The 121,408-nt window shown below is 40.3% G+C and overlaps 5 protein-coding genes and 3 long non-coding RNA genes across 12 annotated transcripts in view; 3 read left to right on the top strand and 5 right to left on the bottom strand.

Moving 5' to 3' along the window:
* The window catches only part of LOC134168811 (uncharacterized), a 3,887-nt gene extending 2,616 nt beyond the window's left edge, over positions 1-1,271 (bottom strand). The window contains exon 1 of the long non-coding RNA XR_009966674.1: positions 384-1,271. This is a non-coding gene — a long non-coding RNA (uncharacterized LOC134168811). The remainder of the gene's footprint in view (positions 1-383) is intronic.
* A 7,793-nt stretch (positions 1,272-9,064) lies between these two features.
* On the bottom strand, positions 9,065-18,854 carry DUT (deoxyuridine triphosphatase). 2 transcript variants are annotated; one of them, XM_062628860.1, is made up of 7 exons: positions 18,694-18,854; positions 18,009-18,171; positions 17,063-17,154; positions 15,928-15,972; positions 10,811-10,885; positions 9,839-9,909; positions 9,065-9,409 (listed from the first exon to the last, which is right to left on the bottom strand). In XM_062628860.1, exons 2-7 carry the CDS (start codon positions 18,167-18,169, stop codon positions 9,353-9,355), a joined length of 501 nt encoding a protein of 166 aa, XP_062484844.1. In that variant the 5' UTR covers positions 18,170-18,171; positions 18,694-18,854; the 3' UTR covers positions 9,065-9,352. The 2 variants fall into 2 exon arrangements, with proteins under 2 accessions (XP_062484844.1, XP_062484836.1); XM_062628852.1 differs by lacking the exon at positions 18,694-18,854 and adding an exon at positions 18,515-18,646.
* Positions 18,855-25,630: 6,776 nt separating this feature from the next.
* Positions 25,631-77,657, bottom strand: SLC12A1 (solute carrier family 12 member 1). The gene is made up of 27 exons (XM_062628824.1): positions 77,517-77,657; positions 71,990-72,587; positions 66,670-66,804; positions 66,382-66,457; positions 61,694-61,789; positions 60,901-61,040; positions 60,267-60,377; positions 59,204-59,315; positions 58,582-58,709; positions 56,366-56,450; positions 54,548-54,699; positions 52,827-52,934; positions 51,934-52,057; positions 50,880-50,981; positions 46,232-46,387; positions 44,545-44,644; positions 44,347-44,458; positions 42,735-42,875; positions 40,729-40,835; positions 39,804-39,886; positions 37,212-37,355; positions 35,141-35,272; positions 34,804-34,915; positions 32,322-32,408; positions 30,289-30,424; positions 27,916-27,983; positions 25,631-26,916 (listed from the first exon to the last, which is right to left on the bottom strand). The coding sequence occupies exons 2-27, from the start codon at positions 72,398-72,400 to the stop codon at positions 26,781-26,783; spliced, it is 3,294 nt and encodes a 1,097-aa protein (XP_062484808.1). The 5' UTR covers positions 72,401-72,587; positions 77,517-77,657; the 3' UTR covers positions 25,631-26,780.
* LOC134168788 (uncharacterized) lies at positions 30,327-59,889 on the top strand. Its single transcript, XR_009966671.1, has 4 exons — positions 30,327-30,460; positions 36,365-36,472; positions 58,545-58,775; positions 59,813-59,889. It is a non-coding gene; the product is annotated as an uncharacterized LOC134168788 (long non-coding RNA).
* A 140-nt stretch (positions 77,658-77,797) lies between the features above and the next one.
* Positions 77,798-91,799, top strand: LOC134168794 (uncharacterized). Its single transcript, XR_009966672.1, has 6 exons — positions 77,798-79,757; positions 81,411-81,507; positions 81,646-81,876; positions 82,809-82,915; positions 83,412-83,593; positions 90,566-91,799. It is a non-coding gene; the product is annotated as an uncharacterized LOC134168794 (long non-coding RNA).
* Positions 80,212-85,591, bottom strand: CTXN2 (cortexin 2). Of its 3 annotated transcripts, none has more exons than XM_062628814.1 (2): positions 85,177-85,591; positions 80,212-80,653 (listed from the first exon to the last, which is right to left on the bottom strand). In XM_062628814.1, the coding sequence occupies exon 2, from the start codon at positions 80,600-80,602 to the stop codon at positions 80,357-80,359; it is 246 nt and encodes an 81-aa protein (XP_062484798.1). In that variant the 5' UTR covers positions 80,603-80,653; positions 85,177-85,591; the 3' UTR covers positions 80,212-80,356. The 3 variants fall into 3 exon arrangements, with proteins under 3 accessions (XP_062484798.1, XP_062484782.1, XP_062484792.1); XM_062628798.1 differs by having other exon boundaries at positions 80,212-80,659; positions 85,177-85,570; XM_062628808.1 differs by lacking the exon at positions 85,177-85,591 and adding an exon at positions 83,976-85,089 and having other exon boundaries at positions 80,212-80,659.
* Positions 91,800-95,315: 3,516 nt separating the features above from the next.
* Positions 95,316-112,373, top strand: MYEF2 (myelin expression factor 2). 2 transcript variants are annotated; one of them, XM_062628775.1, is made up of 17 exons: positions 95,318-95,656; positions 99,353-99,582; positions 100,782-100,834; positions 102,113-102,120; positions 102,228-102,321; positions 103,183-103,374; positions 103,958-104,111; positions 104,518-104,567; positions 104,653-104,716; positions 104,855-104,956; positions 105,162-105,212; positions 105,285-105,353; positions 105,601-105,699; positions 108,011-108,082; positions 109,299-109,501; positions 109,612-109,663; positions 111,845-112,373. In XM_062628775.1, the coding sequence occupies exons 1-17, from the start codon at positions 95,427-95,429 to the stop codon at positions 112,006-112,008; spliced, it is 1,887 nt and encodes a 628-aa protein (XP_062484759.1). In that variant the 5' UTR covers positions 95,318-95,426; the 3' UTR covers positions 112,009-112,373. The 2 variants fall into 2 exon arrangements, with proteins under 2 accessions (XP_062484768.1, XP_062484759.1); XM_062628784.1 differs by lacking the exon at positions 108,011-108,082 and having other exon boundaries at positions 95,316-95,656.
* A 306-nt stretch (positions 112,374-112,679) lies between these two features.
* On the bottom strand, positions 112,680-121,134 carry SLC24A5 (solute carrier family 24 member 5). The gene is made up of 9 exons (XM_062628766.1): positions 120,988-121,134; positions 120,625-120,801; positions 119,223-119,306; positions 119,028-119,131; positions 118,606-118,706; positions 117,544-117,827; positions 116,621-116,827; positions 113,616-113,717; positions 112,680-113,045 (listed from the first exon to the last, which is right to left on the bottom strand). The coding sequence occupies exons 1-9, from the start codon at positions 121,094-121,096 to the stop codon at positions 112,723-112,725; spliced, it is 1,491 nt and encodes a 496-aa protein (XP_062484750.1). The 5' UTR covers positions 121,097-121,134; the 3' UTR covers positions 112,680-112,722.
* Positions 121,135-121,408: the final 274 nt, after the last annotated feature.

Genomic DNA, 121,408 nt, shown 5'->3' with positions numbered 1-121,408 from the left:
GCTCTGTGCAGGTGACCTGGGGTGGGACACAATACATGTCATGCTTCCAGAAATATGAAGCCCTTTTTACAGATGCTCTTAAAGCCTCTCTCAGCTAGAAACTGGTATCAAGATGTACAGTAATGCACTTAGGTGATGAATTATGCTCTGACAAAAATAGCAGTACTTAGCTGCCACCCTGGTGCAGCAGTTTGGCTTTTCATCTGGCAGCAGTCTTCCAGGCAGTGAGGTTTATCCCATTTTTTCCTGGATAACTTTTAATATTAACCATATCAATTAAACTAGTAAGACAAAAAACAAACCCTAACCCCCTCATGAAACCAAAAACCCACAAACCACCAAATCAACCAAAAAAACCCCACCCCAAACAAAAAAACCCTCACCAAGATGATGAAATGTGAGCTCAGTCCATTCTGACTCAGCTGTCTCCTCTTCAAATCCAGGGAGGGCAATGAGTTTTCTCTGTTGCTGGATCCATGATTTGTTGGCATTGTCACAGCTCCCTTTTCAGTTTTCTCACAATGCTAATGCCTTAATGCAAGTTAAGAAAGGTAAGAACAGGACTGAAACAACATACCTTTTCCCCTAACAAGAACCTCCTCCTTTTCTTTAAGACTGCTGCCAGCCTATGTATTGCTATGATACAGTGTTATAGGATAGAAAAATCATTCTTGCAGAATTTAAATGGCTTGACTTAGCTGTACTGCTGATAGTTCGGCTTGCTGCCAGCAGTAACTTCTACATAGAAGCATAGGAAAGTGAGACTCGTGTTTTGCGTTTGCTGCTGTGAAAACCTGACAGTGGTGTTCCTTGATGTGTTACTGCACCCTAAGGAAGGGTACCTGCAATTTGGCAGTGGCCAGGGTGCAAGCTAATGACAGCAAGAAGGTTGTGGTCAGGACTGAAGTGTATTAGCAAGGCAGCACTGGATACTACATACGGCCATGCTTGCTAGACATGGCACAATTAGCTTGGCTGCAAAGGAAAAGGCAAATTTTCTTCCAACTAGGACACATAGTTATTTTGTCTTGGACACTTGGAGACAACATTTCAGACTAGGAATCCATAAACCACAAAATACTCATGTTAAAAGAATGTGGCCGAAGGTACTACATTCATGACTGTTTGTTTTTTCTTTTTCCTTTTACAAAACAAAAGGAAATTGCTTTGCTGTAATCAATAGTAGTCAAAAGATAACTTGCTTCAGTTTGAGGATATCAGCTTTAAATATTAAGGCTACAAGCAATATTAATTGATATAAACCTCATATTTCTGTTACAAAATCTGCTACACAAATGTTCTGTAAAAGCCAATGATTATTATTACATTTTTGTGACATAATGGAAGAAAAAAAATGAAGTTTAAGGGAAAGAAATAAGTATGCCTTTGCAGCTCCCATGTTTGTTCAAGCATATTTTACATATTAAAATACAGTAGTTACTTTCTGGATGAGGGTTCTCAAATTATTAATCTGTCAGGTTTTCAGAGCTGGCAGGGTAAAAGGTTTTCTTGCTCTCTTCTAACAGAGAAAAGGGAAAGCATCACTTTGGTGGTAAAGAGCTAAAATAACTACAAAGTTAATGGAGGGAAAATTTACGAAAATAATTGTGTTAATTCACTTCAGCCCTGATCCTGCAACCTTTTACCATGCAATGACATTTTTTGCTCAGCAGCAGACCCAGATTTACACTTTGCAGAATCACATCCATACTGACGTAGAGGTTGCCAAAGAGCTGTTGGTGAGGGAAGTGCCGTGTGTGCCAGTTCTAGAAACCAGTAAGGCAGTACAGTCTGCCCTATATTTTCAGAGTTTTGGTACCTCACATAACTAGGTGCGAAACACTTGTATCTCTGGTTCTTTTCTTTGGAAGTGCAGTCATGTGCAATCAGGTGGAATAAGTATGCTGATAATTTTCCTTCAGAAATTGTAATGGTTAGTGATGTGGACACTTTTCTTTTTAGGCAGAAAACCATAAGGCACTGAAGCAAGCATTCACTTTTCTTGCACTTGAGGTCACAAATTTATGCAAGTCAAAAATGTTGGGCCTGCCAAAAACATCATGCTACACTCCACCAAATAAAAGGACACTGTTATTCTTACAAGGAAAGGTTTGACAGGACAGGAAATAGGCAGGGTCATAGAAGTTTACTTAATACCGAAACTTATTTAACCATCTTTAAGCCAAAATACAATGATAGTTATTTAAATAAAAATTAGAAGAGGAGGGGGAAAACAAGAATAAAAGAACACCAAACTGTGCTATTACGGGAGTAGCTACCAATAGAGAAACTAGAGAACCTTAATAAAAATTCACATAATTTGGGTTACTCTGTGTCACCTGCCTTTACTGGGTTAACACATATTAAGTAAGTTTTAATTTATGTCCTGAACTTACAGCAAGAGGCATCTGATTTGGAGAATCCATTGCCATTTACAAAGCTATACACTACTTTCATTAAAATGCAATCCTTAAGGAAGACTGCATTCCACTTAAAGGACTGGCGGAAGGAGGACTAAGAAGAGAGTGAATATGAAAGATAGGAAAAATGTTGCTGTTCATTACAATTTTCCATTTTTGTTGAAGCGCAGCAGGAGAGCAAAGCCACAGGCTTCTCTACTGCTCTTGCATGCCAGGAGGGATTATGCAAACACTGCAACCACCCAAATCTTATTTAAATTATAGTCATTGTTCCCCCTTTAATGGTTATACTTTTGCCTGCTTTCACTCAAATATTGCTGCATCTTGCTTTCTGCCAACATAGTCCCAATGGGAGTCATCAACTCTTAATTATAGATGAACAGATATTTTTTTAAAATACCTCTGGAAAAAATAAGTGGAAGAGAAAGCAAACTTTAAGTGCCATCTAGTGGCTGATCTACTAAAAACATTGAATAAATCCAACGAATTCTTAACATGACAAATGGCTCATATAGTTGTAGCTGAACTGAGGAAGCAAATTCACGACTGCTTAAGACCAGGTTAATACTTCGGGGAACCAAGAAAAGGACTAAAGGCCAACGGTATTGTTACCATAATTCTTCTTTTTTCCTTTGCCCCTAAGTTGTGAGTTCAAATGATAGGAATTGTACAGTGATCACGGTTCTCTTCAAGACCCTCATCAGCTTATCAGCTTCTGGCTTTCTAAGGAAATACAAGTCGTATGTATTTCAGTCTAAATCAGAAAACAGAACCTTTCAGGTCTCGAAACAGAACCCAAGCCATAGGAGTGAATCAAGCATCTGAATTCAGAAGTTACTTTCTCTAAATTCACCTGGGGTCAAAGGCCAGATTTTCTCTCTCTCTCTGCTTGTAACAAGTCAAATCCATTCCTAAAAGAAAGGGAGCAGATTGTCAGTTAGTAATATCCTTTTCATTTCCCTGCAGGAAAAAGCTATTTTCTGCTGTAGATGAGAATTCCCAACAAATTATTTTCCACTGCAAAAGCTCCATGTTCCATTTACACAGGGGACATCCCACAAGATCATTCCCCAAGCTTTTAAGTAACTTCTCTTGGGAGATTTGTCCCTTCTCCAGCAGTAGCTTTGTCTGAACCTGTTCAGTGATAATGGAAAGCAGCCCAGCATAATTATTATTGAATGTAATACTCATTTCGGTTTTTTGCAAATAGCACTATGGAGCTTTACATCTCTTCAGTTTCATACCTATATTGAGCCCTGGGGATTACACCTTAGTGACAGGTTTTGGAGACAGGAATCTGTCTAGATAGAACTGAAATCTATGCATGTTCGTGTCTAGCTTCTCAGAAGGTTGCTTGCTCAAGCATGTTCAATTTTTCATTGAATTACAAAACTAATTTGCAACTAATTAATTTAGGGAGAAGGCTAGATCTCAGATATAGTAATGAACAAGATCCACCTGTTTCCAAGGTCTCTCTTCTTTCTGCTAATATAAAGATTCACACATTCTGATTTCTGTTCAAGAGGATCAAACGTGCTAATTAAAGCTTAAAATGTACCAGAATAAAGAAGCAAAATTTAAACCTTGCTGAAGAAGTGCTGCTTTATCTTTTTTTCCCTCGCTTACAGGGAGAGGGTGATTTTTATGAGTCAGAGCCAGGGATACCTTGCCAGATACCAAGATCAAATACTTTTGTAGCACAGGTAATATTAATGGAAAAAGGGAACACCAAAATAATTTCATACTAATGAAATTCTAGGACTTTATTAAAAAAAGGGGGGGGGGGGGAGAAGAGGCAGCATAGTTTGAACCAGAAAATAGCAAATACTGTTGTTAGAATTCTCTACTCACTGCCAGTACAAAAAGTTTCTACAGATTTCAATACAGACCCTGGTCTGCAGTAGCAAGTATTGACTTAAGAACTTTCAATACATTGGTATGTAATTCTCGTTGCCTGGTTAGAAATATTTCTCTCCTATAGATTTACTACTCTTATTGAAACAAAACCCCAACACTAAAAGGAACTATCAGAATTTGTTACCCTAGTGCAACGGTTTGATGCAGAGGGAGGAGTTCAGTGTGGAGGTGAGCTTGAAAGCATTTGTTGTGTCAGATGAAGAGGCTTTTCCAGGGTCCTACTGGCAAGAGCCTTGCAAAAATCTTAAAACTCATTTCATGGTTCTATAGGAAAGTATTGAGAAATGGTGGAATGGAACTCAACTATACCAATTGTCAAAATAAGGGAGCTTTTTTTGGTAGACACTTAGATAACAGTCTGTATGCTACCAATTTACAGAAGGCGTTGATTTGTAAATTTATGCTTCTTCCTTGTGCATCTGAGACAGCTTCTGAAACAGCGCTTTTTCTAGCAAATACCGTTCCTTCTGTCCTGGGTTCAGCAGTAGCAGTCATTTTTCCCCTTCTTGGTAGCTGGTGCAGTGCAATGTTTTGACTTTCAGTTCGGGAACAGAGCTGATAACAAGCGATGTTTTGGTTTGGCCAAGGACTCTGTGAGCCTCATGCTCTGCCAGGGAGGAGGGGGAGCCAGGAGGAAGCAGAGACAGGACACCTGACCCAAACTGACCAAAGAGGTATTCCATACCACAGCACGTCATGCCCAGGATGTAACGGGGAGTTAGCCGGAAGGGCTGGGGGACTGCAGGGTTGGAGGAGGTATCGGTCGGAGCTTGGTTGGGCCTGGGGGGCGAGTTATCGGTCAGCTGGTGGTGAGATGATGTATTCTCTTCTCTTGTTATTTCCTTTATCATTATTATCATTGGTGGTAGCAGTAGTGATTTGTGTTATACCTTAGTTACTAAACTGTTCTTATCTCAACCCGTGGGAGTTGCATTCTTTTCGATTCTCCTCTCCGTCCCTCCGAGAGCAGGGGGAGGGCAAGAAAAGGGGGGAAGTGAGCGAACGAGTTACCTGACTGGGTTTAAACCACGACAGTTCTTTTTGGCGCCCAACGTGGGGCACGAAGGGTTGAGATAATGACAGATTTGACTGGATTAATAGTCACTCGTCACAATGCTGATTTATTGGGTCTCAGAGTTGTTTCGCTTGATCTCACAGCTTCAGAATGTTGTAACTTACGTAGAGCCGGTATTTGCTGTGATAGTGTTTATCAAGTATGGGGCCTGGGCTAAGGTTCTTGTATCACTGTGCTTTATGGCAATGGCTTGTAATACGGACGGGCTCCAGCAGCAGGGCGGGACGGACGTGGCCGTGGACTTGTACCTGGCCGTCCGGCTGCTCTTCACCGTCCTGGCCCTCACCCTACTCTCCATCTTCGTGAGGCTGCGGGGAGCCGAGGGGGAGCGGCCCCGGGAGCCGGCGGCAGCCGAACCGGCCCGGGAGAGCGGCCCCGGGGACCAAGCGGCGGCGGGAGCGGAGCCGGAGGCCGCGAGGGGACGGCTGCCGGTGGAGGAGGTCGGGGCGGTCGAGGAGCAGAAGGAAGCGGCTGCCGAGCAGCGGGAGAAGGCGGCGGAGGAGCCGAGCCCCGCGGCGGAGCCGAGCCCCGCGGCCGAGCCGAGCCCCGCGACAGCCGAGAGCATTTCCCGGAAGCCGCCCGCCGAGCCCCAGGAGGATGCAGGAGACCACGCAGCATTTCCCAGCAAGGCAGAGGGGGAAGAGCTGGACTCAGGAAAAGAGAAGCTGGCGGTGGGAGAGCCGGCAAGCACAGCAGCTACACCAGCCCCAGTGACAAGTACAGCAGCTACACCAGCCCCAGGGACAAGTACAGCAGCTACACCAGCCCCAGTGACAAGTACAGCAGCTACACCAGCCCCAGTGACAAGTACAGCAGCTACACCAGCCCCAGGGACAAGTACAGCAGCATCGTGTGAGAGTTCTGAAGGTTTTGAATGGCCTTTGGGTGTCCTTGGGACCTGCCTGCTGATTGTGATGGGGATCAGCATGTTGGCACACACACAGACTGTGTGCTACCCACAACCATTTTGTCTGATCTCAAAAGTTAAGCAGAGTCAGGTTTGGGTCTTGTCTGGGGTTAGACGAGGATATAGGGGGACCAAGAGGTTTTCTCCAAGGCTGGACAGTGATGAGTGGCAGGGCGTGTGGGACAGTATGGGCAAGTATCTAGTCCACTGGGCCCCTCCAGTGCTTTGGAAGCATCGGAGATGGAAGGCAGCTGTGTGGAGTCCCCAGCAACAAGCTGCAGAAACTGCTGAAGGGGACAGTGAATTATTTTGAGCCTGGTGGGCCCATGGCACTTCAGGCCATCAGAGCAGAGATGCAACACAGAGAGATGGACTCAAGATCGAGGGGTGGACTTAGCAATGGACACTATTGACCAGGTTATTCACGAGTGTGAACACTGTACACAGTCTCTCCTGCTCTGGAAGACTGTTACAAGAGATGGAGCCTGACATCATGGACCAGATGGACTCAGCAGCTTTATAGGGACTGGTCCATGCACTAAGATAAGAGTGCACTGAGATAAGAGTGATGGTATATTGAAAATGTGGGATCTGAGCATGACGTGAATGGTATGGAATAAGGGGTGGATAATGTCCTGGGTTCAGCAGTAGCAGTCATTTTTCCCCTTCTTGGTAGCTGGTGCAGTGCAATGTTTTGACTTTCAGTTCGGGAACAGAGCTGATAACAAGCGATGTTTTGGTTTGGCCAAGGACTCTGTGAGTCTCATGCTCTGCCAGGGAGGAGGGGGAGCCAGGAGGAAGCAGAGACAGGACACCTGACCCAAGTTAGCCAAAGAGGTATTCCATACCACAGCACGTCATGCCCAGGATGTAACGGGGAGTTAGCCGGAAGGGCTGGGGGACTGCAGGGTTGGAGGAGGTATCGGTCGGAGCTTGGTTGGGCCTGGGGGGCGAGTTATCGGTCAGCTGGTGGTGAGATGATGTATTCTCTTCCCTTGTTATTTCCTTTATCATTATTATCATTGGTGGTAGCAGTAGTGATTTGTGTTATACCTTAGTTACTAAACTGTTCTTATCTCAACCCGTGGGAGTTGCATTCTTTTCCATTCTCCTCTCCGTCCCTCCGGGAGCAGGGGGAGGGCAAGAAAGGGGGGGAAGTGAGCGAACGAGTTACCTGACTGGGTTTAAACCACGACACCTTCTTACATTAGAACCTGAAGTATTACTTTCAAAACGGAAACAAGATCAGTTTCCAACAGGTACAACAGAGAAGTATCAACTTTTTCCTTGTAGCCTGCTGTTTCAAGCGAGATCATCTTTTAGTATCTCTTAAGAAGGACTTTCATCAGTGTATCCCCTCCTGTTTTTTTGCTTTGGGAATAGAGAGGGAACAAAAGAGAAGCCTAAACTTGCTCTCAACTTACTGCAGCTAGAGAAAAACCTTTTACACAAAAGGATAACAGTGATTTTAAGGTCTTTCAATATCTTTTGGTAATTGAAGTTCCTTTTGGCAGGTTATAGAACAGAAGGAACCTAGTGTTAATATCAACTTTTCCAATTAATGCAAAACATCATTGGTAGGATGTACTTCTTGCTTACAACAGGCTTTGATGTGTTAAATGTGCTTATGAAGGTCTGGGTTCAGACAGTACAGTGTTGTGGTAGGAGTGAGGGGGAAAAGAAAATGCTGGTAAGCATACAATGCACATAGAAGAAAGGACTTCTACCCTAGTCAAAGATAACTTCTTTCAGCACTGCCAAGTCATTGTACTGACTATCCTATGGTTAAAGAAATCTCAGTTCTGCCATATTACACTTTATTTTCCACCTCCTTGGGGAAGTGGGGGCAAAATGTATCAAAAATGCAGTATTTTGGGCATACCTCACAAGGATATGAAGCTAATACCAACAAGATTACAAGATTATTAAAATCTGAGACTACCGAGCAGAAGACCGGTGTGAACACCTTAACCTATGAAAAGGTTAAGAAACTTTTCCACTGTTGTGACCTTTCAGCTAAGGAAATCTAAAAGGAGAATACAGGCAGATGGGGGGGGAAATACATTTGAGAGCATCACAACCTTTTCTAATCCTTTTCTGTTAAGTGGCCAAATACTCAAGACTCTTTCCTTTTGTCCTTCTTGTGTGCATGTTCTTCCACCTGAGAGTTTGAGTCATTAAGGGATTCTTACAGTTAAAGAAGCAATCGGGTTCAGGACAAATTCCAAGAGAGTTCTATGTTAAGCAGTCAAAACAGAACTGAAAAAATCAGTTTGTGTACTACTTCAGTAATTCAGAATCTTTCTTCCATACAGTGACTTATTAATGAATTTGTCAACGTGTATTTCAACAGCATATTTCATAGCATTTGTTTACTATAGATGTTATTTCCAGACGACTTGTGTTACTTAGCTCAATCACTATTCCTATCTTTTAATAGAGAGCTGAAAAAACAGCTGTTTGAGGATCGGCAAAGGATCAAAGACAGAACTTTGGGCTTGAACAGAAACACAAGTATTTTCACAGGCTGTAGAAGATACAGTATTAAAGATCTTTGCCTTATTCTGATTTAGGGGTCAGAGGGGGAAGTCATATTGATACCTGCATTATCACTGATTTGGTAAGAAATAAGCCCTCAGCATGAAATACTGAGCTACACAGAAGATAGCTTTTAGAAGACTAACACAAACTAGCACAGGAACAATCAGCCATTTTAATTTAGGTAAGTAAAATAAAATCAAATAATTAATTTATTTTTAAGTTTATTAGAGCATAATCAGAACATAAGCAATGAGTTCTTATTACCAAGGACTGTACATCTAAAAAGCAAAAATAACACATCAACTAATCAATCAAGTTAGTCATGCACATTTACCCATAATGCAGATGAATTCACTGCCTATAAAAATGGACAGCACAAATACACGTAAGTCTGAATGAAACTTTTTTTTACATGTACACCAAAATCCCACTTCTGTTTCAAATGAAAATTTAGAAATAACTTAAAAATTAGAATACATATTCAAATAATTTTCAGTTCTTTCCAGTAGAACCAAAGCCACCTTCACCACGTTCGGTGTCATCCAGAGCCTGAAAGACATCAATTATGGTAAGTTGGTTTAGTGTCTTAACTTCCCTTTTGTTTCTACACAACAGATAAGGTCTATCATACAGGAAAGTACATTTACCCGTAACAATAGGTATAATTGAGAAATTAAACAAAAAAATGTTGTTAAAGACTTCAGAATACCTTTTGTACAAGTTTAAACAAATCCTACATTGAGAGACAATTGTTTATAGGGTATACTGAGTGTTTCTCAACTACCTGTTAACTCTGAAAACTACAGAGAAAAAAAATTCAATATAAATGTATGCAAAGCAACAAAACTTTTATTCAAGTAGCAATGCTACTACGCAGTTTTAAAGCAAAGTATTTAGGCCATAAATCTCAGCTTCTATAGAACTATCTACAACTATTAATTACTGAAAATTGAGAAATATTTTCTTTTGGCAACTTACTTGAACTTCTTCTAGCTCAGGATAGTAAATGCGTTCACAGATGAGCTGCGCAATCCTATCCCCTTTTTTGACTGCAATGAAATTATAATATTATTAGTTGCTTCAAAAAAGTAAACCAGCAATAAAAAGCTTAGATAATCCTCTTTTGAGAGTATCAGAATGTACTAAAGTGCAAACACTTATTTGAAACATAGTTAGACAGAAATTAATAGTGACAGAAAAACACAGGATAAGATAAACTTGTTTTTAAGTCCTTTTAAGGTGAAGTTTCAGGAGCAGTACCAGCTCAAGGCATTCCCCCTCATTCCTGCTGCCACCCATACTGTGGTATATTAAGTATCATTATGCATAAATACTGCAGAGATGAAGAGAGCTCTATGTATGATGTAACTCGTGTGAACTAGTCCCAGAAACTGATTTCTATGGAGGAAAAAATCCTGAACTGATAAAAGGAAAACAAATTTTCTGATTAGCAAACTGGTTCACAGAACTGCCAGAAGTAGCTTGTGCTGTGAAGTGACAGAAAAGGCTGCAAAACCACTGGCCCTGAGGCTTAAAACCGACTGTTTGCAGAGAGATAGCATGATTAAGGGAAAAATCATACCTTTACTATTCATGTTTCCAAGGTTTTTATCTCACATACTAATCAGCTAAATGTTTGGTGTTTTTTTGTGGAGCAAGAAAGCAGCTTAATAGAAAGTTGCGCTTCACTACAGCTCATGAATCTAAAGCTTAGCTAAGTTGAGTTGGTTTGGTGTGGTGGTGATAGTGTGTTTTGGGTTTTTTTGGGTGGTTTGTGGAATCTTTTTTTCTTTCCTTGACAGGACATTGTTAAGTTTCTATGGTTTTATTAACTGTGAGAAGAAAATTGTTCTCAGCTAGCTGTAACTCTTCAGAGACTTTTAAAGAAAAATTATTTTCTCATTTCCAGTCAGAGGGCTGAAAACAGGCTCTGCCAAGCTTAACACTTACCTTCAAAAGTCTCCTTGCCAAAGTTGAAGAGTACCACACCAACGTTTCCCCTGTAATCCTCATCAATAACACCAGCTGTCATAAAGAAGGATAGAGGGATAACCAATTAATAAATGTTGTTAGTGTAATAGGTAAGTAGGTTAGATAAGGCTTAGATTAGCAGATGATTTCAGTACCTCGTCTGCAGACGTCCTCTGCACTGCTTGTGCACAATTAAACAATACATATGAAAACCCTGAAATATCTAGAAATGCTAATCAGTCTTGCAAAAAGAACTGAAAAAACACAATCACATATCAAAAAGTGTTTTACTAGTGTGCTACTAATTTTAGTTGTAATACACTATCTGAAATCAAGACAGCTGGACCAAATTCAAGCTCCATTTGTTCTGCTAACTTCAGCTTTTTGCGCATCAAGCAGAAATCTGTTTTTAAACTCTAACATCTTATTTGAGAGCTATGGATTTGTGCAGATCCAAACCCTGGACCTCAGGCAGGGTAAAAGAACAAAAGCTTTAAGGAATTGTCATTCAGCTACATTTAAGTATAAATACTGTAAAAAAAGCTTCCTCTTACATTTTATTTAATTATTAATACATAGTTCAGGAGATTATCTATGAATACACATTAAAATAATCATATTCTGCTTCTTTGGAGTTTTTCTCCAGATACAGGAAGCATATTTGCAGTAAGAAAACTGGAGTTTGGGTTTCCTTGCAGACTAAAGTATGTATTTTGAAGTCTCCTTGCAGTAGTAATTCGTATTCTACAATTACATGTCATTCCAAGACTCCCAGACTATCACACAAAGTACTACCTTTAGAGATTATAAACCCCAGAGGAAATTGTAGCATGACTATACCTTGAAGTTTTAATGTTTTACCACAACATACGTATTTAAGAATAGAAAACTGAGGTGTTTTTTTTCTTCAGCTGTGTGACAATATTGCAGTACATATGGTCCACAGTTACTGTACAATGTCTGCACTAGTTCTAGTATGAAAAAGGTATTTACACAGCTCTTTCTCTTGCAGTGTTATAGGTTAATCCAATCACATTTCTGAACAGCTTCCTAATTAAGGTGCTAGTAATACTGGGAGTATCCCGAATTCTGAAAATTCAGAAAAAAAAAACAGTTTTCCAGTTAACTCACAGGTATTTAACTACATGCAATTTCTTGAAGGGGCCCTAATTACAGAGCACTCTCAGCAGTTAACAGTGCACAACACATAGGGGTTGGTGTGCATGGAAGTTTTCAAGAAAAATAAATTATTGAATGTAACATTCAGTTCAGCTGATTCAGAGAGCTCGATGTACAGAACCTACATGCACAGGTCTCATGCTGTTCATTTGGTTTAGGTTAGACTAGCCTTCAGAAAGTCAACTATGCCATCAGTTAAATTGAGGATCACAGGACACCACTTTCACTGGTGATCACAGATTCCTTGCACAATTTCTACCACAGTTCAGTGTTGCAAATGAATACTTAAAGTATTAAAAATAAAATCCTCCGTGCAAGGGTCAAGTGTATAAGCAAAAAAGGCTGAACTATAAAACAATAACATGAAAATTTTGCCTTCTTATTTCTAGGGAAGTACTTACTCCTTCCTCCTTTTTAATATATCAGAAAACTTACAGCCCTTACATTAATTGCTAAACCAGGGGTGACAATAGCTGAAGACTGCTACACAGATGATTTACTTTTTCTTTATACAATAGGAGACACTGAGTCCATGCTACATGGATGCATTACAAAGAGAGAATCAACAAACTTGTAATAGCAGCACAGATAATTCTATGCATCATTCAAATTCTGAATTCAGTTTCCTGTTAATTTGGTGTATTTGTTCATGTGAGGCAATCAGCTGGAGAACTGGAAGCCAGAATTCAGATTTGGCACATAAAAAATTAAGTACATATGCTCATAAATGCATTAAAAAAAAACCCAACAAACATGAGCTCTTTGGTTTGTCAAATTAAGAATTTATCCATTCTCAAGTGTTTCTCTACAGCTAAGACAACATTTTCCTAGACCATAAGATGGGATATATATTGCTATGCACTAGAGATTGATGATGGAATTTGCTTATTTAAAATAACGATGGACAGCTTTATTTCTTTTATAAGACAGTATTCTACTCTAAGACAATACTCAAAACTGATTCGATTACTAGTTCTATTCCAATAGAAATTATGATTTTATATGTATAAAATGTACCAATTAAAATAGTATGGTTAGAAGAAAGTCTTGCCTATCAGTTGCTCCAGAATTATCTGAAGAAAATTTATAAAAGAACAACTGGGGCTACTTGAAGTCATTCTAAATTAGCTTTTCTGCCTTCAGGTCTCTGACAGTAAGAAAGTTTATTTCTACATAATGACAAAAATTGCACGATGTACTGGTTAGTGCTCAACCACTAACAAAGCTTTTTGATCTACCAGATGTTGCTGCTATTTTCTGGGAGAGAAAACTCAGTAGTATCTGAAACTTAACTTGTATTGGAGTAACTGGAGCTTAACAGAACATTAGTACTTCTACCCTTTGTTAAACCCCAGACCTTTTTTGTTTGTTTGGTTGGTTGGTTTTGTTTTGTTTTTTTTTTTTTCCCCTGGAAAGGAGTGTTGCAATTGATCTATGCTGATTTACAATGAATCTAGCCAGATGCTTCTTCACCTTTAAATAGCATTAGCACAACCTCAGCTTTATGTATAGACACTAATTTTACAAGTATTGTTGAAAAGGCTGTCATCAACACATAGCTCTATAAACAGACACCAGATTTGTTTTATCACCTATTTGACTACTGCTAGAGACTGGCTTTCTAGGACTTGAAAACTATCAGACAAGTAAAAATGGAAAAGACAGATGAATATTTCTGCGGCTGAACTGAAAGCCATACTGAAAACTTAAAGTCACTTGTATTATTTGCTAGAGAGGAAAAAAGGCTCTCACTACAACTCTAATTTTCTAAGCTTGGCTATAAAGTAAACATCTTGCAATGGTTCTACAGATTTTATTGGATGTATTTTCTAGCAGACAAGAATTGCACTTTCTGCACGCTTCTGAGGATGAAATATGTCCATAGGATGCAGAGAGGAAAAGCAGGCTTCTTCCTTAAAAGCAAAGCTGATACAAACAGAACTTTAAACAATTAGAGTTGAAGTTATGTATTAAGAAAATAACATTTAAAAAGATGTGTTGTGGCCAAAACAATTAGTCTCATGCTGGGCTGAGTGACTGGTGTCTGCATGGTGTCAAAGCCATGATAATTTCAAATTCCATTAAAGGCACAGCTAGTTAAACATTCTGTGAAATGAATTCCCTACTAATCATTTTCTCTTTAAATGTATTATACCTCCACTGACATAGTCTTACCAAGTTTAACCACCATGTGGATTTTGAGTTCAAATTTCACTATTTGTATTAAAGAAAGAAGAAAATATGACCTAGGAAGACCTGATGAGTTTTCCTTCTGTACAGGGTCACAGACTCGCTCTATGTAATTGAGTGTACTGGCAAAACATATTAACATCCTTGGCATCATGTTATTCTGGAACAGCAAGTTGCAATAAATATATACATTGCTGACAACTAAGGCACTAGGTGTATTGGGTGGAAATCATCTAAGTAATTTTTGGAAAAAATCATGCATTGGAAATGACAGTCTGACATTCTGTTTTATTCTGTCAGAAGTTGGGCATATTACTTGCTGGGAAAGCATCTACACCTAGCAGATGTGAATTCTGAATATATTCTTGCATGATCCCAAATGTTCTCCCTGATCCTTAGGTCTTCTGGCAGTGTATTTCTACTTAGACGGGTAATGCCCTCATTGTGACAAAAATACTTCTGCAGGGTAAGTAAAATGCTTTTCTTATCAACTTCCATTATAACTCAAATTATAATGTGCTCAGAAAAAATGCATTCTCTCAGCCACTCAGCACTTCTGAAGACATCCATTAGATGCATCTTCTTTACATCATCATATCAGAAATGTAGTTTTGAGTTCTTCTCCTACGCTACTGTCAGAAAAATTAATTGCTTAGGGGTTTAGGTGGCAGAACACATTTTATTTAACTTAAACTGTATTCTTGTATAATTAGAACCACGTAACATGCATTTATGCTAGTTAATTTGCTGTGGTTACATCTGTGCTCAGAATAACTCTACAGTCATTTTAGTGGCGACAACTTCTGTGCAATGTAGATGCCATTTTATAATACAATAGTTAAAGAGAATCTGCCTGTGCTCTCATCAGCCCCACTGCAAAAGTGGAATAGAACTTTCAACATCATTTACTTCATGTTGCAGTTATATGACAAAAGCATAGCAAGACTTTCATGAAGGCCTCCTTATAGATATGCCTGTAACAATTGCTTTTGAGGAGATATCCATGAATTTCTAAACAAGATTAATGAGAAGCTCAAAATATTTAAAGAAACACCCTGTTGTGCAAAACAAAGCTGTTGGTAGTACTGAGCAAAACACCCCGAACAGTAAAGACTTGTAAAAGTGGGGGGTTAATTTTGTTTTGTTTCAAAACACTTTCAATTTTTAAGTCAATTAATGTAAAAATTTATGACTTTAAATTTCATTTGCTTTAAGTGATTTGTTACATTTTCATCAGTAAGAGTAAACTAAAGCTCTTTTCATCCTAATAATCAATTATACCCACAGTAATGGTGTATTCCAGTGCCATCTTTATTCCTTTTGAATATCGTTACTATTCTCTGTGTAAAAGAATATCTATGTTTTATTGATTTAATTCATTCAGATTATACACTAGACTGAGAAGAATCACACACTTAGTCAAAATGGAGAAAGAATGTAAAAAGTCATACTGTTTTTTTGTTTTGGTCTGGTGTTTTTTTTTTTTGGGGTGTCTTGTTTTGGGTTGTTTTTTTTTTTTTTCTTTTTTGAAAAAGTAGTATTTTTCTAATTCAGCAGGTCTTAAAATAATTACGATGCAGTGGCTCTATGAGGTATTACCCACTTACCTCCTTTTCCCAGACCACCACTGAAGCTAGCATTATTTATTTGCATGTATTACAATGTGAAATTAAGGCACTTCTGCAATAAGGTTTACAAAGTCTTAGTGAAAAGAACAAAAATCTTACCACCAACATCTATGAAGTGCTTTGCAGCTAAACCAGAACGTGGTGCTAGAAAACAAGAATTGTTTTGTAAGTACAATAACTTATTTATTTTAGAACTCTTACACAGTATTTATAGGTTACATAGTACATTTACACAGTCATGGCAGCAAGAACTGTTTCCACAGACTTTCTAAAATAAACACGATTTTACAGGAACTATTGTGTTAATGTACATATTAAACAAAATGACAGCTGCTACAGGCTACAACAAAAATGCAATCTATCTTTAAGTGATATAAGCATATCTTTGTTTAGACCACCATGTGCACAGTAGGTTTCCCCAAGGTAGGCAGCTGCAAGAGACAACAACTGTCTAATCTTGGTTTATTTTTGGCACTACCACTGGTTTGGCATAATCTCAAAAGATTATTAGGTCAATCCATTCAAGTGATGATGGAAAACAGTATTTGGCAAGCATTTTTCTAAGAAATAGACACAAATTATGTACAGGGCTTTGTTTTTATTATTACTTAACCTACTTTGAAGTGCTAAAACTCACCTTTCTTCAAATTTTTCTTTGGGATTAGACACATGCATTTTCCTTTCATATGAAAGAGCACACAAATTCTGATCATGCTCTTCCATTGGAGTAACTACTGCTTTTTTTTTAAAGAATTTATACATAATTCAGAAAAAGAATGCACAAAACTAACACAACTAACACAGTATCTTGCCAGGTTCTCTCAAGTACTCTGTCATAAAAAGCAGTCAAATTCTACTATACTAGTACTCTTACTTCAGGATAAATTTTTAAACACTAAAGCACGTGTTTTCTGCATGTCCATTATCTGTTGGTCTTTGTGATTTGAATTCTGAAACTGCAGAGAAATAATGAACTACTGAATAGCCTACTAAGTTGTATGTAGATTATGATTTTTGCTAGTGGTTTTTTTTTTTTTGTCATTTGACATACAAACCTCAAGTGTATTTGACAGCAAATGTCTATTACAAAGCTTAATAATAAATTATGCAGCCTGTGAGGCTTTTTTTTTTGTGTAAACTAATTCTAAAAGTTTTAGGCAGAATCAAAAGGAGAGGATGGTGTCAAACCAGTGGTACAATGACTCTGCAGCCTTTTTATAATCTGTTTACTTACCTACTCGGCCATAGCATCCAGAAGGAAGCGCAACTTGAATGTCTGTTTTCACTACAGCCTTTCCCATGGGTGGTACCTCACAGTCATAAGCACTATATTAAAGAAACACACACTAGTTTATACAGGGTATTCTGAAAATTTTCTCTGTAACTGAAATGTTTCCTTATGAAATGGACTTTTTCCAGGTGTATAGTGCATCACTGGAACAAGGGGAAAAGAAAACCCAGCTGTAAAGGCAAAAATACTAGTGTCAAGTGTGGTGCAGCAAAGCTTCAGGAAGGAAGCTGGGCAAAGGAAAAAAAAGGCTGATTATTTTAATACTAAAAAAGGGAAGGTAGGAGTGGTCACAGTGAAGTTCAGATATAGTGATTGTACCTGATCACAGAAGCCCTATGCAAACAACCACATACCTAGCTTCAGGTATTACTGACCAATGGTTATTTTAAGTTCAAGCAAACCCAAGCTTAAGCCTGTACACAGCAACCCACGTGGTTACCAGCATTATCAAACTGCCACAACGTTTTCTGGCACGTGGCTCTCAACAGCCATGAGGAAAGCAGAAAAGCATAAGCGCTGGCAGGGAGGGCCACATGCACTACCCAGGGAGGTACTAGTTAATGTTGATGCCAACAGCAACTCGGGCTGATGTGTCAAGACTGCATCGCTACCTGATGAACTCGATGCTGCAGCATGACTGGACCACAGGTCTCTGGAAACCAAGGGAGAAGGGTGGAGAAGCAAGGAGCTAACGAACAGGCCAGCTCTTCACAGGGTCGGCGAGCCTCTCGTGGGGGCTCTTCTCAGCATGAGGACTCTCAGCCGCCGGAGCTTCGAGTCATGGGGGCTCGCTAAACGGGATGGCAGCGCTTGTCCCCGGGAAAAAGCGGGCAGGGCCGGGACGGGCCAGAGCGTACCGTGGGCCCCTTCCCGCGGCGGGTACCCTCACCTGTACAGATCGTAGCCCGCAGCCCGAGCAGAACCCTTAGAGGGGGAGAAGGCGTTCTCAGACAGCTTAGTGAAGCGGAGCCGAGCGGTGGGCTCCCCGGGCACCGAGCCCTTCTGCCTCTTGCTGGGGGACGGCTGCAGCACGGCTTCGGAGGAAGGCATCGCTGGTAGGGACGAGAAGGGAATACAGACCCTCCGTGAGGAAAAAGCCCGCGAAAAGGCGGCGCAGCCCACTGAAGGCGGAAGCAGAGGGGGAAATCGCTTCTTCCCCGGCTGCTCTCTGTGTGGTGCACCCTTGTCACCCCTCGCCGGCGAGAATGGCCTCGCCCGGCTCCTCCTCAGCTCTCAAACCCCCCGGCCCTGAGGTGCCCCGGAAGGCACCGGTGTCTCCGCCGTGGAAGGGGGGAACTCGCGGTCCCGGCGAATCGTGGCCCGTCCTGGTCGCGGCCGGCCCGCAATGCGCCCGGGCAGCCTGTGCTCCCCCCGCGCCTCCCGCTGTTCCCTTACTGCTCCAGCGGAGCCGCAAGAACAGCTTCATGCTCCGGGACAGCATAACGCCGCGCCGTGCGGGGCCGTGCCGCCGTCTGCCGCCAGGCGCAACCCCCTGCGGTCCGGCGGTAACAGGCCTGCGGCGCGCGGGCGGCGGCGCTCCCTTCTTCCCGCTTCCTCCCCTTCCCGGGCTCTACCTGTCCTGCGGCGCGATGCAGTCCCTCCGCCAGTGGCCCGGCCCCGCTGCCCTCCGCGGGACAAGTCGGCGCTTGTCCTGCCGGCGGACGCCGCCGGGCGTTCCGCGTTGTAGGGGGACGCAATTGAGGCTGCACGGCGGGCGGGGCCCGGGCCTCGGGCCCGTTGCGGGAGCGTGGTCGTGTCACCGAGCTGCGGTGCCGGGGAGAAGCGCGGAGGCGCCTTCGGTGTGTCCGGGGCTGTTACAGCCCCTTCAGAGCTGCCGCGTCCCCCAGCCCCGTTTTTGATCCGCACAGCAGGAATGCGTGGCGTCTGACAGTGCTGCCCTGCGTCCTTCTGAAATAACCTGCACGCTCAGGCAGCGGCAGAAGCGTTTGCCATAGGAAGGCAAAACCGCTTCCCCTCCTTGTCGAGGCGGCAGATAGCAAAACCCATCAATGCGCCACATGCCTTGTTCTTCAGTCTCACAGCAGAATCCTTTAATGATTTCACCATCTTTGATGTTGGCATTGGCTGCTCTCTTTTGCCATCCCATCTATGAAAAATGCTCCTCATGATCCCCTCGCACAGCCACCCCTTATCTCTTCCCATAGTGACCCACACTGTGTAGCTGCCGCCCCCTACCCCTCATGGTCACCCTTTACCTCCCCTCAAGATCTGCCCCCATGGCTACCCTTGCTCTCCCCTCATGATCTCCCCTCACGATGCCCCTCATCTCTCAGCTGCCCCTCTTGCCCCTGCTCCTCCTCCTTGGCCTTGAGCACTCTGACGGCTGTATTTTTCTTCGTGCAAAGTAGCCACAGGATGGAGCAGTCTAGATTAAGTCAAGAAACTGTTCTTTGACTTTTTAAAGATTCAAGTGTATGTGATTATCTCCTTGCTATGTTACATGTTTCAAATGCAGCCAGATGGCAGTGAAACCATTGCTACATATTGCAGTCCAATTGTGAAAAATATTCCCCCCAATTTGGGGTTTGTCTTATTGCCGTCCTTCAGTCTTAATAGAATCATAGAATAATTAGGGTTGGAAAGGACCTTAAGATCATGTAGTTTCAACTCCCCTGCTGTGGGCAGGGACACCTTACGCTAAATCATATCAGCCAAGGCCTCGTCCAACCTGGTCTTGAACACTGCCAGGGATGGAGCATTCACAACCTCCCTGGGCAGCCCATTCCAGTGCCTCACCACCCTAACATTTCCCACCCTAATTTCCTCCTTATATCCAACCTAAACTTCCCCTGTTTTAAGTTTTAACCTGTTACCCCTTGTCCTATCACTACAGTCCCTAAGGAAGAGTCCCTATCAAGCATCCCTATAGTCCCCCTTCAGACACTGGAAGGCTGCTATGAGGTCTCCACGCAGCCTTCTCTTCTCCAGGCTGAACAGCCCCAGCTTCCTCAGCCTGTCTTCATACAGGAGGCGCTCCAGGCCCCTGATCATCCTCGTGGCCCTTCTCTGGACTTGTTCCAACAGTTCCATGTCCTTTTTATGTTGAGGACACCAGAACTGCACATAATGCTCCAGGTGAGGTCTCACAAGAGCAGAGTAGAGGGGCAGGATCACCTCCTTCGACCTGCTGGTCATGCTCCTTTTGATGCAGCCCAGGATATGGTTGGCTTTCTGGGCTGCAAGCGCACACTGAAGCCGGCTCATGTTCAGTTTCTCATCAACCAACATCCCCAACTCCTTCTACACAGGGCTGCTCTGAATCTCTTCTCTGCCCAACCTGTAGCTGTGCCTGGGATTGCTCCGACCCAGGTGTAGGACCTTGCACTTGGCATGGTTAAACTTCATGAGGTTGGCATCAGCCCACCCCACAAGCATGTCAAGGTCCCTCTGGATGGCATTCCTTCCCTCCAGGGTATCAACTGAACCACACAGCTTGCTGTCATCGGCAAACTTGCTGAGGGCGCACTCAATCCCACTGTCCATGTCAGCGACGAAGATGTTGAACAAGACCGGTTCCAACACCGATCCCTGAGGGACACCACTCGTTACTGGTCTCCAGCCGGACATTGAGCATTGACCACAACTCTTTGTGTGCGGCCATCCAGCCAGTTCTTCATCCACCGAGTGGTCCATCCATCAAATTGATGTCTCTCCAATTTAGAGACAAGGATGTCGTGTGGGACAGTGTCGAACGCTTTACACAAGTCCAGGTAGATGACATCAACTGCTCTACCCCTGTCCATCAGTTCTGTAGCCCCATCATAGAAGGCCACCAAATTGGTCAGGCAGGATTTTCCCTTAGTGAAGCCATGCTGGCTGTCACCAAGCACCGAGTCCAGCGGTGGGCAGCTGATTAAGGGAGTGGAGCATCTCCCTTATGAGGAAAGACTGAGGGAGCTGGGTCTCTATAGTTTAGAGAAGAGGAGACTGAGGGGTGACCTTATAAGTGTCTATAAATATATAAAGGGGGAGTGTCACGGGGATGGAGCCAGGCTCTACTCAGTGGCAAACAATGATAGGACAAGGGGTAATGGGTGCAAACTGGAACACAAGAGGTTCCACTTAAACTTGAGAAGAAACTTCTCAGTGAGGGTGACGGAACACTGGAACAGGCTGCCCAGGGAGGTTGTGGAGTCTCCTTCCCTGGAGACATTCGAAACCCGCCTGGACACATTCCTGTGTAACATTATCTAGGTGTTCCTGCTCCGGCAGGGGGATTGGACTAGATGATCTTTCGAGGTCCCTTCCAATCTCTAGCATACTGTGATACTGTGATTTCCAGCGAGCCCTTCCCTGTTGGTGAGCACGAGGTCAAGCATGGCACCTCTCCTTGTCGGCTCCTCTATTACTTGCAGAAGGAAGTTGTCTTCTACACAATCGAGGAACCTCCTGGATTGCTTGTGCTGGGCCGTACCGTCCTTCCAACAGATGTCAGGGTGGTTGAAGTCCCCCATGAGAACAAGGGCCTGTGAGCGTGAGGCTTTTCCTATCTGTCTATGGAGTGCTTCATCCGCAGGTTAATAGTGTGCACTGCTTGAATGAGGATGTGTATGTATGTATCATAGACCCATGTGAAAAAGCTACTTAGAATATTTTATGAATTCTGAGGTAAGCCATCCACAGACTGATGTTTATAAGAATTTAAGTTGTATCACATGAGTACCCAATTATAAATGGTTATTTATACAAGCAGAACTTCATAGAGGTTACAACTGCAACCTGCCTTACAGTGTAGAGAAGGACTAATCTTATGAATAGTTTGGCTCAGTGAGGCAGGCTGGGTTCTAAACAGCATCTATGGTATCCTGAAAGTCCATGAAAAATAGATAGGAGGAGTCCTCCAAACATGTTGTCAAGGAGAAAAGTTTTAGCTGAATGACACTTCTTTTTCCCACAGATCTCTACAAGGAAAACAACCCAGCTGCTTGAAGTCTGGGCAAGTTTGCGTGGGTCCTGGAATGTGCTGTTTCTTCTGTAGATAAATAGTCCCTTGGTCAACATTCCTGCCTTCTTGATTGCTGATTAGTGTTGCTCTCCACTGGGCATTTACTCCTGCTTTTGAAAAACAACGAGACAAACTGAAATTATCTGCCCTTTACCTAGATTAAGAGCAGGAATGGAGGCTGCTTTGTTGTGCGCAGAAAGAAACACAGACCTTCTCTCCAGGACAACAATCCATAAAATTCTCCCCACTGAAGTTTTGGTGTTAGAATGAGCATTTTTCTTAGAAGAAAACTGTGGCTTTAACAGACAGATTGCCCACCCAGTGTAACTTAGAACAGCTGTCTTTCTCACAGTGATTAAGGCTTGTGATTTAAAAGGCTGCTGTGAGGATGTTTACTTATAATGAAGCTCTATTTTTGATCGTGTGTTTTGCTGTACAGTGTGGGGGCTGTGAAATTTTGCCATTGCTTTTTACTCTGTTCCAGAAAAACCTTCTTGCTTTATTTCATCTGAAACTGAATTTCCTCTGATGAAATTCCATCAGTGGCATGACTGTGGGTTATTGCTCTTCTTGTTTGTGCAGAATGTGAGCTACAACTTGTTGTATTTGTTTGTTGTTGTGCTGGCACAGCTACATTTTCCATTTTTCCTAGCAGAGTCAGGCCCAGTGTGAGATGTTCCCTCAGCAGAGCTGGCCATGCAGTCTTGCTGGGCTACATAGCTGCCAAGTGGCCATGCCAACCAGGTACCACAATGATAGGTGTTTACAGTGGTCTGATGTATGCTGAACCACACTGTTACAAACAAGGTTTCCTCACCTGTAACTTGAGAGCTGAGCCACTCATTTGCAGCACTTTAAGGGTTTAGTGTCCTGACAAAAGGTACAATCTGGTTGCTGGGGAGACAAAGATCAGGTCCTGAGAGCGATCCTAAGTCACTTCATTGAAGTCCAGTGACAGTCAAACTATGTTAAGCAGCAGCTTGAGGGACACCACTGCGCCTCAAGCTGAAGAGGCTGGGGGTTGCTCAAATTCTGTTCTCCCAGCTCTGCTGGTAAATCAGGGATCTCTGCCAGAGAGCAGGTGATGAACAGGTATGGGGAATTAAATGAGTCACTAATAGCTAAAACTCTGTAACTGTTTACCCTGTATCTATAACTTGAGTGCTAATTTGTGTTACCTGTTGTATGTCTGTTGCTTTTAAACTGCTCATTAGTTGCTGAAACTGCTTTTGTTTGTAAGAAGATCGTGGAATTGTTTTGAAAGACAAAAGCTGAGGAATGGCCAGGTTTTCTGAGAATGAAGGGTAGCCTGATACATTTTGCTTAACCAAGAAGGCTTTTGGTAGGTCTTTTCAAAGATGCAGTGAAAATTTCAGAGGTTTAAGACTGGTGACATTTACTATGCAAGTGGCTGGAGCTTTGTAATTTGTTATTATGATCATTAGGTTGAGAACTCTTTTGGGTGCGAAGTATGGTAGTGGCATGCTCTTTGCACAATGCAGCTTGAGCAGTTGCAGTTATTTATCTTCAGAATGTGATGCCTTTTTGGTTAGGTAGATTTTATACTTGTGCTATTGGGTTGCTGATTTTAAAAATAAAACTAATAAACAACTTTTGCCCCCCTCCCCCAATAATCTCTGTTGGGGACTGAAAACCTAGTAACAGTTGGAAGAAAGCTGTTCTGGAGCCTAGGTGGAGACACCTACTACCATTTCTAAGCACTGTGCCTGGAGGGTATGTGATCAAGATGGGCAACTTGCCAGTGGTTGCAAAAGGATTTAAGGAAAATGTATTGTCTGAACTGTAGCGAAATGCTTTCTGTGCTACCTGTTGGAGCTCCTGAAGGGAAAGGTAAGATTCACTGATGAGAGGAGCAGCAGTGGATCATTTTAAAAGGCCCTTAGGCACAAGCTTAGCTGTGCAGAATGCTTAGGCTTTTGAGGAAGAGTCAAAATATTCTTTGTTCTTGCTTCATTGCAGTAGTATTTTCACACTTTAATGTCCCTGGTTGCCTTATCTACTCTTACCTGTGTCGTGGCTGATCAGATCAACCCTACATTATATAAACCTGCAGAGTTGGTAGTGTGATACGAGCTCAAAATGTGCTAGACAGCTTTAGTCATGTTTTTTTTTTCTAGAGATGTCAAACTTGTAATTAGAATTCAGTTACTAACATGGTGATTAAAATTCAGCAGTTTTATGCATAATTTATATAAAAGAGGAAGTGTCTGTTACAGAGTGGGAAAGGAGGTAGGTGGACTAACTAAATTTTGCAATTGAAGTTGCAATTTACAATAGTCCATAATTAGTATGCTCTCCAAATTGGTTGTGCACATGCTTTGGAAATTGTGGTGAGGAACAAGAAATAGAAGTTCCTAAGAAACTGCTGTGTTGAGATTTCTTGTGAATTTGTGGAAATAACACTTTCAGATAGTTAAGTGCTCTTGTGTCTAGAGTTTGTGATGCTCATTATAAATCCTAGCAAGTTGTATGGATACATCTTCTAATCAGTCATGGTCAAAGAGCAAGGAGTTTACACAGATGTGTATGTTAATACTTAATTTTTGATGCTGTTAATTTAGAAATGTGTCTCTTGAGATTTATTCTTGTAATGCCCACATTACAAACAAGTGATGTGTTTGTGAGAGAGAATTGCAAATACTATTGCAAGTGCCATTGCTGTTTTGTATTTTGAATCTGCCTATGTCCCCCAGGTCAGTTTGGTTTGATGTTCCCTGTCAATTGGGAATTACAGTATTTCGGAATATTTAGGAAAGAATACCTGCTCGTGTACATGATTGAAGAGCTTAATGCAGGTGTGCAATTCTCCCAGATCCTTCTGCAGATAAGAAATACACTCACAGAAGGCCTAAATGGAGTCTACATAAAAGCTCTTCTTCTTTGCATTGACTGTCTGGGTACCACATTCAGATTATTCCTGGTTGGTGTTGGAAGTGAGATGGAAATGATGGTAGCAATTGCAATTCTACAAAGGTGGAAGGACCTGACAGCATGCAACAAGCTCCTGTGTTGTTGCTAGCATCACTGCGAAGGACGAGAGTAATTTCCTTGTTTTGCAGGTGCAGAATGTGAGATTTGGTGTGCTCAAAGCTGTGCAGGAAGCCCAGTATCTCTAGGAAACTTGAGTATCTTGTATATCTATGTCATGCAGTTAAACTGCAAAATGATCCTTCAGCCTGATTGTAAATGTGCAAGAAGGAGTGAAGGAAGAACATTATGAGAAAATATCAGTATTTCATATCCTACTTTTAATAGATGGAGAAAATAAAACATGGATTATTGGGCTACATTACCATGTTATGCTGAATTGCTGCTGTTCAACTTGGAAAAATATGAGCATCAAATATTTGTCTTTTTTGGAGATAGAGTGCTAGATCCTCCACAGGTTAAGTTCTAATAATTCAAGCAAAGATGGAAATGAGGCCTGCTTGAAAATAAACTTGTAGTGAAATTCAGGGTCCCCTGGCTTTCCTAGGGCTTAGATTTCAGTCGATCTCTGCAAAGGAGTTACAGAACTATAGTAATTAAATAGCTGCATTCTTTATTGGTCTTTAATTTAAGTAATGCTTACACACAGGATATAGCTTTCCCCATTAAAAAGAGAAGCTGCTTTTATCGACAGCTGAAATTATAAAGTACTATAATGTTGCAGAATAGAAAAGAGAAAACTTACACAACTTAATAGATTTCCTTTAAGTTCGTGTATAATGAATATTATTTAGAAAGTCTAAAAATAAAAGAAATACCTTATATAAATCAAAAAATAAGGCATTCAACTCAGCTAATGGAGTTTTTGTTGTTTTCTAATCACATAAATCACTTTATATATTACCCCAACGTATAATGTCAGACTGCATTAACCCTAATATTCATAGCAAAAATTGTGAGAGTATTTAGTATTTCACTATTTTCTTTGTGAAATTTACTTATCACATTTAATTATTACAATCATGCATTCTATGCCACGTCAGAGCTTGAAAATTATCAGGTCTTGTCATATAAAGTCTGTATTTTTTATAGATAACTTTTTTGTCAATTAATTAGATGCATTTGAATTAACATAAATTAGCATAACAATTTAGGTAAAAGCATCTGCTGTAGGCGTACGTCTTAATTTGGCAATATTAGAATTAAACAGCATCATGGGTATTCTACTTGCATTGTATCAGTTTATGACTTTGACCTGATTGATACCATACAGGTTCTTTTTCTCTCTCCCAGGTTAGTGCATTTCACTGGAATCCTCCTGTGTCTGTTAGCAACTATGACAATGCAGTTTGAAAGAAGTTATTTGTAGATTTAGTGCTTTTTGTATTGTAGCAGTGAATTTTGGCTTTCTGGGATAAATATCAAAAGCATTTTCAGTACCTTTCAAAATTAATGGAATTTCTTCTTTCTGTGTTCAAAATATTTGCTGTCTCATGTGAGATATATATATATGTATGTAGATTTTCCTTCTTTTGCCTGTATTGGTGTAACATCAGCAGGGACCATTTACTTTTTTCTTTGTTTTTGTCTAACTCCTTACTGTATTGCTTTGGGTCGTTGAAAAGCTTTCTGTCAAGTAATTAGTTTTTAGATCTGTATTAGATAAAAGCATCTTTAATAAATCACTGCTATTAAAAACATAGGTGTTAAAATCAAGCAAGGGATATTCTAGGCACTGATGTTTTTCTAAGAATAGAAGGTCAGTACATTTTTGTGGTTGCCCCTGACCATTAAGACTGGAGGAAGGTTCTTGGAGAGAATTTCTAGCCAAGCCATGTACAGGTAATCAGACACTGCTCCTTTTCTTGCCACTGGGAGGCTCCTGTTTAGAAAGAGAAAAATGAAATTAGCATTATGAAGGCAGGGGTAGTTCTGATAACACGCATGTCACTAAGTATTAACTAGAAAATATCAGCTATTCATTTACAGTTCTGAATATTCATAATTAGACTATATGATATTGTTTTAATCTTATAAAGCACAAAGCTACCATTAGGGCTTAATCCTGCATGTCTTGTTCACCTGGTTAATGTCATTAACATGGCTAGTTGTACTGGACACGGATTGCTTGTGATTGTAACCCTAAAGTGGTAAAGAAGCATTTTTGGGGTCTTAAAACCCATGTATAATATGATCTTTTTTTAAAGGAAAAAATACAGTACATGCACAGCGTTACAGTCCATCAAGTGACTTTCTGATCTGTAATTACTGTGAGATGGGAGTTTTAAAGTATGGGTCAATTTATGGTGAACATTACCTGATAACCGTTATTGGAGACTTAATTAATAGAGCTAAAGAGGTTTATCTGTGCACCATAAATACTAATTTATTGAAACTGTGTATAAAAATATGTGGCTCTAACAAAACATTGAATCTGAAAATGGCTTTGTTTTACTTTGTAATTTTGTGCAATTGCACCATCCTTATTCAGTTCTTCAAAGTTCCAAGGAGAACTTGCCTAACAACTCCATTTATTATGTGCAAACCAAAATAATCCTTTCTCTACCTTCAAGTTGTTAATAGTTGGGGAAAAATAATGAAAAATACGTATTTTCTGTAGGTAAGTAAGCAGATGGAATCTTCACATGCAAAGCTACATGTTGGGTGTTACATTTTTGACACGAGTAGAGCTTTGTTTTAAGATATGAAGATCTACTAAAGAAAGAGTCATTTTCAGTGTAGTATCAGAGAACTCTCAGTCAAAACATACTTAAAAGATTATTTTTGCCCTTGGTGCATTAACACAAGTGTTTCTGTTGCTCTAGTCCAGGATCCATTTACACATTATTCTCTAAGCTAGAACCAAAATCTTGCAACTCACAGGACGATGAGGTTGGCTGCCCTTGAGTGCTCTTGTAAGAGTTCATTCAGACGGACTTGGCGGTAACTCTGAAACAAAACAGGAAAAGAAGGAAAAAAAATGGTTAGGTCAGTGACCCTCAGTTCTGGTGCCTTGTGCACGGCTACAGTACCCGTTGCTTTCTCCTGTGGCTTTGGCATCATTGAAAGCCAGGTCTGCTCTGTGGTCCAGAGTGATAAAGATGTCAAAATATGAGGCTAAGCTTGCTTCTTGATTAGTGTAGTTATGTGGGGGGCAGAGTTGTTCACCACTGTGTAAGTTTTCCTGGGAATGGGAATTTTTTTTGTACTGATGCAGTACCAGAGCTGGCTCAAATGTAGTTTTTAAGTATTTCTTTGGCCATGGGGTATAGGAACTAGACAGAGACTCCTTTGTGCTATTGTTTGACAGTAATTAATGTATTAATTCATCTGTTTTCTAAGTGGCCAGCCACCATGCTGACAGAGCTGAAAGTCAGTGTGTAAATGAGCATCTTGCCAGAAATTCACCTCTTAAACAAAAGACCAGGAGTTTGGAGTAAGACTTAGCTGCTTTATGTATTGTGTATGTGTATGGACTTCTACAGATCACATAAATGGCTGTTACTTTGACATTCAGCCAAGATTACTTTATGGTCAGGCTCAGGCCCTCAGAGGTTTTTAACTTAACACAAGTCATAAGGAACAAGAGACCAGGGCAAGTTTGTGTACAGTGAGATTGCAGCATGGGAGATAGATGTATCTTAACTGGTCATATAAATTGTTCTCTCTTTCCCTAGAGAAGGTAAAAAGCTGGTTTTTCTCCATCCAGACCTTAAATTTGCCTTCTCTACAGAAATTTTGCTGTTCTTTTACATGTGTTATATAGGTAAGAATCTTTTAATTTAGCCAGTGGTTATCTCATGAGAGTCACTCTATAACATCACCCTTTATCTGTGCTTCGGAGGTTTTCTCTCTTGAATTTTAAATGTCTTTGAATGTCCTCCATGAAATTCCCAGAACTGCCTTATTTTTTAAGATAAAGGACACATCTTTCCAGGTGTGTAAGCTGAACTTTTTGTTGCTGTTCTTATTTTATAGAGAGATTTTGCATTTTCATATTGCTGACTGCTTTCAACCTGTGAGTTTTTTCCCAGTTCCTTAGTGACCCAGCCAAGACCAGGTTTAATCATGTATTTTTTTCCCCTATTGTAATCCTTAATGGTTCTGCACACAAGTGTGTCTATTGGGGGTTATATTCCTGATGTCTTTTATACTGAGATGTTCTAAGGGCTCTGACTCCCAAGTTTTGATGATTTATGCTGAGAGTACTTTAAAAGCTTTCTGCCCACAGCAGACTACCATAGCTTTATTCTGGTTATCAAATCTATGAAAAGGGTAATACAGAGAGCAGTCAGTCAGCTTCCCAGCTGCTGCAGTCAGTAGTATAGTGTGTTATCTTAAATCACCATTGATTTCAGCTTATGTTAATATGTCAGGCTGTGACCTGTAGCAGCTCTGAGCTCAGGCTCACAATCGTTGCTCCACTGAGGAAGTTAACGAGCACCATAAAGTGGAGATAACTAAACTCTCAGTGCACTCAGGTTAATCCGACAGGAACCATAAATAAAACTGCTAGATTAATTCTCTGTGAGTTACAGGAGAACTTGTCTCTTAAAGGTGGAAGAGTTTGCAGTATCCTTTTGGCATTAGCCTGATGAAGCCGCGCCGTTCATTACTAAAAAGGCATGTTCCAACAAAATTAAAAGAGCAGCCCAGGCTTGAATTCACCCAGTGGGTCAGCCAAAATCAGCCTTGGAGTGCCTCTGAACTGTGGGAGAGCTCCTGCGTTGAGGGCAGGTTTAGTCTTCACTCTGCCATTGAGGTAAGAATCCATGTTAAATCTCGCCTTTGGAAAAATTCCTAGAGGCAGTGGTAGGGTCTGGATTCAGTTCTAAATGTCCCAAAGTAGTGAATGTTTGGAATTACACTCTTTAAGACGTTCAAGCTCTAGAACAGTGGAGGCATTCAATAAACCTCTCGGCAGATGTTATTAGCTCAGGCTTAGCACAGTATTGTGTGGCTTCTGGTTCAGAGGTGGCTTTTGGCTGGCTGGCTCTGATGTGGGAAGAGCTTCTCATCAGCCTGGAAAATACTGTGTAAACATGCCAAGGTCTTACAGAGTGCTGAATAATGCAATCATAACACACCTCCACAAGTGTTTACAATATAAATCCAATTTGTAAATATCAAGTACAGGTTTGTACGTGTCATGTTTCTAATTCTGTGTCTGGTATTTCACGTTTTCTTACTAATCGCTTCAAACATCTGGAGTGTAAGAAAAGGTACAGATGTAAAAAGGTAGACAAGGCTTTACCTTCTCCTTGAATGCTTCCAGCTCTGCATCTGTAATTTTCCATGGAGTCTCTCGCTTTAATTTCTCAGCAGTTGTTATATCTTTGCAGCTTTCATGAAGGCGATATGGTTCAATCATCTCTTCAAAGAATTTCCAGCTGAAACAGGAATTACAAAGGAAGCCTTGCTGCAGGGTATGAACTCACTAACTTATTTCAGACATTGTGTATGGCAGGCCTCGCTGACAATAATTGTAGCAGAAAAATGTGCAAAATCTTTTAACTATTCTTTGCTACATTGTGCCCTAAGTTATATCTGTGCCACTTCAGTATGTCGGGGTTATTTGAGGGTAATTAAAAGGTTATTTGAGGATAATTAAACACCGCATTTGGCCTATTGTAGTTACAGAGATTTTTCTGCATTTTCCTCAAATTGTAGCAAAAATATTGAAATGAGTTCTACAGTAACTCCAAACTGCAGAACATTGGTACTAATGTCAACAATGAGTGTGGGTCTCCTCATAAATACTGAGCTTTTATTATTGTTTTAGCATTAGTTGACTGATATCACCTGTTTCTCCATTTCAGTAAAACTGTATCTCCTGTGGCAAGGGGCTGAAGGAGATGCTGTAGGTTTTTTGCTATATGGAGGATCAGGTTTGTGTTAATTTCTGCACTTCTCCAGAGATTTTTCTCTCTAAATTTCAATTTATTTCTTGAAGCTTTTGACTGTCATCATCCAGAGAAGCTTATCATCCTTCTGTACTTCCCTTCTTGCCCCTTTGTTTAAAGTTTATGTTGTCCCACAGAGACTTCAGGAAATTTCTTTTATATTATTGTAAATCTATTTCCATGTGCACTTTATGCTGACAGGTATCACTGTGAATTGAAACAGGAGGCTGGGCACAGGCTGGACTTTGCTGTATGGCCAGGAAGTCAAGAGATGGGTTAAAGGCAGTATAAATATAAGTACATGCAGTATTTAACGTTGCTGCTGCTAAGTTGCCAGAGACTTTGTCAACATCCTGAGTATATCTGTTTTGGTATCTAAAATAGTGATAATCCCCTTAATATGAGTGAAATAAATGGGATTCCAGCTGGGAGAGAGTTGCCCTGGTCTCGCAGGTGTCTGGCACGGTATTTGCTTGTTCTGTTCAGATAGTGCTGATGCAGCAAATATGATGGTTTGTTAATGCCAGATACAGACTCTTTTTGATAGCTTTTATTTATGTAGAGTCACTGCATGGTACTAGAAAAAAGAGAAGTATTCTGCACAGTTCTTTATATATTTAAAAATATTAACTGGGAGATGGAGGGCACTAATAAGTGACTTTAGGTATCTAGCACCTACTTTTGTCTACATAAAGCAGAAGAAATGGGCAATTTCTATAATGACATGTTTTCTAAAACCAGGGCATAAAGATTTTATTTTTTTTATTTAGCTAATATAGTTGGAGGTGGAGCTTCCTGAGCTCTGTTCTACCAACTTCCTAACCTCTGCCTGACAGCATTGATTCTGTAGGCAAGTTAATTTTGACAAGCATTGAACCTTCATTATATTTTGGTGATAGGGGAGTATTATAATAATGTCCTTATAGGAAAGGAGAAGCATGCTTATGTTTGGCCAGAAAAATACTAAGTTTAGGAATTCATGGTAAAACCCAGAAGGCTGAGTTGGCAAAGATGGAGAGTTTGCAAGAGAACTGTGACTGACTGAATGATACGGTGAAGAGAAGTCTGTTGCAACCAAATAGATATGAAAAGCCATAATAAAATACCTGTTATATTTTGTGGCTCATAAGTGTGGTGTTTAATTAGTCTGTATGAAAATTAAGTCTTACCAAATCATAAAGAAAAAGGCTGCCTCTAGTTTTGACCTTTTAGGTTGTGGTTCTGTTTGTTTCTCCTGCTCAAGGTACTTTAGAAAATGATTGTAATAAATTGTCACTATTACTCTTTGTGGATTGTTTTAATTTTTTCAAATGCTCAACATAAAAGAAACAAGCTCCTGATAAAGGCCAGCTGCTAAGTAATGGGTTTGGGTAATGCTTCTTACCTCTCTTTGCTGGGCTTTATATTGATATCACAAATGATATTAATATCAGCAAATTTTATTCTGAATTTGCTTAGAAGTGAAGCCATCCTGAAAACAAAAGAGAGAACATTTTATCTCAAAAGAGAGAACTGTATTTGAGTGTTTTGCATCAAAGAGCACTCATAAATGAGTTAAGATATCAAATGCATTTGTCTCATTATCTGTAACTGTATGACAAATTATTTTAAATGCCTTAGTGTTTCAGTTTCTGATTACAGAGCTGGATTGATGTGATTGCTGTAGTATAACTCATTTAACTGGCAATCGATGAAAATCACAAAATATTGAAATAAATAGAGGGCACGGTGTTTACATTTTGGGAGAAAATGGTGCTTCAGGTTTTTGCAAAGCTTTGAATTATAAAGGAAAAGTACTCAAAATGTGGGAGGACAGAATTCTCCAACACTTGGAGAGGGCGTCTGTTCTCTTATCAGAATTCTATGCATGGAATATATACATCACTGGTATGTGCTGGTGAAAATTGGGTCTGGAAGGTTGGTGTGCAATACTTAACAAATCTTTTTCATTTATGAATTTGTATTGATCTATTCATATGTTGTCTTTACATATTGTCATCAAACTAAATAATTTGCTTTTCTGCCCCAGTTGGTAGGAGGAATAGTTTATAACTTTGTATGTGTTTGTGCTGAGGGTAGAGAGGTTTAGTTATGTCAGTTTTGCCTTTGGTTGAAGCACAGTAGGGAACTTGTATTCCCCCCTCTCCTTTCTTTTGGGAGGAGGCTTTTCTTGTGGGTTGGTTTGTTTGTTTGCTTTTGTATGTAAGCTTTGGAATTTGAAAAGGTCAGAAAGTTCCTAGGAGCAAACCATGATAAGCTTATATGACCTGAGAATTTACTTGTTGGTTTTTTCTGCTATACTGCTTATAGTATATACTGCTTATACTGTTTTTTTCTATATACTGCTTATAGAAATTTTTATGTCCCTCTGGGCAGTCCTTGTTTTGAACATAAAAAAAGAACAGTCTCAACTTCTATGGAAAGGTTTTAATTTGGGGAATTCCATGTTAGCAAGAGTCCAGATAAATTTAATTTCTGAATTGGAAATACAATGGATGAAACTGTAGTTGGATGTCATTGTGTCAAATGTACGTATGGAATGGAATAGTCACCTGGCCTCCAGGTTTGTCTCTTTGAAGGCTTCTGTGTGTGGTGGGTAGCATATGCTGTTGAGGAAAGCTAGTATTTAGGTAGAAATGCATACACTTCAGTGTTTTTGGAGACAAACAAGGTTTTTGTCAATTGTACTGACTGCTGTTCACTCTGGCTTTTGTAGGACAAGCAGTGTATACAGGTGCCAGAACTGGCCCTGTGAAGATCTGTCATGTTTTGACAAATCCCATTGGATGCCAAAACCTCCTAATGTCTCTCAAACTCTGGTGACTTGAGTTCCTAGATCTATGCGCCGGTTCAGTCCTGAACAGTCGAGTGTGGGCAGGGAGCTGAGAATGCTTCCCTGCAGGTGCTTGAGCAGCTGCAAGGCTTTTTTTACCCAGTGATAAGAATAGCCTGTACAAACACTTGTGGATCTCTTCTACAGAAATATGTTAACTTTAGGGTAATCCTTGCAACTGGCAGAACAACACTGGAGTAAAGTTTGCTTTAGGTGAAAGCAAAAGCTTAAGGGAGCATCCCTGTGGTAGCTGTCTTTGAGACACTGTGTCATAGTCGTAGTGATCCTGGCTAAATTCTGACTCCTGTCCTTGCACCCATCGCTCTTGTTTTCCACTGGAATTTTGGTTGGATATGTTGGTTTTTAACTCACTACATGGTGCTGCTGCAGTCACTGACTTCCATCCCAAACTGGCCTGCTTCCACCTGTGGTGAAGTGGCTGTATCTCTAGTGTGCAAAGTGCTTTGGAAGGAAAGGTCATCATACAGTGATGATGAAAATAAGTTTATATTAGTACCTTTCATTTGCTTGGATATGAATGATGATGATGAAATCTAGGCTTTCTTTATAAAGCTAAGTCAAATCAACTTGGTCTTAAAGTTCATTAACTTGCTCTTTAACTTCTTTACATTTTACCATGGTTAATCACATTTATGTGAGCTATCTGTCTATGGTATTTGCATATGAGAAACTTCATGTGCGATTTCACTTATTATTAACTGGACAATCTCATGTAAATCCCATAAAACTAATTATATTCTCATTATAGAGTGCAGACCACTGCTCTAGAGAAGGGAATATGAGCTATTAATGGGAAAAATTGCTGGATGTAAGTTTCCTTTGGTATTTGCCATTTACATTGAGCCTTGAGGGCTGTGCTGTAAGCTCAGCACCTTTCTATCAAGTACATAATTTTTCTTCATGCTGTGCTCAGCACAACAAACCAGTTGTGCTGAGAAATTCCCAGCTTCCTGCTGTATATGCATTATATTCATCATCAATTCAAACTCTCTAAATGATAAAATATATTTACACTAGTTTTTCTTCTTCAATCCTATTGACTTTTCCTCCAGTGAAGATCCTTAGTTTGCAATTTCTCCACTTCTTCCTGATAGTTAGAATGTAAGGAATTAGGATTGTTAGACCTGGAAGAACACAGGAAATTGCAGGAAAATCATATTAGTGCATTGTGTGGTAAAAATTCCGTCCTTCACTTTGGCAGTGTTGGACATAGTTTATTCATAAAACATTTAAGGCAGACAGAAAATTGACTGTGTAATCTTAAAACAGTTTTGTGCAAGTTGCCAAGTCTGTTTTTGTATTTGGTAATAAAAATCTCTCTCCCTGCAGTTCTTACTCCAGGTCCTTACCTCCATCATCGAACAGCCACCAGATGTCAATTGAACCTTTTCCTTGCTTCTTCTTAAATTGAGTGCTGGCTTCTAGCAGCTTCTGATTGAATTCACCCACATGCATTGACTGCATTGTGTTAATGGTGCTGTCTGTAAGGAGAAAGAAAATACATGGAAGGGTTTCTGACAAGTGAGGCAACAAGTAGCTTTAGGGAGCCAAGTGGAGAGAAAGCTTTAGGAAAATGAACTATTTCTGGGAATTTCTGTACTTTAAATATGAAAAAAAAAGTACAGTGCAAATGCTGTGGACTTCTAATACACCAACACACACAGAAACTAAAGCCTGTGTAACACGTTCTCGCTAGACTGTAACATCTTGAGGAGGGTTACCTGATTATTTGTTTTGTGGATCTTTTTAGTTAACCCAAGGTTCACAGGGGCCTTAGAAAACAATTGGGAAATATCTGAGAGATTTTAGAAGGAAATGGCATCGTTTTGTGTCACTTACAAGCTCAGCTGTCTTGTGAAATACAGAGCTCCCTGAAATGCACAATAACAGTGGAGAAAGAGCTAATGTATGGCAAGAGCACAGGTGAAGCTAAGGCTGAAAGGCAGAAAACAGAAATATATATGGCAACTTCTCTGTGCTTGAGAGGATTGTTGTTAATTGAAAATAAACTTTGATTCTTGCTGTTTGCTTGGCGGGCTTTAAAAGGTACAGTCTTGCCTATGTGCTAATAATATCTTCTCTCATTCCATCTTTTGAAGACTGTGGCTTTATTACTGCTTCTCTTTCGATGGTTTCAAAGAGGCTGTGTTAGAGCAGTATTTTAAATGGAGCAGACAGGCTTCCTTAGAGGTTTTACTCTGATCTGCTAGGTTCTGAAAATACTTTGTTTGGGTTTCCTGTATTTTTAGAGTGTGGATAGGATAGTTCTAAAGCAGATATTGGTTTTCCTCTACAGTTCTAGCATCTGGTCTAGAAGATGCAACGACTCTGGGTAAGATGAATGTATAGGTAAAATGGAGAAGCAGAGATATTTATTAACATCATCTATCTCATATATAGAGCCGAAGTGTGTAATTTGTGTTTCCTTTATGCCTTTCTGAACTAAATTGAAAAGAGTAGTTGAAACAGGGGTGTACATTCTTGTGGTATTGTTATAAAAATATATTCTACTGAAGCCTGCAAAATGAACTGGAGTCTGCCAAGTAAAGAATAATGACATTTTATGTTTTCAGTCTGTAGATCTTCTTGATACCCATGGGAGCTGCGTGCACAGCCAGATGTTATAGTCTCTGCAGGTGAAAATTCTGAGAACACTTGCCTGCATGCAGGCATGGCTTCAGGTGGGTCATTATCATTGCAGCCCAGCAGTTGTGAAATGAGACCTTTAATTCTGGCTGTATTTCTGTATCATTTCACTGTATCTGAAATGTAATTTTGATTTCATCGCCTATACATTTATGTGTTAATTAGTTATTTCACAGCATGTTGTATATGTGCTTTCAGTACTTTTGCCACTTTCATTTGTGCATTTTTAGGAAATTGTGCTTAGGATATAGAGCAGTAGTGCTATTTTTACCTGGTTTTCAGCTGGGTACTGGGTTTGTGTGTGTGTATGTTGAGGAAAGTGAGATTGCTTGTTCCCTGAACATTGTGCATATATTCCTGTTTCCTTTAAGAAGAAGGAAAAAAGGCTTCTATTTAAAAACTGAAAACTTGCTATTAAAAAAACCCAACAAAACAAACCCCAACCTGTTCTATATTCCTCAGACTTTAATAACCATGTGCTATTTTTGACAAATGGAGTTTAACATAAGCCTGAGCTGAGAAGCTCATCTAGCAAATGAGGGGGAAAATACAGTTGTCTTGTATGAGGTACCATGTCCCACCAGCAGAGGGCTCTCACTCTGCTCTGCATTACATTGTTGTGGCCACCAAGTCAGCTTTGCGCAGAGTAGGTCCTGTTCCAGGGGCTTATATGCTGCTCAGGAGTTTTTGCCTTGGAGTCAAAGTCCCGTTTGCATATTGGTGACAATCTGATGCACTGAAGGGTCAGGAAGAAGTTGTCAGTTTGGAACTTACCCTTTTTTGTTTCATGTTTTGAGATATTGAGTGTCCTGGCTTTCCTGAAGAGTCCACAGATGCCACTTTTTCCTTCTTCAAAATCGTTTTCTTTAATGGTAGCTTCCAGTGCCAGTCTCTCCTGCTCCAGCTTCTCTAACTCCTCTGTGTATTGGGAAAAGTAAGGGAACTGGTAACAAATAATTTTCTGTTTTAAATTAAATCACTTACTGAAATGATGGGGGTGATGTAATTGTTGTGGTACTTTGTACATAACATAAAGCTGCTGGGAGGAAAAACTAATTTAAAATTATTTTTCCTTGCAAAGCAATAGGGAGGAGAAAGCTGAATTCCTCCCTGGAAGCCCTAACTTAGGGTGCCCCCATCTATAGCAATGTTGTGTACTGAAGTGCTATTCAGCTGTTCTCAGATTTCCTCTTCCAAATCAAGTTCAATATTACTCTATTTTATCGTTACTGCAGATGCTGTTTATTGAGTCATGTTTGTGGATTTGGTTGGTTGGTTTCTTTCCCCAAGAATTTGAAAACTCAAGAGGAAAGCTGTTTTTCTAAAGTGAGAAAGCTGAGGTATTGACTTCTATTGAACTTTGAGACTCGGAAATGTGTAAGGATCCTGAAGATGCAATCAGTTTCTATGTTGAAATGTTTCTAATGTTTTAGGGTTGGTTTTTTTTTGGTTTTTTTTTTTTTTGCATTTGCTGCAAAGATGTAAGATTTAGATAACCAATTCTGTAAATTCAGTAACATAAAAGAACAGTTTAGTCTTAACAATATTAGACTTCTGTCGAGCAAAAGGTATCACGTGTTACCGTGGAATATATGCATGTGAGACATTAATTAATATGATCCAGGCATTTGCCTGCAGAAAGGTTTTTTTTTTCATAAGGAAAGCTTCTATTTGAGTAATACATGAACTAAGAGTGAGATTAGTTCATTTGAGACATTGTGTTTTAAAGAAACTAAACCTTTCCTAAACTAGGCACTGTTAGCTCTGTTGGCAATCTAATTTCTTTTACTTTAGCATCCATGACAGCCATGTGCTTCTGATTATTAGACATGATGATGGTTACTCAAAACTAAAATTTCAGTTTCTCTATTAAACTGAATAATCTAACAAGTATAATAGAATACTGTTCCGCCCCCTATAATCCTAATTCTTTCTTATTCATTTTGTCTTAATGCTTGGAGAACATTTGTTTATTTGCAAAGTTGGTATTCTGATGTCTGTGTCCTCTGAGAAGTCAGTTTCTCAAATCAAGCAAAGAGACAGGCAGATCTCTTTCAGGTATCAGTGAGGAGGAGAAAAAAAAACCATGGTTTGGATTTTTTTCCGTAAGTCCCTGTAGTTTTGCCCCATAGCTCTGCGCACACAGCAAGCTGCCAGTCTGCTGGGTGAGTGTTCATTTACCCTTGCTTCTTAAAGGAGTTTCTGGCGCCTTTTAATTCTAAGAGGTGATTTGCTTTTGAGAGTTGCCTCATCCTGGAAGCTGTCCTCTTTAATGGAGAGTTAATTTTGCTTATAATTAGCAAAGGCACTTAACGTCCTTTCTGCATGTTCTCCCCAGGAGGTATGAGCGTGGTCTGTGTCTCTGGGAAACAGGGTAAGCTGGAGGCAGGTTTACAGCAGGCGGCAGCAAAGAGTCGTCAGTCTTTTTACGCTCGCCTGTGTTCCTGGTCTGCAGATTTTATCTAATTCATTTATAATACAAAGCATTTATCTGCTGTGGAGGACAAGGGTTGCTAGGAATAATGTGCAGGTTTAGGCGGTATCTGTCTGCTCAAGTGGCCAAACTTTTGAGAAGTGGGAAAATTACTGTACTGAAAACCTGGAGAATTGTTCTGATGTTTTTTTTTCTATGGAGTCATGCTCCCTCCAGGGTACCTGAGGAGCAAGTTACCAGTAACAATAACTCTGTGTCCTGAAAAAGAAAATCGAAGGCCACCATTGTATGTCACTCTTGGAAGCCCTTCATTTAGGTGCAGCTTCCTGCATGCTTTGTCCACACAGATGGCATGTCTCCCTGACTGGCTGTGGTGTGGTGGGAGGTTTTCCCTTTCCCCCTCGGATATGCACCACTTACCTAAGGAAGGATGAACAAAAAGGTGAAAAATAGAGCTGATTTTTTTTCTGTGGATTCCAAATTTTTGCATGGGTCGGAATTTTCTGGGTCTCAGCATTCCACAGATGGTACCAAAAGTGCAGCTTCCTGGTTCCCACTGTTCTCAGAGATCTTGGGTAGGCAGAGGGAGGAGGATGTGCAAAGAGCAGGAAGGAAACATGCCAGAGTGACTGGTTGCTGTGGCACAGCATGATTTTACTACGTTAGTCTCTGCCTGTGCTGGAAGTGCTTTGGGAATTGAGTTCTCTGTTGTGCAGAGCTCCTTATTGTGTGAGGCTTGGCCACCTTCTATCACTGCCAGTGATTCAGCAAGGATTTTGGACAGGATTGAAACTGCAGAAGCAGCAACTGTGGAAGTTATGGATGTAGGAACTACTCTAGAAACCAGGCAGTAACTCTCAGTTTTGGTCAGATTCCTTCTTATGCTAAGCATGTAATCTGCATAGATATTCAGCTGCTGAGTCACCACATACCTTGAACCTGGAGGACCTGGGATATATCAAATCCTTGGCTAATTCTGACAATAATCATTCCAAGCTCGAAATCAAAGGCATCACTGAAAAGGAAGAAAAAGAAGAGTAAATATTCTTTAGCATTATGCATGTCGGCAAGGAAAGCTACTTTGAGCAGATCAGTCCCAGGGAGGTGTTACTGCCATGTATTAGGCTGCTGTAGGTAAAATTGCAGAAGGAACTGCCTAAGCTTAAGTACTATCAACTTTCTTCCTTTACTTAAAATAAGGGTATCACTGGGCATGGGAACAGGTAGGCTATTGCTGAAATGGGTCTTTCTGACAATGCTTTTTAGGATCTAGGTTGCCATTGGATAACTTTTTTTTTTCCTTTCTCAGAGGACATAACAAAGCTGGGCTGGGTTTAGTTATTCTTTCAGTCAGTGGAGCTTTACAGCTGAACTTTGAGGAAGAATCCATGAGAAGCCTGTTTCTAAATGACTGTTTCCTAGCTAAATCCCAGCCCACAGAGCCTACTGAGCCGTAGGCGCACGTGAGATTTGAAGCAAGGCTCTTCCTCTGTCTCCTAGGCATAAAAGAAGAATTCCCTAAGAGAATGTATGTACATTATGGGTTGTTCTTCTCTGAGCTCCTGCTGACTAAAAATGAGAAAATACAGTTCTGCAAAAGCACTGCTGACAGCAGTGCAGCTTCTTTATGTAGCATTGTCAAACCACATCATCTCTTGACAGGGCCAGGTGTTTGCTAAGCAGGTCTCAGTAGGTGTGTGAAGCCAAGAAGCCTTTTTTAATGGGCAGAAACCTCTGTTACAGAGCTAACATATGAACCCAGATTTGTAGGCATTTGTTTACATTGTTTCTATACGTCAAATTCTGTATGTGAATGCTATATTAATCTAGTCTAAGAGGAGTAAAAAAGGGACTTACTGTATAACACCCACATAGTTTTCAACTTGTGTAGCAGTGGCAGTTCTCCAGTCCTTCTTAAATCCAATCACCAAGGTATTTGGTTTCATTCTACCCAACCCTGAGGCCTAGCAATATTAAAACACTGCTTGAGAAGGTATACACACATGCATTTACTGTAAATGAAAAGTAATGGCAAAAGATAACTGAAGCAATGTTCTGGAGACACTTACAATGAGATTGCATTTCATGAATGTCCTTCATGCTCATACCCATGCAGAAAGCAGAAAGATTAGCTCTAAATCATTCCAACTATAAATGATTTTAGATGACAGAAATGTAGTTTTGCTAAATTAGCATTCATTTGCATTTCTTCTGACATGCTCTCATTAAAATGGTTCAGTAACTTGGAATCAAGAGAGAGTTCAAGCACTGTTTGTATGCTTATTCTAACGTAATAGCATAAAGCTCTTATCAGATTTGAAATACTCAATAGATGAACGGGGTCTGAAATCCCTTAAAACACTTCAGATATGCAGAGAAGACATATCTTTTTAAACATATAATGTTGGGGTTTTTTTGCCTTGGACTTAGGAAGTGTTGCTGTTCTGTTTGCTGTATTCTTTCCAAAAGATTATTCAAAATTAGCTGAGCATGCTTTACAGGTAAAGTTTATAATCGGGAAAAACAAATAGTTTGTCAAGACATTAGATTGCCTCCAAAACTGGGCCTGGATGCTAAAACCTGAACAAGTAAGGGTTGTCAGATCTAGATTCAGCTAACCTAATTTTTACAAAAATCTAAATACTCAACATATTGGGAACCTTCAGGAGGAGACCCACAAATACACCAGCTTGTCAAGTTGGTACACTTGCCAATCTTTACTACTAGCAAAAAGAAAATAGGTAAAAACTGTTGGAACCTTGGTGGGTTTTGGTTTTTTTTGAGTAGCGCTGATACATCTGCACTATTTACATTGAAATGAATAATTGGTTGGCAGAGCAGTGCAGGTGTCCTTAAGTTACAATAGTTATGATATGGCTTTCCTCTGTTTGCTGGAAGGGAATTATCTGTGGTCCAGTAGTTCACTTCAGCAATAGTGTTAAAGTAGTAATGGAAGGGAAGAGATCATCAGACTGTAACAGTTCTCAAAAACATCAGAAGGATCTCTTACTGAGAGAATGTATAAACCCAAGATGAAATGTCCTTGTGATGCTTTGATAGAACAAAGGGATCTTTATTAATGATATTGCATCTTGCTCAATTGTACTGTTCATTCAGCAAATGTACAAAGAACCCTGGTAGGCTACCAGTGGGTGACTGTTGCCCAGAGTATTTTAGTCAATTCCCTACTGTCTCAGTTCACACTGATGTCTTTTCAGCAGTGTATTTGGTGCAAAGGATGGGAATTTTCTCTACATTTTGCCTCAGTACCTGTATATTTAAATATTCATATATGTGAGAGAGGGAGATGGAAAATATGAAAACAGCGCCTCTGGGCCTTCATTAAGGCCATTTTAAATGGACTGTTGGAAATGATCTGCTGTGTTCTTAGAGTAATAGAAAAATATTGCAGTCTTTTATTTAGATGGCCTTTTCTCTGTTTGCAGAAAATGTATATTACATATTTTCAGTCTTCAATTAATGCAAAAATATTCTCAGACATTTAATATGCTGCATAATACTGAACAATTGACTTGATTTGAAGTGTATCAAGTGTTGGCTGCAAAGACATACAAATGTTGCCCTGTAGCTGCCTCTCTTTTTTTTTTTTTTTATATATATAATAATGTTTTGTTCATTTAGGAGAGAGTCGGTCTGCTTTGTCTCATACTTCCATAGCCTAGAACGAGACATCTTTATGAAATAACCTGTAATACAATATACGGGTACCCCAGAATGCCCTTTCTGTTTATAACATTATTCACATACATGCAGGGCTTCTTAACAAGTAAACAGTAGTGCTTTACATGAAGGGATGCTTTGATGTAACACTCATCTGTGTGTTCTGTAAACAAAAAGCTTACTTGAAGTAGACTTTTGACTCCATCTCTGAAGCTGTCAGCTGCCACTGCTGTATAAAAGGCTTTTCTTTTGTTCTTTGTGAGCCAAGCCTGCTTTTTTGCCATGCCACTGTTCATCTCCTTAACACACAGCTTGCGTGGTCCCTGCATGATACAATAAAATACGATTAAGAAGGCTTTGTATTGTACATCACACAATGATTTTGAAGGAGTTACCTAGTCTGCTATGGGAGCAAATGAAGAGAGTCAGAAAAATACATTTCCAAAAAGGGTCCGCAGAGATTCAGCCCTTTGAAAAGAATTGTGCAGCTACCATAATTCACATTCTGTTCAAGAGGGCTGAGGCTGCTAATGCTACTTAAATATAGTGATTTTGACACAAAGAAGGACTACTATGGATTGTAACATCTTAGAAAAATATCTAAGGTACATTGAAGCATCCTGGTGTGAATAAGGTCCTTCCCTGACTGGACTATGTAAACAAGTCTCAGCAGATCTAAATATATATTGTTATTCTCCTTTCTGCTAATAGTAAGAGAAAAGGATTGTTGCCATACAATTAAACATGCAAGTGCCTTTGTCACCAGGTTCTTCCAGTAGTCATCTGATAATTTAATGAGACAAAAAAACAATGCCTTCAGCTCTGGGACCTCCAGGGTAAGGATGTGGACCTGTTGGAGTGAGTCCAGAGAAGGGCTGTGAATATGATCAGGGGGCTGGAGCACCTCTCCTGTGAACACAGGCTGAGAGAGCTGGGGTTGTTCAGTCTGGAGAAGAAAAGGCTCCAGGGAGACTTATTGTGGCCTTTCAATACCTTAAGCATGGCTACAAGAAATCTGGAGAGGAACTTTTTACAAGGGCATGTAAGGATAGGACAAGGGGTGATGGCTTTAAACTAAAAGAGGGAGATTTAGATTAGCTTATGAAGAAATCCTCTACTGTGAGGATAGTGAGACACTGGCACAGGGTGCCCAGAGAAGCTGTGGCTGCCCCATGCCTGGCAGTGTTCAAGGCCAGGTTGGATGTGGCTTGGAGCAACCTGGTCTAGAGGAAGGTGTCCCTGTCTGTGGCAGGGGGTTGGAACTGAAGGAGCTTTGAAGTCCCTTCCAACCCAAACCATTTTATGATCCTATACTTTCCAAACCCAATGCTGCAAATCAGTGACAAAGTTGAAAATAAGAGTTTGGGTAACTGGACTTTTGTGCTATAATCCTTTAAGTTGTTTTTGTGTTTTGGGGTTTTCTGTTTTGTTTTTTTTTTTTGATAGTTGTTTTTGTTGGCTTGGGTTTTTAAAGCCTTGCTGTGTCCATTTAAAAAACCCAAACCAATCTTTCCTTATAATGCTTTATTTTTTTTCAAACCGGTTTCGGTTCATCTACTGTGAACTCTGAAATACATCTCAATGAGGCATTTGCCAGCAGGCTCTGTATCAGCCAATAGCTTTCTTGTCAAGACTTATGACAAAATTAATTCTTGATGCAAATCTCTTTCCTGGTCCGCGCTGCCACCCATCAGCACCAGTGAGAACATTGTGTGCTGAGTGAGAGTGGAGTGTGTAATGGAGATCTGCAGCACCCACTGGTGCTGGATTTTCAGTTTTATGAGTTGAGCTTACCGTGTACACTTCACAGCAGATGCACAGCCCATTGTTCTTTGTGAAAGTATGTGTGATGTCTAGCAGAGCAGGCCTGATCATAGGAGCTCCTGTTAGTGCTATGCACTGGGGTCTGTTAGGAGGAAAAAAGAGGTTGTGTTTACTTGGGTGATGTACTCATTCAGAATAAGCCATTCTACTGTTCACTGGAAATCTTACCTGAAGTTTTTCACATGATCTTCCACCGTAGTTAATGCCAGAGCGCTGTCTAAGGCATTAACGTAGTAAAGAGCCTGTGTAGAAGAGCCCCAGTTTACATCTGCGTATAGTAAAGATAAAGAATACGTATTAAACCGTGGGCTTTTTCCCTGTACAAAGATCAGCAATCATGTTACGTGTGAGCCAAAGCAGGGTATGTTCTCTCATGCTTCATAGATATAGAACTATCATTTTGTGCTTCATAATAGAATAGGCTTTGCTCGTGTGATGCAAAAACAAATATGCAAATAAATAATTTCATGCTTTATGTAAAAATTGGAGGGAATGTGCTTCCTCTGTTTAGAAACTGTTTTCTTCTCTGTTCCATTAACTTTGCATCATTCTCCCATGTATAAAATCACGTATTTGCTGTGGGATTTCAGGAAGGTCAGATTAGACCAGTAGGATGAACACTGCTAGGTCAAATTAGCTCTGTTCTATTAAGGTCTAAAATTGTTATTGAAAACCCATTTTGGCATATACATATTTTCTCATTATTGTGCAGTTGTTTGGTGGATGGAGACAGATAAGAAACAGCTTTCCATGTTTTGAGATCTATGTGAGTGCAGCTCAAGTCCCATTATGCTAAGATACAAAGCTAATACTTAGTGCAAGTGGAGGTTTGTGTATAGGTCATCTTATCTAAGTGCTGAGCAAAAGTCACAGTCTTAGAGAGCAGGAGATAGATAGCTTTCGTACAGTGTCTTTAGTGAATTTAACCAAGTTTTAAGCTGCTACTTTGCAGCAAGGACGCTGGTAATATAGTAGGAAAGGGTAGATATCCTCAAATGCTTTTGACAACTGTCTTGTCACAGGTGCATTCTTATACAGCTGGTGATATTTACAGCAAGAGAACCATAGACCATCCCATTGGGTATGGGAGCACAGATAGTGCAGCAATATACACAGAAAAGAATAACACAAGCTCAGACCAGGTGTTGCTGTCCCAAGCTAGGTGCAATGAAAGCATATCTTTTGCTGAAAAGTTGCCTCTTTTATTTGTATTATAATTTTTTCTACTGTAGAAGTAATTCAGATGGTTAGCACTGAAATCTGGACCTGGGTTAGTTTTGTCCTAGATATGAATAACCACTCTGTCTAATCTTGTACTAGTGTTGTATTGGCACACAGATTTCTGAGGACAGCTCCTGTGATCTGCTGAGTTACTAAGCAGTTTTTTCCTATAGTAAAGTGTGCCCATCGTTCTTGATTTACTGAGGAATCGTAAGGAGGTGCTGGAGGATGATCAGTTCAGCTTGCATTTTTGTTGTAGAATGGGCAGCAGGTTTACATTTTGAGTGAGGGCCCCAGATAAGTCAGCTAAGAACACAGCAAAATTCAGATGTGTGGATGGAAAAATATTACGAGTGATACTCAAGTAAGAGCCCAAATGTAGTGAAGGCATGGTAGGAATAAACCTGTATGCTGCAATGTTTACACAACCCCCTGAACCATACTCAAAGTGTCTGTTAAACAGGCAAAATTAACCATACTATCATCTTAATCTGTATTATATACAGTGGGATATAATGGGATATAAAGTATTAGAGAAAAAGTAATGTCTTATTCTGTAAGCAGAATTAATTCCTGTAAAATTCAGTCTGGCTGTATAACACATACACAAAACAATAGTGATCTGTGCCCTTACCTGGTTTCTTATATGTTACATAAATATATAGAAAGAGCTCAATGGCATAAGTGATGAGAGCTGCCCACCAGTTGATGACAAACATGACACCACAGCACAACAGGGCTCCAAAGAGTGACACCCACATGTTATAATATCTGAATGCAGGTCTCCAGCCTGTTTAAAGAGAATTGAGGAAATTGGAAGATCATAAAATACATAGATCAAATGGTGATCCATTGATTCTTTTGCATATACAAACTCACATGCAATTTGTTTCTGGCTCTGTCAGAAGGGGTGGGAGTGATATGTACAAATTCTTGGGCACTGAATAAACAGATACTTTCAGGTGTTTGCTGATGTAGATTTCTATACATATGAGGTACTGGGTCTTACAAGCTTTTTACTACAGACCTTTTCCAACTGCATTGTCCAGCCTGGCTTTGAGTAGCCATTCTGGTTTTATGTATTTTTTTGCCAAATTAAAGCTCACTGGTTCAGAACTGAAAATAGATTTTCCTGTAACTCCAGGTAATTGGCTACTGTATGCATATATATAAAACTTCTTAATGGGAGTTAATGCTGAGAGGAGAGTTTTATCCCAATACTGTAAGTGCACCTGCCTTAAACTTGGAAATTGCCTGGTCTCACTGCAGAAAAATAAAATCATTTGCAGTTGACTTTAAAAAGACATTATTCCTGCTGCTCTTCAGCTGCAGTACTGAATCCATCCCCTGCTAGCAATTGAAATGGTGAGGCGAGCAGTGAGCCTCCATGGGTTGCGGGTCTCTGCCAGGTGTTCTACAGAGCGGACTCTTTGGAGAAGGGAAAAAAACACAGGAGAGGCAAGAAGAGGCTAAGCAACCTTATCTTGGATCATCTTTATAATGAGGGAATGGGAGGGTCCTGCTGTGAAGAAATTTGCTGTCCTGCAGCCTTGCAATTATGATAATCTATCACTGTGAATTGGCAGAAAATAACTGGGGGAAATGAGAAAAGAAAAATGGCTGCGGTTTTGTCTGAAATGTTAAGTAGTGGCAGAGTAGAGTCAGATGGTATGATACAGGGGTATGATATAATAGGCATCACAGAAACACGGTGGGATGGCTCCTATGACTGGAGTGTTGGAATGGAAAGTTACAGGCTCTTTAGAAAAGACAGGCCTGGCAGGTGGGGAGGGGAGTTGCCCTTTATGTTAGGGATAGGCTGGAGAGTATGGAAATCTGTCTGGGGACAGGTGAGAGGTCCACAGAGAGTTTGTGGGTCAGGGTTAAAGGGAATATAGCTATGGGAGACATTACTGTGGGCATCTGTTACAGACCGCCTGATCAAGGAGAACCTGTGGATGAAGCACTCCATAGACAGATGGGAAAAGCCTCACGCTTGCAGGCCCTTGTTCTTATGGGGGACTTCAACCACCCTGACATCTGTTGGAAGGACAGTACAGCCCGGCACAAGCAATCCAGGAGGTTCCTCGATTGTGTAGAAGACAACTTCCTTCTGCAAGTAATAGAGGAGCCGACAAGGAGAGGTGCCATGCTTGACCTCGTGCTCACCAACAGGGAAGGGCTCGTTGGAAATGTGACGCTCCAGGGCAGCCTTGGATGCAGCAATCATGAGATGGTCAAATTTGAGATCCTCAGGACAGTGAGAAGAGTGTGCAGCAAGCTCACTGCCCTGGACTTCAAAAGAGCAGACTTTGGCCTCTTCAGGAACCTGCTTAGGAAGGTTCCATGGGATACAGCCCTGGAGGGCAGGGGGGCCCAAGACTCTTGTTTGATACTCAAGGATCACCTGCTACAAGCTCAGGAATGTTGCATCCCAACCAGAAGGAAGTGCAGCAGGAGGGCCAGGAGACCTCCTTGGATGGATAAGGAGCTCCTGAGGAAAATTCAAATGAAAAAAGAGGCTTATAATAAGTGGAAGCAAGGACAGGTGGCCTGGGAAGAGTACAGGGATGTTGTCCGGGAAGCCAGGGACCAGGTTAGGAAAGCAAAGGCCCAGTTAGAATTAAACTTAGCTAGAGGTATTAAAGATAACAGGAAGGGATTCTGCAGGTATGTAGCAGATAAAAAACAGACTAGGGAGAATGTAGGCCCCTCAAGAAGCTCTCGGGAGAGCTGGCTGCACAGGATTTGGAGAAGGCTGAGGTTCTGAATGACTTCTTTGCCTCGGTCTTCACTAGCAAAGGCTCTGACAAAACCACCCAAGTCTTGGAAGGCAAGTGCAGGGACTGTGAGAATGGAGGAGCTGGCAAATGAAGTTGCGAAGCTGCTGGCCATCATATTTCAGAAATCATGGCAGTCAGGTGAAGTTCCTGATGACTGGAAAAAGAGACATGTAACCCCCATTTGCAAGACGGGGAAAATGGATGACCTGGGGAATTACAGAGCAGTCAGTCTCACCTCTGTGCCTGGCAAAATCTTGGAGCAGATTCTCCTGGAAGGCATGCTAAGGCACATGAAAATCAACAAGGTGCTTGGTGACAGCCAGCAGGGCTTCACTAAGGGGAAATCCTGCCTGACCAATTTGGTGGCCTTCTATGATGGGGCTACAGAACTGATGGACAGGGTAGAGCAGTTGATGTCATCTACCTGGACTTGTGTAAAGCGTTCGACACTTTCCCACACGACATCCTTGTCTCTAAATTGGAGAGACATCAATTTGATGGATGGACCACTCGGTGGATAAAGAACTGGCTGGATGGCCGCACACAAAGAGTTGTGGTCAATGCTCAATGTCCGGCTGGAGACCAGTAACGAGTGGTGTCCCTCAGGGATCGGTGTTGGGACCGGTCTTGTTCAACATCTTCGTCGCTGACATGGACAGTGGGATTGAGTGCGCCCTCAGCAAGTTTGCCGATGACACCAAGGTGTGTGGTTCAGTTGATACCCTGGAGGGAAGGAATGCCATCCAGAGGGACCTTGACATGCTTGTGGGGTGGGCTGATGCCAACCTCATGAAGTTTAACCATGCCAAGTGCAAGGTCCTACACCTGGGTCAGAGCAATCCCAGGCACAGCTACAGGTTGGGCAGAGAAGAGATTCAGAGCCTCCCTGAGGAGAAGTACCTGGGGGTGTTGGTTGATGAGAAAATGAACATGAGCCGGCTTCAGTGTGCGCTTGCAGCCCAGAAAGCCAACCATATCCTGGGCTGCATCAAAAGGAAGCATGACCAGCAGGTTGAAGGAGGTGATCCTGCCCCTCTACTCTGCTCTTGTGAGACCTCACCTGGAGTATTGTGTGCAGTTCTGGTGTCCTCAACATAAAAAGGACATGGAACTGTTGGAACAAGTCCAGAGAAGGGCCACGAGGATGATCAGGGGACTGGAGCGCCTCCTGTATGAAGACAGGCTGAGGAAGCTGGGTCTGTTCAGCCTGGAGAAGAGAAGGCCGCGTGGAGACCTCATAGCAGCCTTCCAGTGTCTGAAGGGGGCCTATAGGGACTCTTCATTGGAGACTGTAGTGATAGGACAAGGGGTAATGGGTTAAAACTTAAACAGGGGAAGTTTAGGTTGGATATAAGGAGGAAATTCTTTCCTGTTAGGGTGGTGAGGCACTGGAATAGGTTGCCCAGGGAGGTTGTGAATGCTCCATCCCTGGCAGTGTTCAAGACCAGGTTGGACGAGGCCTTGGGTGATATGATTTAGCGTAAGGTGTCCCTGCCCATGTCAGGGGGGTTGAAACTACATGATCTTAAGGTCCTTTCCAACCCTAATTATTCTATGATTCTACGAAGTCTATGGAGGTAATTTTTACTCGGCTCCAAGGCTGTCTGGAGCAGATCTGCATTTGTTCAGCTGTGCAGGTAATTAGCCGAAGTGCTCATCTTTTCTGCCCTGTGAACAAATGGCACCGTGCAGATCTATAGGAAGGAAGCTGATGGAGGTGTTAATGTCACTGCTGCAGTTTCTTCACACTGGAAATCAAAAATGTATTCCTCGCTCCTTGAATTGAATAATTGATTCACAATGGCAGGAAATTGACTTCCCTGTGTGCTAAAACCAGTGTTGCTCAGATGATTGACTTTAGTCCTTAAGGTGTCACCCCTTCATGAAAATAGAATCATACATAATGAGAATTATTCTGCTGTGGTGATGCACAAGCCTGAAAGCCAGTATGTGTTCCTTTGCTGCACAAATGTGCTAACCTTGAACAGGACCTCATTGCACCTCACCTTACAATTCTGCTACTAGCAACTGTGGAGCTCTGCTGATGCTTTTTGGTGGACCTGGTCTTGTTCTACATGTTCCTTTTCAGACAGTCTCCCTTCTAATGCAATTACTGTTCTTATGAAAGGCATAACAGGTCCCCACTATACCTTGCTTGCTTTATGTGGCTAGAGTTGGCATAGGTTTTTATCCACCCACGTTGTGTGATAGTAAGGAGGTAAAAACACCCTGAGGAGGAACTTTGCTGCTGCAGTGGGATCCACCAAAGTCTTTTTCATCCTGTACAACTGTAAGGAATGTAAGGACTAGAGCTATTATTTTTTATCTTTTGAACATAAATAAAATCTCATCATATTCCGTGAGAGCAGTAAAACCTCAGATCACATAGCTTAGGTATTTTACAGGGACTGCAGCTTTCTCTGACATACAGTCAAAGCCTTGCAGAGATCAGGCTGTGAAGCCAACATCTAAATCACTGGTGAATGCAGACTCACTCACCTGGAGATTTTGCGTATGAGGCGTGAAAGCAGGAGAAATTAATCAAAGCATATGAAGCCAGGAAGAAATTGGAGATGATGGGAGCAATGGTATTCAGTTCAGCTGCAAGACAGACAGACACAAGTCAGACATAGGCACTGGTTCCCTAGACTGTGGATAGTTTTTTCCTGATGATGTATTAAATCTGTCAGATTTTTGGGAACTGTCAGAATCTGTCTTCCAGAAATAGCTTGGGTATTTTCCTGTGGTACTAATTTAAGGCCACCTTGATATATTTTCATTCATATTGAGTAGTGTCTGCTGATGCTGATTTTAATAATATGATGTACTATGCAAAGTTGTACCTGATACTCTGGTTCTACAGACTGGCTCTTAACGATGTAGAGTTGGTGTAAATTTCAGAATTAATTCATTTTTAATTGAGAGGACAGCTGCATTTTACAAAAGACACAGAACTAAAACTTACTGTTTTGCCTTTTAAATGGGAATCTGAATTTTCTATACTAAACTTCCCATTTGCTTAGTGTCACACCGTTTGCGTTTCAAATCTTGGAAAAACTAATCTTAAAAATCCCCTAAATATGATAGCAGGGATTTTCTACCACCACTGCTGGCAAACTGGGATTTGCTTTGGGGCTGACTGTGTGAAAGGCTTGGCAGAGTAGGCTTCCTAATTAGCTCAGAATTACCGTAGAGCTTTGTGCAGTACAAACTGAAAAACTATTTTCAAAGTTGGTGACTTTGCCTTATGTGGTACAGTCCTAAGCACTGCCCTCTTCCAGCGAGTGAACAGGAATTGCACCTATTCTGCGCCTTTGAAAATGAGGCTGTGGTGGCATTGCTAGAGATGTTACTAGACTCCCTGCTGTTTTGGTTTTTTTTTGTCCTATTTAAGAATAATGGAATTGCTACCAAGGCTCTGAGTGCACTTGGGCTTATGTCAGAGCTTACCTGACTGGAAATTTTTCCAACCATAGCTAATAATTGCTTTAAATTATCAGTTCATACCATTTGAGAACATGAGATCATAGTGGTTGCGTAACAATATACAGACCAATCAAAATGAATGCCATAGCGATCACGAAAGTGAGAACATATCCTCTGATGGGCTCATTGTTTTTTCCATATCCTTTGGCAAAGAAGTGGAGCCCTGTGTAGACGTTGTCCTTGCAAAGAGCCTGGTAGACAAACCAGAACTTAATTCTGTTAGGCAGTGCTTTCTTGCATCAGAAGTTGTTTGCTGTCAGTGAGTGACAGTTTGCTAAGCTTTTGCTAAACAAAAATTAAGACTATCTTAGTGCTTCAAGTACATCTAATGCTACGGCATGTAAACATTCAAATAGGGTGATATCCTGCTATATTATTACATAGTCGGAAAACAGTATCACAGCCATTCCATATTTATTCAGTGCTTTAAAGAAAAGATCAACTGAATAGCTAAATAGAATCTAAATTGGGGGAAACTGAAGCACAAATCAGTGGTTTGGTGTAAGTTGTCCATGTTATCTTTCTGTCCCATGCCCTCTGTTCCCATCCTGTCCACACTGCTACTTCCCACACAGCTTCTGGACAGCCTGTTTGAGCATATCTGCCAGCACCTGAATTTTATGGGCCTGAGGGCTCCTGCATATTGCTGGCACTCCTGTGCTTACAGGATGGTTTTCTGTAAGAAGATAGAAGTGGTCCTGAAAGTATCCTTGAAACTATCTATAACAAGCACACATATATCCTGTAGCAAAGCTGAGCTCTGACCAAAGGAACATCACCACCCTATGAGGGTGATAAAACTTGCCTATTTCTGTAGAAGAACATTCTACATACTGTTTTCCCTGCCTCTTCCTCCCAAGTCTGCAAGTGTTGTTTAAACATATATCACATTTGGCACATAGACTTCAACTAAATTGTATGTATTTGAAGTAAAACAGAGTAAAATTAAATTAATTTTACCTGGAAAACTTTGGGTGCACTGACAAGAGATGCTAGAGCTGATGACAGAGTAGCAGAAAAGATGCCAGCTGTGATGAGAGGACCAAAACCAGACACCATGCTCATCACCTTTAAGCAAAAAAAAGAGAGGAAGATAATAGTCAGGCTTGCATTTGGATACACCTTTTGATCACAGACCCATTTAAGTACTCAGTTTCTACATGTCTCTGCTTTTCACAGTTCTAAATTCAATACGCTACAAATCAGCTGTGAAGTAAGGAAATACTATTATTCCTGTTTTAGTAAAAAGGAATGGAGGCATAGCCAAATTTTTGTACAAGTGTACAGCTGTCTGCTGGGGCAGATGAGTACTCTCTGAGATTTTCTCACCTCCTTTACTAACTGATTGCTGTAAATAACAGCCTCTACTTGATGGGTAAACAGTCAGCTTGTAGCAAGAAGTGTAAATGGAAATGGCAGGAAATAGCACCAAAGTATAAAAATGTGGTTGGAGGTCCTTGCTTTGGTTTGGTGGTTTTTTTTTCTGGATTATTTAATATGGCTAAAAAAGAGAAAGTGCCTGAATGTATTGGCTTAGCAGTAGCGCTGGTACAGTAATGAGGCTTTTCTCAGGCCTCCCAGAGGGGCTGCACTGGCCTCTGCAACTACTGAATCAAAAGAGTTGTTGAGAAACACCAGACAAGAAAACTTAAAGATGAAGTGGACAGCTGTGATTGCCAGATGCTTTTTGGTGCATAGGAAGTACTCCAGGAAAGAAACCAGTTAATCCTGCAGATCTGTCAGATGAAGAAATACTTGTTTTCTGGCTTTAGCCTGGCAAAGATAAATGCACAAAGTTAAACTGTTTGGCCATAGGGAGGTCACCTATTTTAAGGATCACTGCGGGCCTAGGCAGCTGAACTGAGGTGGGAGTGGGCACGACAAATGATAAAGAGAGGAAGAAAAAGCAGTGTATGACAGGGGCAGCATATCGCTTTTAAGGTGGTTACCCAGCCCTGTCATTTAGCAGAGCCAGCTGGGAAAAAAGCAAGTGGCTTTAAACACTGCAAATGACTACTTGAAAAGCAAGTGCAGGTGGGTGGTGAGCTCCTCTTGCAGGCCCTGAAGCACAGGGGCTGAACAGACATCTGGGGTTGTCAGGCTGCAGAAGAACTGCTTTACTTTGATGCTTTGCCTAAGCTTTATTTTGAAGAATAAAAATGGCAGGTAGTCTCTCTCTGGCCTAGGAGAAAGACCCCTTTACTTCTCACTTGATTTTTCACTCAACTATTTTTGGATACTTTTTTTTTTTTTTGAAGAAGTCAGAACTCTGTTTTTTGTACTGTGGCACAAACCTTTAACAGTGACCGCAGCACCCCTGAGGTAAATCACATCCATGTGTAAAGAGCAGTGAGATGAGTTGCTCATCTAACAGGAGCTCTGAGGTCTCTGTTAAGTCTAGATTTTGAGTTTGAAGATGTTACAATATGCACTGCAGGGTGGTACTTGTTGAAAGAGAAGGTAAAGATCTTACCACAGTGCTGGTAAGGCTAGTGATGGGCAGTATGAAGGTAATGTGGAATGCAGGGGACTTTCCCCTTTGATTATTCCTATAGATTTTTACTTGTTTTAGACAGAAGTGGATGTCCTGTTGCACTTAGTTGTCAGAAAACAATGGTTTTGCATGTTTGTATTTATAATCATAAGTAAACATGAATATATATGTATTATCTCCTTAAAACCTGAAAATTATTCATCAGCCCATAATCACATGGCTGACTTGCACATCTGGAAAAATCATAGCCTAGGCCACAGGCAGATGATCCATTGCAGCTCATTCCAAGTACAACTGTATCATTGATGTTCCCAGTTGCATCTCGTACAACGCAGGAGCCTGTGGAAACAATGATATATTATTATTTTCCTTCCTTGTGACATCAGGTGAATGTTCTTGACACATTTTGACTTTTAGTCTGCACACATTTGATACAACTGCTGCCATAGTCTCATCCCAAAGACCAACATTTTGTGTTGGGTAGAGATTACTTCCTCTAGTGTGGCTTAATTTCTCAAGTTATCTGTAAGCAAATATTTACATTCTGTTACTTTCAAAAAAAACAGCCAGTTGACTAATGAGAACTAGCAGATATCTGAGACTAGAGAACCAGACAGAGATCAATAATAAATTAACTGACTCAGAAGTATACTGTCTGTGACCACTTTTACAAGTGCCAGTATTCAGAGGAAACAGGTCAGTGATGGCTTTAGGTATAGACATACACTTCTTTGTTTAACAAGGACACACAGTTGCTTTAGAGACCCAGATCCTCAGCTGTTCAAGTTGTCGTAGCCCTACTGATATCAGAATGGTTAAAAAAACTTTAAACAGGAGGAATTACCTATATTCTTTTGGGTTTTATTAATGTTTGTCTTTTTCCCCAAAAGAATCATACGGAGTTAACTTAGAGCATTAATCTTAACATCTTTAGTGGCCAAAACATAAATTTATATGGTATCTTCAAATGTGACAAAAATGTTGCTATTGAGTCCCAAAGTAATCATTACCTGTTTAGCAAACCAATATGCAAACAGAAACAAAAAACATCAAACTATTGCACTGAAAAAATGGACAGTTCTGAAGTTGAAATACAGCTATTGCCTGTGAGAACAGGACAATGCATTAACACACATTTGTAACAGAAAATGAAGAATGAGTACTTTAATTGCAGGCAAAATTTAGATCCAAATAATGCAATAACCTGAGCTGCAGCTTGACTCAAGTACAAGAACCACAAAAGTCAGGAAGACTTGAGATTCATCTCCCAGAAAAGGGAGCTCCCCACAGGCCTTTCATGCAGCATTGAGGTATTTGCTCATAAGGAAGAGTGTCATTTACAACACTGTTTCTTACTGAACTACTAAAATAGGAAAAAAACCTTTTTCTTGAACAGAGATTTATTGTACCCCTGTAATGAGAATTTAATTGCATGTTCCTCCAACACAGTTCATGGCTTCAGTACAGGTCTCCATTTTACTTTTGTATCCGTTCTGTTACATCACATTCTAACATTGTAAAGTACTTAATAATATAGTGCCTCTTCTTTAAGACAGGCAGTTGATTTCTGTCTGACATATAACGTACGAACTATGTGTTGCCCTGTTACTCCTGAGTGCTCATTCAGACAAGTGAGAGCAAAGTAGAAGCCATGTGAATTTTCAGTGTGAATGCGAAGCAAAAGATCAGCAGATTGATCAGAGGTTCCTTTAATCTTTACTATGTTCATGGATACTATATATTAGTGGCCTTTGTCACTGAATCTTTTGCACTGAATGCAAAAGTAACAGTACAAGTTATATGAAAGTCCAGCTGCCAAACAGGAACTTCTGTTTCTGCTGCTTGCCCCCTAGTGTTTTTACATACAGTAAAATCAAAACGACTATCTCTCTAAATAATAAATCCACAAGATGAAAAAGCAGAGAGGTTATTCATTCGTTTGCTTACCAGGCTTTCAAACTTTAAGTGTATAAATTAAGACATGAAGCAGAGATTCTGTACTTACCCACACATATTGCAACGCCAATGTAAGCAACTGTTGTAATAACAATGGCCAGCATTGTTCCTTTGGGTATCGCACTTTGAGGATCCTGAAAACAAAGTAGTGATCCAGAAAACATTGTGAGTCTGTATGCTGCAGTCTGATTGCATTTGCATGCGAGGGAGTCCTGCCGCGCTATGAGTTGAAGATACCTTTATATGATTTCTAAATTAATAGGGATTTATTGAGCTGAAAAATAGTTGCAAAGTCACTTACTTCAGCTGCATGAGACCTTTTACTCTCAGATCATGGTAACATTAATTTACACAGTTCTGATGTGCATGTGGAGTCTAATGTGGAGTCTCATGCTGCAGTCTTAAACACTGCAACATTAAATCTTAACTTCTTGCAGCTTAACAACTTTTAAATTTTATCAATAACTAAACACTAATTTAATATGCTGTTAGCACTTTAAGGCCTGCTCCAAAACCCACTGAAGTCACTAGGAAGACTAGCTGTGTCTGTAAGCAGGCTTTGGACCAGGCCACTGCCTGAATGTGTAGTGGCTACAGAAGCATGTACATAGCTGTTCACAACGAATTCTAGAGAAAGTTTGATTGGTAAATGTTACACTTTCTAAATACTTCTTAGCTTGTCTTTTAGATTTCTGGAGAGGCTGGTTAATTTAATTAGATCTGTCTCCTGCATCTAAACATGCTCAGTGGGGAATCTGCAGCCTGGAGGACTTGGTAATAGAAATTCACTTACTGCCAGACTGAAACAAATGCAGACAGCCAACAGGAGAACTGCTTCCCTTGGTCTGCTCAGCCTCTTTCAAATAGCTTATGAAGGAAGTGCTGCTGGTTTGGGAGCTTGCTATGTGTAGAGAGCACTGTACATAGAAAAAGAATTATTTTTGTTTGATAAAAGGGTGGCAATTGTGTGAGGCTGATTCAGTCTCACTGGGCAGAAGTACAATGTTTTGGGGTTTTTTAATAAAAAATTGAATCTCATAGCTGCTCTTTCTCTCTGCTCTGTTTCAAAAGCAGTCCTCTGAAAACAAAGGAGATAAGACATGCACCTCAGTGTGAGGAAGAGAAACGGAACTGGCTGTCAGGGTTGGTAGGATCTAGTGAACTTGATTACTGTGCCACTACGGAAGTAAGAGACCTTTGGTTGAATCCCCAAGTTCTACAAGACAATGTGTCTGTATAATAAACCAGATAACTTCATTTGACATGCTGGGATTATCTAGGTGTAAGCTACAACTTTTTGGTGACTTTATTTTAGTTTGTGTGTGTTTTTGCATGTTTGGCTTTTGTTTTTTTTTTAGTATTAGATTGCAAGACTTGAGTTACGGATACCCTGGTGCCTTTCTGAATTTCTGTAATAGTACGAAGTATTGCCTCACATTTATTGGAGGTATTTTACCCAATGTCTTACTGAACTTTGAATTACTTCAGCTTTGCGTTTAGCTTTAAACACTCTTTGCATTAAATACACTGTGGAAAGTCATGAAAACTAGAGGGCACTCAAAGGTAAAACTAAATTGCTGTCTCTAATTTAGCAGTATGTTTAGATATTGGAAATATCATCTTACCACTGCTTTAAAGCAGGAGGAGAGTGGGCACCTGGCAGAATGGCCACAGCAAGAGAACTGGGCACCTTTGGACCTCTTTTCCCTTCCTCTTTGACTCCTTTCTTTTGTCACATCTGCAAACCAGCAGCGTTTCCTTTGAGCAGCGGTAGTGACATGGGATTCGGACATACTTGCTTTCATTACATGCTCTGTTTGTTCTGCCCTTGCTATGACCCTGAATAGAAAAAGCCAGTCTCTGCTGATTCTTGTGAGTACAAATGTGGGCTTTACAGGTATGCTTTTTTGGATGATGCTATAGGATATTTTGCAAGAGTGCCAAGAGATACACATGTAATTTCTCTTATTTAGTGTGCTGCTAATGGACCATTAATAATATATTATTACAGGTTATTGAAACATGTTTTTAAATGATACAGAAACCCAAATCTAAATGCAGTAATTTCTGTAAATAGCCGTAAGGCATTAGGAGAGAAAATGTGAACTGATTTTTTTAAATAATAAACCAGGCACATTTAAAGGGAGAGTTTTGCTTCCCAGAATAAGACATGATTTAAAACTGAATACAGTGTTGATTCATAATTTGTTTTCTTGTTCTTTATTCAGCCTACAGCTAGTATTATGAAGATAATGAAATACATACTTTCAGATCTCCTGAGATATTTGCTCCTGCAAGAATGCCAGTGGCAGCTGGGAAAAAGATGGCAAACACCGAGAAAAACCCTTCTCCGCTTCTGAAACCTGGTCCAAAGTTTTCTGCAAATATCGATGCTGCAAATATAGGTGAAAATGAAACATATCACCATGATTTGATTCTAAAGTTCCTCAACGAAGGAGGTGAATAAGCTAGTCTTTCATGTCTGGACGACTGGGTTTGAAACTGTCTCTTATAATAAGCCAAGTGAATTTGATTTCCTTAGTCTGGTCCCCAGTAGGATGTGCTTGTCTGCATCTCAGAGCTACGGATCTGTACTGAAGTGACAGGAGTGTCACTGCATCACTTGCACTTAGCTCTGTGGAAAGGTTTGTCTGTGCTCTGCTGATATATAAATGACTCAAGCTGCAGGTAACTGTGCTGTCAGCTTCAGCAGCAGAGAGACAGACTCAAAATAAAAGATGAAATAAAGTCCCTTGGTTTGCAAGCTTACTTAAACTCGGGTGGAAGGTGCTGATCTTGTGACCTTTTTCAGTGGAATCCTTAACTTGGTATGAAGCCAAAAGGAATGCAGACTTACTATTTTATGATAGGCAGTGAGGTTACTTGCCTTGGTAATTGAAAAAGCCTCTTGCCTTCTTTTCATTGTTGGTAGGAATGATTGTGCCAATAAAGAAGTTTGCAATGGCAATAAGGAGAACAATTAGAAGAATAACTTGAGCCTATTAATAGAAACAAAAACATGGCCCTTATTATTTTAATTTGCATTGACTATGGAGATGGCTTTATAGAAAGTTATCCGCATGTGTTCCCCATGACAGATTACTAATTTCTGTAGTTTTTTTAAACACCAGGCATCAAGATAGCTGAATCAGCTAATGAAAACAGCAGATTTTACTAGGGGGCTATATAACTATATGAAATAAATAGTTATAATTTAATTTTATGTTAGTTTCCTTAGAAGAAAAGGCAAAATAAAATAGCTAATGCATTGCTATCAAGTGTAAGACATTTTTATATTGTTATAAAATTTGTTTGGTTGCAGTGGGTTGTCACTTCAAGGATTATAATATCTAATTATTTTTCTGATCTCTTTTACAAGTAGTTCTAGTCTTCATCACAGCAGAATGTAAAAATAAGGGTGCTGTTCTGTACCTGATTTTGATAGCTGTTATTTCACCCTCTAAAGTATTTTCATTTTGAACTTTTCTTTTTACAGGTGAAGAAATAACATAAATTGTTAGTGGTTAAGGAATGGATACCAAATAGTGCTCTTCTGCCGAGTAGAGTGAGTACAATTGAGTGAGTACAGTGCTAAAACCATATATTGTTTTTACTACTGTTTATTCTGTCGCTCTGCATCAAAAATACGGGCAAAAGGGGCACTTACCCAAGACACTAAATGATGTCATGAATTATAAAAATCAATATAATCAAGCTGTCAGCAGAGCACAGGCTTTCTCTTCCCTTCTAAATGTATGTACAGGGAAGAGCGTGGAGTAACTGTGCTTTCACTGAAAGCAATAATTAAACTCCTATTGCTTCTAGAAAGATTAAGCATAAACTGAAACAGTGCTTTTGAAAATTCCACCTGTTGTCTACCATTCCTCACATACAAATTCTTTACAGTAGTCTAATATACTGCTTGCTTTTATGTACTTTTAAAGGTTTACCTTTGCTTCCCATTCCATGCCAGCAACAGAGATGCCGAGAAGACAGACAACAGTTATGGTACCTATAATTCGGATGTCATTGGACTCATCTACCATCAGTGTATCACTCTCCTGAAAGCAGTAATAAATGTTATTAGAACCAGTCTTTCTCTGCCCTACTGGTGGGATCAGGTAATAAGGTGAAATAGAAAGCAGTGAGCTGGCAAAGTTTCTGAGATCTGTGAAACCAAGTGTTTGGATTTTGTGTTCTGGCTGGCTCTTTGCAGCTGAGGTTATTTGGCTGCCTAATTAGGTGTTTGTTCCTTTTCTGATTTTGAGGTTCTTGTTGAGAAATGTGTGAAATATATTCATAAGGTGGAAATAATGGAGAAGCACCCTATGGCATGTTTAGACAGACTAGCTTCTTCTTTGCTAAAGATGTTCCTCAAGTCTCAGCAAAAAAGTACCACCACTTAAATCTATTATATAAACCAAACAAACAAGCAAAACCCAAACAAAAACCTAGAAATAAAGGCCCCCTCAAAAAAAAAACAACCCCAACCCCTCCAAAACCCCCAAAATCTCAAGCAATAAAAAAACCCTCCACAAAACAACCCTGCCAATTTAGTCATATGCATGAAAGATTTACACTTACCTTAAGAAGTTCTACAACTGTTTCAGCAAATCCAACTACATACATAGCAACTGCCACTGCATTCGCAAATGCAAAGATAAGTCCTATAGATCCACCAAACTCTGGGCCTAGACTTCTGGAGATCAAATAGTATGCTCCACCTGCAGACAGAAATGATTGTTATTTCAGCACATCTGAATGTTCAGGTTCTACTCATTTTTCACACATGAATAATACCTCGGGAATCTCTGCTTTTAGCCTAACAAACATAACCATTATTTGCCCTATAGTAATAGAGAACACTGATTAAAAAAAGGAATTTGCTTTGTACTGGGTCTGCCTCCAGACCTTTCTGTATGCCTTTCTATTGCAAAAATCTTTTATTAGCATGCAAAACCAGACCTTCAAATAATTTTTCATGATACATAATATAGTAACACAGCAGTAAGAACCTTACTTTCAGACGGATTCTAACTTACTTGGATCTATGCCAATGTTAGCATGAAAGATCATATTCTGTGGCACATTGTTAAAGCTCCTGCATAGTGATACAGTAAATCTTTTTTGCATAACACCATAAATGGTGCATATTACTTTGTCATTTAATTATTTCATCTTATCTCACTGATACTTTATTATCAGGAAATGTTTAAGATTATATACATTTTAATTTACTGTTAACGTATTGAAAGAGATCATTCCAAAGATATTTATTTATTATTGCTTTGCTTATAACAGTTATCTTAATTTCTTTTTTCTTTTCCTAATCCAAATCTGCAGATTTTTTTGTTTTTCATGAGATCATATTACTTACCTCCTCTTACTACTCCATTAGTGCAAATGGCAGACATGGAGATACCTGTTAATGTTGTTACTACTACACTCAGACCAATAACTATGATTCCAAGACCTGAAAGATCCGAAAAAGAAAGTGTATTCAAGTATATTCAAATACCTGTTTTCCTTAAACGACGTAGTGAGAACTTGCCATTTCCCAGAGAGACTAGAGCAAACCAGTTATAATTTTAAGGGTCTGAAATGCACTAGAACTTTGTTTCATAAAATACCTGATGTGTACTTTCCCAGCAAAATTATTTACTCATCTTCCAAGGAGTGGCTGAAACGTAAGGAGTTTTATAAAGAAGGCATTAAATTGAAGTTATCCACTGATCTGCATCAGTCTTTAAAATGAGAGGAAGAGATGGCTCAGGCTCAGTTTGTCCAAAGATGTCCAACCTGAAATGCTCTGAATAAGAAAGACCTGCTGAAAGGTAAGAAAAGAACTTGAAAAGCCAGAAGCTGTCTCTTACTCAGCAGTAGGCAGGAACATCTGAAACGTACTTCACAGACTGAACTGAAATCTGGGGTTATTAAAAGTGACAACTCAGACATGCCGTAAATTGTGATTAGGTGGCTAGGATTGTTACCTTCTGGTTCCTTTAGTTGTACCATTTGTTTTATCATCCTTCTGGTTTGCCTCATATGAAAATAATACATAAAGACCTTTTGGGGCTTGAAAGCATTAGTAACCCTAAGATTTTTACCTCCACGGATAAACCCATTAGTTGCTATTGCAGAAGTTGACAACCCAGTAATTGAGGTTACCATCGTAGCGAGAAGAATTATGATTACTCCAAGACCTGTCAGTAATAAGAAGATAAAATATTTTACTCATGTTCCATGATTCCTACAAATCACTCTCTTTAAATTGAATTTTCAGGCCAGAATTAGAGCAATAAACTGAAAAGATGGTTTGTTGACCACTTGCAGTTTCAGAACATTTCCAAGGAGTTCATGTCACAGTAGTAAATTACTCCCATCAGTGTTGAAGCGGTGATTCTTTCTGAGAGCCTAAGAGTCTCGTGATTTTTGGAGCTGGAGGAAATGACCAAACAAGTGTCCCTTGGCATGGATGCTTGTATCTCCCTTTAATATACTTCTGGGCTATTTAAGTGTAAGTATCTTTAAGTGTGTTTAAGTGTCTTTCATCAGTTAATTAGATATTGAATTAGAGAAAGACTGACTGTATAGTTTCACAGTGCATGAGCACAAAGAGTCTATCAGGTAGAGAGACTAGACCTGAGTGTGAGCCTTCTATATCCTTACATGCCAACCTATCAAGTGCTGTGCTTCCTCACTCTCTCATCTCCCTCTTCCCTTGCAAAAAGTGATTTTACTCTTAACAGGAAATATAAATGAAAATGCCAGTATTGCTTTAGCAGGTGACCTGTAATATATAATCTTAGAGTCTTATTTTTATTTTTAGCTAATATCACAAAATTGTATCATTAAACAGAAATAACCAAACACCTGAAGATCAGTGACAGGTGATTAGTTATAGGTGAGCTGGGTTTCAGTCTGAGTAGTGTCTGAAATCTGAGTGTTTCCAGTCTTTAGCTATATAGTCAGGTTTCTGTTAACTTTATGAAACTATGCTAGACATGGGTGGAAGGTGCCTAGTATGATTTAGAATCATAGAAACGTTGGTTAGAACTGACTTCTGAAGGTCTGTAACAGCCTCCCAGTCATAGCAGAGCTATAGCCAACACAGGGTTAAATCAGTGATGACTTTGGCTAGCTGGATCTTGAAAACTTCTGTGGACAAAGATCCCACAGCCTCTTTGGATTACTTACTCCAGGGCTATACTACCTGCCCAGTGAAAAATATTTCCGTGTGTACAAACTGGACATTGCAAGCTGCAATTGCAAACTACAGAGCCAAATACTTTCTTGTTTTAAGCCAGGTGAAGAAATAATACGACTTTTTCCTCTCAAGTTTATTGCTTCTATTCCCATTTCTATCTATGAGAGGAGAAGGGAAAAAAAAAATAAATTGAAACAGTTACAGTTTGATGTCAAATATGGAATTTGTTCTTAGTTTTATCTAAACTTATTAACACTTATGCAATAGCTGTCTTGTTTCCATAAGATACGTAGGTCTCCAGTGTGGAACTGAAGATCATGCACTGCTTGTAGCAATTTTTATTGACCAGAGCTTGTCCAAATTAAAACTGTGATCCTGCAACTACAAACATACTGCTTTATCTGCTCTATTTCTACCTTCTGGCTTCCAGATCAGATTCCTTCCTTTGATTCATACTGGATATTGCATCCTAAGGGGATTTTTCCAGGATTTTCTATCGCATTTCACAATTCATGTTGTTTGTATGTATATGCTACAAAAGGTCAGATATTCTGCTAATTTGATGAGTTACAGCTGCTTGGGAAGAATTTAATGTTAATTAAAAAAAAATTTAACGTTTATGAAGATAAGTGCATAAAATAAAGTGACTTGACCAAAATGTCATTGTAATCAAACATAATGTAACAGAATTGTAATATTCAGGGCCAGATTTTCAGTTAACAGAAACTTGGTGGTTTTTCCTGCCCTTGGCTAACCATGCCATATACAGGTACAAGTACAGACTTTGGAGAGTCCCTAGATTAGGTGGACATACCTAATCAGTTTTGGACCCGAAACCTTGTCAGGACCATACTGTCCTTCTTTTCCCAGCTGATGATAGGTGGAGAACCTTGTTGGAATGTTACATTTTTTCCCCTTGTAAGAGCTTTTAGCCGAGACAGCACATCAGGATGTGGAAATAATCGGGTTTTCTCTCTTTGGCCCTCAAATGATGGGGATATAAATGGTGCCCAGATGGTGATTTAACTGACTCATTTAATTTCCATGTTAGTAGCATTACCTAATGAAATCCCTGAGCCTTTGTGATGATGAGCTTCCATCACTTTTCTCCTTAAGCAGCTTGACTAGGGACTTAAAGCTCATTGCTTATAAGACATTCAGAAAATGCATTGAGAAATTATTTAAATGGAATTTTATGTCTCATTTTCGGAAGTAAAGTTAACCTCCTTACATAAGGCATGCAATTTTAAAAAGCAACAGCAGAGCAATAAACCATAAGAAAGGAGAACCTGCTTATCAGTGAATTAAAATGGTAAAATTAAATGTGAAAGCAGAAAGGCTGTAACTGATGTTGGTGCAAATTAATGTTAAAATCTGATTAAAGTTTAGGTTCAAAACCAGGCATATGGCTGCTAAGTAAGTTGTTCAAAAATGAATTACTCTTGCCTATGGCTATTCTCACACCTCAAAACAAAGTAATACTTCTTGATGATCTCAATAAGTTACTAAACTGCCCTTAAAAACTAATTTTGCATGAAACCCCAGAGCAAAATCTTGGCAATATTAAGATGCAGAATTTTCATGGCAAGGCATATACTTATGAGTGCCCTGGGCTATACGCTCTCATTTGGTATGCATCATAAAATCAGCAAGCCCCCCTTTGTCAGGCACAGTGCTAGAGCCACGCATGGAGCACTGCAGAAGTAATAAAGTTCTTCCGCTTAGTTTTGGATCTTTTATTGGTTTGGTTTTTGCTTTGGTGTTGAGGTTTTTTAGTTTTGTGTTTTTTTTTTTAAACTTATGGATGTCTCTGTAAATTTGTAGCTGGTTTATTTTTCTTAATAAGTGTTTTATTTGTTTCTCTTTTTAAAAGCTCAGTCTTGCTCAAGTGAAACTTCTTGTAACGTTGCTGTGCTTTGTTGGAAATGAGACTTCAACCATGCAGGATTCTGGAGATGTTTTGATTCAGTGTTTCATTTCACTTCCATTAACAAGTAAGTGAATGATATTTATATACAATCTGAATCTGAGCACTGAGTTTGATCCACGGCCTTGCAAGACCAAGGAATGTTAATGCCTGAGGCCAGAGTTTGGACTTTAGGTTGCGTCTACTTAATATTTCCACTCTGTGAGAATCCAAACTGGAATACTTGCCATCCACCCTTTGGATTGCTGTTTTTTATGGCATTTGGGTGCTAGTCAAAGATTAGGGACCATTATTCTAGACTGTATTATCATGTAACACAGAATTACACTGCTACCGCAGCAAAGATGCAGCACACAATGAAGTGTACATATTTATGTGAAAACTGTAGCAGAGCTTTTTAAAGCTTAGTGTTTCATAATAGAGTAGTATCTAGTGCTGTGCTAGAGTTAAAAATAACAAAATCCTGATGAGATGAGACCTCCTTCCAGTTCTGTTTTCATCTTTGCTGAGAGGTGTGAAGAAGTGTTGTTTTTAATATATAGATGACAAGGTTTGGGATTCACAGATAAGCAAAGTGTGAACTCTTAAAGGTTAATTTTGTACGTACATATTAGGAATTGGCCCTAGTCATGAGGTTTACATCTGTTACAGGATCTAAATACAAATTTCACTAAAGCTTAGAAATACTCAAATGTGATGATCATATGCATAGTTAACAGATCCGTGCCTCTAAGCAGTAATTTAGCTGTGAGTCTGGAAAATTCCAATAGTTTGGAGGATTAACATCTTTTACCCTGGCAAGCATTTGAAAACATTATTTAGTTCAACATGCAAATGCACATCTTGGATTATATATTAATCATGATCTCATGTATAGTTTATCCTCTTTATCCCTTTCACTGTTGAAAATGATATTAAATAAGATACATACCAATTCCTGCTTGACCTACAATCCAGGAAAGTCGAATAAAAAGCATCACACCCCAAATGTTAAGCATACATCTTACCTGGGTTTTAAACAAAAAAATACTTCATTAGTGCAATGTTAAAAGTAGTGTTAACAACCAGAAGGGTAGTAGCTTCCTTTGCAGGCTTTTAAAAAGCACCCCAACATCCCTGAAGTCTGTCTCCCTCCCACTTCTTAAAAGACCTTGATGTTGCAAAACTAATCTTGATGTTTTTCTTCTGTTTCTTTTAGAAATGCAGGTAAGTTTCTCACCAGCACACCCTTCACCCATCCAAACTTGACAAATCCTGGTTTGTTTTCTTCTTCCTTGCTGACTGCTGTCTCATCTCCAGTGGTGCTTTCTCCATTGGCCACTCTCTCGACCGACCCGGTGCTCACAGCTATGTTCTGAAGAATCACACAGAAAACAAATACAGTTTTGTGCCAAGCAGAGGACACCTGTCTGCATAAGAGAGGCATGGAATAAAGGAATTTCAATGAAGATCAGATTTTACTGTCTTTGGAGAAGAGTGCCATATTCTGCTCACACCAGGCATCAGCAGGTGGGCTTACTAGCAGCAAGAAAATATTAAAGAATTGCTTAAGCAGAGTAAATAAACTATTATCTGATACTAAATTGTTTTTATTGTAAACTGTATTCAACATATATGTCGCGTTGATATGTTAGTACAGCATCTAGCATAATGATGGTCTTGTGGTTAGCCTTTATATGCTGCTGCAACAATTTATGAATAATGCTAAGTGTAGAGATAGAAATAATTGCTCACTAGCAAAGAGAGACCTAGCTGAGTGCTGTATGGCAAAGTTATGTAATGAACTGTGATGCTTTCTGTTGAATGAAGTACAAACATAATTGCAGCAGCAAATGGTAACATAGTCTTGAAAACAGTCAGAGAAATGACAGTGAAATGAGTAAATAATGCAGTAAATCAAAAATTCTTTTTGTGGTTTATCCAATTCTGGTATAACCGTAGTAGATAGGTTTAAGAATTGCCACATCTGTGGTGTAACCAGAATAAATGACCCAGTAGTTTAGATTGTTCATATGCAGTTACAGATATAAATCTATTTTCTCTTCAGCTCTACTGCCCCAGAATCTTTGAGGCAATTTAGCATCATGATATGTTTCTTGTGGCTTGAATAGAAATCAGTGATGGGTCTGCGGTTGATATGTGTTATCATTGTTGCTTTGGGGGGGGGAGTGGGGTGGTGTTTTGGTTTGGTTTTGTTTTTTCTTTTTTTTAATACAAAGTTCCGACTGGTTTTGCAAGGAGTTGGCATCAGGTTAACAACTGCCAGGTATTGTCTGGGGCCTCTACAAAGACCTTCAGGAATGACCACATACTTTGCTGTAGTCTGCCAGACAGTCAGGAGAGTGTGTCACTTCTGGAAAGGAATCAAGGTGCTTTTAGGGTTTAGAAGGGGATGAAGATATCTCCAGGTTAACTAAACAGGTCAAGGAAGGGAAATATCTGTGATTCTGTAAAAAATATGAGATTTTTTTTCGTCTTGTTTAAGCTTCAAGGCTGTTTCTATATTTTGTCCATGAACTTAAAAATCAACAAACAAAACCAAAGCCAGACATAAAGACCAACTGTATATGATGCTTATGCTAATATTTGTCATTCCCCCTCATGAAGCAGGCTCTAGTCACTATGATGCAAGGTTCTGGAATGCCTTTGACACAGTAAATCCAGGATTGTGCTCACAAATGAGAAATAAGTGACTGGATAATACATTTCAACATGGATTAAACTTGATGCCTATGTCGCTTTTGGATCTAAGGGAAATGGGAATACGAGATCTATTGAAAGCTGTGACTTTGAGCACCTCAATTACTCAAATAATTTTGACAATTCTTACCCTAAAATAATAATGGTTGTGTTTGCTTAAATAGAGTAAATTATTAAGTGAGTTAAGGAAGATAAGCAGAATAATGTGAGGGGTTTTTGCTGCAGTAATTAGAATTCTAAAGACAAAAAAAAAAGGGGGAGGGTTGGTGTTTGTACTTGAAACAAGTCATTTCCTATGTACTTTGAATTAATTTGTGCTCTCTATGCCATTATCATAAATTATGGCCTTAAACCTTCCATAAATGCATTTTAAATTGGTGTGCTTTAGTGAATGATTGGTTATTTACCAGGCAGCTCTACCTGTGCTACTCATGCATTAAGGATGTGGAATAAAAGTGACAGAACATTTTGAAAAGCTACCAAAATAAAAAGTTAACTGCTGTCTTAAAAAAAAAAAAAAAAAATCCCTTCCTTGTTTCAGAACAATTTAGTCTTCATCTCTCCTGGGGTTAAAGATGGTGAGCTCATCAAGTCCCCATAACAAGTGTGGAGAATAGCCAGAATGAAGAAAGGTTAGATTATTTCTTATGTAGGATAAATATTAAGCCCATGTAATTATCACCAGCCATCAGCTGTGAAATAGCACTTAGACAATTTTTTAGGGATTTAATTGGTGATTTGTGGCTTAATATGTGTAAAAAAAATGACACATCTTGCTGAAAGATGACACAAATTTGACTCCAGCAGTGTGGGAACTGGATATTTGAAGTTCTTTTCAGCCTGCTTTATGTTCTGACATTTGAAAAATTACATATTAACAAAGTGTATTAAATATTAATATTTATCTTCTGATGTTAAGACCAGCATCAAAGCACAATGGGAATGCTTATGTGATGTTTAGCAATCCAAAGTCAAACATGTGTTGCTTATCAGAATCTGGTAAAGGGCTTTGACAGAACAGTTGTCAAAGTTTTGAGTTTCAAAAAAGCTTGGGGTGAAGGGGGTGGGATTGCCTTGGGGTATGGTGTAGTAAGCCCAGGTTTTAGTGTTAAGTAAAAAGAAACAAAGCATCTTCTCCAGAACTGCATCTTGGGTTATTAGTCTGGGTTATTATAGCCCCCATACACAACCAGTGTGGCATTTCATCCCCTCCTTAGCGATGGCTAGAGAGCTTGCTGCATGTTGGGGCTGGTGGATAGGCATCTCATCCAGCTGCACTTAATGCTTTTGCCTCTTGATAGAAGCTCAAGCTTTTCATACCATCTTAATTCCCTTCCTTACAAATCTACTATTTAGTGACCACATGCTTGTTTATTCTTCAGAACAAGCTCTGTAGCCCAAAGTGATTTGTCCAAGGTCATGAAGTGAGTCCATGGGACAGCCAGGAATAAACTCCAGCCATGGTAATGGTGGGTCATTTGTTCCACTGCTGTGGTTAGCGGCCTTTTAGACCAGTGCCACAACTCACTTACTTAAGAGCACAGCAGGTTGCCAGTGTAGCAAAAATCCCATTACCTCTGACATTCACCTTCCTATTCTGTGAGGATAAGATTATCCTTCTTTAAGCTGGATACTGGGAAAAGTCAGAATGACCAAGCTAGATGATGCTCTTTTCCCTAACAAACCCGACCTGTAAAGCAATTTTTCATTCATTTTATTCTGGGATGGAATCTGCCTTCTTTTTTTCTCTAAGTGAAAGCTGTAAAAAACCTAAACAAATTTATCTAATCTTTTTAAAAATAAACCACTGAGAGATGCAACAGCAAAACCCCTTAATTTTCTAATAATAGATAAAACTGAAAATCCCTTAATATGCTAATGTTCAGTACATGTTCATTCAGCATTACTTTCAAAGGCAATACACTATTTTTCTCCTCTCTGGCTACTACTAAAGTAAATTATTTCTATGAGAGGAAGTTTCTTCTGGGCATGGCAATGTATTTAGTCCCTTGAGTAGCAGATTATACATCTGCAAATGAGTAGGGATACCAAATTTGTATTCCTTCCTTTTCACATCCACTTTGCATTCATTTTTGGAAATAAATGGTGACCCAGGTAACCCGTTTCTCCATTTTAGGCAGGTCTGTGGAGGCCTTCATTTAAACAAGTCAGGTCCAAACTAGGAATATGTCCTAATAAGATCATAAAGAATCAGGTCCTACTTTCTTAATGGCTATTTTTTGCTTGATTTCTTTACTTTATATTAAACCTCCTTAGGACAGGTGAATCTCCAGAGAACTGGAGTTTGAACAAGATCTGGACCAGCATCCAAAAATCAGATGCTTGTCCAAGTTATTCTGACCTCAGAAGTATGAGTGGAATGGTGATGAGAGTGTGTTTTCTCTGGAGATTTCTTATTTCACTCTTATCCAACACAGAAAACGTATAGGGGTTTTTGCTGCATATTGGTGCTTCTAGTCTGAGGTGATCTCTCTCTTTCCAGCCCTGCCCTGACAAATGCACAATTAAGAACCTCAGGAAAGGTTTGATATTAATTCTGTAAGTAAGTGTATCCTGTGTCTCTCCTCTGCTTTTTACAGAAAACTTGGTCTTGTGGCTTAAGGAGGAAGAGTCTGATTTTACCAAAATCAGTAGAGGATCATGTTATTCCACTGTTTTGCAGTAAGGTTTTTAATAGTTTAACTGTTTCAAAGTGCTTAATTTAGTTTTTCTTGTCCCCACAAGTTCTTATTATAGGGTGACAAAAGTGAGGATTATCACAATAAAGGACATGTTTGGTATTTCATTATTCATTTACTGTAGTGTGTGTTTGTGGAAAAAAATGTCGAGCAAACAGGAGGAGTCTGCTAAGGGGAAGTTTTGTCCATAAAATCCATTGGTCATATGCATCAATAGTAAACTCCTACATTGTATTAACCAAAAGTAGGTCCACTCAGAAGGGGAGAGGAGAAACAGCTCTAGAAAATCTTTCAAAGGCAGGTTAGCCAGTTGTATCCTGTTCAGCAGTTCTCTCTGTGAGTATATTTTACATGGATATTGTGCCATCTATTACATAAGTAAAGTCTAAACAGCTCTTCTGTGTAATAGATGAGCAGGAATTTAGCCAAATTATTCCTTCATAAAAGCTTTCTATGTAGTAATTCAAGAGACTCCTCAGATTTTCTCCAAATTCATTGATATAATGAGCATGAAGGCCTAAATTCATTCACTGAATCAGTACTTGGAAACTCTTGCCTGCTATTGCTTTTCTGAGCAAGCACTTCAACCTCAACACCCTTGTTCTGGGTTCTTTCTTGCTGTTTGAATGGCTCATTACAGCAATAAGCAGGTAGTGCTCTAGATTTCTGATTAGTTTAAATTGCATTTATTGCACTTATTTTTTTTATAATATTCAAATGCATATATAAAAAAGAATAAAACTGAGGAATCTATGAAACGTTATGCATTGATGTTAAAGTCAAGTTCATGGTAAGTGTGAATTGTGTAACTTGGTTAGATTATGAATTGATATTCATCATCTGCCGTCGTAACTATGTGAAACAGAAGAAATTCAGTAGTTCTATACATTTAGGCCAGATTAAGCTGTGATTTCCTGTTAATGAAGTACATTACTATCACCTTGTAATAACAGTCTTTGCTTTGAGCAGGGTACAGGGCAGAAAACATACTGCAGCTACCAAAGGAAATATGGTAAGTGATTACCTGTAATTTTTCTCTTGGGCAAGGTCCATGAATTTAAGGACTTTTTCATATTAATAAACAGAATTAACAGCCTGGAAATGGAACAGGGAAAATTTGTATCTTTCCTTTCCACTTACCTTTGCCAGTTGTTCATGAATTTCTAATAAGCTTGGTCTGCTGAGCTTATTCCCACTGACGCTGCCGGTGTTTCTATAATAATCAATTTTGGGAACTGGGTCCATTGTGTTATGGCCAAAAGTTTGTAGATAATACATTTTATTGTGAGTATCATAGGGATGTAAACTAGCTTCTGTTTTCTCCCCATTTTGAAGGAAGTTGTCATATAATTCTGTTTTTCCTGGTCTGTAACTGATTCTCAGTCTGTTATGTGCTTCGTCAGTAAAAGATGTTTCTTCATAATGTGGTGGGTCAGAGCCCACATCCTCTTGGGATGTCTCATTGTTGTCGTGGCTTTCATTAATTATGTTAACTTGAAACCGATTTGCATTTGGATCCAAAAATACGTTTGGCAAATTATTCATCGACATCTTGAGGGATGCTGTGGTTTTAGGTCAGTGATCCGTTTACTTTTCTGTGGCTGCAGCTAGTTAGTTGCAGCTACAGCAAAAGGTTTAGTGCCGTTGCATATGGAATCTGTGCTCTTCAAGCAATGAAGTGCTGTGATATTTTTCTTTAAACCTCTAAGCAATCTTCTTAATGTTGTCTGCTGTGTTTCTGCCATAAAAAATATAAATAAAACATTTCTGTTAACTTGCACAGTTAGATATGTTTTCCACCATAAGCTCTTCCCTGCCTCATCAAATATCCATGAGTCTGTAATCCTATGACTTGTTGAGTGAAAAACTAGTTGAGTCAGAGCCTGAGTTTGTGGGGCTGTTGCCATCTACGATGAATGTGCTCGACCTCTTAATCAAACTACCGGTAGCTTGGTACAGGCTGTAAAGGAGGTAGAGGCCTAAGTTGTAAATAGGCCAAGAACTCCTCAAGGTTCAACATGTTCTCTGAAACCCCACAAAGGAGCAGAGTAACACAGTGAACATTGATGCAGATGGGCTTGTAATAGCCTTCGTGCAATTAACACGTGAATTGCAGGTGGCTTTTCCAGGACTTACTTATCAAGGAACAAAGAAAGTTGTGGCTACAAGGAGTCTCATGCATACCTTTGCCATCACATGTAATTCAACTACAAGTTAACCACTGTATTCCATAAACATGACAGCCTAAATAAGCCTTCTTTGAGCTCTTCCTGCTAGGCAGCGTGGCTGCATGGTGGTGACCTCCACTTCGGCTGGGTTGCCTCTCAATGTTGCTCCTTTAGGCAGAGGAACTTTTTACCAGTGATAGATCAGTAGTAAGTGACTGATACCTTGCATAACCTTGTAGTATGGTAACTTTTACAACACTGTTTTAAAATCATGTTTGCTAATACCTTTGAAAGTGATTCTTTAAGCAATCTAAATTGCCCATTTGCAACAATTTGGCATAGTTGGCAGGATTCTAAATCAGGATTCATCATGCCATTTACATAAAATGGGCTTTGGATCAGAATTACATACATAAAATTGATTTCCAAATGTAGCATTTCTTTTAATAATGCAATATTTAATTGAAGCCAGAGAAAATGTATGTTTAGTAAGACAGAGAAAAGGATATAAGATTCCATGAAGTCCATTTACTGTTTATGTTCCACTTAAGTATTATGATACCATGTATATTTTTCTCATAATCTTGAATTAAATTTGCATGAAAAGCTTGAATCAAATATATCTGTAAAAAAATAACTACAAAAGCTCAACTAAGTTTCAGTAGTTACAGGATGGTGACAATTTATGAGCAAGCAATTAAGATATAGCAAATCGTTCATCTTTCATGTAAATGAAATTGATGAAATATGAAATAATAAAGAGAGAGCTGAAACAGATCCAAAAATAGCATTGGGCTTCCTAAATTATAATGGAGGAAATAAATTACTATGGCAAAGTAGTAATTATTGAGAAATCCTAACAATAGTCCTGGGCATTGAAAAGTTCATAGAATTTTACAGTCAATTTCACATTTGTACACTCAAAAAGATAATTTGAAAGAAATCATAGCAAGTCATAGAATCACGAAGGTTGGAAGCTTATCTGGTTGTCCTGGATTCAGCTGTAACAGTTATTTTTCTCCTTCTTAGTTGGTGCAGTGCTGTTTTGACTTTAGTCTGAGAACAATGGTGGTAACACACTAATGTTTTAGTTGTTGCTAAGTAAGTAGTGCTTACCCTGATCAAGGACTTTTTCAGTCTCATGCTCTGCCAGTGAGGAGGGGCACAGAAAGCCAGGAGGAAGCAAAGACAGGACCTCTGACCCAAACTAGCCAAAGGGGTATTCCATACCAGAGCACATCAGAGTATAGAAACTCACACAGAAGGCCCAGATCGCTGCTCGTGTTGGTTGTTGGGTATCAGTCAGCAGGTGGCAAACAATTGCATTGTACAGCATTTGTATTTATTGTTGGTTTTTTTTTCCTTCCCTTTTTAGCTTTATATTCTCTTCCCTTGTTATTTCCCTTATCATTATTATTATTGGTGGTAGCAGCAGTGATTTGTGTTATACCTTAGTTACTAAACTGTTCTTATCTCAACCCGTGGGAGTTACATTCTTTTGATTCTCCTCCCCGTCCCTCCAGGAGCAAGGGGAGGGAGAAGTGGGGGAGTGAGTGACAGACGGGGCATAAACCACAACAGTTCTTTGTGGTGCCCAGCGTGGGGCATGAAAGGTTGAGATAACGACGGATCTGAGCAGAATGTATCTAATCGTATTTGTGACAAGTATTCATTGTTTTGGATTAATAGTCACTCATCACAATATTGATTTATTTGCTCTTGGGGTTGTGCTTGGTCTCAGAGTTCCATTATGTTATACCTCACTTGCAGTCAGTATTTGCTGGTTTAGTGTTTATCAGCTCTGGGGCCTGGGTTATGGTTCTCATTTTGCTGTACTTTATGATAATGGTTTGTAATACAATAGAATTATTGATCAGAAAACTGGTCTGGCATGCGTTGTTGGCATGGCCATCGCCTCTATGCTATGGGAAGCATATAATAGGAATTGTTAACAATTACACCTCTTTTTCCCCCCCTTGGAGGGTCAATCTATGGAGGAGACATCCTCTCACACCCTTTGCTCCCACCAGATTATTTACAGCAGCATTTGAGAATGTTAAAGACTTTGGATATTCTTTTAATGCCCTTGAAACCAGCCTGCTTCTTTTGCTGGGAACTAGCATGTTGCTGCGTATGCTGCGTATGTTTTACCTGCAGCCATACCACCTCGAGAACACCTGATAGTGTCTGATCTCAGAAGCTAAGCAGCGTTGGGCTCGGGTCTTGTCTAAGGTTAAACAACTATCTAAGAATACCACCAGGAGATCTTCCCTGAGGCTGGACAGTCATGAGTGGCAGCATGTGTGAGATTATATGGGCAAGCATCTGGGCCAGTGGGCCCCTCCAATGCTGTGGAACTTCACCCCTGAACTAGTGCAAAATGCAGGAAAACTAATAAACACTTAGACAAGGTGTCCTGTTGTCCTGGCAATACCAGAGAGGGACAACTCACTGCAACGTGCTGGGGCTTGGCCTACACCTAACAGAGCCCTGTTCTGTAAAGAGCACATAAAAGATGTCTCTGGATCTGATGGTAAAACAACAGACAATGCGGCTGCTCCATCCCGAGCAACAAGCGCAGTGGCTGGGCTTAATCCACACTGGTCTAACTTCCTACTCAAAGCAGAGGGAACATTGAATGTAAATCATCTTACTTAGAGCTTTTAGCAACCAGGTCTTGACGTCATCCAAGGGCAGATTCCTCAACCTGCCTTGTCAGCCTATTATAATACTTAATTGTCCTCTAAGTGGGTTTGGTTTTGTTTTTTTTTATGTATATCCAGTCAGAACCTTCTGTGTGTCACCCTATGATCATCATCTCTCTCTCTCTTTCTGTGCACTTCAGTAAAAAACAAGGTACTACCTTTCCAGTAACCTCCTCATAAGTACAGGAGGGCTGCTTAGGTTCCCCTAATGCCTTTTCTTGTGCTTAAACAAGCCCCATTTCCTTATAGGGCAAATACTCCCACCTCTGACCATCTTGGTGGCTCTCCATCAGACACGCACAAGTTTATCAATATCTTGGAAGTAAAGGCAGGGAAGGGCAGGACAGGTAGACAAACTTCGGGTTTCTAGAGGGGAATGATTGCTTTTCTTGATCTACTGGCTATGGTCCTGTTAACGCAGCCCAGGACACTGTTCACCTGCATTGCTTCCAGGGCATGGTGCTGACTCCTCTGTAGCATGCTGGTCACCAGGTCCCTTCCGAGAGAGTTGCTCCCTCCCAGTGAGACACCAGCCCGTACAGTGCAGGGTTGAGTCTGATTTGCATTTGTCCTTGGGGAATGCCATGAGATTGCTGTTGGCCTGTTCTTCCAGCCTCTCTAGGTCCCTCTGAGTGGCAGCCCATAGAAAGGTGAACATACGAGAGCTGTGCAATCTGCTTCTCACCTTCGCTTTCCTACACAGCCCCCTCCAAAAAACAAGCAAACAAAAACCCCAAAAGCAAAAGGGGTAATCACATTTAAGGCCTTTAGTAGGTTAAGTACCTTTGCAGCAACTTACAAGGATGGCCTACATGGCTTTGAAATAAGCTATCAAAACAATGGAAATCCATACACCTTGAAACATGCTTCTAAACATGCTTCTAAGGAGGATATGGGAGTGTGATTGTATAGACCTGTATAACTCAGTAGGAGTCCAGGTCTGTTCAAACTGACTAAAACAGAGCATGCTTAGACACTGAAAATCTGTAAGAGTATGTAAAACCAGAAAGTTTTAGAAACAAGACTTAATCTATATAAAGGAATATATGAAGTCAAAATCTGGTTAAATAAGTCCATTAGAGGCATTTGTTTAAAGTTTTGTGTTTTCACAAGAGGTTGGACTAGATGACCCCCCCGAGATTTTTTTCCAGTCTGAATTTCTCAATAATTTAGTGAAATGCATTTAGCCATTTGGCACTGGAAGACAGCTGCATCAATAGCTACACTTCAGCAATGTACATGTTCTCTAAAATCACATCTCAAAATAAATTTCAACAGCTGATAATCAAAAGTCCTCCATCTTCAGTATGAGATATAGCTAAAGCATATTTTCTCACTACTTCCAGCAGCTACAGATAGTATTCTGTTGTCACCTCTCTGCTATAATACCACTTTATACCCCCCTCATATTTATATTTGTTTTCTTGCTAAATATTTTGTAAGCCTCACAGCAACATGTTACATTTATTTAGTTTATTTTACTTCTATTGAATTTGGATAATCAATATTATTTTTACTACTATTACACATTTTTGATCACAGACAGTAGTAGTCTGCTTCCTTCAGCCTTTTAAAGTTGCAAGGAAGTGTTTCATCTTCAAGCATGAAGGAGCAAAAACAAATCTGTTGTCATTAGGGTCAGTGAAAGTAGGTTTGTTTCCATCTCCATGACTGAGTGAAACCCTGATTCTTTGATAACACTGAGCTTTTTGCTACCAAGTAAAATGATTCTGTAATTTCACTATTTTATTTCCATAATATTACTATTCTGTTAGGAAAAGAAAAGTCTCTTACCTTTCTGTGGTTCTTGAAAATAATACTTTGATTTTCACACTGTATTTCCAGAGGTGTCTCAACTGTTATTTGCCATTAATTTTGTGTTTAGCATTCTAGCATTATGCATAAATATTCAAGTTTACCTTATTCAGGATAATTTAACTTACCATCAATCCTGTGTTTTTAGGGAAGGACAATCTGCCTCTTTTATTCATGTGTATAGCGTGACCCTCTATTTGAGGTATTACAGACTCTGCCTTATTGGCCAGATTTTTCTCCTGCTTAATATACTGAATAGACCATCCAATCCCTCTTGTTCAAAACATTTCTGGATGGTGATTTAGAGAGCCATTCTAGTTTGTTAACTATTAACCAGTAAATGTTCCTATCCATTACAATTACTGGGTTTATGGTATTGCAAAATTTCTAAGGGGGACTGAAAATACTTTTGTTATCTCCATTTCCCTCCCAGCTATGCCTCATTCTGTGCACAGATAATGATCTCTCTATTTTTCAGTTCTGCGTATATAATAATGGAGATAATAAGAGTTCAGGCTTCTGCTCAAAGAATTTTATGCAGAAGAGATTCCAGAGAATTCAGTGGATCAGTCATTGATGGGTCACCTTGTCCTACATGCGGTTTTAAACCATTTGCGCCTAACCCGGTTTGAAGTTTTACTCTGTCGACTTAAGGAAAACCTTTGAAAAAGTATGTTTTGTGTATTCCTACCGGGAAGGCTCGCTCCCTTGTCTTTTGGGGGTGCAGAGGAGGATGGGCAGGAAATGATAAAGCTTTCTAATCATAAGAGAATTTGATACTTGCTTCCAGCAACAGACTGGGTTAAGAACAAAAGTAGGACAGCAGTATTGGGGTTCTTTGGGTATGTTTGCTGTGTAGTTTAGAGATAACCAAACTATATTTAACCCAGGTAACATAAATACCTTCAGGACTCTAACCTGACAGCACAGAGCTCAGCTGTGCTGATTAGGTGCATGGAAAAAGAATGGCAGTGTCAGGTCTCTGTAGTGGATGATCCTATCCAGCATTAACAGGTCACATGAATCAGTGTACTGATCTCTACCTTTGATGTTGCAGTTAGATTAACTAAGATAAATGTAACATCCTGAATCTCTGAAGATCTGGCATTTTTTCTTACACAGAATCTGAAGCAGGTTAAAAGCTCTTACATTCACAAAATTGTTTTGTAATTCAAATGGACCAGTGTAGATTAGTGTTGGCTGTTCCTCTCATATCCTTCAGACAGGAGATTCATGTGCTTCCCTGTACAATCAAGTATTTCATATTCAAAATGGCAGTTGAGGTCTTCTATTCCACTGTCTGCCTCTGCCTAGTATATAGGTCAAAAGGGACAATATGTATTTTTCAGAATGCAAAAGAAACCAATTACTGTAACTGATCTCCTTGTCTTTGCTCCTCATTGCAAACAGAGCTGTTTAGCAAAAGTGACTGCTTAAAATTCTAATGCCACCCTTCTTAAAATCTGAATTGAATTTGTGTCAAGTGTTGTCACACTTGCTAAACAGCTGTGTATGTGAGGGTGACCTTGAATACCCAGATTTGAGTCTCTGCTTTCACTGTTAGTTCTTCTGCCTTGATAGAAGCTCCTACGACTGATTCTTCAGTCTGACAATCCAGATCATACTCTGTGCACAGTTACAGGAGCATGAATAGAAGAACCAACTGTGATGAGAGGCTGGAGAGTACAGAGATCTCCAGTTAGCTCTAGACCACTGCCCCTCTCGGAGCTACAGATGTGTGTTCAGCATGACTCTCTCTGCTTTGGCCTTGCCAAGCTAGTGCAATTACTGCTGGGAGCTGTAAACCAGACAGGTTAAGCTCGAGTTTCAACTGAATCTTCTTCCATAATCAAGTGGAGTAAAAAAGTGCCATGCTTTGACCAATTCAGACTCTAAGAATTTACCTAACATTCACTTTTTCTCTTTCACCACTGTAGTGGTGTTGGTTCAGAATGGAGGTCTAAGCAGGTAATATATTTCGTGTTGCAGAATATTTGTAGAATCAAAAACTTCCTTGATGATGTTTGTTTCCCTTCCACTAATTCTGCTTGACTTTCTGTTGCTGTAGACTAGGAGAAGGGAAACCTATCAAAAAATACTCTCATATGAGTTACGCACTGTTTGCAGAGGACCACATCAAGTTTCATACAGGAGAAGCAATGTACACTTTCCTTATAAACAGTCACTGGTACAGCACCTGCTCTTCTTGGAAGGTGAGAGGTAAGTTAGTTGATGTGATCATTAGCTTTCCCATTAGTTCCTTGTTGTTTGTAGTGCATAGAACAGCCCTTGTTCCTTTTGTCCCAGCAACATGGACACACACCTCTTGCAAGCACCTCCTCTGAGCCACAGCCAGTTGTTGTCCTCCATTTTTATATTCTCAGTATACAAGCACAGCCTGTGAGCTTCAGAAAACTGTCAGATGAGATGGGAAGGAATTACACTTAAGCATTCACTATTTGTGAATGTCTTTTATCTTTCACCTTTCACAGCTGATCATGAGACTCAGTAGAAAAGAGATCCTCCTCTGAAGAGGCAGGTATCATTTGATTCTGAAAATACTTTTTGACCATGGTAACTTTCTAGTGAATTGTTTATTGTAGTATTTATTTGCTGTTAACTATCTCTTATCTATCCTTTAACTGTTACTCAAACAAAAGCAACATGCAGTGCCTTTTGAGTCTGCAACAAATATTTATTTAACAAAATGGATGGCACCAACATATCTCCAAAACACAGGTATGTATAACAAATGTAACAACAGTTGGTTTCCAAAATGAAATCAACATCAAATATAAGGCAGGATATTCTGCGAGTTTTCATGCAAGCGCATAATCAAATGTTCCTTTATCCAACCCCTCAACTTCATCTTCCCATGTAGATGAAGGCATACTACTGTAGGGGTCTAACAGAATTTTGAAGCATCTGATAATTAGAAGTCCCAAGAAAACACACAAGATTCCCACAAAGGCAAAGCCAGTTTTTTGTTCTAAAGTCAGAGAGAAGGCAGACATTTCGTTGACACTCATGCTGGCTGAACTGTTGCTGCAGTAATTACTGCTCATCGTTGGGCATCACATCCTGGTGACTCTGGGGGATTTGCACCTCTATTGCTTCTTTGCCTGTATAGAAAAGTAGAATAATTTTGTTTAAATTTGAATGGGGTGTGTATATCTGATCTGTAGCATATGAACATTTGGAAATGAAAAGCAGTTTGGATTTTAGTAATGTCCTGTTGCTTTTTCACATTTAAATTAATGTGATAAAGTTGCAACTTTCAGCCTCTACACACCATCCACTTACTGGCCTCTGTTATGAGACAGCAAACTCACAGCTTTCTGGCTCTCTGTCTCCTCAAAATGGAGCCATTTCAGTACATGGCTGTTTCAAACAGCATTCTGTCAGATTTGGGCACAAACCTACAGGTTCTGCTTTGGCAATATTCACCAAGGTCTCCACCTGGAGAAATTCTGAAATGGCTTTACACCTCACTCCTTAAAGTAGTTAAACTTGCATTGACCTCAGAGGGAATTTCAGCCAATCAATGTGGTCTTTGCTTATGTAATTTAGCTTATAAAGCTAAATAAATAAATCCAACTTGTAAAACAAAACATTGTGTGTGCAATTTTAGTGAAGTCTTGGGCTCCATTTTCAGAAAAATGCTGCGTGCATTCTGAGCTTGTAAGAAAATGAGCATATTGGTAAAATTGCTCCTTCATCTTCCTCTGTGTGTGTTCACTTTTGTGTATGAGGAAAACTTGGTGGGGAAAAAAGATAACAGAAGGGATTTCCCTTCCCCAAAATCTTGTTCTCATTTGTTTCTTCTGCTTGGTCTTCCCCATTAAACGCATCCATATCCTGACATTTTTACAGGCATAGTAAACACATGCTCCTCGTGAACCTCTGGAGACTGACCCTCTGTGTTATGAAGGCAAGATGTCCACCCTGCTACTGTCACCAGGAGAGCTGTGTATGTTTCCAGCCAGGAGACTTTTATTTTTGTCTTTTTAAGGAGGTCTTACATATAGATTTTAGTTGGGGTGGGAATAATTTTGATTTCAGGTTTTCTATCAGATATTGAAATCACATGTTTATTTTGTCTCTATAGACAGGAGGAGAATTGGAAAGACTGGGACATCACAAGTGCCAAAGGACAAAGGCTGGAGCTTGAGGTTTTTTTTGCTGTTAACACCTATTTAACAAACGTGCCTCACAGGGAAATTCTTTCTGTTAACTATTCAACTGTCTTTCCCCCAGGGAGTTCCCAGTATCCCTTTATTTCTTGGCAGAGTAATTAGGCCAGTCAGAGCTGGGTGCTGCCATGGCTACACTGCTTCAGGTACCTGCACTGGCAGCCAGTTTAAAGGGAGTTCCAGTATCTCTACTCTGTACTGAGTCATAGCTGAAAGTAGCCATCTCCTGAGACAGCCTACAATTAAGAGCAACAGAAAAAGTAAGAATAGGATTTGGTATTCGTAAGAAGACAGAAATGGACAGAACTTTTATCTCATTTGGTGTCTCTTTTCTCACTTCAGAATTCGTGGGATTTCTGAATTTTATCCTAAAGAATGAAAATTTTAAAACAAGTATTAAAAGGGCAAGAAAAGTCTCTTCTTGCAATAACCCTCATTATATAAGGTATTAAATAATATGTTTTCCTATCACATTCTTTACACATTTACTACAGATTAAACCCAATGTTCCGTTTATTCTGTAGAGCTGTGTATGAGATCCTTTGTTTTTCTCTTACTGTTGTAAGTCAAGTTGCAGAAAAGACACAGATATGGACTATGGGAATTAGAAGTAATGTCAAAACCAATCAGTATTTACTTTTTGAAAACATATCACAGATCAAGCCCACCTGTTGTACAGGTTTGTATTGGGCATATTTCCAGTGTTTCCTTTAAGTTTGACCTTCTGTGGGAAACAAAGGAATCACAGAAGGTTCAATAGCACAAATTTATGTCACAAATAAGTTGATTTGAATGAGAGCCAGTTAAGGGGAAAAAATACTTTCCAAAAGTCCTGGACACTGGTTTGTAAAAATTAAATTAAAGGTTTATAAGGGAAAATAATATTTAGACATTACCTGGGGAAGCCAGACCCCCCCAAAAAAACAATTGCTGTCTTGAAAGACAGAGAAATCTTAGGGACAGGCTGGCCTTGGAGAACCCCACATTTGAGCTGAGTCCAGAGAAATATGTGTTTGAGGTGACATTTCTTCACCATCATATTCCAAGAATATGACTTCCAGTCTTACTACTCTTGCAGGTTACACACTGGGATTAGTGCGATTTGCTTGTACATGATGTGCTTGTCAGGAGATGTTATGTGGTAGACCTCTGAGCAAAGCTTGACTGATGCTGAAACATGGATTGGTAAGAAATAGGTATGTTAGTCTTATTTGGCAAGAGTTTGGTTAAAACAGCTGCATCAGAAACCAGTGGCCGCTTTGCTGGGGGTGGACAGGATTGGTTCTGGAAAACTCTGATATAGAGCTTTGTGTTCTTCTCTTCCTTGTCCTGAATTTCAGAAATTGTAATTAAAGCCTTAAAGTTTGGAAAACTTTTTGCTCTAATTACTGTGGTACCAGGACTGATGTTGAGTGCCTTTTTATTGTTTTCACATTTCAGTGCTGCATGCAGGTTCGATGTCCTTTCCCAGTTACTCAGATATCCTTTCCTTTGCTGCAATGTTTGTGTCAAGTTGTGAGTCAGAAGACTCTGAATACTAACTAACATGGCCTGGATCCAGAAATCCTTGAGGATAACCTTTAGGGCAGTATGATGAGGACAGGCATTATATCAGTTAGAATCTGCAGAGTCATTTTGTAGGTGCTAGCCTCAGACTAATCTCTCTTGATGTTTTTTATAGGTCAGACTCTAGTCATCCTTTGATTCATTGCCCATATAAAAACACTGGCATAAAGAAAGTCTCCTTAACATCCTGCTGTGAAATAAAAGGCCTTTGGAGACCCTTGTGAGGCCAGGAAGTAACAATCTGAGTGCTAAAGAAAATAGGAATGAGGAAAATATCTTAGCACACAGACCATTGATGTAAGGAGAATGGAGGTATGAGCTAGGGATGGTGGCTGCACCTATGGAGGGTGAAGGGGAGCACCATGGCCACTAAATATTGTAAGGCAGGTAGAAGAAAGATGATGAAATCCTTATTCTAGCAGCATCACCAGCCCAACTCTGCCAGTGTTTGTTTGGTGCAGATTGAAGATCCCAGCCCCAGCTCTTTGGTGGTTTGAGTGTCACTTTTTCCACACCTAGCTTTCACCCTTATGTTTTCAGAGATACTGAGATTAAGAAAGTATCCAGTAAGTGTTAAAGAAGGACTTCCTCAGTGATCTTTCTTGTATTTTGGGTTTCCTTCCCTCACAGAACCCACCATGGAGTTTTTTTGTAATGGCTCAGTACTGGAAATGAGTACCTTAAACGTCTGCTCAAGCTGGGCGCATTCATCCTCTTGGCATGATTAAGCCTCAGGTGCCCGAAAGCTCACTTCGTAAACGACAGCGTGTAACAAAATGGACCGAATCAGTTGCCATCTGTTCTCCCCTTGGATGTCTGCAGCTCAGCTGCTGGTGCATGGTCATTCTGAAGGTACTTGAAATAGCTTCAGTCCCAGGCTTGTGTGTGAGTGACAGCAAACCTGACTTAAAAGGTGTTGGTGTGGTTAGGCACATAAACAGGTATCCTCTGGGAGTTTCAGAAGCACCTCGTTTGTCCTTAACAATCTGGTCAAGGAAAGTGAACTGTATTCCAGGACTGCTGTTACAGGAATTGGGCACAGGAGGTGAAAGGGTTAGACAATGGAGAAGATGTAATGAAACAGAAATCAGCATGAATTTGGATTCTCCTAAGGGTCTGAGCTGAGCTAATAAAACATGGCTAGAAGTCCTGCAAAGCCAGCTCTGTTACCACACAGCCAGCCTGTCATGCTCAGGTTTACACTGCTTGCCTGTATTCTCTAAATTGCTGGGGAGAAGACCATTTCTTCAGGGTAAGATTTCTCAGAAAACATATAGGGAGGTATAAGATAGGAAGGCCAGGGCATGGATGTCTGGCAAATGAAGGCGTGGTGGTGAACTGTTCTGCAAGGAGAGCAAATCCCCACAGAAACAGGCAGTGTTTGTGTGGCATGGAGCTCAGGGTGCAAGCAACACTTTTTCTCATAAACGGCATTCCCCTGCAGCGCAGCAGCCAGACAGTGGCAGTTCCAGCCTTCAGACAAGCAATGGATTGCAGAAATGAGACTGTATCCTCCGTAAAAGCACAAGCCTGGAGTCTCCAGCTACAAGAGCTCCTGTGCTGTGACTTCATGTTTGTGGTCTAGGTTTAGATAATACAGAGAGGCAGGAGAATGAAACGTTCGTTCACTCGCATCATGCTTAACTTGTGAACGTGGACCAGTGGTGCCTGCTTCGCTAGGGATGGAGCCTGCGAGAGGCTGAGCCTCCTGCAAAGCAATTGTTGCTGTGGGCTCGCACGCACCGCCTCGCTCCCCCGGCCCGGCTCCCCTGCGAGAGCACATTCCCGCCTTCACCCCCCACCCCCGGCCGGGTGCGGGCCGGGCGGTGCCGCAAGGTCAGACCCGCCGCCCCCCGCCCCGCGCCGCCCGCGCTACCCACCCGTGTCCTCCGCGCCCGCGCTGCTGCCCATGGTGGCGGTGCGCGGGGCTCCCCGCGGCTCCGGGCCCGGTTCGCCGGCGGTCGGGAGCCCAGGCTGGAGCCCCGACGGCCCGCCCGGGCTCCCCTCGCTGCGACCCCGCCGGGAGATGCTCAAGCCGCCCTAAAACATTCCACACGGCCGCTCCTGCTGCCGCCTGCTCCTCCCCGCCCGCCCCCTTCCCCCGCTATTCAGCCGCGCTCCTCTCCAACCCGCCTGTGCACGGATTAAACCGGGGAGCGTGGAAACTTCCTACAAAACACTACGTGAGGCGCATGGGTAAGGGCCCGGCCGGCCGCGGGAGCAGCCCTCCTCCTCCCCCCGGGCCGGGCAGCGCGGGCTCGGAGGCTGCGTGGTGCCCGCAGGAGGAGGGCTCCCTCCCACCCAGAGCCCCAGCCCCGCCGCCGCTGCGGAGCGGGACCTGTAGAGCCGCGCCGGGTGCGTGCCGCCCTGTAGCGGTCACCGCGCCGTCAGCGAGCGGGGTCTGCACGGCGGTGTCGGGCTACTCTGCGGGGTGCGCTGAACGCCTCCGAGCCTGCACCTGCAGCGTGGCCTCGGGCCCTCCCGGGAGCTTGAACAGTAATAATGTTGGGGCATTGAGCATACGGTGACAGGCGGCGGGGAGCCGGCCGGTGCGGAATTCAGACCTCGCTTTCCGCCTTTCATTAGCTATGCTCAGCTGATGCTGGTTGTATACTAGCGAGGCTTCCATTTGCCACAACAGCAGGTGTTTAAGGTGGATAAGGAGAAGGGATTTCTTTTCCCAAAGCGAGATCTGTATGTCACAGTAATATACAGCAAATCTGTTTTAAATGATAGCGATTCCATATTTGTATGCCACCCTGGTGAATACAGCCCTGCAGGGATGCACATGGGGCAGTGAAACAGGGCTGTATCATTGTGCCATGCATCATGAGGTTTTTGAGGCAACTGTAGAGCTACTAGCAGAATTTGTTCTGTAGAAAATAATTTAAAAGCTCCACATGTTTCTTGCTAAATGCAATAACGCGGGGGTAGGTTAAAGCTTTTTCCTCCTAATATGAACTGGGAAATGGGGTTTGCATTGCATGCCATTTTATGCCTGATTCTTCTGCTGTCTGCAGTGGGCTTCTCAGCACTGGGTAGTCTCAATAAAAAGCTTTCTCCTGCTAGTAGAAATAATGGTTAAACTGATGGTTAACTATGCACTCACTAAAGGTTATTAGTTTGATCTTCTAATTTTGCAGCATCAGTCATGTCATAAACAATGTCTGGTGCTGAAATTATAAGTCAAACTAATTTTGAAGTGCCTCTCATATTTAAAGATCTATGAAGACTTTATAAATAGCTTGTTTTAAATAGTGTGAGATTGTGCTTTCAGAATATGTATATAAGGAGCCTCTCCTAAGGAGCTCCAGTTTTCCCTTTTTTAGCCCTGACCCCGATTCACCTGGGGACCACATGAAGGTCTCTCGGTGGAGGGAAACAGCTACGGTTTGGGATTTGGAGATTAACACACAAAGGCTCAGAATTTCACAGTACCCCCTCAACCTAGCACAACTGTTTGGGAGAATGACATAAATCCAGGCTTTTCGGCTGAGTACTGAGCATTGCTGTACTTGGAAAACCTTACTGAAAGCAGGTCTTGGGAGTAGCCAGGACCACTGTGTTTGCTCTGGCTAGGAATGAGGGGCAGTATTGACAGTAGAAGTACATAACCTCTGAGTGGATGCATCTTGCCTCTTCTGTCAGATTTTGGGTATGGACAGTGGGTCTTTCATTATAATTTTTCCTGGAAAAGGTTTGGGGATCTTCCTCCCCATAGTTATAGTATCCTTTCCTCTTGTTATTCCTGTAGGATTGAATGTTAAGAGATTCCTTTTTTTTAACTGTGAAATAATTGCCTCTCTTGTACTATGGCAATAGCAGAGGTTGGTGAAATCTTGATTGTTCCTAGGAATCTGACGCTCTTGTGCTTTGTTAAAGACTTGACTTTTTTTTTTTTCATGTGTTGGAGATCTACTTTTCATGGAAGTGAGACTGGAAAAGAAACTGGCAGCCAGCAACAGGGAATAAGCCTCCTCCTTCAGCTACCAGTTGCCAGCAGACAAGTAGCACCATTTGATTCTGTTCAAGATGTTATATTTTAAAATGGAAAAGGGATGGAATGGCTTAATCTTTCCTTGTATTTCATTGCTTTTTCACTTGGAAGTCAAGTTTTACTCTTGCACAGGAACAGTGATTTTTTTTTTAAGACAAATGCAGTAGCAGTGTATGTGAAACTGTTCTGGATACATGGACAAATGATGCATTCATTACTCTTAACTTTCCATTTCTTTATCAGGCTCCATCTTCCTTGTGTTCAATGGAACAATAACTATTACTTCCACTTCACTTCAGTCATATTTGCTATGGATTTCATCCTTATTTTAAGGAGCATTGTGTTTCCTCAAAGGACAGCCCTTGAACAAAAATAGAGATTTTATAATTATCTAGTAATTTGGTTCATTGAACTTGCAAATTCAACTGGCCTAGTTTAGGGTTGGGCAAGACACTTAAGCCAAGTAGGTGCCAGGGTGCCAGGCAATAGGGAACTCTTAGGTATATTAGCTAGTGAATACTTTTTCATGTTTAAGCATCATCTAAGTGGTGTAAGTATCAAGGAAATTGTAACTATATTGAGTGATAAGTAACCTGCTTTTCCATTTAGCTTTAAACAGCTCTTTGGGTGTTCCTTCACAAGCAAACAAACTGTCCCTTCAGTTGTTAGAAATTCAAAGTGGGCTGACAAGGGTAGAGTCAATGAAGAACATTGTGTACAGAAGAAACAGATCAAGCTGAACACCCCCTTCCCTCCAACAAATTTAAGCAAGTCAAAGCAAGTTTATGAGAACATGCATCTTCAGAAGGCAATAGTTTATGGAGGTGATAAAAGCAGTAACAGAGGTCACAGTGAAAGAGGGAAGATTATATATTATGTATTGATAAGAGTTGCAAGTGGGAATTATTTAATGAAATTTAGTTCAGGGTATTTAACATCTTAAGAAGGATAAAGACCTCTGTTCTAGCATGGTGTTTTTTTTTCGATAGTCTTAAAAGATCTGGATCTCTCTTTGTGCTTGTCCAAAGACCATACTTTTATTAGGTACTGCCCTCACCAGCTTAAACATATGGCTGTGTACAGTCCTGGGAGTCCATAGGGTACTCCTCTGGTGACTGCCAGGAATGCAGTCAGAAAAAGAGGTTCTACAGAGTGGTCTCCCCATGTTAAATATCTGAATAGGCCCACTCTTCAAATAGGAAAAGCGTAGGGATTCAGAACTGAAGAAGGTTGAGAATCACGGCTTTTAGGTTCAGCACCCACGAGTGTCAGTGTTGGGGAAGGTGGAAGAGTGCGCACGTACAGTGAAAACCAACAGTGCCACCTGGTGTGAGTGGGACAGGAGAGTTGGTCCATGAAGGGGGGCAAATGTTCCCAGGGGTGCCCCAGCTCCTCCACTTCAAGGTTGGGGCAAGCCCACGGCCAGAGGGCAAAAGGCTTCTAAGGCCTTAGAATGGATGAATTCTCTTCAGAGATGCAGGAGGGAGGTGTTCACTGCCTTGTTGTGAAGGGGGGAGGTGGTGGGTATGTTAGGGGCACTCAGCCTGTTTAGGACCACATGTGTTATGGAAGGAAGGACCAAAATGCAACTGGCTTGCTTTTTTTTTTTTTTTTTTTGTAACGTCAGCAGGTAGAGTAATGATATGGAGGAAGAGAGGGTAATGTGATTTATAAAACGTAGGACCTGTAAAAGTGCTCCCCAGAGGCTGGTGTTATGCAGCCTTTTAGGGGTTTTAGGCTTTTAAGCTTTGGTCAAGGGTTGCAGAACACTGAAAAAAAGAAAAAATGAGATTTAGGGGGATTTAAGCCTTCAGTGGGGGAAAAGGTCCCTACAGGTCAAGTGGAGCAGGTCTCCTGTGTGAGGGATCCTATGCTGTGGGTACAGGATGCTGCACAGTTTTTCTGTTTATATGCATACACCACACAGAAAAAAAGCCTCAACACAGTTTCATTGCTGTAGCAGGTTGTCTGCACAATCTTTTATCTGGGGCGGGCTGAGCCAGTTCGTGACTTACTCAGTATAGGGGAGAGAGAGCAGGACAGACAGAGCAGGAAACTGGAAAGGTATCAAAACAGCTTGGGAGTGATGGAAGAAGCAATCGATGCTGCAGTGGCAGGTGTGAAGGCTCTGGTGTGGATGGCTGAGCTCTGCTGCAGTGAGACTGGGAGATGGCTGGCACCAGGCAGGCTGCTGCACTTGGTAGCCTGCCCTTTTGAAGTGTAAAATGGTTTGTTTTCCAAAGTTAAAAAACAAAACAATTTCTCAGACTGGAAATAAAACGTTTAATTGCGAACAGAGTGTTTGGGGAAGGTAGTGTTTGCTTTATTACAGGTCCAGTATAGCTGTGTAAAAGAGGGAGCCAGTTGCAGAGTAGGGTTAATTTTCTTGTAGCGCAAAGTACAGCAGTGTAGGTTGGGAGCAGCCTTAGGCAGTGCAGACTGGTTTGGAAATACCTGTGGCTGTGCAAAAAGCAATCTTTAAATGAGCTGCAAAAGTCAAATGATTTACAAAGCAAATCTGTTAAAGCAACCCTTCTCCAGCTGCACTTCCCAGAGAAGGGACAGGGTCTAGAAAATGCTAAGCACATTTAGGTACCATTGCAAACTAAACAAGACCATGCCCGCACTGTATAGGTGAGAACAATGTCTGACTGAAATCATTTACCAAAAAAAGTCAATAGATTTAAAACATGAGGCTCAAATCCCATCCTCTCTAGTTCCGTACAAACTGACTTTCAAGAAGATAGAACTTCTTCGCAAGTCCCACCTGACGTAAGTGTTGATGAACTGCTTTTGATCATGACTTAACTGGAACCAAAATTAAAACCAATATAGAGATGAACCAAAAACCAATAAAAGGATGGTGATGCATATTTGGTCATTAGCAAGCTGAGAGCAATGACTTGTCAGTGAAGACTTGAGACTTTTAATTTTCTGTATGGGAAAGAATGCTGATACTTAGAACATATGTAATTATTTTAGCTCAATAACTACTACTTGTACAAGAGACTTCCAAGAGTAGTTCCTTTACAGTTGCTTATATTTACATATATATGCCAGAACACTAATAATATTCCATTATTCTCAACTCCCTGTGTAAATTAGTGCTGCCAACTCTGCTTGCCAAGAATATACAGCCATAATGTCATATACTCTACCCATAACTGAGAAACACTATTTACATTAAAGGACAACGAAAGGAATTTATTAGGACAGTAGATCAAGAATGCTTTTAACTGTTCTGTACTAAATGAAGGATCCCCTTTTAACAGGGACATTCCTCAGAGACCACATCTGTCTCCTGTAAGGACATGAGTAGAGGTGGAAGAGATGTTGGAAGTCTATATATCAAGAGATAATTTTCAAATATTCTCAGGAGGCATCGGTGGTTGTGTAACAGAAGGAGACTTCCTCAACACAAACACAAGCATAGAGAGGTATGTTTTTTTCCTTTTTCCACTTACTATGCCATGAAGATTTTTATTATTATTATTTCAGTCATTTTGTACACAGGAATCCGCCTAGGGAAAAGGTTAAACTTCTTTCAACACAGTTCTGAAGACCAAAGAAATCCCACTTTTTAATCCCAATTCACCCATCAGCTCTCTAAAACAGCTCTTTGTGGTATTGTTCTCCCATTTTTTTATTGTTCTTTGAAGACGGATACACTGAGTGATTATGTGTGCGACTTCTGGGAAAGGATCAAGACTCCCATAAAAATCCTGACACAGGCAACCAAGGGAAACAAAATGCAGTAAATAGGAGTTGTGGTGCGAGGGGAACAGAGCAGAGCTAGTAGCACTCCTGCAGGCTTTATCCTAAACTATGTCCCTATGCAACCCTAATACAAAACACCTCTACATTTATAGATTTGTCACTGTATGGCTTGTACAGTTACCAGTATTTATTACAAAGCATATTGAGTGACAACTAATTTTACTGATACAAACCTGTATGTATGCTGTGGTGGGTTGACCTTGGCTGGACCGGTTGCCCACCAAGCCACTTTATCACTCTCCTCCTCAGCAGGATGGGAAGGGTAGAAAATAAGACGGAAAAAAATTATGGGTCAAGATAAATGCAGTTTAATAAAGCAAAAGCAAAGTTTGCATGTGGAAGCAAAGAAAAACAAGAGATTCATTCTCAACTTCCCATCAGCAGGTGATGTCTGGCCACTTCCTGGGAAGCAGAGCTTTAGTTTGTGTAGCGGTTGCTCTGAAAGACAAACTGTAGTAACAAACATGTTTCCTCCCTTAGCTTTTATTGCTGAGCAGACATCATAGCGTATGGAATATCCCTTTGGTCAGTTAGGGTCGGCTGTCCTGGCTATGTCCCCTCCCAAGATCTTGTCCACCCCCAGCCTACTGGTGAGTGGGATATTGGAGAGACAGCCTTGATGCTGTGGAGCACTGCTCAGCAGAAGCCAAACGCTGGTGTCTTATCAACATCTTTCTAGATACCAATACAAAGCGCAGCACTATGAGGGCTGCTAGGGGGAAAATAAACTGTCTCAGCCTCCTGGTACATGCACCAAAAAGACATACAAACTTGAGAAGGCAGCAGCTGAAATAGCCAGTAGATTATTTGGAACAAGTAGGCAAAACTGTGTGTAAGAAAGTCAATAATTCTTCCTGTTACTAGCATCCATGGGCCCATGGGCATAGGAATTCAGCATCAGCTGCTCGGTGACATTATACTGGGTTAGGGAGTATAAGATTCCAACACTTGAGATGCCCTGTGCGAAGCACAATTGAACAGAGGTCTGGTAATGGAGTTTACTAACCTGAACATGAAAATTACTTCCTTTCATCTTGGAGAAGTGAGAGCTGTAAAATGTAATGGCAGCAACTTCAAGTAAACATTAACCATTTCAGTGATGATGATTATCACAAATACCAAGTTATTTGGCTAATTACGGTTAATGTGTGAACAGAATTACACCTCTTATCAGACCTCTAGAAATGCCTTTCTACCTTCATCTGGGATGTAAGTTACTAGGTTTTTAAGGTGTTTCACAGTGTCTCTGAGCTTTCTCCAAAATCTCAGGGGTTACCAATAGCTGGTGTGACAGTCATGAGGACAAAGAGTCCCAGCAGCTCATAAAGGAGTCAACTTCCAAAACCCGTATTTGTCCAGGTCAGTGACTCTTAACTGTCTCTTGCAGAAAGACAGAGGTGTGGAGCCTCTGTTGCTCTATTAATAAAAACTGCTCAGTTTTTACTAACATTCAGTTGTGGTTTTTTTAAAATTAGTGTGTGGATTCCTACGGGTCACCACCAAGAAGCCACTGATCTAAAGTCACTGCAGGGGACTGAATGGTTTTCGTTATATCATAGATGTTGATACACCATTTGGTGACCCCTTTAGAAATACTTTGGTACCTGTGGTTAGTGAAGTGATTAAACTTTGTCCAAACGACAGATGTTTTTTTCTTTTAAAAATACTAGTTAAAACCTTCGCCCCCCCCCCCCCCCCCCCCCCCCCTCTCTCTCTCTCTCTCTCTGACAGAGAGAAATCAGGATTGCAGAAGCCAAGGGAGGCTGAGAGGACTAAGTTGCAGGTTCTACATCACAAATACATCTTCCAGGATGAGTGAGAGAGAATGCAAAATGTTGAGTGTATGGCATGGAGCTATGTGATTTTGAACTTTTACAGCAGAATTGCTATTCATATTTAAAGCTATTCATATTTCATTGTTGGTTATATTTAAAAATAAAACAAATGTCCATCTAGAAGCTCCCAGTGCTCTAACTATAATTGAACTTGCACCTAAGCCTGCCCTGTGGTTTTGTATGTTTCTAAATAATCAGACATCTGCAGTGGGAGTATTTTAGCCAATACCAGGAGAGTGTACCAGCACCAAAGCAGGCTGGGTATAAGGTTGTATTTGATCTGTGAGCTGTCTCAACACAGGTTAAGGGGTGATTTGGGTCCACCAGGAGCTTCAGGATCTGGGAGCTTTCATGTCCTCATGAATGTGGAGACCTTCTTGATGGTACGGAAATGCTTGGAAAAAGACCATACAACATCTTCTAGGCAGAAGGAGTACTTTACTTGTTACTACACTGATTTTTGAAGGAAGACTATAAACGTAGGAAAAATACAAGGCAAATTTTAAGTTAGCATTACTTCAATTCACTGAGTATTCTTAGCATAAAGTTTGAATAGTAAATTACAGTCCATTTTCTGAGGTAGAGTAGAAGCAGTGACCATTCCAAAGTGCTTCCTTTGGAATGCAGGTGGACCCCAAGCAACAGATGCCGTGCTCCTCAACTGAAGTAAGGGCTAAGCAGCCATTTGCTGCGGCTGATGGTGGTGTTAGAATCGTAAAGGTGCAGCAGGTTATTTATTGTTATCACCCTACGACTTTGCAGTATTTGTAAGCTTTATGAAACTGCTTTCTGTGAGGTATCTGTGCTCCCCAACCAGCCGCTTGCCTTGGGCCCTGTTGGCCTGCAGTTGCTCCGGGCGGGGGTGGCTGGGTATCACAGTATCACAGTATGCTAGAGATTGGAAGGGACCTCAAAAGATCATCTAGTCCAATCCCCTTGCCGGAGCAGATAATGTTACACAGGAATGTGTCCAGGCGGGCTTTGAATGTCTCCAGGGAAGGAGACTCCACAACCTCCCTGGGCAGCCTGTTCCAGTGTTCCGTCACCCTCACTGAGAAGAAGTTTCTTCTCAAGTTTAAGTGGAACCTCTTGTGTTCCAGTTTGTACCCATCATCCCTTGTCCTATCATTGTTTGCCACTGAGTAGAGCCTGGCTCCATCCTCGTGACACTCCCCCTTTATATATTTATAGACACTAATAAGGTCACCCCTCAGTCTCCTCTTCTCCAAACTATAGAGACCCAGCTCCCTCAGTCTTTCCTCATAAGGGAGATGCTCCACTCCCTTAATCATCTTGGTTGCCCTGCGCTGGACTCTCTCCAGCAGCTCCCTGTCCTTCTTGAACTGAGGGGCCCAGAACTGGACACAATATTCCAGATGGGGTCTCACCAGGGCAGAGTAGAGGGGAAGGAGGACCTCTCTCGACCTACTAACCACCGCCCTTCTAATACACCCCAGGATGCCATTGGCCTTCTTGGCCACAAGGGCACAGTGTTGGCTCATGGTTATCCTGTCGTCCACTAGGACCCCCAGGTCCCTCTCCCCTACACTGCTCTCTAACAGGTCGTTTCCCAACCTATACTGGAACCTGGGGTTGTTCCTGCCCAGATGCAGGACTCTACACTTTCCCTTGTTATATTTCATCAAGTTATTCCCTGCCCAACTCTCCAGCCTGTCCAGGTCTCGCTGGATGGCAGCACAGCCTTCTGGCGTGTCAGCCACTCCTCCCAGCTTAGTGTCATCAGCAAACTTGCTGATAGTACACTCAATTCCCTCATCTAAATCGTTGATGAATATATTAAATAATACTGGTCCCAGTACTGACCCTTGAGGCACTCCACTAGTTACAGGCCTCCAACTAGACTCCGCCCCATAGACTACAACTCTCTGGCTTCTCTCCTTCAGCCAGTTCGCAGTCCACCTCACTACCTGATCATCCAGTCCACACTTCCTCAATTTAGCCGTGAGGATGCTGTGGGAGACTGTGTCAAATGCTTTGCTGAAGTCAAGGTAGACCACATCCACCGCTCTGCCATCATCCATCCACCGTGTTATTTCCTCATAAAAGGCTAAGAGATTGGTCAAGCATGATTTCCCCTTGGTGAAGCCATGTTGACTGCCCCTCATAACCCTCTTATCCTTGATATGCCTTAAGATGGCACCGAGGATAAGGTGTTCCATTACTTTCCCAGGGATGGAGGTGAGAGGCCGGTTTCACGTTAAGAGGTTTTCATGTGGCAGGTAATGCCATTTAGGGGATTGGGGTGGGACCTACTGAGTCGCCGGGCAGCACTACCTCAGCCTAATTCGGGCGGGGGCCGCGCTGTGGGGCTGCCATTGCGGCGGCAGGCCCGGCAGCCCACCGGCGTCTCCATGGCAACCCGTAAAGCCGCCTAGCGCGTCCCCTCCCTCCGTCGCAAGTCTCGTTCTCGCGAGACTTAGCCCGGCCCGGCGCGGCGAGGCCGAGGCGTTGCGGGCCCTTTTCAAACCCAGTGGTAGCGGGGTTTTGGCCCGGTTAGGAAATGGCGGAGAACGACAAGCTGGAGGCTGCGCCCGCTGCGCCGCAGCGCGGAGCCGAGGAGGCCGCTAGCGCCGTCCGTCCGCTGCAGCAGCAGCCACAGCAGCAGCAGCAGCAACAGCCGCCACCGCAACAACAGCCGCCGCGGGATGAGGAGGCGGCGGCAGCCGCAGCAGCAGCAGCCACAGCGGCAGTTACCGAGAGCGGCGGAGGCAGCGCTAATGGCGTCAAAATGTGTGTGCTGGGCCGGGCCGGGCCGGGCGGCGCGCGTAGCGCGGCCGGGGAAGCGCGAGGGTGCAGCGGGCCCGCCTAGGCCGCGGCGGGGGCAGGGCGGCCGGTCCCCTCCTCCCCATTCCCCTGTGGGCTCCTCCTCCGCCGGAGATGGCGGTGCGCCTTGCTGCGCGGCCCGAGCGTGGAGCGCCGGTCCGCGGCGGGCGGTTGAGGCGGTGGGGTGGCGGGGCAGGCGCCTCCCGGCCCGGTGAGCTGGGGTCGAGGGAGGTGAAGTTTCGCCTCGGGCAGGGGCTGAGCGGCAGCCGCTGCGCTGTGGTGAGCCCTTGGGCTACTGTAGTGCGCTCTGGTCAGGACGGTTCTCACGGGATGCGTTCCTAGAAGTGCTCTGCCTGGTTTCTGGTTTTATTTACGTTTCCACTTCCTACCGTAGCGGTGCGTTTTGTAAAGCCTTCGAACTAGTCATTCGTTTATGTGAGAACAGTAAGACAGGCCTACGGCGGTTTACTTTTCAAAAACAAGCAAACAAAAAGCCCCGCATATATGCACAAACTTTTCTTGTCCATTGTAATGTCATATATGGAATATGCAAACTGCCTTACATAGCAGGTCTAAAAGGACTTTTACTGGAGTGTAGGTGAGCTGGAAGTACCAGCTGTCTAGAGCAGTGCTGTGAATAGCTTTATATATTTGTTTGTTCTTGATGTCTGGCCTTGAGGGTTCTCACTCTTCATGTGAACCAGCTTTTGGCCTTATGTCATTGTAATTTCAGTCTCTTCCAATCTCATTCAGATCTTGGAGGGAAGACTAGATACCTCCAGAGGTCCCTTCCAACCCAAATAATTCTGTAATGCATGTATGGTAGACTTGCTGTTGCAGTGCATCGAAGCTGTTGAGAGCTGTGAAGTTTTGACATGTTCTAAGCAGGCCAGTCTGATACTGTTGGCTTTGAAAAATGCACATGGGATCAAGTTCAACATAAAGCTAGAGGAATAAAGGCATGCTTCATGCCTTTACTTGTCTCCCTGTGAAATGCAAATAGTTTACAAGTTATAAATTTTACATTACCATAAAACTGCGGTTATTATTTTTTTTTTTCCCTAAGCCAGGCCCTCAGCTTCCACACTACACAAATTACAGTAAATTTTCACAGGAAGTTTGTGAGCCTTTTGCACCTTTGGAGCTTTTAACGTTTTATTGACTTTTGGAGTCGTTACTGTTCCCTCCTCCTGTCAGTAATTTTCTTCTTTTCCGTCCAAACCAAATTGCAAGCAAATGAAAAATCCCAGTCATTCTGTGCGATAGAAATCACAATTGTAGTTTGAAAGTAATACAGAGTTACAGATCCTGTTCTTTCACGGCAGTTTCCAGTCTTCCCCAAAACCTGTGTACAAACGATTAAGGTCTCAGTGCGTAGGTGAAATGTACTACATTTAAAAAGTATTTCAGTAACTAGGTTTGCTTAGCACTCAGATTACATTGAAGAGGAATCCTGGTCTTGAGTGCTTCCCGACTTTCATTGTATTGAGAAGTGGAATTGCTCAGCATAAGAAAGCTGAACTGATCTGTGTGCTTTGGAATCACATGTGGACTTCTTGCATTTCTCTCTCTGCTGATCTCATTATTTGTGTGGTCACTAGTGAGCAGAGAGGAGAAGTTTGCTTAATAAAAATACCAGCTTTTAGGGCTTTTGTGTTGAATTATCTCATGCTTATTATTTTTTAGGCTTTTAGTTTTGTGTATGGAAACCTTGTCTTTTTTTCTGAAACTTCATGGATGTTCAGAGATGTTATTTTTCAAAAGGTAAAGATTGCTCTTTCTAATCTATGAGGATAGGCTTTGTTATGTCTTAAAAAAAAATACTAATGTAGACCTCTCTTTTCAACCCTAGAAATTTTCTAGTGATTTCACAGGCACATATTAATGTCAAATTATTGGCTCATACAAAAGGTAAAAAGTAGAAATTACTCTTGTTATTCCCCCAGGAATATGTCATTTCATTGTTTTTGAGACTCTTTTCTGTGGTCTGCAGGTCACTAACATGACATTGCTTTGAATGTACTTGATTGAAATTATGTTTAATACTTAAGGAAGAGGGTAAGAGCTGCATCCACAAAAGGACCTCTGGCTCCAGCTTGTTCACTGGCCTGTGTTGGTTTTGGCAGGTGATTTCTGCAAGAAGGATTATTTTTTTTCAAATAATCCTCTGTTTTCAGGAGACTGACTGTGGTCCCCAGGCTAAGTGAAGTGTTTTCTTACTTCCTAGAGTTTATGCCAGGCTTGTATCCTCTATGCTTTACTGGTTTGTACAGCTAGGTCTTACAGATCCTGTGGATTCCGTATGTGGAGACCTGGCTCTTCCTGTGCGCTATATTGAGCACCCAGAGGCTGTTCATAATCCTTTAAGCAGGAAAAGAGCTTAAAAGGCTAAAGAGAATCCATTGCTCTAATCCTAAAATTTAAGGAGGAACTCAGATTTTGCTAGAGTCTAATTGGGCAGGAGTTTTGTTTTTGCAAATATGACTGGATTTGAAGGGACTGATCTGACTGGAAAACCTGATACTTTGCTCTTTCCTTCTCTCCCGCTGGTTCCCTCCAGTTCTGTGTATTGTTCCCTTCATTACGCAGCCACACAATTATATAGCCACAACTGACAGGATGCTGTTGTGAAGGAGGAATGATGCTAGGGGAAGCTAGAGGGTGCTTGAACCAGATAATGTGTTGTTGACTTTGAATGTTTTAAATTCTACAGATACTTGGCCCAGTAGAGTGCCTGTGTGTTTCTCAATTGCGAATCCTCTCTTGATCCACTTGTAAACACAAGGACTGTGAAGTTTGTATCGTTTGAATACTTCAGAATTTGGGGAAAAGTCATATGAGAAATATGGATGTATTTGAATTATTATTATTCCTCCCTGACAAGCGTGCAGGCTGGAGTAGATAATATATTTAGCTTCATGAAAGGCTACTTGCATGTGCTTTTGGGTTTAAGACTGCCACTTACAGTTTTGTTAATAAATGTGCAGAGAGCTGAAAATACTCATTGCAGTTAATCAGAATCAGTGATCTTGCCATATGTTGTGGTTGTAAAACCGAAATGCCTGTTTCAGCTAATTTTACACCAGAAACCTTCCAAAGTGTCAAAGCAAGATTAAAACCTAAGTCTTCTGAAATGTGGTGGAAAACTGTAAAGGTAGTGATGCAGTCTGAGAAGGAGGGTTCACAGTCAGTCGCTTCTGACAGTCCTTTAGGACATTTCCTTCCATAAGGTAGGCAGTTTCAAGTCTCCCTTCTGTGGTGGTGAATATTGCGCAACTGAGCCTGATGTAAAAATTACTGAAGCACCAAATCATGGGTGCTGTAGCTCATTTTGCAGCTGGGTCATTCTGTTTTGCCTGTTTGTAGTAGTTTCAGAGTACTGTCTTGTTCCGTCTTGACAGACATAATGGAAGTGGAATGTAACTGAAGCAGCAAGTTGTACTTTCTTCACTCACAATAGTGAATAAATCTATGATAACATGTTTTGTCCTAGCTAAAGCATCGTATTTTGGAATTAGATTGGTAATGTGTATTTATTTTTCCTAACTTGAAAATCAGCATTTGCCAGTATAGGAGGTATACAGCTGTATATATAGGAGGTATAATGGTTTGATGATCCAACACAAAACTAATATTTTTTTGTTTGGATTTGTTTTAATGTAGGGGTAATGATGAGACAGCAAAAGAAGAGAAAGCACCTGCTAAAGAAAAGTATGTTGCAAAACCGAAGGCAATCCCTTCTCTTGGAAACAAGAATAGATTCCACCCCTATTCAAAGGACAAGAATGCAGGCACTGGAGAGAAGAAGGCTATTAATCGTAATAGAGTTTTTATTAGCAACATCCCATATGACATGAAATGGCAAGCTATTAAAGATCTTATGAGAGAGAAAGGTAACTTATTCATTATAATACACTTTACACAGAAAGGGATAGAACTTCAGTGCAACGTGTATGTCCTTTGAGCCACACAGATTTGACTTGGCTTTTTTTGGTTTTGGCCTCTACTTGGTATATCTATCTCCCTTCCCCCTCTTTCATCTGAGACAATTGCATTGCAGGGTAGGATTGGTAAATGAAGTGCTTACAATCTTCTGCCATTCTGGTGTGACAGTAGAGAGTACATGCATGACCTCATGACTTCTTAAAGAGATTGTGTTTTGTCTAGTTGTAGTCTTTGTAGATTTTTTTTAAAGGGTTATTGTATTTAAGCAACACATTTAGTGTGTTAACATGAATAATAAAGGGCGTCTTTCAAAAGTTGTTTTGTATTTCTTTGGTGGAATCTGGCTGTGGAATTAACTTTGTCTGCATTGTCACTACTGCCATGACTGTCTGGAGACTTGTATTATAAGCTTGTTACTATTGTTGCAGTTCTGATAGAGTAATCTCACTACCCCAAATGTGCTACTTTATTTAAGTTTGGGGTAAAATAATGCTAATACATGAATTCTGTAAAAAGTTAGTTCTGTGTTTTCCTTGAAAAATTGATTCTTCAAAAGTAATGCAAAGCACACTTGGCTTTTAGGCTGTGAAAAATGCCAACCCCCCCCATAACTGCTGGTTTATCTGTTGTAAGGTGACGCGACTATTTGATTGGTTTATTTACTGAAACTTCCTCCTTTAGAAAGTGAGTGGCTTGCTGTGAAATATTTGATGTGTAAATTTGGTTATTATTGAAGGCAAACTTATGATTGAAGACATTCAGGTAGAAAGTCACCTTAAAACAGGTGTTGTGAGTAGGATGATAAATGTAACACTTCCCAGTGAACGTTGGTGTTTCATTTGTTAGGTTAAGGGTGTATATCTGAATTTGTTCACCAACTATATCATACTGGCCAAAATATGATCTGTAGTATGAATTAGGTTAAATATAGTTGTTTGCTTTTAGCTTTTGAGAATGTGGCTGCTGCATATTCCTGAAAATTAGCTAAATTATATAGCCATTGACAGGAGGTACGTTGGTCTGGTTTTGATTGTTGGTGAATAATAGGTGTTTTTCTGTAGAGTTGTGCACAGGGGCACAGTAAAGAAAGATACTGGTGTTTAAATGCATTGTCTCTTGGTATTTTCCCTTTGTATGTCTTATGTAGTTGGTGAGGTTACATACGTGGAGCTGTTTAAGGATGCTGAAGGAAAATCAAGGGTAAGTGCCGTGGGCAACAATCTGCTAGAGGTTTAAAAGTTCCTCAGCAGTTTTATTTTTGTATCATACCTGTACCAGTTATTGGAAAGTAAGTTTCATTTTTACACCGATTTTCATTAAGATAGTCTTGAGGATTCTGTATTAGAAGTAGTCTGGCACTTCCAAGCAACTCAGACTAGCTGGCTGTAAAGGACAAAATACTTTTGTTAATGTTAACAAATGGCATTTAGTTAATTCTTCTTTTTAGCCAATGTCTTTGTTTTGGTACAAATCTGTTTCATACAAAGGTTGTTCAATAACCCAGTGATTTTATTTAAATTTTGTTAGTGTAGTATTCTTGGGGCCAATGAGTATAAAATTTTAGCTAAGAATATATTGTTTGAAGTGCCTGATTTGACAGCTTTGCTTGGTTGGTACTCTAAACACTGGATTAATGTATTTGCCTTCTTAAAACTAACTGGATGGAAATGGTTAGTAGCCAATAGAGTGCCAGCAATGAGGCACTAAGAGTGAAGATTGTTAAAGCTCCTTTGTCTTCTTAAAAATAGTAAAAAGTTGGGCCAATAGTAGATCTGAACCTGCAGTGAGGCCATGAGAAATGCAGGTTTGTGTCTTAACTTAGGTTGTATCAATTTTGTTGTAAATTACTTCCTTTAAAGCTTGTTAAAAAACTAAAATGTGCTGTCAGCTTTGCTTTACTTAAAGCAATCCTTGACTCTTTACTTTATTGGAAGGATACTGGTGCAGTCAATAAGGTTTTCTTAGAAAGTAATTTCTCAATTATGCTAGTAATACGGAAGAGGTATTCAGACTCCTTGTTCATCGTACTGGTATACTTGATGATGTAGGTAGATTTGAACTTTGCAGTCAGTGGGCAGCTTTTAATGACACAGTGAGTGTCTTGATTGGCATTTGGTTATGGCTTTCTTTCTGCCCTCCTTTCCCACCCCCCCACCCCAAGCCTTCCTCTCCCCAGTTGTCCTTACGTGGATCTGTGTGGCATTTTTCCAATTCTGGTTTGGCTCAAAGAGAATAAAATATAGTGTATTTTCTTGCATTTGAAAGGTATGTATATTGAGAAAGTAAGATAAATTCAGATTGGCTACCAGTAAAGAGCATGTATTACGGATTTTGAAACTGAAAATAACTTGAATAGTTATTTAACAGTGAGCTGGGATCTTTAACTGGAATCTTAAATGATCTATCATATGTACTGACTGTCTTTTTCTTTTTTTTTTTTTCTCCTCTCTTTATGATGACAAATCATCATGGATGTAGGGTTGTGGGTAAGTTTCTTTTTATATGTGTGTAGAAACACACTGCTATCCAACCATGCTGTTAATTTTATCAATTTAAACTTTATTTTAATACTTCGTACTTTGTTCTCTTGAAGTGTGGTTGAATTCAAAGATGAAGAATTTGTTAAGAAAGCGTTAGACACTATGAACAAATACGATCTTAGTGGAAGACCCCTGAATATTAAAGAGGTATGGTTATTGCTTCTGGCATTAATTTGAAATAGTGAAGATACTGTAACTACTGAGATGATGATATAGCATTTTGAGCATCTTAGCTTTGTAATTTCCAGGTTAATTTTTTAATGACCTTTTCTTAATGGGCTGAAGCACCTGTTGGCTTGCAGAAGTTCTTGATACTATACCATATGAACTGCCAGCAGGTCTGTCCTAAAATCAAAATAATATAACATTTTTCTTTGAGACAACTTTTTCTTTAACTTCACATTCTTACCTTAGTGTCATCAGGTCTTTTTCAACTTATATGATTCTATGTTTACACTGTTTACCTGCTTCAAAATACAGCACAGAACAAGCCGAGTATCAGACTACTACATATGGGCAAAAATGGGGCTGGAAGTAGAGAAATTGTGCTGACTGGAGAGTCAAATTAATATCAATTTTATCGTAGCATTGCCGTATATGATTGTGTCTGATGCAGTTCTTTTTGTCCTGTTACAACTTTAATAATGGTATTAATAAATTCTTAAAAAAGCTTAATTGAATTAATTCAGCTCTTGGAAGAAGGTGCCAGACTGACAGTCCTTTAGATTGAAATCTTTTCTACTTGTCCATAGGCTAGGTACAGCATGTGAAGTGGCAGTGCACGCTTCCTCAACAAGTGCTTTGCCAATATGCCTCAACCCTCATCTGAAAGGACCCACCTCTAGAGGTGAGGGAGTTAGGTCTCCAAGCTAATTCTTGACCCCTCTGACACAGACAAGGATGTTAGTTGATAATTTTGATGGGTTTGTGTAGAATTTCTAATATTACCTACTTGTTGTTGTCAATCCGCTTGATGATTAACATGATTATTTTTTGCCCATGTTTCAGGATCCTGAAGGTGAACATGCTCGTAGGGCTTTACAGCGTGGAGGAGGACAGTTTCCAGGAGGACATGGACCTGATGTGGCACCTGGAATAATGAATTTACCACCTTCTATTCTCAATAATCCAAACATTCCTCCTGAGGTTATCAGTAACTTGCAGGCAGGCAGGCTTGGGTCCACTATTTTTGTTGCTAACGTAAGTTTAAAACTGTATTTTATGACTGTAATATTTAAGCTTTGTAAAGCATCTGACATCTCTGCATAGTTCAGTTTTAATATAAAGAGAAAATTGGAAATTTGTTCACAATTAGTATATTCAACTAAAATGCTGGATATGTATTCGGATTATGTTACATGTAACTGCATTCAGAAATTACAATTGCATTTCTCAATTAAATGTACAGTTCAGTTTATCTTGCTAGTTACTTTAGACTAACTTGAGCTGTTGTATTTGTTGGAACTCAAGTTTGTTATTTGCACAAAAGAGTACTATGTCTGCAACAGGACTTCTGGGAGTACAGCTGCTCTTGATAGGAGCACATCCACTTCCCAATGTTAGTATGTTAAAGTAAAATACATACATGTAGTACAAATTGTTGCTTTTAGTTGACAGTTTTGGACTTTGTTTCAGTGTGTGTATATTAGAAAATCCTTACTATTTACATGTATCACGCATTTTGTAAAGCTGAAGAGTTACAACAAGGCAGAAAATCTAGCCCAAATGTAGTAGCAGAACAGAAATGTGCACCAAAATCACTCATGTTTTTCCTGTGTGTAAGCTTGACTTTAAAGTTGGGTGGAAGAAACTGAAGGAGGTATTCAGCATTGCAGGAACTGTAAAGCGTGCGGACATCAAAGAAGATAAGGATGGCAAGAGTCGAGGGATGGGAACAGTTACCTTTGAACAAGCAATTGAAGCTGTTCAAGCAATTTGTATCCTTGGGTTTGAAAAATAATTGATCAGATATGGGTTAGACTTAGAATGGCTTCTGACAGTGTAGTTTTGCAGATGGTGCTTATTTGCCTTGTAGCTAGTATGTTGGGGCTAGAGCGTAATACTGTACAGATTACATTTTTAATAGTGACTGAATTTACTGCTGTAGTCTGAAAAGGTTTTCCTGCTAATGTTGAACAAGATTAAAATGTGGGAATATGACGTGAAACTTTGATATACCTAACAGCTTGTATATTCTCTTCTGGCCTTTGAATTGGCCTTCTAAGGATTAGATAAGAAAGATAAGGCCCCAGAAATGGTACAGAAGTAAAATAAGTTATTACAGTGATTCTTCTGAAATAGATTGTCTTCTGTAGCTAGATTCCTTGACCTGTATTTATGCAGCTATGTTCAATGGGCAATTCCTTTTTGATAGACCCATGCATGTAAAAATGGTGAGTTCCTTACGTTTTTTCTACCTTGCCCATCTCTGCTAAAGCACTGAAGGGATCATAGCATGACATCACTGTGTTTTATCAGGATGACAAATCAGTTCCTCATGAAGACTTCCGTGCTGCAGACAGCAAAACTTCACAATTACCTCGTGAGTAATTCTGCTTTCTGCTTCTTGCACTTAATATATGTTGATACAGAGTCTTAGAACAGTTTAGTAGTACTTTTGCTTACTGTGGTCTCTTTATGATACAGAAGAAAATCTTTTGGTAATACTTTTGTTTTCAAGGTGGTCTTGGTGGTATTGGTATGGGACTTGGACCAGGTGGACAGCCTATCAGTGCAACACAATTGAGCATGGGCAGTGGAATGGGGAGCATGGGTCCAGGAGGTAAGTCTGTTCTTCATTATAAGTTTTATAAGTTTTACAGATCTTTAAGCTTAAAATTGTTGTTTCTGTGTTTGGAAGAGCAACATACTCTTGACAAAACAAGTCTTGTGTAGTGTGCTGTTGATGTTAACTGTCTCTGCATTTTTTTTAAGTCCATTAGGATCTTACCTGTCTTCTAAATGGTGTTTGTGTTTTTGTTTTAAAGGTATGGGAATAGATGGTCCAGGATTTGGTGGAATGAACAGAATGGGAGGCGGTAAGTACAGTGAGATTCTTTGCATTCAGTATTTTTAAAATACTGTATAGAAAACACTTCCTTATTTTACAGGACTTGCTGGACTTCGTGGAATGGAAGGAGTGCCTAATATGGGAGGATTTGGAGTTAACCGAATGGGAGGTCGGTGAACACTGTTCTGTACACTTATTAGTTTGCTTATATTTATTTATTAAAAACCTTTCCTTTAGGGATGGGTAATGTAGATGAGCTCAGAGGAAATCCTGTCAATGGTATGAGTGGAGGCATAGGAACTGGCAAAAGTGTCTCTGACTTGTGCATTAAACCCACTTCTGTTTGATCAAGCAGCTGTGAAACAAGTGTTGTATGAACATCAGCTTAGATGGGTCTTTTGCTTTGTTGTCTATAGAAATGTTCCGTGGTGGAATGGGAGGAAACATGGACAGAGAATTTGGTCGTGGTGAAATGGCATTGAACCGTGGTTTTGGAGATTCTTTTGGAAGGATGGGTATGGTAACTTAAATTTCCTGTGGCAAATTGCAGCATAATATTGGAAGAGTTTTACTAGAAGAACTCAGTTTCATTTGGTCATCTCTCTGTTCCCTTTCTTCTAGTTATTAAGGATGTAATCTGAGTGCTTATATAGAGCCATTGCTTAGGATGGAGAATAAAGTGGGGTTTTTGGTTTTTTTTTTTTTTTCCTCCCCTGTCTATAAAATAGAAACAAAACTATTTGAGGAGAGCATTTAGCTTCATATTGTTAACTTTGCAAGGTACTAAGTCTTTTGGATATTAAAGTAAATGCTTCTGGTAATTCTGAAGAAGCTGCCCATGTACCACCTTTATAAATTCCAGGAGCTTGCTTTTATAAGTGCATGCTGGAACTGTTCTTACTGCAAATCAGGTAGCATTGGTTAGGAACTGTGAATTTTGGTGCCGTCGGTTTTCTTCCTGCCTTTGAAGCTCAAGCAGATCAGAATAGGATTTATTTGCCTCTACTTTAACTGAGCCAGCTTTCTTTAGTTAATAGATGATGCCTTGTTGACAGATTTCATTTTTCTTACTTTTGGGTTCTCCCAAATGAGATACTTTTCTGTCTTAATGTGCCTGGAGTGCTTAACAGTAGAACCTTCTTGCACTTTCTGATTATACTGTTACCTGGATGAAGGCATTATGGGAGACAGGTTTTCTTTCACCCCCTCCCCATTTTTGTCCCTTTCCCCATCATCTGGTCTAAAAGTTGTTGATACGGGTTTTGGTGTTTTTTTTTTTTTGTGTATTTTGTTTTGGCTTTGTTTCTAGGTTGTGGTTTTTTTGGGGGTGTTTTTTTTTTTGTTTGTTTGGTTTTTTAGATTTTTGTCATTTGGGCTGGTCATAATAGGGCAATGCTTCTGTGCTTCTCTTTGAGCACTGGTAATTGTGTAGAAGTGATAATGTAATAAACTTAGTGTTATGGCCTTGGAATTAGTGTCTTAGAAATCAAGTGTATGCTTTCGCTCTATTTGCAGCATAGGATAAACATCTTTTTCCTGAATGAAAAGCCAAAGCCACTTCAGTTATAAATATTCATGCAAGCAATAGAGTTTTGAGTTTTTTGGTAACACATACTGGTTTTAAGATGCGTGATCATGGCCACTGTGAGAAACTGATGTGGGAGTTCATTCCTTCAGTAGATCCAGCAAGCTTCAACTTCATTACCTGTCAGCAATGTTAGATTTAAACATGGTTCTGAGAAACAAGATAAGAATTGTTCAACTTATCCTTAAAAAATGGAAGGAAATCGTAGGGATTTACAGATAGAATAGGTACAGGCAAAGGATGTCTCTAAGGTCAGAACCAGCTGAAATCCTGCTTGTTAGGGTTATTTGAGCTTTCAGATTGTGGGGTTTGTTTTGGGTTGTTTTTTGAAGTGCATCTCAGACTGTTGGGGAGTCTTGGGGTTTTCTTTCCTTTTAAGAGACAATAATTCAAGCAGCTAAGGTTTTCTTCTAATGGAAGACTCAGCTGTGACCTTTTTTAGATATTAAAGCAGTGGTGTCTATCCTCAATATGGCAGTTATTGGTCTATCTTGCCATAAGGAAAGACTGACCTGTTTCTTTTAGGTATGAAAAGCAAGCAAGAAAAATGCATCTGACAGTTGCACTGTGTTCTGCAGTAACAGGAATGTAGTTCTTACATAGTTCTTTGAGCTTTTACAGTTCTGCAAGCTCCTTTGAGATTACTTTCCTGAATATTAGCAGTTTAATAAAACGAATTATTTTTACCTCACTATAGACTCAGTCTGATACCGTTCTAGAGATCCCATGGTTCTGATGAACAGGTTTTATTAAGCATTGATTCTCTTTCTTTCTCCCCTTTTCCCCACCAGATTCCATCAGTTCACCTTCATATGCAGTAAAGACGCATTGGGAGAGCATCTCCTAGCTTTTGCATTGGTTTCTTAAAAATGGGAGAAACTGGGGCATTTTTGTACTACGAAGTTCAAATAAGATGAACCATTCAGTTTTGAGGCTCTTCTTCTCGTTGTGGGAAATGGCTTATTTAGTTTTAAGATGTTTGTGCTGCTGGTGGACTGTCAGAGGGGAGAAAAGGTAGAAAGAAATCAGAGTAACTTAAATCACATAATAAAGAAGGAGGGACTAATGTTACTTACTAGATGTTTCCTATTTAATTTGTATAGTAAAGGCACATGTTAAAGTGTTGTAGAAAAGAATTGCCAGGTAACACAGAGAACAGTGTACTTCATCAGCGTGTGCTTTGTTGTTGTCACTAACGGGTGTTTTTGTTGTATATCACTATATTATTTTTTTCTGTTTAGGTGGTGCAATGATTGGTGTTTTTGCAGGAGGAATGGGAGCACCTAGCATGGGCCCAGTAAGATCTGGAATGAGTAGGTTAACTCGTTTCAATAGAATGTAAATACATAGGCAATGTAATGATACAGTGTACATGTAATTATACCAGGGGGTTTCTTTGTAGCATAGCATCTTGCCAGTGTTGGAAGGAGTAGAATTCTGTTGTGTGCAACTGCAAGTCTAATAATTTTTAAAGCTGTTTTGTTGAGGTAAAAATTCAGATGAAAACTGCTAATAACAGTCCTTCCCTGAGTCTTAGCTTTGAAATGGTTTTAACTTCTGGTTTGGAGGGAGAAGTGATTTAAGTAAACTCGTGTTCCAGAAGAAAGACAAAATAGGCGCAGCTATTTGCATGAACATCATGAAGCTGAACGGTAGTAATCTCTCGTAATTGAAATAAAAAATAAGACTTGAATTTCAGAGTATTACGCAGTTTAATTTTGTGCAAAGCTCTAAAGCTGAGTTTGTCTTACAGCAAATGTCTAAGTTCCTCAGGCTAGAGCAGATGAGAAACTAAAATCTTGCTAGTGGCAATCCTGAGAGGCATAAGACTTAAAAAGAAGGCCCCTCCTGAATGATGTCGATAGTTTTGCTTTACATTATTTTTTAATGATGAATACAGAAATATAGGATATTTGAATGCCATTGATCTTAGTTCTTTATATAATATACACTAATATATTTCCTTGCATGTATCATGGTAAGATCCATGTTCTTCACAGCACTTGCAATAACATCTGTTCTCTGCAAAATATGCTTTCTCTAGAAGATTGTGTCATTAAGTGTGGGTATGGCTGCATTAAATCTGAATGTGAATGTGCGAAGCAAAATAAATGAGTATATATGGCCAAATTATCTGTATTGTAATGTTGCCACAGTTATTTACTTGATCTCTATTTTGGTACAGAGTATTGGATTTTTATTAATAAAACTGGACAGCCTTTAAGTCTTAATTCCTGTGTTCAACATTTTACTTCATTAGATGGTGTGACTAATAGCTTGATGCAGTTTGGTTTTTACTTTTAGAACTGACACTTTGTATCTTCTAATACTTCACCTTAAAATATTAGCCATGCTACTACGTAAATCACTGTGCATGTATGAAGTTGTTTTGTGTTACAATAATTTTATTAAAGTTATTTTTCTCCTGACACAAAACATTTTTTGATATTTTATTCTTAATAACAAAGTACTTGCACATTTATTACTAGAAACATTTTGATGTTATCCCCCTTTCCTTTCTCTGTGTAGGTGGTGGAATGGGTGGTATGAACAGTATGCCTGGAGGAATGGGAATGGATCGGATGAGTTCAGGTTTTGATCGAATGGGACCAGCTATGGGTGGAGGCTTGGACAGGAACATGGATATTGATCGAGGATTTGTACCTGGGCCAATGGGAAGTGGCATGAGAGAGAGATTAAGCAATAAAGGCAACCAGATATTTGTGAGAAATGTAAGTATCTGAATACATAAAAATCATGAACTTCTATTGTATGCATGCTTGGTTACATGCTCTTTCGCACTTTGTAATACTTTGTTATTTATAATCCTTTTCTATTCCAGCTTCCTTTTGACTTGACCTGGCAGAAGCTAAAGGAGAAATTCAGTCAGTGTGGTATGTATATGAATCCTGTCACTGCTCAGCTCCATCAGCTACTTTTATATAGTGTTCGTTAGATAAGGACAGAAACACAAGGTTGATGCCTTACCCTGAGAAGAGTCTGGCTAGCCTAATCTTTCTTACTTCCCCCAGCTTTTCTGAGCTGTATAAATAGTTCTTAGGCATGACGTAACACGCGAGACCAAGGTATGGTACAGGTTATGTAGGCTCTGAGTGCACATCTGCTATAAACTTTAACCCGTTCCATTAATAAAATTACTCTTGGAGCTTTTTCCTTTTTGAGGCAGGTATTATGTATCTTCTGCCCAATACAGGGTATATAGTGTAGCATTTATGTTGAGACAAATGGATTCAGGGCTCTGGGCCTGTCCTGGTTATGCATTACTTCCAGAAATGGTGCTGCATCAAATCAGAGTTAGCAATTTTGCCAAACTGGCAGATTGGTTTTTATGCAAATAGATGATCCTCATTAGCATATTTGCAGGCTGTAATGCTTCCCCTTTATGTTAAGAAATAAAGGCCCTTTTTATCCAAGATAAAGGATTTCTACAAATATCCAATAATTCTTTTTATTCAATTCAGAAAAATTGTCATTTCTCAGAAGTAAATGAAGAATGAAGCATTCGTGTAGGCATACGTGATTGTTTTGTTTTGAAAATGCACTTTCAGAATGAAAAGCTTTAACTGAGTTTCAGGATGTCTTATTTTGGAGAGACAGAAAAGTCATTTAAAACATAACTACTGATCATAGAATCATAGAATAGTTAGGGTTGTAAAGGACCTTAAGATCATCTAGTTCCAACCCCCCTGCCATGGGCAGGGACACCTCACACTAAACCATGCCACCCAAGGCTCTGTCCAACCCTGAACACCGCCAGGGTTGGAGCATTCACAACTTCTCTGGGAAACCCATTCCAGTACCTCGCCACCCTTACAGTCAAGAGCTTCCTCCTTATATCCAGTCTAAACTTCCCAATCTAAACTGTTTAAGTTTTAACTTGTTACCCCTTGTCCTATCACTACAGTCTGTAATGAAGAGTCCATCCCCAGCATCCCTATAGCTCACTTCAGATACTGGAAGGCTGCTATGAGGTCACCACGCAGCCTTCTCTGATACCTAAGACAGTCTTCATACAGTGCTTTGTAGATAATTAATAATAAATTAGAGCTTGCAATTCAACTATGAAAATTTTTTGGGTGTTTGCAGATGTGTGTTTTTGTAGCTGGAGGACACAGACAGGTTCTCTCTGTTTTTAAGTCTTAACTGCCAGGTGGGCAACTTTCACATAGTTCAGAATTATTTTTTCCATCATCTCCTTGGCAGTTTAACAGATGTAGTCATTATGTTCCATTGTTTTTAAGAATCATGAGCACAAATACAAACAACAGATTGTTTTCATGCCATGTCATTAGGAAATACACAGACCATTTCTCCATATGTTCAGTTTCTTTCTGTGAAAGTCCAGCTCTGTTATATATTTAAAAATAAAAAGCTATGTATTTTAGGGAAAAGTTTGTTATTTAGAATGGCATTTTAGGGGCTCAGGAGTGGTGTGCTATAACATACCATAACTGAACACTCAAACTCCATTCTCTGAGGTACCAAGATACCTACATAAAATTGTTGCTTCATGAGTTGTGTCCAACCTCAAGAAAACACTGCAGGAATTGCATAGTGCATGCTACTTTTCCATCACTCCTAACCTGGGAACTTTACTGGTTTAAAGACTAATTTTGCTCTGCATCTTTACAAAATTGCCTGCTGGTTGTGATTGCTTGATAGGTTGTTGTGATGAACATGGTGAACTGGACTGAACTATAATGCAGTTAATGCCTGTCAGTAGTCACACCTCTGGCAGTGTCTGTAAATGAAACGCAGAACTTTCCCTTAGCTTTATAGGGCACTTTGTTTCAAACTTGAGGATAAATGCAGGTATGCTTCGTCTTACAGTAGTGTGACGGAAAGATCTGAAACGGTGGATCTTAATTTGGATTCTTCACTGCTGTTTTGACCTGTGTCACCTGCCCTGAAAGTCACCTGCCAGTCTGAAAGTGCTAATTTCACGTGTCCCCCTAGATTATATTTTAAACTGCTTTGTATCACTTCTGATGAGTTCTTTAAGTTGTTAGTGCACCAAACACTTGAAATAACTGCTGTTTAACTTATTTATTCAGGTCATGTAATGTTTGCAGAAATAAAAATGGAGAATGGAAAATCAAAGGGCTGTGGAACAGTCAGATTTGACTCACCAGAATCTGCTGAAAAGGCCTGTAGGATAATGAACGGCATAAAAATCAGTGGCAGAGAAATTGATGTACGCTTGGATCGCAATGCATAACTTAAAACTGTGTGTTCAGGAACATTCCTATGTCTGTTTAGCTTCTCTATCCTAGTAAGTCATTTTTAGTAACATTGTATGCTTACAAAAGCTGTAAAAAGGAACTTTTAAATCCCACCAGCCTTTAACAGTATAGTGTTTAATATACTGTGATACTTGTTAAATGAATCTTATGATGTTTGGTTTTTAAAGACAATTTGCCTGATTTTTGTTCTTTTTTTAGAGGTACTGAGCACCTGTAGGCCATGGAAGCTTTGGGTGCTCAGTGCCTTTGGAAAATTAGGCCAAGTGTCTCTAGTCATTCAGTTTAAATGAATGGTTATACTGTTTTTAATAAAATAAGCCATTTTCTCTGTTAATCTCAAGATTGCATAGTGGGATTTGTTTAGTGTCTTCTTATTTTTATCCCCCCAGTGTGTATCAACATTGTAATGTAAAAACTAGATGCCTTTTTCTTTTATTTTTCCAGAATTTTGGTTTTACATGTGCATTGTCCTCATACTGTAATTCTTGACTCTAAAAGAAAGGGCTCCAATTAGGCTGTGATGTTTTTGTTCTACTTAGTATGACTTTAATGACATGACTTAGTTCTGTAAATAAGAGTTAGAGCCCAATGGGAGTTTGGATTTTTTTTATTTTATTATTATTTTGACTAAATGAAGAAACTGGTCTTTATCTTTTTTTTTTTTTAATCAGTATAATCTCTGATTAAAACTAGTTCCCGCAGACCCTTGTAGGATTGTTCCCTATGATGCCAAGTTCATATAAAATTGATAATACAGTGAATACTAAGTACAGTGCAAGACAAATTGCTCCCAATTTTTTATCTATTTTCCACCCATTCAGGTGAACTGCCAGGAAAATAAAAACAACAGAACAGATAAGAGAAATGGCTGTGTATGTCAAACCACTGCTGTTTACTTCTATGGGTCCTGATGTATTTATGAAGGCAGTTCTTATAAACCAGGGTATTCCCAAACAGAGCATATCAAATACGTTGGATCCTACAATGTTAGACATAGCCATATCTCCATTTCCTGTAAAAGAAGAAATACAAATAAGTCTGTGTCATTGTATTGTACTGTACAAAATTGCCAAACTGTTTTGGAGGAACAGACTGTCAGCCCTCAGTCTCTCACAGAGCACCCTTTTCAGACTTTTCATTGAAAGAACTATACTCATGATTCTGCAGAACATGGTTTTGGGTATCACAAGCATTAAAAAAAAGTCTCCCTAAATCACCAGCATCTGCGCAGTTGCACTTAAAATAAGCTAGGCAGTCTGTTGTAAAGTCCAGTCATGTTAAAAATCCCAAGACCTACAGTTGTGTTTTGCAGTAAAAGTGTAACACTTGATCAACAACAAATCAAACCAATCTAGAATACTTCTCTGAGATACCCTGAGAGGTTTTTGAATGTCTGAGCCACAGCTTCTTCAGGTAAGATATTTATTTATTAGTAGTAAACTTCAGCTCTAGAATCTGGAGCAGAAACTTTGAAGTTACTTCTTGAATTTCTTGGAAGTGTTGACTCAAAATTCTTTTTTTTTTTTTAATAGTAACTTTTAAACACATCCATCGGAATGAGTCTGAATACTAAAATCTTTACCTTTTCTAGCCACCAGCACACTTGCAACTGTATCTGGTACACTTGTTCCTGCTGCTAGTAATGTGAGACCCATTACTGACTCTGGAATTCCCAGTGTTTCACCTGCAGTTGATAAATAACATTAGAAAATACAAGTATGTTTTTAGTTAAAGTTTCGTCCAAAGAAATTGCTTTGGACTTTGTTTGCTGGGGAGAAAGAATTAGTAATCATACAGTAATTTTAAAAGGAATGTGTCAGCTAACTTGACTAAATAGGAAATGACTGAACCATGAATAGTTAAGAACAATAACAAATAGCATCCTGTCCATGTTCTTCAATGAAATAACAAAAGGAATTGTAGCATAGTAACCATCTTGCTTAATAAGTATCTTGAAAGCCTGAGTGGAATGTCTCCAGTGGTCAAGACAATACCAGTTATGGTATATTTTATTTCGGGTACAGGAGAAGTTTAAATATCCAACAATTTACTCTTCCCCCCAACTTTTAGGAAATAGAATAGTTTTCTGGTTTTGGGCATATTGTGATTGGTGCTCAAAAGTCTTATGAAGCGATAACTCTTACAGTCACCCTCTCTATAGTTGTAGGAAAAAAGCAGATGAATTTTCTTGGGAGGAGGGTCATTAAGATCATGACTTCAATCCTGTCTCAACTACATGGCTTTACTATTTCACTCCAGTTAGGTTTTGTGTTGGATTTAGTTGGATTTGGAAGAAGCATAATGCAGAATTTTTGTATGACTTTTTAAGTGCAAGTTATCCTTGTGCGAGTTTCTTTAGATAAATACTGACCTAAACTAAGAAGTTTTAAATTGTTACTAAAAAGGCAGCTTATTTCCCCCACTTTTTTTTTTCCCCACATGTCCTGTAAGCATATTAATTTCTCAAAATACAGAGATTTAGCTCTTCAGAACTATTTTAGTGGTTGTACTGTTCACAAGCATCAATAGGCTGAAGTGTTTGATATCGCTATTTAGACTATTAAGTAATTAGTTTTTATTTAACTTTTCTGTTCACTAAAAGCATTGATACATTGGGGGGGGGGGGGGGGGGGGGAGTTTGAAATCTGAATTCTTATTTGCAATATGTGGACAGTAATAAGAGCAGTTTTCTTAAAGTAAGAGGCAGTGCTTGCCTGTACCTCCCAGCGTAGTCTGGATCACTTAAGGAAATTTATGTTTGAAACTGTTGGTTCAGAGGGACTAATACAATCCTGTTGCAGAATGTGTACTGGTGTTGATTCTCCCATCACTCCTAATGTAAGAAATTTGTAAGATGAGGGACCAACAAGATCAGCTTTTATAAACCATCCAAGTGGAAAATAATGCTTTATGCCAAGCAGACCAATGTGAAATATGAATGAACCCTCCGTGTTGTACCCAGTAGTGGTTTCTAGCCCTCTGAAGGTTATCAGATAGAATCTAAACTCAGGTGAATCTAAGTTTTTATTTTAGATAGATTTATCTTCTATTTAATGTGAAGGGTTGTTTGTGTTTTTTTTTTTTTTCTGGCAACTGACATAAATAGAGAATGGTTTTATTTTTCTAGCCTTTAGTTAATTTTGTGTGTTAGTAGCAATATCTTGCTATAAGTTGTAGTCTTTGTTTTTTTTTATGCTAGCAACAGAAAAGTCACTAGGGTTTGTTCTCGATGGTCAAAATTCAGTCCCCAGTTACGATATCTTTGTGATGTTCTGATAGGCTGTTATGCCTCAACAGAATCTTTGAGTCACCCTTCGTAAAAGAACCTGGACTTGAATAGAATGTGTGTAATTTAGTGTTTCAACATGTAAATAGAATATATTGGACCTAGAAGTAGTGGGCTAAAGACCCCAGTACTGCTTGTGATGACTATTCAAAGTGGACTAACACTAATGCACTATCTGAATCTCCAGTGTACCTGCTTTCACATGGATTAGTGCTTTGTCTTCTAGCACAGCAATAACTTTCATTTGAGTCCTATTTTGAAGGCTTCTAGCATTCAGACAGTAAACCTTTGCTCCCTAGATACAAGTGGAAAATTATTTGACCAGGGAGTGAACCCGGTGGGTTCACTAGTTGATCTACTAGTCATTTCGCAAAGGTTTACCAAATGCGTCTGTTTCTGCACTGAACAAGGAGCTATCCATCAAACTTAAGTTGAAAACAACTTTAGGATGCTGAACTAGCAGAATACTTGAGTAGGGTTAGTGAGCTCAAATGTGGAAATAGCAAGCTTTGTAACCTTTCTTTCTTGTTTAGAGATTTATTTGCTGCTTGCTCTTAAAATTAAAAACTGGATTGTTTTTTCAAGCTGACTGGAGAAGCAATGAAATGAGATCTTTAATACTTGAAGATAGTTTTAAGAGAATGTTTTTACACAGAAGTTTTCTTACCCCTTATCTCACTCCAGTGCAGTTCTTTTACTACTTTATGATTAAGATTTATAAGAGGTATACATACACACCAAAAATGTTTAATAAACCTGTGATGCTATAGGTGTAATAAATTAGTACAAAAATCTAGGAGATGCTTTTGGCAGTTAATTTAATACCCAATCTCTTACTGTAGCGCTCAAGAAAAAATACAGGTATAGAAATAATAGTTCTTTTATAGAACTCTGTACCTTTAATTCCAGTCTTGGTGGATTACTTGTTTGTCAGACTTCAGCTTGACAAGTCTATTTTTGTGTATTTAATCATTTCACTTAATGAAGTGTCATGAAAGTTTCTCTTTTTAAATACAGGCTGGTTTTTTTTATAGCTATATAAACAAATTCTCCTTATTCATGTGCTGGTAAACAGTCTGAAGCAGCTAAACTCTAAAGTGGCTTTCATTATATTGAAGAAGGTGGCAAGTTAAGTAGTCAAACATATATTTTTGTTGGGTTTGTTGTTTTAAGCAAAGTATGTGTTTCTAAACTGACTGTTAATTGTGGAAAGGAAAACTTCACCGGGGAAAAAACTGGTTTTTTTCAGTGATTCTCAATTGGTTGAGTCTGTGCCTAGCAGCGGCACTTAAGGTACCTACCTGCTATGGTTATCATCCATACTAGGACGTAAGTTATGGCAGAAATCCATGCTGCTGACATTAAAAATGTCACCATGAACCAGTTCCTCCAAAACTGTCTTCTGCAATCTGGTATAGTCAAATAGAGTAGTGTAATAATAGGAAGGGATAACACCCACACGATTCTCTTCATATCTGCTTCAGGCATGGTGAAGACACTTGGATGATCTGTTGAGGAAAAACACTATTTTAAATTGTAGCATGGTTTGAATTCATAACATAGCCATGTTACTGGCATCTACTTGTGAGAATACTGAAAACAGGTTAAAAATACTTCAAGCTGTAGTCTTATCCAGTACCTACATCACACTGGACGAAACTCTGAAATCAGATGTTCTTTGTTACTGTGTCAAGTAGGAGAGAGCTAAGGTGGGTGAACTTTTCTATAAAGGTCTACACAAAAGGTTTACCAAGAATAAGTACCAACTGCTGGGTTTTGCCTAAGTGAAGAGGAAACTGATGATCTGTGGCCACATCATAGCTATTTCTGTATTTCTGATGTAATGAATGTTTTGGGCTATGAATTTGCCATTGTCATAAGAAAACAGTATTAGTACAGCACCAGTGTGTCTTTCAGCTGATTGCATCTTACAAGCAGCATTGCAGGGAAGTTTCTAATGTGCACAGCAAAGACTGATGGAAATCTGCTGTTCTGATATGACACGAATTACTATCTTAGCATTCCTCTAGTAACTAACTTCATTTAAGTACCACCATTCTGATTTTACTTGATGTTATGTTCCAGGGAAGAATAATGCTTTACTTAAATACAATGCTGGAGTTCTTTTGTGAACAAAATCTTAATACTGTCTCAGAATCTACTCTATTAGAAATGGTGCAGACAGGCATGCAGAGTATAAAGACAACTGTAGTAATACTCCTACCTTCAGAGATTTCATCAAGCCCATGCAAGCTTGTTGAAAGCTGAGAGTAGTCCAGCTCATCTTGAAAAATGCCACTATCTGTTCTTGACTGTTGTCGGATTAGAGGTCCACTCTCTTCCCTCCACCCAACCAGTGGCTGCTGCTCAGCATTCTCTTCCATAGCTTTTGTAAAACACGCACAGCAGGGACTGAACTTTTTCATGAGGTATTGGTTGATTTTAATGTCAAAACACAGTATGAGAATATAACACCCGTATATCAATAATAAGGATGCACTTTCATACCTAGAATGAAAAACAGGTTTTACATAACATGTAGTATAAAAACCTGACAACTGTTTGACTCATTAAAATGGCTAGTGTAAGGAGAGAGAAAATTTGTGAGTAGCAAAAGGGAAACACCCAAAACATCTGTTTGCAGTCGTATGGTTGATCTCATGAAAGTTCATGAGTATCCTCCTGCCTTTCAGCAGTTGGATTGATTCCACTCCCCTGCAGAATCTTGTCTGTGTATTGTATAGCTGCCTGTCTTCCAGGGGATCTTACTGAGCCAGCCTCTTACTGATGTTTGTGAAACTGAGTCCTCATGCGATGGTTAAAGAAGGGATAGTATATGCTATTTTGAGTTGAAAACAGCAGACTTTGTGTGGGACATGACTGAATTGTTGAGGCAACAGGAGTTTCAATGTTCCTGGAAGAGTTAAAACCTCAGAAGCTCATGATCTGCTTCTAGTAGATAAAGGCTCAAAAGGAGTATGAAGACTAATTGCTATGCCAGAACAGTGGTGATAGAAATTGTGAAGTCTCTACAGACAAACCTATGCAGATGAAACTTTATAAATACGCCGGGTCTGAATGTTTAGGTAATAATCTTTATAAGCATTGTGACTTTTTTTGGTTGTGTTTTGGTTTTGTTTTTGATTAGCCAACAGGATGTTCATTTCTGTTAGTGAATGGTAGTTCAGGCTACCTGGTTTGGGGCTTGGGGTTTTTGGTTTGTTTTTCAAGCCACTGTCTCACTAATCTCCAGTCAACATGAATTCAATGATACTTGTGCTCTTACCAGTAAATTCTGTTGTCAGATATCATCGCAAGGACTGCTGCCACACTAATTGTATATGCCAGGCAGTCTCTAAACAGCGGCCAACAGGATAGCTTTGACACCTGCAGAACACAGATTCATTTCCTTTTCTTGGACTTGTCTGTAATACTTTCACTAAGTGCTGTAAATGCTGCATCAATATGTTGTTTCTATATAATGTAAAAATTTAAGATTCTTAGGAATGACTTGAGTATGATATTTAACAAGTTAATGTTTTTAAAAACTTTCATAGCAAGTTACCTTAAAACTGATTACATGCTGGTTTTGCTACTAAATAATAAACTTGGCAGTTGTCATAGTAAGTCTCTCTTGGCTTTTGTTGGCAAATCAGAAAGGATAACTGTATGGCTCTTAGGAGCAGAACTATCAAAATTGATACCTACCACGCTGGAAAACATCCCACAAGCTGCAGAAATACCAAGAAGATTATAGTTTGCTGATCCAAGGATGGTGCTGATGCCAATATCTCCCTTGGTCACGAAGACTCCTGTAAGGGAAATGACTCTCTGGTATGTTTAAGTTTGGCATACAAGGAAAAGAGTTCTAGATTCTGAGGAGTCAAGCCCTATGTTGCTTACCTAGAAAAGCAGTGACAAGCTCTGGAGCAGAGCTTCCAGCAGCCATAAAAGTTGCTCCGGCAACATCTTGAGAAAGGCCAAGGCCTGAGGATAGAGCAAAAGAATTGCTTGAAAAAATAAATACTTCAGCAGTCTGTTCCCTTTATTTGCATTAGTATATAATGTTAGAAGCTGCTACAGTTTAATAGAATGAACTTTGCTTACTTTCATACAGTTAATACATTTGTTTGAAATTGGTAAAATAATACATTGAAAATGTAGCCTCATTTACTGGGCTAATTTATTTCTAACTTTATTACAGGAATTAGTTTAAATACCAGAAATGAAGTACTGATAATACAAGAGATTGGGCAATGATCTGAAAATGTAAAATAGGCATATGTATGCAGGTTTTTACTGCTGGGTAATTGTGGGGAAGTTCCTTGGACTCGAGTGTGATATTGCTACATGCTCCATGTCAAGTCTGTCTGTCTTCCAGGAAAATCCATGCTACTGTGTCTTCACATACCAGAAATACTAGTTAAATTCAAACCAGTGCTGCGATCTTAAAATCAGATTTTCACTTCGTATGGACAATGTAAGAGCCTGTGTCTTGCTTGAATGAATGAGATTTTTGTTCTGGTAAGTGGACTGTTTCTGAAATGTAACTCACTCTGGATCAAGCTCTGCACACTGAGAACAGGGACGTGTGGCTAACTATGGAAAAAGTCTGACAAATGCTTATTTATCATCAATAAAAAATACCAGCTCTGCAGCAATGTTTAAGCTTACATTTTCTGTAAGTGTTCTGGTCTGGAGAGTGTTTTCCTTAGGGAACTGGTTTTTAATTCTTGGCAATGAAAACCTGAACTCTCAGCCAAGACCATCTCTTTAATTCAGTGGTGTGCTGAAGCCAGGGGAATTATTACGGGTTGATTAGATTTCATAGAAGCATTTTAACTGTGGTACTCCTTCCCCTCCTGTGTCATACCTTTAATGGGTAAATGGTAGCTCAGCCTAAAACTTGTCCAGTACTTTGAGGGAATTACAGGAACTCGAGGAAGGCACTTAATTCCCGTGTTTTAACAGAGGAGAGGTTTTTTCTTGGTTTGGTTCCCACCACCCTTCTACTGATAAGCTGGATGTACAACTGCTCAACCCAGAGTTTTATTGCCAGGTTAGCTGGTACTGAGCAACATTTCAGATTGTCCTCCATGCCACAAGGAAAGCAAATTGTAAACGAATGCTTGTGCAAAGTGTAGTCAGAGTATGGTTTGCATCAGATTAAATGCTGTATTAAGTCTATGCACAGAGACCGGAATGTCTTTAGTTTTGTTTCCAAACTCGTAACTATGAAGCTTTTTTTAAAGAGGATGTTCTGCGCTAAGCCGGTTAGTTTTACAGGACAAGGATGTTCACTTACATTCACTGAGGATCTCTAGCGAAGGTAGGAAGTACTCGTCGCACACGATGGACACGGCCAAAAACATGTAAAGTATAATTAGGAAGTAGATAACGATTCCTCCATCCTTTCGCTCCTGCGGTGTAAAAAATCCTTCAGGAAACTCTGACGAAGAGGGGACACAACCCGTCCCGTTCCCTGGAAACGGAGTACAAAGGTGTTACCCGTGCTCGCACCTTGCCCTTCCCTGCGGCAGTTGTGCGGCTCACAGCTGTGAGGAGCTCTCTATTCCGTGCAGGTCAAGGCCCGCCGCAGCACACCTGGGGCTGAGGGTGTCCGCTGCGGCTCTGCCTGCGCCGGACCCCCGACCCCTCCCGCCCCTACCTGCGTCCGCGGCGGGGCGCTGGGCCCGCGCTGCCCGGGGGCGCTGCCCACCCCACACCAGCAGCAGCAGCAGCAGCAGCGGCAGCGCCGTCCGCGCGCCCGCCCGCATCTCGCCGCGCCAGGACCGCTCTGAGAGCGGGGCCGCTGGGGCCGGGCCGGGCCGGTCACGTGGGGGCCGCGCCTCTCGTGCTCCCCCCTCACCTCACACAGCCTCATCCGCCCCGTGGGCTCCGGCTGCTCCCCTCAGCAGGGTCAGCCCCGCTCCGCGCCCTCAGCGGGGCCTGAGGGCTCAGCCGTGCTCCCCGCTCCGCTCCCCGGCACGGCAGAGGGGGGTCTTCGCCTCCGGCTGCGGTTCTGCGGGTGGGATGTGCCGGGCGCCGCCGCCCGCCGCCTGTGTTCGTGAGGGAACGCACCAGAGAGC

This window comes from Pezoporus occidentalis, unplaced genomic scaffold (assembly GCF_034315485.1).
Source record: "Pezoporus occidentalis ecotype Australia unplaced genomic scaffold, CSIRO_AGI_Poc_V1 ctg11, whole genome shotgun sequence".
Classification (NCBI taxonomy): Eukaryota; Metazoa; Chordata; class Aves; order Psittaciformes; family Psittacidae; genus Pezoporus; species Pezoporus occidentalis.
The sequence above is the reverse complement of the archived record's forward strand: the minus strand, read 5'-3'. Positions and strand labels throughout refer to the sequence as shown.

Excerpts from the sequence above, each read along its gene's own strand:
- SLC24A5 (XM_062628766.1), bottom strand. The coding sequence starts at position 121,096 with ATGCGGGCGGGCGCGCGGACGGCGCTGCCGCTGCTGCTGCTGCTGCTG. Across the intron at positions 118,707-119,027 it reads GTGGGATGTTTTCCAGCGTG|GTGTCAAAGCTATCCTGTTG; the intron begins GTAGGTATCAAT and ends TGTGTTCTGCAG. Across the intron at positions 116,828-117,543 it reads GCTTGATGAAATCTCTGAAG|ATCATCCAAGTGTCTTCACC; the intron begins GTAGGAGTATTA and ends TTTCCTCAACAG.
- SLC12A1 (XM_062628824.1), bottom strand. The coding sequence starts at position 72,400 with ATGTCGATGAATAATTTGCCAAACGTATTTTTGGATCCAAATGCAAAT. Across the intron at positions 58,710-59,203 it reads AGGCTTTTTCAATTACCAAG|CATCGATATTTGCAGAAAAC; the intron begins GCAAGTAACCTC and ends CTATATTTGCAG. Across the intron at positions 50,982-51,933 it reads TATGGCATTCATTTTGATTG|CTGAACTGAATACCATTGCT; the intron begins GTCTGTATATTG and ends TCTGTCTTGCAG.
- CTXN2 (XM_062628814.1), bottom strand. The coding sequence starts at position 80,602 with ATGAGCAGTAATTACTGCAGCAACAGTTCAGCCAGCATGAGTGTCAAC.
- DUT (XM_062628852.1), bottom strand. The coding sequence starts at position 18,560 with ATGCTGTCCCGGAGCATGAAGCTGTTCTTGCGGCTCCGCTGGAGCA. Across the intron at positions 17,155-18,008 it reads GCGGGCTACGATCTGTACAG|TGCTTATGACTGTGAGGTAC; the intron begins GTGAGGGTACCC and ends TCTTTAATATAG. Across the intron at positions 15,973-17,062 it reads TGGATGCTATGGCCGAGTAG|CACCACGTTCTGGTTTAGCT; the intron begins GTAAGTAAACAG and ends CTTGTTTTCTAG.
- MYEF2 (XM_062628775.1), top strand. The coding sequence starts at position 95,427 with ATGGCGGAGAACGACAAGCTGGAGGCTGCGCCCGCTGCGCCGCAGCGC. Across the intron at positions 104,957-105,161 it reads GGGGAGCATGGGTCCAGGAG|GTATGGGAATAGATGGTCCA; the intron begins GTAAGTCTGTTC and ends TTTGTTTTAAAG. Across the intron at positions 105,213-105,284 it reads AATGAACAGAATGGGAGGCG|GACTTGCTGGACTTCGTGGA; the intron begins GTAAGTACAGTG and ends CTTATTTTACAG.